Source organism: Hibiscus syriacus, unplaced genomic scaffold (assembly GCF_006381635.1).
Source record: "Hibiscus syriacus cultivar Baekdansim isolate YM2019G1 unplaced genomic scaffold, ASM638163v2 tig00110015_pilon, whole genome shotgun sequence".
In the NCBI taxonomy this organism is placed as follows: Eukaryota; Viridiplantae; Streptophyta; class Magnoliopsida; order Malvales; family Malvaceae; genus Hibiscus; species Hibiscus syriacus.
The window spans coordinates 1,217,517-1,323,015 of NW_024062564.1; the positions used below are offsets into that span (position 1 = coordinate 1,217,517).

General features: G+C 35.7%; 6 protein-coding genes, 1 long non-coding RNA gene and 1 pseudogene across 7 annotated transcripts; 3 read left to right on the top strand and 5 right to left on the bottom strand.

Annotated features, from left to right (window-relative positions):
* The first annotated feature begins 16,984 nt into the window (after positions 1-16,984).
* On the top strand, positions 16,985-21,618 carry LOC120212704. The gene is made up of 9 exons (XM_039210926.1): positions 16,985-17,056; positions 17,579-17,740; positions 18,022-18,124; positions 18,236-18,348; positions 18,767-19,033; positions 19,130-19,888; positions 20,277-20,314; positions 20,396-20,735; positions 21,489-21,618. The coding sequence occupies exons 2-9, from the start codon at positions 17,606-17,608 to the stop codon at positions 21,489-21,491; spliced, it is 1,758 nt and encodes a 585-aa protein (XP_039066857.1). The 5' UTR covers positions 16,985-17,056; positions 17,579-17,605; the 3' UTR covers positions 21,492-21,618.
* A 10,012-nt stretch (positions 21,619-31,630) lies between these two features.
* Positions 31,631-34,902, top strand: LOC120212705 (annotated as a pseudogene).
* Positions 34,903-35,292: 390 nt separating this feature from the next.
* Positions 35,293-41,888, bottom strand: LOC120212652. The gene is made up of 4 exons (XR_005524729.1): positions 41,851-41,888; positions 36,023-36,125; positions 35,819-35,941; positions 35,293-35,737 (listed from the first exon to the last, which is right to left on the bottom strand). It is a non-coding gene; the product is annotated as an uncharacterized LOC120212652 (long non-coding RNA).
* Positions 41,889-42,818: 930 nt separating this feature from the next.
* Positions 42,819-46,214, bottom strand: LOC120212775. Its single transcript, XM_039210968.1, has 10 exons — positions 46,150-46,214; positions 45,968-46,090; positions 45,772-45,836; positions 45,144-45,458; positions 44,886-45,082; positions 44,489-44,593; positions 44,270-44,347; positions 43,982-44,224; positions 43,194-43,859; positions 42,819-42,848 (listed from the first exon to the last, which is right to left on the bottom strand). The coding sequence occupies exons 1-10, from the start codon at positions 46,212-46,214 to the stop codon at positions 42,819-42,821; spliced, it is 1,887 nt and encodes a 628-aa protein (XP_039066899.1).
* Positions 46,215-48,882: 2,668 nt separating this feature from the next.
* On the bottom strand, positions 48,883-79,220 carry LOC120212706 (protein SEMI-ROLLED LEAF 2-like). The gene is made up of 22 exons (XM_039210927.1): positions 79,061-79,220; positions 78,609-78,773; positions 78,054-78,128; positions 77,377-77,492; positions 76,608-76,722; positions 76,226-76,354; positions 74,950-74,997; positions 74,355-74,509; positions 74,067-74,263; positions 73,684-73,976; positions 73,402-73,551; positions 73,139-73,327; positions 72,708-72,857; positions 71,807-71,882; positions 71,038-71,165; positions 70,731-70,931; positions 70,078-70,218; positions 69,876-70,004; positions 69,031-69,231; positions 68,444-68,603; positions 55,346-55,350; positions 48,883-48,909 (listed from the first exon to the last, which is right to left on the bottom strand). The coding sequence occupies exons 2-20, from the start codon at positions 78,741-78,743 to the stop codon at positions 68,448-68,450; spliced, it is 2,784 nt and encodes a 927-aa protein (XP_039066858.1). The 5' UTR covers positions 78,744-78,773; positions 79,061-79,220; the 3' UTR covers positions 48,883-48,909; positions 55,346-55,350; positions 68,444-68,447.
* Positions 50,456-52,139, bottom strand: LOC120212776 (BES1/BZR1 homolog protein 2-like). The gene is made up of 3 exons (XM_039210969.1): positions 52,130-52,139; positions 50,927-51,030; positions 50,456-50,839 (listed from the first exon to the last, which is right to left on the bottom strand). The coding sequence occupies exons 1-3, from the start codon at positions 52,137-52,139 to the stop codon at positions 50,456-50,458; spliced, it is 498 nt and encodes a 165-aa protein (XP_039066900.1).
* On the top strand, positions 52,600-54,623 carry LOC120212777 (zinc finger BED domain-containing protein RICESLEEPER 2-like). The gene is made up of 5 exons (XM_039210970.1): positions 52,600-53,218; positions 53,335-53,472; positions 53,545-53,677; positions 53,807-54,395; positions 54,615-54,623. The coding sequence occupies exons 1-5, from the start codon at positions 52,600-52,602 to the stop codon at positions 54,621-54,623; spliced, it is 1,488 nt and encodes a 495-aa protein (XP_039066901.1).
* LOC120212778 (chemocyanin-like) lies at positions 65,550-66,101 on the bottom strand. The gene is made up of 2 exons (XM_039210971.1): positions 65,930-66,101; positions 65,550-65,698 (listed from the first exon to the last, which is right to left on the bottom strand). The coding sequence occupies exons 1-2, from the start codon at positions 66,099-66,101 to the stop codon at positions 65,550-65,552; spliced, it is 321 nt and encodes a 106-aa protein (XP_039066902.1).
* Positions 79,221-105,499: the final 26,279 nt, after the last annotated feature.

Genomic DNA, 105,499 nt, shown 5'->3' on the forward strand with positions numbered 1-105,499 from the left:
GCCCAATATTAAACCTTGAGGACCTTGGGTATTCGAGTAATATTTGCACCGTAGTGGTACACATAAGGTCGTGCCCACCATATACACCGAAGTGTATTACACATAAGGTCGTGCCCATCATATACACCGAAGTGTATTACACATAAGGTCGTGCCCACCATATACACCGAAGTGTATTACACATAAGGTCGTGCCCACCATATACACCGAAGTGTATTACACATAAGGTCGTGCCCACCATATACACCGAAGTGTATTATAAACCTACAGCTGCTATACTCTATGACATGCCAACTATACCCTGTCCCTCAATGACTTATTTAGGCATATAGTCTACTTTATTCGATCCATCCATGACAAAGTATATTATAAAATTTAACATTGGGCAGTTCATACCCGAAAACATTCATGGTAAAATATCACATTTTTCATGATCAATGCATATTAATTTCATACTCTGACATATCAATGTCAATTTATAAAAAATGATATAAAATCATGCCGATATAAACAAGGTCGACTTGTCGCAAGTCTTCCTTATGATGTATAAAACATCCATGTATAATTTCATGCATGTATTGCACTCACCTTGACACTTTATAATTTTCCAAATATTTGTGCCTCACTATTGTCCATAATAAATATTTCCTTTTATACTCGAATCGCTTTGAACACCGAGTAAATCATGATCTGTACAAAATATAGATTCATACCTATATATGTTAGTATTATACTAACATAAATATATTTCCAAAATAAATTCCATAATTATACTTCAAACTATTCACCACCAAATACTTTAACACTTATTAATTCTTTTTAGTATTGGAACTAACTTTTCCAATTTACTCAAAACGGTCTTTCACCATTTTACCACTTAAATTCTTAATACCAATAATCTCAGCATTGAAACTATTTACATTCAAATGCTTTTACAAAAGCATAATTATCTTTAAGTACCCCAACTATACAAATATTGTACTTAAATCACAAATCTCTTCAAACTTCCAAAAATAATCATATTTCACATCTAACACTCATTTCAATTCCCAAACAACAATTTCCAGCGTAATATATCAATTATACAACACTTATACAATAACCCATCAATTTTCCAGAATTCAGACAACTCGCACTACCTTTAAAGAATCAGTATTCTGTATTCATATACACACTGGAATTTAATTAAGTTTATTCCGTTGAAAACTAGACTCGAATACAAATCTATCCATATAAAGAACTCCTTCTAATTCATTCTGTGCAATTTATGGTGAATTTTCAAAGTTGATCAACATAATCTGTTTTGCAGAATCTGCTGTCCGATTTTTCTGACCTTTCCTTGGTTACAAATTCATATATTTTTGTATACACCTTGAAATTGATCCCTGTTTGTTTTAAAAAAAACTAGATCGATATATGAAAACAATATATAAAAATTACGTTGAAATTAATTTTATATAATTTCTGGTGAATTTTTGAACCTACTACCAGATTCAAAATCCAAATTGTTTCCTTTAACTTCATTCTTAGGTTCTTCATCAATTCTTACCACCAATTCTTTAAAATCACTTAACTCTTCAAAACCCATAAAACACAAGAACCCCTTTTCATCAAATCATGATGAACTTGAACAACCAACAAGATTATCATGCAATATTGGTACCAAAATGATAGCGTTTTTCTCATATAACAATTTTCTATTTTCAGAATACTCAAAATCCAAAGGAAATTGCTTGAAAATGAAATTAAAGTTTGCTCTTATCTTTGAAGAAGCTCACGTCTGGTTTTTGGAGAAGAAGATGAGCAAATTTTTGTTGAAATGTGGAGAACATTTCATCTTAATTTACCTTATATTCCACTTAAATAAATATATTATTCATTTAATTGGGATAAGACCAAATCACCCTTAATGAATCTTTCAATTTACCATAAAACCATGACAACTCATCCTTATCATATTTCAAAGTCAAAGATGAATAAATTTGACTTTGACTTACGAAAATGCAATGAAATTTTCAAAACTTGCGTTTTAGTCACTAAATTCCACTGTTTCGATTAAATCTAAAAATTTGCACATTCCAAACAAAATTTATCTGATCCAAAATATTAAAATATTATTTTCAATCATTTTATAACATCCTTCAAATTTTTGTAAAATTCCAATTCGATCCGAATTACCGATTCCTTATCGGCTTTAACCCTTTCTAACTTTTCTTTACTAAAATTCCAAATCCAAAAATATGATTTCTATAAAACTCCACTCTCAAGAGTAAACCATCTATTTATGGAATAAAATTCTTTTTAGGAAATTATCACTTAATTCCCTAAACATTTTCCTAATTTTCTACTTTTACCATCAAACTTTCAAAATTTTCATTTTGGTCATTGTCTAAATTTTTGGGGTATTACAATTCTCTCCTCCTTAAGAAAATTCATCCTCGAATTTTAAAACTTTCCATGAAAACCCTAACTTTTACCACCAAGAAGGATCATTTCCCTTTGCCGTTCATCGATCAAATGCTGGAAAGACTTACTGGCAATGCATTTTATTGTTTCTTGGATGGATACTCGGGGTATAATCAAATTGCCATCGCACCAGATGACCAAGAGAAGACGACGTTCACGTGTCCCTATGGCACTTATATTTTTCGAAGAATGCCTTTTGGACTCTGTAATGCCCCGATAACTTTTCAGCGCTGCATGCAAGCCATATTTCCAGACATGGTTGAGGATTTTTTGGAAATTTTTATGGATGATTTTTCAGTTTCTGGAGATGACTTTCAAAAATGCCTCGGTAATTTGGCAAAGGTACTGAAGCGCTGCGAGGAGGCTGATCTTGTGCTGAACTGGGAAAAATACCACTTCATGGTAACCGAAGGCATTGTTTTAGGCCACAAATTTCTGCAAAGGGCATTGAGGTAGACAAGGCCAAGATCGAAGTGATCGAGAAGCTACCCTCACCAAACTCTGTTAAGGGCATTCAGAGTTTCCTTGGACATGCAGGATTTTATAGACGATTCATCAAGGACTTCTCTACAATATCCAAGCCCTTGTGTACTCTGTTGCAACAGAACCACCCGTTTGTATTCGATTAGAAATGCCATGGCGCATTCAAAGAGCTAAAGAAAAGACTTATCTCTGCACCGATCGTAGTTCCCCCAGATTAGACGGCACCGTTCGAATTAATGTGTGGTGCAAGTGATTTTGTCGTGGGAGCTGTGCTTGGGCAACGTAGAGGTAAAATCTTTCATGTTATATATTATGATAGTCGTACCTTGAATTAGGCACAAATGAATTACACCACCACTGAGAAAGAATTACTTGCTGTGGTATTTGCATTTGACAAGTTTAGGCCATACTTGATAGGCACCAAAGTCGTAGTTCACACTGATCATTCTGCTATAAAATACTTAGTGAACAAGAAAGATACCAAGCCTAGACTTATTAGGTGGATATTACTCCTGCAAGAATTCGACTTAGAGGTAATAGATAGGACAGGTACTGAAAACCATGTTGCAAATCATTTGTCTAGGCTAGAAAACATTTCAGAATGCCATGACATTTTGTATATTAAAGAAGAATTTCCTGACGAGAAAATTTTTTATGTCACGGCAATTTTGTGGTACGTTGACCTCGTTAATTTTCTTGTTAGTGGTGTTTTTCCATATAAATTGAATATCCAGGGCAAAAAGAGGTTTATGCATGATGCCAAGTTCTATTTTTGGGACGAGCCATACTTGTTCAAGTAATATACCAATCAAATGATTCGACGGTGTATCCCCGAAGAGGAGCAACGCAATATCTTACACCATTGCCACACAGCACCCTGTGGAGGGCATTTTGGAGGTACGAGGACTGCTGGCAAGGTCCTCCAATCAGGCTTCTACTGGCCATCGCTATTTAAGGATACCCACGAATTTTGCAAGGCATGCGACAGATGCCAGCGTACTAGGAACATTTCCAGACGACACGAAATGTCGCTGTAAAATATTTTGGAGATAGAGCTATTTGATGTTTGGGGCATTGATTTTATGGAACTGTTCCCATCTTCTTTTGGAAATTTATACATTTTACTCGTGGTGTACTACGTATCCAAGTGGGTTGAAGCGATTGCGACACCAAGGAATGGCTCAAAGACGGTGCTCAAGTTCCTTAACAAGAACATTTTCACTCGATTAGGAGCACCAAGAGTCATTATCAATGACGAGGGTACCCACTTTGACAACAAGCTAATTGCCAAGGCATCACAGAAATACAGAGTGCGACATAAAATTGCCACGACAAATCACCCACAAACAAATGGGCAAATTGAAGTGTCCAACCGTGAAGTCAAGCAGATTCTCGAGAAGGTGGTAAACCCTCGAAGGAAAGACTGGTCCCCAAAACTTGATAAAGCACTCTGGGCATACTGGATGATATTTAAAACACCTTTGGGAATGTCGCCCTTCAAGATGGTATTTGGAAAAGCCTTTCACCTGCCAGTTGAGCTAGAACATAAGGCATACTGGGCAATCAATAAGCTGAACTTTGACGCATAACTAACTGGGGAAAAACGGTTGCTCGATCTAAACGAAATAGAGAAGTTTCGAGCACAAGCATAAGAGAATGCCAAGATCTATAAAGAAAAAATAAAAAAGTGGCATGACAGAATGCTTTTGCCACGACATTTTCATGTGGGCCAGAAAGTGCTATTGTTTAACTCGAGACTCAAGCTCTTCCCTGTCAAACTGAAGTCACGATGGTCGGGATCATTCGATGTCCACCATGTTTACCTGTACGGTGATGTGGATATCAAGAACATGGACGATGGGTTTATCTTTAAAGTCAATAGCCAGCGCCTGAAGGCATACCAAGGAGTCCCACCATTGCGTGACAAGACTATACTTCTCTTGCATGAAGTTGATATTGGCCCAGCATCTTAAGGATGCCGTGACATTTTAAAATTACTCCTGTGCATAAATAAATGTTTATTTCACTTCTTTTTAATTGACTATTTTATTTTTGCAAGATTAGGGTACATACAACTTTCAACCGTACCAATATCAGATTATGAACACTCCAGCCCTACATAATTTTGGAAGCGCACCCGTCGCACAACCGCCGTATCACCACCCGCATGAAGTCAATGTACCTTGCATTGCATTGCATTTTATAACATGTAGTCTAGTTTTCCCTTAGTTTTTAGTAAGCATTGAGGACAATGCTTCTCTCAAGTTTGGGGGAAGTAGGGTTCTCCAATCATTGCATGATAATGTTAGTAAAATAAATTTGCCATGACATTAGTAAGTGCCTGAATAGTTTGCTGGAATTAGTTAACGATGCCCAATGATGAAGAATTCTTGATGGCTAGGATAGATTGTACATGACTGGTTGAGGATGATAGAACCAACTCTAGGACTTGCTTCTTTGAAACCCTTGAATACACGATTATATGTTTTCCATGCTTGAGAAACTTAGAAATATTTTATAAGAGAATTCTTAAATGTCGTGGCATAAAACTTTGAATGATGAAAACCCCACAAAAAAATGAAGTTGTAAATAAATGCCTTGGTATATCTGTAGAGAGACACTCCGCTATGCCACGGTATTTCCTGGAAACTGCAGTTAAATAAATGGCAGCTATGACATATGAGTGAATGAAAGAAGTCACGGGATGACACTACCTGACTAGCTCGGGGGTGGAAGGTATGCTCACTTTCACTTAGAGTGTGGGATGGTAGGAGTGATGAGCTGACTCCTCTCGTAGCAGAGTTAATGAAAGAAAAGAAAACAATGTGGAGTAAAAGTTTGTAAATGTCATGGAAAATTAAGAAAGCTTGCTTAGAAAATTTTTAAAATTGTTAAGCATGGACTGGATATAAACACGCACACACCGACACAAAGAATCTTGCCCTAGGGGACAGCACTTGATTTCTCAAACTAGTCTAGCATGTGGAAGCCAGATGTTGAGAGCTGAAATTTTATCCCATATAACTATTCTGCTTCTGAACTTGCCATGGTATTTTTATTTTGCTTAATACTATTCATTGCTTGAGGACAAGCAATAACTTAAGTTTGGAGGTGTGATAACTCCGTAAAAAGGTCTTATTTTGGTACCTTTTCACTTAAGTTATTGAATGTTTAAGATCCCATTTAGGACCACGTAGATGCATTTAGGAACATATAATTGCATGTGGTGGAATTCTTTTTGCCGCGACATTTTATTTTGTCATCAGTGCTGCTTTATGGAGAAGGTGTTTGTCTAATGACGTGCAGAAATTGTGAGCAAGGAAAAGACAAAAGGAAATGTCATGACACTAGGAGACCGCTAAGCAGAATGCAAATACCGAGTTGGATTGGCATTTCGAAAGCAAGCAAAGTGTGAGAAGATATTTTTGAAGCTAGTTGTCCCCTATTTTCACCAAGAACGAGAAATCCACCTCAATTAGCAATGTACATGCCATGCTGCACCATGCCGCTCATGCTGGACCATGCTGCAGATGTCAGGTGCTCAGCTAACCACCCAGTATGGGCCATTTCCAGATGCCCATGCTGGACCATTGCCCAATCCTCACGAGAATCAAGCAAAGTTGGGGGTATCCTAGGAATTTCAACACCAATTTCTAAGGTTTTTCTCCCCTTATATATAGAGGACGAAGCCACAATGAAAAAGACTTTGGTTCTACCCAGATTTGAGCTTAAAAAGTTAGAGAGAGAATGTCTCATCTTTCTCCGTCAATCCTACTTGCCGTGGCATTTCTCCTTGACAAGCTGAAGGGAGTGGTGTTCTAAGCATCCGAGAGGAGCTAGATCGCTAGGAGCAGTTCTTGGTGGCTGAGGAAGGCATTTGGCAGTACACGTTGAAGACTTTTTCTCCTCCCTTTAGTTCTTGGTTTCATATTTTGTTGTTGGGTTGTAAGGAATGAATTGAAACTTGCTTTGTGCTTGTTTATTTTGAACCCCACCATGAACTAATCCTATTTGGTGGGAGTTCGCTTGGATGTTTAAGTTTTTATTGCAATGAATGGTTGATTTTCTATGCTTTATTCTGTTTTGTTTATGAAACTTAATGCCTTAAGGTTGTAGGAGCTACGAGAGTAGCCTTTCCTTAGTAGAGTTTGAGGGTTCAAGAGAATGCCTTGGCAATTTATCTTTAGTCTTCGAGAGAAGCTATGGAGGAACTATATAAATAAGGGGTTCTAGGTAGTAACTAGGCCTAATCCACCTTAGAGATAAGGCTAGGATTTCATTCGACTAAAAGGAGTTGTACAAAAATGATAGGTTAGATGTTAATGCTGCCACAAAAAGGTATTGTCGAGACATATCCTGTTATCTGAACCAATAGGATCACTGCAGGGGTTTATGCCAATCGGATTTGCCAGGGCATCTTTAATTTGTCGAGTCCCTTACTAGAGATAACATAGGGCACCTCTGTAGAATCTGTCGGGAACAAAACTCGTTTGTTCCTCAGAAATCCAAAGAGAAAGATAAGGATTCAAACGATTAACAATCACCTTTGTTATTGTTTTATAAAGTACTGTGCACAAACTAATAAGGCGAAATTGGGCAATTGTTTCCGGAGCCGTGACTTTAGGAAGTATGATAAGAAATGTACGATTGATCACTTCAGGAATTAAACTAGTTATAAAACTATCTTGTACCAAACGACAAACATTAGGACCAACAACATCCCAATTTTGCTGATAGAAAAGAGTGTGATACCCATAAACACCTGGTGATTTATTAGGGTTCATAACAAATACAATTTTTCTAATTTCCTCATCAGAGATGGACTCAGATACCAACCGAAGGGAGCAATTAGGCAACTGAGGGAATATTATTATACGTGTAACCCACATCCCCTATACTACTGAACATTATAGGTGAAGTAATCCACAACCATATTCTGAAGTAGTTGAGCATCAGACGACCAGGTGCCATTCAAGAAATTTCAAGGATAAACTAGTATTAGCCCTTCGTCTAGCTTTAGAACAAGCATGAAGATTTGGTGTTTCTATCCCCGTGCAATATTTCCTAATTTCACCATAAACACTAGAATTCCAATACCGAAGACGAGATTGGAGAGACCTCAAATTATAGTTGCCAGAACTCAACCAAGCAGAATAGAACATATCTTTGAAATCAGGGTGATCTTGCCATGAAAACACAAACCAAAAAGGTCGAAGCTGGGGTGTTGAAAAAAGTCAATTATTGTGGCTGCTAGGGGGAACCGAATTCCACTGAATTCGGTGCAATAAATGTGTTGATTTTTTGGGTAATTGCAACTTTTGTCATTGTAATTTTTAAGGTATTTACAAGATTATCCCCTAAGCTTCAACTATAAATACCCTAACCCATTTAGTTTCAAAATCATCCCAAAATCATTTCTTTCTCCCAATATTAGAGAGTTTTCTTGTGAGTAGTGAGTGTTTTGTAAACACATATAAATTTTCTCTTTTAGTAAAATATCTGCAGTAGTCCGGAGACGTAGGCATAATTGGCTGAACTCTGTTATTAATTTCGGGTATTATTTTTCCGCTTTTATTTCGCATTCTCACTAATCTGGTTATAGGAAAATTACTCGTACTCGTTTATTTTTCCCAACAACTGGTAATCAGAGCTTTTAGTTGTGAATTTTGTCAATTTTTACGAGGTTACTATTTATTACTATTCACATGAATAGTGAATTTTGTGAATAGTAAAATTTTGTCGGCGATACGAATTTGTTGACGGAGGTGTTCTAATAAACAGTGGTTCACAAGAATTGTCAGAAACGATCCAAACGAAGCCAGATTCGAGTGGGAGCAATGGCTGCAGACGAAGGGAATGTGAAAATTGAGAAGTTTGATGGTGCAGACTTTGACTTTTAGAAGATGCAAATTGAAGATTTTCTGTACCAGAAAAATCTATATCAACCTCTCTCAGGAAAGCAACCAGAGGGCATGAAGAATGAAGACTGGGCTCTTCTCGACAGACAAGCCCTCAGAGTTATCCGACTGACGTTATCCTGAAATGTTGCTTTCAACATAGCAAAGGAAAAGACCATGATAGGTCTTATGAAGGCTCTTTCTAGTATGTATGAGAAGTCATCGACCTCAAACAAAGTTCATTTGATGAGGCGATTATTCAATTTGCGGATGGCGGAAGGAGTATCAGTGGCTCAACACCTAAATGAACTCAACACAATTACAACCCAGTTGAGTTCCGTGGAAATTGAATTCGATGATGAAGTTCGAGCTTTAGTTCTCTTATCATCTCTACCAGACAGTTGGAATGCTACTGTTACAGCAGTTAACAGCTCATTGGGAAATAATAAATTGAAATTTGACGATGTCCGGGATCTAGTACTGAGCGAAGAAATTCGATGGAGAGAATCGGGTGAAGTATCAACCTCCTCAGCCTTGCACACGGAGTCCAATGGGAGAACTTCATAAAATAAATTCAAATCATGGAAGATCCAAATCCAGAAAGGGGAAAATTAAGAACGGGAAAGAAAGATTTTACATGTTATAATTGTGGCAATAAGGGTCACTTTAAAAGAGATTGTCGAGCATCGAAGAAAAATATCGACGCACAAGAATCTACCAACGTGACAGAGGAGACAGATGATGTCATGATTCTAACTGTCAACAGTCTGATTGAATCATGGATCTTGGATTCAGGGGCATCTTTCCACTCCACCCCATGCTGAGAAATCATGGAGAATTATGTCAATGGTGATTTTGGGAAGGTTCATCTAGCTGATGATGAAACCTTGAAGATCGTCGGAAAAGGAGACATCCAATTAAAATTGCCAAATCAGACCACCTGGAAGCTGACAGGAGTGAGACATATTCCTGACCTCAAAAGAAATTTAATTTTTGTAGGACAGCTTGATGGAGAAGGATATAGTACAACCTTTTCAGGTTGTGAATGGAAGATTACCAAAGGAGCACTCGTCATTGCTCATGGTAAGAAAACTGATACTCTCTATATAACCTCAAATTTAGAGAATATCATTACTGCATCAGATGCTGATGGAAAATCAAACCTATGGCACCAAAGGCTTGGCCATATGAGCGAGAAAGGGATAAAGACACTTTTGTCAAAAGGAAAACTGTCGGATCTAAAGAATGTAGATGTCGGACTATGTGAAGATTGCATATTTGGCAAACAAAAGAAAGTCAGTTTTGCAAAGATTGACAAGACACCAAAGGAAGAAAAGTTATAGTTGGTTCATATTGATGTATAGGGACCATCTCCAATTCCATCTCTTGCAGGCTCATTATATTATGTCACATTCATCGATGATTCAACAAGGAATGGGTGTGTTTATTTTTTGAAGAAGAAATCAGAAGTCTTTGATACCTTCAGAAAATGTAAGGCTATGGTGGAAAATGAGACTGGTTTGAAAGTCAAGCGGTTGAGGTCTGACAATGGAGGAGAGTACAGAAACAGTAGATTCAGATATTTCTGCGCAAACAATGGGATCAAGATAGAGACAACAGTTTCCATGACACCGCAGCAGAATGGCGTAGTAGAGCGCATGAACAGAACTCTGAATGAACATGCCAGAAGCATGAGGATACATGTCGGATTGCCCAAATTTATATGGGCTGAAGCAATCAACACTGCAACTTACCTGATCAACTGTGGGCCCTCAGTTCCTTTGGATGGTGGAATACCAGAGGAAGCTAGGAGCAAGAAAGAAATAAACCTTTCACACTTAAGAGTGTTTGGTTGTATTTCTTATGGTACACATAAACTCTGCTGAAAGAAGTAAACTTGATGCCAAGTCCAATAAATGCGTCTTTGTTGGTTATGGTGGTGATGAGTTCGGTTACCGATTTTGGGACTATGAAAATCGAAAGATCACCAGAAGCAGATATGTCATTTTCAATGAGAATGTGATGTACAAAGACAGATCAACCATAGAATCAAGTAACTCCAACATCGAAGCTGAAACAAAGGAATTTGCTAAGTTCGAGGAGATTTCTGGAAATGATGTTCAGATCAGTCCTGAAGCATTTCAAGAAGAACCAGGCACACCGAAACTAAGACGCTCCTCTAGAATTCCTAAACCAACCAGCGGTATTCTCATTCTTTGCACTACTTGTTGCTGACTGACAATGGTGAACTAGAGTGCCATGATGAAGCAATGCAAGTGGAGTCTTCCATAAAAGATGAGATGGACTCGCTTATGTCAAATCAGACATGAGAATTAGCTGAATTACCACCAGGAAAGAAAGTGCTCCACAACAAGTGGATTTATAGGATAAAAGAAGAGCATGATGGGCGCAAACGCTACAAAACAAGATTGGTTGTCAAAGGTTTTCAACAAAAAGAAGGTATTGACTACAATAAAATTTTCTCTCCAGCCGTAAAACTGTCTACAATCATACTAGTGTTGAAAATTGTAGCTGCAGAGAATTTACATCTTGAGCAGTTAGATGTAAAGAAAGTTTTCCTTCATGGTGATTTGGAGGAAGAAATCTATATGAGGCAGCCAGAAGGCTTCATAGAAGCAGGCAAGAAAAACATAGTATGCAGGTTGAAGAAGAGCTTGTATTGTTTAAAACAAGCTCCAAGACAGTGGTACAAGAAGTTCGATAGTTTCATGGGCAGCAGTGGTTTTACCAGATACCAAGCAGATCATTGTTGCTACATCAAGAGGTTCGACGACAGCTTCATTATTTTATTATTGTACGTTGATGACATGCTCGTTGTAGGCTCATACATGTAAGAGATTATAAACTTGAAGCAAAAATTGTCGAAACAGTTTGCTATGAAGGATCTGGGCGCTACGAAGTAGATTTTTGGGATGAGGATTAAGAGAGACACAAAGTCGGGACTTTGATGTTATCACAGGCTGAGTACATCAACAAAGTACTCTCAAGGTTCAACATGCAAGATGCTAAACCCAGTAAGTACACCTTTAGGTGTTTATTTTAGACTCTCCAAAGAACAGTCACCAAAGACGGAGGAAGAACGTGCACACATGGTGAATGAGTCGTATGCCTCAGCAATTGGAAGTCTGATGTATGCCATGGTTTGTACCAGACCAGATATTGCTCATGCAGTGGGAGCTGTTAGCAGGTACATGAATAATCCGGGCAAGGTACACTGGGAAACAGTCAAATGGATCCTCAGATATCTGCGAGGTACCAGAAACAAAACACTTTGTTTCAAAGGTGGAGATACGATACTGACAGGCTATGTAAATGCTGACTTAGCTGGAAATGTTGACATCAGAAGAAGCACTACAGGGTATGTCTATACTCTAAGAGGTACTTCAGTGAGTTGTGTTTTTCAACTACAGAAGATAGTTGCTCTCTCCACAATTGAAGCAGAATATGTCGCTGTTACGGAAGCCAACAAGGAGATGGTCTGGCTCCAAAGTTTCTTGGAAGAGTTAGGCAAGAAATAAGAAAACAATGTCTTGTACTGCGATAGTCAAAGTGCTATCCATCTAGCAAAGAATCTGTCTTTTCATTCCAGGACGAAGCACATACAACTGCGATATCATTTTATCGGTCTCTTTTGGAAGATGGGATTTTGAAACTTGAAAAGATTAGTGGAGCTCAAAATCTGGCAGACATGTTGACAAAGACGGTGACCACGGACAAACTGAAGTTGTGTTCAACTTCAGTTGGCATGCTAGAGTAACAAAACCAGAAATGCTGCTTCATTAATCAAGGTGTGAAGACATATTAAAATTAGTCTTCAAGTGGGAGATTGATGAAAAAAGTCAATTATTGTGGCTGCTAGGGGGCATTGAATTCCACCAATTTCGATGCAATAAAATGTGTTGATTTATTTGGGTAATTGCAACTTTAGTCATTGCAATTTTTAGGGTATTAACAAGATTAATCCTTAAGCTTTAACTATAAATATCCTAGCCCATTTAGTTTCAAAATCATCCCAAAATCCCAAAATCATTTCTTTCTCCCATTACTAGAGAGTTTTCTTGTGAGTAGTGAGTGTTTTGTAAACATTTGTAAAATTTCTCTCTTAGTAAAAGATCTGCAGCAGTCCGGAGATGTAGGATAATTGGCTGAACTCCGTTATAAATTTAGGGTATTATTTTTCCGCTTTTATTTCGCATTCTCACTAATCTGATTATAGGGAAATTACTCGTACTCGTTTATTTTTCCCGTGTATTCAAACACTTCATATTGAAATAAAATAGGACGGTGGTCTGAGCCTAACCTGTCAAGATAAAGAACTGAAGAGTTAGGAAACACCTCTAGCCACTTATTATTTGCTAGGCATCTGTCTAGTCTCTGTCGAAGATTGCCTCGAAACCACGTGAACGAGGACCCTGGAATCCAATACCCACAATAGCATTATAAAACACGAAATCATTGAAAGCTTTACTTACTCCCAAACGACCAAACGCCCCACCCAATCTTTCATTCAAATTAAGAAGAGCATTAAAGTCACCGCCAAGCAACCAAGGATGATCGTTACCAGGATGAAGATTGGAAAGTTGAGGCTACAGAAGTTTATGTAGTGCAATATGTGGACTAGTGTAAACAACAGTAATATACACAGGATGCACAATCTTATCAACTTTGATACGAGCATGTATAAATTGATTAGAGATATGCAGCATCTCCATTGTAACATTATGGTTCCACAGCATCCAGATGCCACTACTGAAACCACAAGCTTCAGCACGAAAATAATTCTAGAAACCCAACCGATGGATAATTTTATCAGTTTTACGCCCACTAATCCTTGTTTCAAACAAAAAAACCAGAGAAGGTCGATACTTGGACACAAATTGCTTGAAGTAACGACGATAAAGGGCTTTCTACCCCTTGGCTATTCCAAAACATACAATTAATCATTAAAAATAATTAAGAGTCAGATGATTAAGACTGACCACCGCTTGAAGATGGTACATAATTCTCGGTCAATGTCGAACCCTCGTAGCAAGGATTCAGGTACGTTACTGTTTGGCCATCGCCTTGATTCTCTAGATCCATCCGATCATTGGATAGCCCATCAATCATGGTGGTTGCCGACTGAACCCAATAGCTAAGTAAAGGGCGTCCAGGTAGTTTATAATTTGGTTGCTTCTTGACCTTAAGACTCTTAACCACCTGGACATTCCCTACCTTCAAAGCTCCACCTTTTTCAAGATCGCCACTTCCTTTTGAAACCATGCGTTTGTTAGGCTTGTTCTCATTGATGGTAACCACCACATGTTTACCTCCATTTTTAGTAGCCTCCTGAAACTTAACAGTGGGTACAACACCCATAGTTAATGGAACGACATTAATACTTCCACTTCTATTTTTCTCAATACCAAGTCATTCTTGTTATTGGTCATTACCACTTTTGAGTTTGTGGTCTCTAAGGTTTGATTAATTTTATTCAAATTCCCCTTACTACTCCTACCCTGACTTGAAACTCGGCCAAGACCTGGTTCCCATTGTCCTTAGTGTTTCCATCGTACACCCCTTCTGTGGACTGACCATCACTCCCTTCCATATTGGGGACAACATTAGGATTCACATTTTCAGTTTCTTCCTCCGGTTTTATTTGATCTAGAAGTGCAAATTTAGATTTATTACCAGTTCGTGGCCCCAGTCGCTCTCCCGCCTTCGGTCGTTTTACGAAGTCTACGTTTTCGATTAGCTGCAATGATCCAAGTTCCAAATAGATCACTAATGGCATCGCTCGCTATCCCGGTTATATTTTCAGTGTTCGGGTTGATTTCATTATTAGTTGTAGGAACCGTTGGTTGAGTCTCACATTCATTTTGCACATGCCCATATTTTCCACAGCGGAAACATATGTTTTGTAGGCCTTCATACTCTATACGTTGAACAAAATCATCAATACCAACGCAACGTAGGAGTGGCTTAGTGAGATCCACCGCAACAACCAACCCAGCGAACTTGCCTCTTTCACCAGCAGTAGGGTTGTAGTCCACCTTAATGACCTTCCCTATTTCTGAAGCAATCAACCGAAAAAGGAATTTGGAGTAATATCCATATGGTAAACCTGACAACCTAATCCAAACAATTATCTGCGAAGGATGATCATCTGATGTACTGAAATTCCTCGACCAAGGTTGAACTATTAAGTAATTCCCAAAAATTATCCATGGCCCCAATTTGGAGTAATATCCATATGGTAAACCTGACAACCTAATCCAAACAATTATCTGCGAAGGATGATCATCTGATGTACTGAAATTCCTCGACCAAGGTTGAACTATTAAGTAATTCCCAAAAATTATCCATGGCCCCTCCGTCGAGATTCTAGTGTAATCATTTTCATTTTCCAAACGAACCAAGAAATATTCGCTGTCCAAGTCAATGAGTTAGAATTGCCCCTGGGGTTGCCATAGCAATTTATTTTTATTCCATAACATCCAGTAACCAATCGTTCGGCCTAGAAGACAAACAATGACCGATTCCCTCATATAATGGTCGATAGCGTTATGCATCCAACTCGAGAATTGAACAACCGGGTAAAGGCCACTCCGATCGATTGACACATCACCATCTTGAAAGACTATGTCCTGATCAACAAAATCAATCTTTCCACTTTTATCAACACTGGAAACCCCCTTCAACGTTCTCGCCGCATAAGACAAGGCCTTAGATGCCGATACCACGGGCTGAACTTCACCAACAATCTCTCTGACCTCCATTGATAAACCAGGCACATCGTCCATAGCGACATCCTCTCCATTCTCTATCGCTGTCTGCTGTTAACACTGGGTTACTGCACGTAACCTCCCAATTCCTACTATTTTTGATGATCTAACGCTCTCCACAGGCAACAGAGAGCCCGACCTTTCCAGCACTGACATAACATGAATCCCGACGGCCAGTGGTACCAGTTGCACCGAATCCTTCATACACAACCCTAACTTGTCTAACAAGAATCCCAAAAATTACGAAGCGTTTTTACATTACAAGATGCAAGGAATTGATTTGATCATTTTTAACGACTCACATAATTTTGTTTGGACAAAATAAATAAATAATACTTATTTAGATTAAATATTAATTTTCTTTTGAATTTTTACTGATCTTTAAAATTTTAATTTTAAAGTGATATTAATTCTTTTCATATTATGACAAATTATTTTAAACTTCATGAGTATTTTTTTATTAAATCAAATATTTTTAAAACTAAAAATAATGAATAGCATATATGTCCCTTGCAAATTTATTTTCAAGTTAGGTTATTATATTTTTATTTAAATAAAATAGTGATTATTTATCAACTTTTACAGCAGTGTTTTTACTACGACAAAGTTATTTATTTGAATGTTTTTATTAAATTAAATAATAAATAATTTTTGTATTGGTTTTTTTATATTTATGTTTACATTATCATTAACGTTAACATTAAGTTCCTTTGTAAGTCCTCAGCTGATTATTTTCATTAAATTATATATTATATATTTATCTCACAGTCGAGATATTTGTTTGACATTCATGTTCAATCCAATTTATATAATCGCTATTTATTGAAATTTTTTGTTTATCTTGAAGCTATTTATTGAAATTTTTAATTTTTTGGTTTGAATATAATTTTGGATCTAATTTTTTTTATTTAATCCTATGGTACAAATATTAATAAAATTATAAAAATGTCACGGGTGAAAAGTATTAATAAAATAAATTAAAGTGACTAAAATAAAAGTAATTCGAAAGTTGAGTAATTAAATAAAAAAATTTAAATTTTGGTGAATAAAATAGGAGTAGTAAGATAATTCAACGGTGAACATATGGTTGTCCCTTGTTCCCATATGTAATGGGGTAAGGGGAGGTAAGATAGTAGGCTGCCCTCAACACCAGGTTGAGGGCAGCTTCCGTAGAAGACCTCCGAATTATAAAATGCCCTCCGTGGGACTCGATCCCACGACCTCAAGGTTAAGAACCTTGTGCTCTACCAACTGAGCTGGATAGTCATCTCATAACAAAATGATAATTTTGAGTGAGTATAACTTACTAATCTAAACACCAAATTACTAGTAGATTTTGGGGACTGCCAATTTCAAATCTGCTGCAAAAAGAGCGGAAGCAGCTCAGATTTTCGAAAATTTGAAACCCCCTCTCCCTCCAAGGTAAAGCTTGCTCATTTCCCACCACTTTCTTGCCCATTTCCCTCTTCTTTCTCATCTCGTAATAGAATATCCACTCACCCAAAAGAAACAAGAATATTCTTTCTCCGAATATGTAGGAACCCTAGAACCAAAAGTTTCAATCTTTGTCAGTTTGAACTTCTTTTCTTCTTTAAATAAGCTCAGGATTCAACTCTACCCTTACTGATTTTCTTCTTCTTTTACCAACGGTTTCCTAGCAATCGGATAAGTTTCGTGAACAAACGTAACTTAATTACTTTTTTTTTCGTTTTTTTCTTTGGGGGTGTTTGCTTCTTAAGGTTAAGTAGTTTTAAGGTAAGGGGATAATAGATTTGAGTTTTAAAAAGTTGATGTCATGATTTGTTTCATATGCTCGACTTATGCTTCTATTTGGTATTATTGGTGTTTAGGATTTAGATTTCGGCGACTATTATAGCAAGAACTTTGATTTGTTTAGTGCTTTGAATGATTCAGAATTACTTTGTTGGCTGATGTTCTTTATAGATTTATTTGGTTGGATTTCGGAAACGGATGGGAAGTAAGAAAGATAAAGGTTTCTACCATAGCCTTTCAAGAAAAGAGCTTCAAAGTTTATGTAAGAAATATGATCTGCCTGCTAACAGGTCGAGCTCGGATATGGCTAGATCACTGGCCTCCTTTCTAGAGGTAATTTATTAAGCTATCCCTTTTGTTGGCAACTAAGAGTTGAGAATCTGAAAGCATATCATACTGCTTTTTGCCTATATGTTAGCTTATATTGTGTTTTAGTACCATTATGTTATATGCATCTGGATGTAAATTTTGATGGCCTGCCATATACAAAACATGCTCTAATATTCTTTATTCTTCACATAGGTTTTTTTATTTTTGTAAAACATGTTACCAAATTTACATGACTTTGAAGATCTTGTTTATCCCATCATAAAATATCTTTGAAAAATATGCAGAACCAGAGATTGAGTTCAATGACTAGGAGGGAAAGATTATATGAAATTCAAGAGACTGGACTTCCATTGTCCCTGCAACTCCCTTTCAAGGATGCTGATAAAGGTATTAACTAGTTATTGTGTGCCTAAGCAGTTTCATTTAGTTTTCTTTACTATGATTTCCTTACTACAGTTGATGCGCCATAGTAAGAATAGCATCTGGTTACTTCTGCAGATTTCTATGGACTCATCTCTTGTCCAGCAGGCAGTTGTAATGGAGGGAATTATTCTCAAGCAGTTAAAAATAATGGATTGGATTGTTGTGCAGGGGATAAATTTTATCATAAGGTTTGCTTCTTGGATGTTTATGTTTAAGTTATGGATATTATTTGACACCTGATGCAACCAGATAAATCCCATATAATTCCTCACTTCATATTCCCCATTGGTTCTCTCCTGTAGCATGTGTTAGGTTAAGGCAGTTGTTCCTGCTGAAAGATATAGACCTTTTCATCTAACCAGAAGTGAGAAGATCTCATCAACCCACCCAACACCACAACCAAAAGGAAAATACTATGGTGCACTAAGATTTTGCCGGATGACACTTTTGTATTCTAGTCTATGGCCTGTGAAAATTAACTCGAGGGCAGCTTTTTAAGCAAGATGTATCTGGCAGAAAGATGTGGATGCTTTAGCCTGCAATTCTTAATTGTTTGTTTTTAAGAACTCAAAACTTGTTTCTAATTATCCGGGTCCGTCAATGCAGGATGACTATGGTGGTGATTCTATATTCTTCCAGAAAACACAACAGCTTCAGTTTGTTACTCAGTCTAATGATAGTGGTTTAAAGAATAAAGAGTTCCCAACTATATACTTCAACAGAAATTGTTTGAGTCCTACAAGACAAGGGAAGATGAATGATTTGCCTCAAATTGGAAACAAAGATGTGAATGTTGGTGCATGTTCTAATGAGGCTGACTTTCATTCCTCCATAAACACTTCTACTGTTTCTTCCTCTTCTTTTCAGTTTCATGTAAAATCAGAAGAGGGCATTGATCTTTTTGTTGATTTAAATTCAAATCCATTAGAATGGGTTGAGAAATTGAAGAGTGAGGTTTCTATATGCCAGAACATGTCCCATAGCAGGTCTCAGAGTTTCCGTAATGAGCTTGGGCACTTTGGGGAAAGTAGTAAGCAGTTGAAAAGTTCTTTTCAATTGAATGTAGAAACTGGGAGAATAGCAGATGGCCATATACACTCTGGATTACCCCCAAGTTTGATCATAAAAGAACATCATGCATTGCAGCTTGATAAGTCAAATGGAGATGAAAGGCCCACAGACTCCACTGTAATGACATGCGCTGAAGCTGTGGATGTGTCAGAGCACTTAGAAGGACATCAAGGACTGCCCACATTTAAAGCTCTTCCCAATGTTCAAGAGGAAGTAATTTCTTCTGGTGCATCCTCTGCTAAAGATGGATGTTTGATAACTCTTGATTCAAATGTTAGTTCTCCCAAGGAGACGTTAGCCAGTGATGCTATGTTAAATATATCAGATGGTGCACCAAATCTTCTCATAGTGAAGCATAAGAATTCTAATCTTGAAAATGAAATATGTGATAATTCTACCCTGCAAAATGGTTGTAATCCTGTGAGTTCTGGTGTAATAGTTCCTGGATTCATGTCAGATGATTCATTGCAGATGCCAATGCCCAAAGACGTGTCTCACCAAAAAAAGGCATTGCATTCACCTTGTGAAAATGTTGAATTTGGGAATTTGGTTGATCAAAAGCATAATACTTATGCGGAACAAGGTGGAGTAGTAGGCTCAACTGGGCTTTGTCAAGAGATATATAGGAATCAGTTGCCGACATTAGTCGAAGAACAGGTAATAGTTCACTTTGTCTTGTCTTCTACTCTGGCTCCTAATCTTGTTCTCTTCTCATTCTGTTTTGCATTGCGCTACTCCTCTATTTATGTTTCTTTATTTTGTGAAATATTGTTTTAGGTGTTATTTTCTAGTTACATGGCCATTCTTTATGAATATGTATTTAGTGGATTCATCATAAGGGTAGAAGAAATCTTCTTTTATTATCTTCCTCTTTTTACCTATAATAATCTGAACACTTTGGTTTAGTAAAATCAATTTATTTACTTTTTATGTTTCTGTTTATGGGTGGGGACGAGAGGTGGGCTTAGAATTTTAATACTTATCTATTTTGTCCTAGTATACTCATTGAAACAACTAAAATTATACATTATGAAACTGCTTGCAGGATAGGAGCAAAGTTATTAATTGGGGAGAGAGTTCGGAGTAATTATCCTTCATAATTTAATTATATGCTATAGAATATTTATTTTATTGTTGATTTGGTTGTATAACTGCCCTTTCCAGATGCTCACATGATGAATTATTTGAAAATTGTGGAGTGCTTGATAATCTCGATTCTAATGGGCTTGGGAAAAAGAGAGCATATATAGATGGCGATCAGAATGATTGTGGCATGCATGATGCCAAGGTTTTAAGAAGCAGAAAGCATCCTATTAGGAAGGTAGATGATCAAAATGATTGTAGCATGCTTGATGTCAAGGTTTTAAGAAGCGGAAAGCAGCCTAATGGAAAGGTCGTTGGTGATCAAAATGATTGTAGCATGCATGATGCAAAGGTTTTAAGAAGCGGAAAGCATCCTATTAGGAAAGTTGTTCCTAGAAGATCCATGCGGCTGGTTTCCAAGGTTCTTTTTTCTTTTACACTTTCTTTCCTGTTCAATTAATTGCAATATGCCACCCATTTGAAATATAACCACGCAGTTTGGTTTACACATGAAGAAATGTTTGTTCTTTTTGTTCTCCTGATTTTATGTTTAACATACAAGGAAATCGAAAGTTAGTTTCAGTTTAACAAAAAGTTTATGGAATAAGGTTGTAGTTTTCAAGTTGGTGTTCATGCAACTAGTTTGCTGTTATATCAATCTTGTGTCCGGAAGAGAGAGAGTGGATTTAGCACTGATGAATGCCAGATAATAATCCATCCCTTTCCATTTCAGGGTCTTCATATTCTACTGACTTTGTTCTCCTATTGGTGTTCCTCATACATGGGGACACCTACAAGCATGAGATTCTAGATCCACTGTTTTTGATGTAGAACATGTTTTATATGTTAGTCGATAGTTGGCATATGTATATGGGGTGAATTTATTATGATAGTTATTTGATTGAACCATGCTTGATTGCATCTCTTTAAAGAAGATAATAGAATTTGAAATGTAGGACTGTGCATAAAACTGACATTGTTTAAAATTAACCTTAATCATGCTGGGATAGTTTCTTACCTTAATCAGCTCCGTTTGTGGCAGAACTTCCACTGTATTAGGCTGCTATTGTAGACTATGATGCAATGAATTACAATTTTCCAGATTTAAATTTGCTGTGTATTAGATTTTCTTCAGTTTGTCTGAAAATATTCAGTTTATTCTTTTCTTCTTCAGTGATTTACGAAGTCTGTGCCAGCGAAATTCGAAATATTGATTTCAGTTTTCCTTAGGAATTCATATTGCAAAGTCAGGTATTGTCTAGAGTAAGTGTTACATAATAATTTTGCATAATAATTTCATTTGAGCTCACACTTAAGAACATGTTGGTTTAATTGAAATAACATATGCCAACCCATGTTGGGACAGATGAATCCATTATTGTCCAAATCTTTGTTAGTATCATTGTCATGAAAACCTATGTTTTTCGGACTCGGTGTTAGATACGAGTATGCTTATTTTTTTTAAATTCTTTTATGTATTATGAAATCTTTGAAGGTTATGTCTTTATACGTATGTTAGATACTAGTGTTGAACTCGGACATTTGAAGAAAAGAAAATGAAAGTATCCGTTTATAATTTTTTTAGGCTATTGATAACGCACTCTTTACTGGTGCAGCTCAATGAAATCACTCAATGAGTTCAACTTATGACGGATTAGAATTTTCTTTTTGGATATGTTTTATGTGCTAGGGCATAAAAGCTCTAAAATAATGCATAATTATGCTGATGGTCAGTTAAACAAAGAATTAGTTTTTGGCTTACTTTATTGGATAATTATTTTGATAGACTGGCTGTGAGTTTTAGTTTGATGTGACATGTTTTCAATTGTTTATTTAAATAGCGATTAATGATACATGATATGTTATAGTAGTTTATTTTATTAAGAATGATTTTATAATTTTATTTTTTCTCTTTTTACAAGAAATATATATAAAATTATTATTATTTTTATGTATAATAGGGATACTAAAAAGTGAAAACTACTTCACATTTTTTATTATTTTATTTTTTAGGCCTTCTAAATATCAGCTTAAATGTGGTGTAATGCAAAATTTCATGCGTATAAATAGTTCCTTTTTTAATTCAATTAAATATTTAAATTCAGAAATTAAATCAATTGATTCTTATGTTAATTTTAATTTTTCTTAAATGAAAATATTACTATATGTGGCACACGTTAATTTTATCATTTGAAATTTATAAATTTTTTTAAAGAAAAAAGTTAACAAATTATTAAAAATTATAATATTTTTAATTTTTTAAGAAGACCAATTGTCAATATAATGTGGTATGAGATAATGCAACAGCAATCGACCTAAAAATTTATTAAATTTAATGATCAATATTAATTAAAAACGTAAATTGATAAAATTTATTCATTGAATACAATTAACTGTCATTAGCCAAAAAATTAATTTAGATATTTTATAATTATGTGTTTATGAAATAGAAACATTTTATTAAATTTTAGAAAAATAAACACAACTCAACTCAGCTATAAGAAAAGCTGATACTGAAAAACATAATGAAGTTGAAGTACGTTGGGCGGTTGATTACAGCTTATGGTCCTTAGGCTATGTCAGTTCCTTATTATAAATGTGGCACATGCTTCGGTTGCTTTTCTGTCATCATTTAAATCAAAATTTTGCTCAATTTTTATTTACTATTCATATTCATATTTTTATTTCATTTAATCTATAAATGTATTATACAATATTTATATTAATAACCAGTTGATTTAGTAAAATGAGACATTAAATTCTTCACATAGAGCCAGAGATCTAAATCTTAATATTGTAAATGAAAAAAATATATTTGAAGGATCATTTTTATAATAGACTTCTATAATACTTAATCTCAAATAATTAATTAGTAAATTAAAATTAGTGATTATAAAAAAATTATGTAATATTCATGTTCTCTCAATCTCTTTTGTGGTTGATCATCATCAATATTAAATATTTTTTAATTAACTGAAAAATATGTTTTTTGAAAACATTTTAAATTTAACGTTTTATCTTAGAGAAAAAAAATCATATTTTAAAATGTTGATAACTATTTTTATCGATAGAAGAACTTTTCACCCAAAATAAAATGGAGGTCAAATACTAAACGATAAAATAAAATAATTATTTAATTGAATATTAGTATATATTTTTATCATTATACTGATAACTCCTTAAAAATATTATATTTTAGGTCTTTTTACTTCAGTTATTGGTTGTCTAAAAGCAACTGACATATAATTTTAGTTGCATATAATTGCATTTAGGACATCTTTGTATGTTGTGGATAAGTTTTGCCGTGGAAAAATTTATTTGATTAAACTGACGCTGATGATGAGAAGGGTTGTGTGTTGGCTGTAATGATATAGGTGATAAGAAATGACCGAGGAGGAATTTATCTGCCGAGGCAAATTCTGTGTCAGGGCCAAAGGAATTGAAGACGATGACCGTGAGGAATAACTTTTGCCACGGTGAGTTTTATCTTGCAAGTCTGACGCAGTACAAGACAAAATTACTGACGTCGCGTGGCTAGCTGTCCAATGCACCTCACGTGAACCCCTGCCCTTACTAAGGATTTGGGACTACTGCCATTTGTCATTTTATTCACACAATGGGTGTGAATTCAGGGGTAGTTGGGGAAATTTTAAGGGCACTAAGCCCTAAAAATTCCCCACTATAAATAACACATTATACCCTCCATAAAGGGATGAAAACATATACCCTAAAAGAAAAGCTTCAAGAAAGACGGCTGCAACACCTCTTTTCCATCGTTCACCCTCTTGTCCGTCCTTGGTGCCCTCCACAGCCAGGCTTCGTGGAGCAACGGCTAGGCCCTCGAAAGAGGCTAGCTCACTAGAGCAGTCATGGTGGTGGTCTGATGTCACGTCAGATCTCTGTTCTAAGAGTTTTTCTTCCTCTTGCTCTTATTTCTTATATTTTAAGGGTTTGTACTTAATGAATATATTTGGGATGATGTTAGCACACTTTGGTGTTAGAAATGCTTGTATGATATTTTAATTTATGGTTAATGAATGATTAAGTCTGTTTTGTTAATTGTTGTTTTGTTCTTTGTTTTAATCTTTTTCCTTGATACTGTAAGAGCTTTTGAAAGATTGTCTGGTGCTTGACAAAAATATTCCTAGTCTTTGTAAGGCCTTTTGAAAGATAGTCGTTTTTTTAGGAGTTGCTACCTAATATCAGAGTTAGATTAGATCTACTTGAACAAGGGAACTAATCCAGGATTGAGATGTTCTAATCCAGGATTGTGATGTTCTAATCCGCCTTAAAGGATGAATGCTTAAGTAGATAGGCTAGCGCTACTGTTTACGCTGAGGGATATTGTTGTAGCAACAGTTTGACAAACCAAGGGTTGTAGTTCACGCTGAGTAGTATTGTCGTAGCAATAGTTGTCAGGTTTCGTGCTAGAGATACTCTTGGAACACTTTAGTAAATCTTGTCGGGTAACATAGGCTTAGCATACTAGATCATCCTAGACATAGATTAATTTATAGTCGTAACAAATTCAACCCAAATGTTCCGTTAAAAGTCTGATTATGTGAGGTTTTCAGTTTATATTCAAAACTTAAACATTTTAGCCTTAACAACTTTTATTTGTTTACTATTGCATATTTTTCTTGCCATAACAAAACTTTTATGCTCACTTCACTTTACACTTTTCTTGCCTCGACATACTTTTTCCATCTGTTCATACCATTTGCTATTCTTATTTTTTCTTTGTGAATACCATTAGACAGGAAACTTAGGATTAGTTAGTGACACCTAGTTCTAGCTATAACAATCTTTAAAGATTTCCTCTCAATCTATGTGGAGATGATAACTCAATTACTACTATATTACTTGCATCGATTGTGATACTTGCATAGATTTGCATACCTCAATACACACATTTACATGCGATTAAGTTTTTGGCGCCGTTGTCAGAGATTGACAATTAGTGTTTTTAAAAGTTTGTTATAGTATTATCTTGTTTCTTTATTATTATTTTTTCTTTATGGATTTATTCACTATTTTTGTTTACCCTTTTCAGGTGTTGTGTTGTTGCATGACTTGTAGAAGTCCCAAGAAACCATTATCTCATTTTGAACCAGAGATAAAAAATATTTTGTGTCAAAGAAAATGTGTTCAAGGAGCTTAAAGAACTATATATGAAGTTCAAAATGAAGTGGAGGAACCTGAAGAATTAAATGTCACGGAAAATAAAAATGCAAAGAATGCTACAAGACCACGAACTATTAGAGATCATTTAACTCCCACCTTGGATGACCTAAAACATGCTATTGTAGCTCCCAAGATTCAAGCAACCTTCTTCGAGCTCAAACCGGTTATGTTCAACATGTTGGACTTGATTTGACAGTTTGGTGGTACTCCTTATGAGGATACGAGACAACATGTTCGAGCATTTTTAGAGGTATGTGACTTCTTTCGGTAATAAGGTGTGTATGAATATGTGCTAAAATTGAAGTTATTTCCATATTCTTTGAAAGATCACGCCAGAGCATGGCTAAATGGAGTACTTTCCGACTCGATAAGGTCCTGGGTAGACTTGTGCAAAAACTATTTGCTATGGCATAATCCACTCAATATGAACAACCATCGTAGAAATGTCATAGCATCTTTTCGCCAAGTCGATGAATAGTCTATGTATGAGTGTTGGGACCGATATAAAAGTTAGCTTCGCAAGTGCACCATTATGGATTCCATGACTGGACTCAAGTTGTGATGTTCTACAATGGAGTCAACACACCCACTCGTATGATGTTGGATGCCTTAATGAATGGTACTCTGCTTGACAAATCACCCGAGGAAGCCTTTGATATCATTGATAGGAAAACCAACAATGATTATGAATTTTCATCTATAGGGCTTGGAACCGGAAGGAAAGTGTTTGGGGAATATGAACTTGACGCCAAGGATTCAATATCTGCCTAACTGTAAACCATTACTAATATATTGAAGAAACTTCAATGTTCTAGCGAAGTGAAGGAAGTTAAGGTGACAAGTTATGCATGTATTTTATGTCATGTCAATCATAATGTGAACGAATGCCCTGACAACTACGAGTCTTCCAACCACATAGGTATCTTCAATAGAGACAACAATAACCCCTATTCGAACACTTACAATCGAGGATGACTTCAATATCCGAATTTTTCTTCGGGGAATCAAGGAGCCAACAATACCAGCAGCTCGAATCGGCAACAAAATTTGGTTAAACCCCCAAGTTTTCAAAAAAAAATATGTTGTGGAAAAATATTTACAAAAGTTTAACATCTTTTTTCAAATGCTAACTCCCTTGAAGCTTCTTTGCAAGAATTTATGGCCTCGACAAAAAATTTCATGACTTCAACTAAGGTCTTGTTGCACGAACACTATTCAATAATTAAAAGCCAAGACATACTGTTGCAAAGTCAAGAACCTTTATTGCAAAGTCATAGCTCATCTTTAAGAGCGTTGGAGAACCAAGTGGGCCAAATCGCTACAACATTACATGTTTGCCCACAAGAAAGTCTCCCTAGTGATACTGAGGTCACTAAGCCTCACGAAAATGAGCAATGCAGTATGCTTACACCTGGGAGTGGTACCCAACTCAATCAACAAGACAAGTTTGAGGGGAAGAAGTAAGAAATTTATTGCTGCAACACTGTACTAGAAGAATCAAAGGTCAAGCTGAACTTTTTGTACAAGAATAATTGCCTATGAAGAATGAAAATGACAAGGGTTCAACAGTCTCTCTACTGATAGAGGAAAATTTTTTGCCACGAAAAAAGTTTCACCCCCATATGTAGCAGATGAAGTTAGACCCCGCCACCTTTCCCTCAAAGGTTGAAGAAACATAACGAAGAGATCGTATTCCACTATGATTCAGCTTCATACAGAGAGCACTTTAAAAGAGAGAGGACTATTGCAAAGGTCCTACAATTCAAATGTGCAAGACACCAAATGTCAGGGTAAAATATTTTGAAGGTGAAATTGTTATATGTGTGGGGCATTTTGGTCTATACTGGTGCTCCGATCGAACGCGACAAAACTCATATATCAATTTAGGATGTTTGGAGTTTGCATCCCTTCAACCCTCTTTAATTTTTGTATTGTTGTGTGTTTGTTTTTCTTTGCTTTAATTTTTTTTACTATTAATATTAGTTATTTTTAGAAGAACAGACTCCCAAGCATGTGGACAAGGGTAAAGCCCCTATGGATGTTGCACCTACTTAGAAAGAAGACTCGATTAGTGTTGGCACAACGATAATATTGATGATGATGTCCGCTCATCTACACAAATGCCACGAAAAATTACAACACTTCTTGCCAAACATCGCTTGAAGGGGACAACCAATCACGTTTGGACCTATCCACCTGAGGAATCTAAGCAATAAAACCCTACCACCATCAAAATGAATGTTAGTCAAGGTACCTTGCATTGCATTTCATCTTTAGTTTAGTCTTCATGCATTGAGAACAATGTATTCCTCAAGTTTGGGAGATGTATTGTTCATGCTTAGTCATTTGCATTGATAATGTTTAATAGATTTTTTGTTATGACATTAGTTAGGATCAGGTTACATGGAATAAGTTGATGATGCCCGATAATGATAAAAAAATTGGCATAGCTAGAAATTATTGTACATGACTGTTGAAGAGGATATAAACAACCCTAGGACTTGATTCTTTGTGACTCTTTGACACGATTGTATGTTTTCTATGCTTAAGGAACTTAAAAAAAATTATGAAAAAACTTTTGCGTGCCGTTGCATAAAATTTTGGTAATAAACTAATCTGTTATATTAATGTTTGAAAGGCTAAGTTAAACTCCTTAATGTTGAATTGTGGTGACTTATGAATAAATGTCTCGACATAATTGTAAAGGGAAACTCCTCTATGCGATGGAATTACCTGGAAACCCCCTTGAATAAATTATAGCCTTATCACATGAGTGAATAAAAGTAGTCACTAGATGACTATACCTGACTAGCTCGGGGGTAGAAGTATACTCCCTTTCACCTAGTGTGAGATGGTAGGTGTGATGGGCTGACTCCATTCATAGCAGTGATAAAAAAATTCTATGAAATTAAGTGTTGAATAAATATGAGTGAGACTATGCTTAATGAATAATTTTATGCATTGGCGAAGCAAAAGAACTTACTTAGGAGCTTTCTAAATTCTTTAAGCATAGACTAGATACAATCACACACACACTAATAAAGGATCATGTCCTAGGAAAAGGTACTTGACTTCTCGGTTAATCTAAGTGTGAGGCCAAACTTGTTGCTGAGGGCTGAAATTTTAAACCACTTGACTGTCCTAATTTAGACTTTGCCATAACATTTCATTTTTCCATTGCTAATTATCCATTGCTTAAGGACAATCAATAACTTAAGTTTGAGAGTGTGATAACTCCGTAATAAGACTATATTTTAAGTTTTTTTTACTTAAGTTATTGGCTGTCTAAAAGCCATTGACATAACATTTTAGTTGCATAGTTGCATTTAGGACATCTCTGCATGTGATGGATAAGTTTTGTTGCGACAAAGTTTATTTGATTAAACTAATGCTGCTGATGAGAAGGATTATGTGTTGGTTTTGATGATGCAAGTGATAGGAAATGACCTATGAGGAATTTATTAGCCGAGACAAATTTTGTGCCAGGGCCAAAAGAATTGAAGACGATAACCGTGAGGAATAACTTTTGTCGCGATGAGTTTTATCTTACAAGTCTAGCACAGTACGAGACAAAATTGCTGACGTCGCGTGGCCAACTGTCCAATGCCCCTCACGTGAACCCCTGCCCCTGCTAAGGATTTGGGACCACTTCCAGCTGCCATTTTATTCATACAATGGGTGTGAATTCAGGGGTAGTTGGGGAAATTTCAAGGGCACTAAACGCTAGAAATTATCCACTATAAATAACACATTATACCCTCCATAAAGGGAGGAGATACATATACCCTAAAAGAAAGGCTTGAAGAAAGGCGACTGCATAACCTCTTTTCCATCGTTCCCCCTTTTCGCCATCCTTGGTACCCTCCATAGCCAGACTTTAACATAACAACGGCTAGGCCCTCGAGAGAGGCTAGCTCGCTAGAGCAGTTGTGGTGGTGGTCTGATGTCACGGTATAGCTCTGTTCTGAGAGTTTTTCTTCCTCTTGCTCTTTATTTCTTATATTTTAAGGGTTTGTACTTAATGAATATTTTTGAGATGATGTTAGCCACACCATACACTGTTTTATTTGGTGTTGGAAATACTTGGATGATATTTTATTTTATGGTTAATGAACGATTAAGTATGTATTTGGTAAATGTTGTTTTGTTTGTTGTTTTAATCTTTTGGCTTAACACTAAAAACTTTTGAAAGATTGCCTGGTACATTGGCAAAATATTCCTAGTCTTTGTAAGAGCTTTCGAAAGATAATCGTTTTTCTAGGAGTTGATACATACTATCGAAAGAGTCAGATTAGATCTACATGAACAAGGGAACTAATCCGGGATGGTGAGGTTCTAATCCGCCTTAGAAATAAAGAGAGAATTTTATGCGACTAAGAAGGATAAATGCTTAAGTAGATAGGCTAGCGTTACTATTTACGCTGAGGGGTATTACTGTAGCAACAGTTTGACAAACCAAGGGTTGCAGTTTACGCTGAGTAGTATTGACGTAGCAATAGTTTGTCAGGTTCCTTGCTAGAGATGCTCTTAGAACACTTTAGTAAATCTTCTCTGGCAAAATAGGCTTAGCATACTAGATCATCCTAGACATAGATTAATTTCTCACCGTAGCAAATCCAACCCAAATGCTCAGTTAGAAGTCTGATTGTGTGAGGTTTTCATTTTATATTAAGAACTCAAACATTTTTAGCCATAACAACTTTTATTTGTTTACTATTGCATATTTTTCTTGCCAAGGAAAAGCTTTTATGCTCACTTCACTTCACACTTTTCTTGTCTCGGTATATTTTTTCCATCATTATTGGTTCCTTTGTGATTACCATTAGACAAATTAGTTAGTGACACCTAGTTCAGCTATCTCAATTCATGTGAGGACAAGAACTCACTTACTATTATATTACTTGTATCGATTGTGTATACTTACATAAATTTACGTACCACAACACACATTTACAAACAATCATATACCTTGAAAGAATAGTTGTTAAGTGGTTAAAAGGAAGAACGCTGGAAAAAATGGTGAAAATTTTGAAATTTGAAGTTGAAAACAGTAAAGTAATTACGTGAGAGTATTAATAAATGATACGATTAAATTTAGAATAATACAAATGATATAATTATAATGCAGGCCACCAAAGGACGTGAATTGCATGTAATGAACAGTCAATAAAATGGTTTAAAATAAAAATGGGAATAGGTGGTGGTGATGAATGGAGGAGAAAAGCATGAAAAATGATGAAATGGCATCAACTTGTCATTAAATGCATTCACCAACATTTGCCGATATTCAGAAGCAGCACTTTGATCCACATTTATTGTTCTTTCCCTTTCCCTTTCTCGCTACATTCTTCCCTTCAAAAAAAAAAAACACCACCTATCATCTTCTTCGCTTCTTCACTAGATTTCTTCTCAATTTTCTTCTTCTTTTGTTGGTGTTTTCCCATTTACATTCTCTATCAAGAAACTACATGCAAAGCTAAGAGTATGAATGCTTCTCCGCAAACAGCTTCATTGCTTCTTTAAACTTGTTTGTGACCCAAAATTGCAGAAATGATGAATGTCACTGAGGAACAGTAAAATCTATTGGGTTGATCTGGCTTTTAGGTAAGGAGCTTCTGTTTTCCGGTTTTGGTCTCATTTTCATGATGGGGAATCAGTGGCGAATCATCCTGAAATCCGCATTTTCTTATATTAGTTCTTTATTTTTAAAGATGATCACCTTAAAATTTTATCCGTGTGCACCCTATTAAAATGTTTTGGTTTATTAAGTACATATGTTTATCTTCAAAAATATTTTTGGATCTGTCACTATGGATAATCATTTTTGTACTTTATACTGCAAATGCTATATGAGACTGTAATCTTTACTGGTTTGTCAGATGAATTCTGGGTATGAAAAAAAGGTAGGCATGCAACTTCAAAGCATTTGAAAATTGATGTGGGTGTGGATTCAAATTAGCTTGGAATAGTTAGGTTCATGATAGTATTAAATTGCAGTGTAACGACTGCATAGTTACTTTGATTTCAAGGTCACCGCAAACTGCATCCCCAACATAAAACCGCAGCTATTTTTAGGAAATAAATCACGTCGGCAATCGGGACACCGCAACCACAATTTAGTTCATATTCTGCTGCAATGGGAGTTGTCAGCTTAGTGATTAGAGATTCCTGTGTCAGGGTTTCACTTGTGGCTTTGTTAAATCTATGGTGGGTGGTTTCTGGTCTAGGCTCGATGTCTAGCATTGCCATTTCCTATGGTGAGAATGGTCCTGTTTTTTGTGGTCTGAGACTGATGGTTCACATCTTGTAACCTGCTATGGATCAATGCTGCAGTCATCTATGGGACACCTTCTCATTTCCCATTTTGGGTCTAACCGCCGGTGATGGCTTTGGTTTGTGGGCTGTTGAGGATTCAAACCAGCCGTATTGTTGGGGGAGCAGCAGCTATCGAAATGGGGGTTCCTCAGCGATGATCAAGGGAGCGAGTACGAAGAAATCAGTGCAGGGGATTACCATTTATGTGGTTTGAGGAAGCCTTTAACCGGAAAGCACAGAACTATGCTTTTGTAGATTGTTGGGGTTATAAGGGAGCAGCAGCTATATCGAAATGGGGGTTCCTCAGCCGATGATAAAGGGAGCCGAGTACGAAGAAATCAGTGCAGGGGATTACCATTTATGTGGTTTGAGGAAGCCTTTAACCGGAAAGCACAGAAACTATGCTTTTGTAGATTGTTGGGGTTATAATATGACCAAGAACTATGTGTTTGAGGGGCAGATTAAATCGCTCTCCGCCGGATCAGAGTTTAACTGCGGGTTGTTTTCTTCGAACATGACTGTTTTGTGTTGGGGTGATGAGACGAGTAGCCGTGTCATTAGCTTGATTCCTAGAGAAATGAGGTTCCAAAAGGTTGCAGCTGGTGGTTATCATGTATGTGGGATTTCGGAAGGGTTGAATTCTGGAGTTTTTTGCTGGGGAAGGAGCTTGAACCTCGAAGAAGAACTGTCTGTGCCGGTTGCATATTCCCGTCAAGGAAATGTCGATTTGCCGCCGAAAGATCCGATGCTTACGGTTGTTGGAGGGAAGTTTCATGCTTGTGGAATCAAGAGTTATGATCACCAGGTTGTTTGCTGGGGTTTCATTGTCAAACCAAGTACCCCACCTCCGAAAGGTGTTAAAGTCTATGGAATTGCAGCTGGAAATTACTTCACCTGTGGTGTTATGGCCAAAAAATCGTTTCTCCCGGTTTGTTGGGGCGTCGGATTCCCCATTTCCCTCCCTCTGGCCGTCTCACCCGGACTTTGCAAAGAAACTCCTTGCTCACCGGGTTCCTATGAAGTTAATCCGAAGAATGCACCTTGCAAGTCTCCAAACTTTCATGTTTGTATGCCCTGCAGTATTGGTTGCCCTGCCGAAATGTACCAAAAATGGGGATGTACTTTGAAGTCTGATCGAGTTTGTGATTACAATTGTTCTAGTTGCAACTCAGTGGAATGCTTCTCAAATTGTTCTTCATCATCGAATTCCAATGCTGCTAATGGAAGTAGAAATGAGAGGTTCTGGTTACTGCAATTGCCGATCATTATCGCGGAGATTACCTTTGCTGTGTTACTGGTGATTATCATGTCGTTAACCGCAGTTTTATATGTTCGATACAGGTTGCAGAGCTGTCACTGCAAATCAAAAGAGCCGGGATTCAAGAAAGCTAATGAGATTGCTTCTTGCCGAAAAGAAAACGTAAAAGTCCGACCTGACTTTGATGAGCTTAAGATCAGGAGGGCTCAGATGTTCAATTACGAAGAACTTGAGAGGGCCACCGGTGGATTCAAAGAAGAATCTGTGGTTGGAAAAGGAAGTTTCTCATGTGTTTATAAAGGGCTATTGAAAGATGGAACTGTTGTTGCAGTAAAAAAGGCCATAATGTCTTCAGATAAACAGAAGAATTCCAAAAGAGTTCCACACGGAATTAGATTTACTGTCGAGATTGAACCATACCCATCTTCTGAATCTGCTCGGATATTGCGAAGAAGGCGGGGAACGGCTTCTTGTTTACGAGTTTATGGCTCATGGATCATTGCACCAGCATCTTCATGGAAAGAACAAAGCCTTGAAAGAGCAACTAGATTGGGTCCGGAGGGTCACTATTGTGGTCCAAGCTGCACGGGGAATTGAATACTTGCATGGTTACGCTTGCCCGCCGGTGATTCACAGGGACATCAAATCCTCAAACATTCTCATCGATGAAGAACACAATGCTCGAGTGGCTGATTTTGGTCTCTCTTTACTAGGACCTGCAAATAGCAGCAGTCCATTAGCTGAGCTACCTGCTGGAACACTCGGTTATCTTGATCCGGAATACTACAGGCTCCACTACCTCACAACGAAGTCTGATGTCTACAGCTTTGGTGTGTTATTGTTGGAAATTTTAAGCGGACGAAAAGCCATCGATATGCAATACGAAGAAGGGAATATAGTAGAGTGGGCAGTTCCATTGATTAAATCAGGAGACATATTTGCAGTTCTAGACCCTGTTTTGAAACCTCCTGCAGACATCGAAGCTCTAAAAAGGATTGCGAATGTGGCTTCCAAATGTGTGAGGATGAGAGGAAAAGCGAGACCATCAATGGATAAAGTGACCACCGCTTTAGAACGAGCTTTGGCTCAGTTGATGGGCAGTCCATGTAGCGAACAACCGATTTTGCCAACCGAGGTGATCTTGGGAAGCAACAGAATGCACAAGAAGTCTTCTCAAAGGTCTTCGAATAGATCGGTCTCGGAAACTGAAGTTGCAGAAGAAGTTGAGGATCCAAGGTTTGAGTTTAGAGCTCCTTCATGGATCACTTTCCCTAGTGTAACTTCATCTCAAAGGCGGAAATCATCGGTATCAGAAGCAGATGTCGAGGGAAAGAACATAGAAGGAAGAAACACGGGGAATGTAGGGTATGCCGGGGATGGTTTGAGAAGCTTGGAGGAAGAAATAGGCCCTGCATCTCCTCAACAAAGCTTGTTCTTGCAGCACAATTTCTAAATGACCGCAGAAAATGTTTTAGTTGCTGTCATCGTTCAAGGAAATGGAACTGTGAAAAATGGAGAATGAGAGGATGTAGTTTTCAGGATTTTTATAGTATAACATCCTGGTTTGCATCTTGCAGGTGTAATGGGGCTTGAAACTTTTATCATGCTGTCAACGGCACGGGCCATGACACTGTAACCTTAACCTTACTGTCACAGTTCATGACGGCACAGACTGTGACATTGTAACCTTAACTGTGCTGTTACGGTTGCAGACCGTAACATGCAACTGTTTCGATTTGTTGTTCTTGTGTTGTTAATTTGAATTCTTTCTTGCGACTATTGTACTGATTGTAACTTGTATGATCTGTTTCTTCTAATGCTAATGGATGAAATGTTTGTTTACTGTTAAGTTAGACATCCACAATGTAATTTGATGAAATGGAAGCATTAATGTATAAAGACGAACAATGCATTTTCCTGTAACTCAAGAAATATATATAAAAACAATATTACAAGAACCAAATCAAACTGAAAATGGATCAAATCACATTGTTATTAAGCAAGATTAGAGGTCATAAGTCAATCTTATATATGGTTGGCAAATAGAAATCTGGGGAACAAAGGCAGGTCCGGGTCGGTTCAGATTGTTATACAAATCCGGACAATCATCATCACATGCAGATACACACTGATATACACAGCTCGTAGTCTTAGCCAAACCAAAAACTATGACGAATTACGTTGATGTCTGTATCACCAACTACTTACTTTCTCGTTCTTTTTTTGTATTTTGTTTGATACATAGACCCGGAGCGTTGTGTATTTACATTGGTTTCGGATGAATTTACGTAACATGTAATGTAATTCAATCAAAACTAAAGCTGCAAAAACTTGGTGATAGATTCATGCAAAAGACTACACAGTTAACATAATCTGGCACCAGAGGAGACAGCAAGGAAGAATTCTGACTTATACACCTATTGTTTGAAGGGTAAACAACACGCGATAAATACAAACAAAATCTCATCTCAGTAAAGATATATTTGGAGAATCGTTGAAAAGTTACGATGGGAGCATAAGGCTACTAAGAACCTGCTAATTGATGTAGGCGTTACTGGATCCAAACTGAAGGGTTACGGAATTGTGTCCCCCATTGCATTCAACAGAAATCTTACAAGATCTTCTCTCTGAACCTCCTTCTACTTCTTAAGATCAAGATGACGAACCTGAAGATATTATCTAATGTCTTTAAAGTAGTAAAAAAAATTGAAAACGAAAACAGAAATAACCTCCCAGGTCCGCATTACCTTAACGAATCCAGTTTGAGATACACCCGTGTCAGTTATGATAACAAGACATTTTATATCATGTTCACTTGCAAATTCGTATTGCTCAGTGAGGCTCGGATCATGTATAGGAACAAGCTCAGCCTGATCTACAGGAATAACAAATGAGTATGAAAACGACAATAAACTATATCGAACGTTCAAGAAAAACAATCTAACCCCAACCTTGATATTCTCCTCCCACAATTCAGCAACAAGTTCCATGCGTTCCCTTAACAGACCCCCGCCTCCTCTTGAACAAACAAGGATGCTGGTGGTAGGTTCATTTCTGCAGCAGGAAACACAAAGTTGACGGGACCATTGATGCAGGGGGATCCGAGACAGATGATGCTGAGCTGTCAGATTGCACGTTGATGGCGCTGAGATACCATGAGTTGGCAGATCAGCGCAAAGGCGGGAATGGATTGTGACATGTTCCTTATTGGGGTCGTTTTGAGTATGTTTCGTCTTTTGGCCATAACTTGGCTACAGGTGTCAGAATCGCGCATAAGACCCCAATCCGAAAAGCTCTTTTCGACGCGCACGCTCTCCACATGGAGCTACGCTCCATGTGGCCTTTTTTTCAACCTCAAATTCTGCCGTTTTCCCCTCCGAATCACTAGATTTAGTTATTTTTTACTATTTATGGTAATATTTCGATTGTAATTAGGAAGTCAATTTAAATCCGATTAGACCGGATTTTTGGGAGATTGCTTATTTTATTTCGAATTTCAATTTAGAGTGATTTTCGGGATTTGCTATTTTGGTAAAATTCGAATAAATACGATTTTTGCTATTTTTGGCAAAATTCGAATAAAGACGATTTTTTTTTGCTATAACAGTCGGCTTGTGGACTGCTTTTGAGATAGTTATGATTTTATAATATTTATTAAACCCTAGAGACTTTTTCTCTGGTTTTTGGGCGAATTTTCTCTTGTGAATCGTCTGTCGGAGCTAGCCTACAGGATAATCACTATTCTGTCTGGCGTCAGTTGGTATCAGAGCTTCAACATCTTCTTGAGAAATTTCACCAGTTTCAATGGCTGGAGGTCGTGGTCGTCGTGAGCAGGTTCCGAATGAGGAAGCCCAACGCGTGATCGCAGCGTTCAGGATGTGATGATTGCGGATTTGCAGAGGCAAGTCGCAGAATTAACCCAGCGCCTGGCGGCGCAGGATTTAGAGGATCGTGAGGCCTCTGATCACGATACCAATTCCACTTTCGAAAACCCATATCACAATCGCAGGATTCGGGGGCAGGATTCCGGGAGCACCGTGGTCGGTAGGAGCGTCATGGAGACCTCGGTTTTCGGGTTGATCTCCTTGAGTTTTCTGGTACATTACAGGCCGAGGGATTCGTGGATTGGATTAATGAAGTGGAGCGTATTTTTGAATATAAGGAAGTCCCGATCGTGTGAAAGTGAAACTGATCGCCATCAAACTCAAGGGCAGAGCATCTGCGTGGTGGAACAGTTACGACGTTCACGAGAAAGACAGGGCAAAGCCAAGATCACTGATTGGGAGAAGATGAAAAAGAAGATGAAGGGCCACTTCCTTCCCTTCGGCTACACGCAAACCTTATTTCAGCGATTCATGCGTTGAGGCAGGGCGCGCGAGTCGATGATTACACGGAGGAGTTTTACCAATTGGGTCGCCCGGAACGATTTATCTGAGACGGAGGAGCAGATGGTGGCGCGATATTTGGGGGGTTTACGCCAGCCCTTGCAAGATGTCCTCAGCCTTCATTCATTGTGGAGTGTTTCGAAGCATACCAGCGTGCACTTGCTGTTGAAAACAGCAAACAGGAGACCAGTGATCAGGAGCGATCACAACAGTCGACCAGTTCGCCCTCAAGAGTCCCGTCCTGCTCAGCAGCCACGCAAGGTAATTCTAACCCTACTATTAGATGTTTTCGTTGGTGAACAAGGGCATAGGGCGACTGATTGCAGGAAGCCTGCTAGTCAAAAGGGCAAAAAATTTGTTGATTGAGGAAAACGTGGAAGACGAGACTGAGGAGATTAGCGAACCCTGTATGACAATGATGAGACTGATGATGTGCTGTATGGAGATGGTCATGAGACTCTGGTCGTTCGCAAGAGTCTACTTACCCCCAAGGGCGATTCAGGGGACGATTGGTTGAGAACCAATATTTTCCACACGACTTGCACAGTTGCAGATAAAGTCTGCAAAATGATCATTGACAGCGGCAGTTGTGAGAATGTAGTGTCCCGAGGAGGTTGTCCAGAAATGCAGTTGAAGACGGACCGTCATCCAAGCCATACAAGTTGTCATGGCTAAATAAGACAGTGAGGTAACAGTTGATAGGCGATGCCTGGTGTCTTTTTCAATTGGTAGAAAATATTTTGATAATGCCTGGTGTGATGTTGTGTCTATGGATGCGTGTCATATATTGTTGGGTCGACCTTGGCAGTATGATCGCAGTGTCATTCATGATGGACGGAAGAATACATATTTCCCTTAGCATCAAGGGAAAAAAAGATTGTGTTGGCACCCCGGCGGGAAGGACTTACTCCACCCCAGTAACCCATAATACTAATCTGCTTTCTATGTCCAGGTTTTTAGATGAGATTGAGCATGGCGACGTGTGGTCTATGCCTTGCTACCTTGCGAGAACAATGCAGTAGACGTGGATACAGATTTACCAGTAGAGGTGCAGCGGTTGCTAGCAGAATTCTCTAACTGATGCCAGAGGATCTCCTCCTGGACTACCACCTATGAGGGATATTCAGCATCAAATTGACCTTGTTCCTGGGTCAAGTTTGCCAAATCGACCAGCATATCGCCTCAGTCCCAAGAGGCCGAGAGTTGCAGCGACAGGTGGAAGAGTGTTGGAGAGGGGCTATATCCGAGAGAGTATGAGCCCATGTGCAGTCCCTGCTCTGTTAGTGCCAAAGAAAGATGGTTCTTGGCGTATGTGTGTTGAAACCGAGCGATCAACAGAATTACAGTGAAGTACCGGTTTCCAATTCCCCGTCTAGAGATATGTTGGATCAGTTATCTGGTTCTAAGATCTTCTCAAAAATTGACTTAAGAGCGGTTACCACCAAATCAGAATAAGGCCTGGAGATGAGTGGAAGACGGCGTTAAACGCCACAAGGGTTGTATGAGTGGATGGTCATGCCTTTTGGGTTATCCAATGCGCCCAGTACATTCAGAGATTTATGCATCAGGTCTTGCGGCCTTTATGGGGAAATTTGTTGTAGTTTACTTCGATGATATCATTTATAGTCCGACATGGACTTCACACTTCGATCACCTCCGTGCTGTTTTTGAGATGCTGAAACGGAGAGTGCTTGTTTGTCAATCAAAAGAAGTGTTCTTTCTTCACTACTTCTGTGACTTTTCTTGGTTTTGTTGTGTCTACTGATGGTGTTCATGCAGATCAGTCAAAATAGATGCAGTCTTGGAGTGGCCCAGACCAAGAACCTTACATACATCCGAAGTTTCCATGGCTTGGCGTTTTTTACCGTCGATTCTTAGAAATTTCAGTACTCTGATCGCCCCTATCACAGAGTGCCTCAAGGGGTGTGATTTCAGTGGTCTGAGGAGGCAGAGGCCAGTTTTCAACTGGTCAAGCAGAAGATGACCGAGGCTCCAGTTTTGGCACTTCCAGATTTTGACAGAGTGTTCGAGGTAAATTGTGATGCATCTGGCGTTGGCATTGGTGGTGTTCTGAGTCAGGCAGGTGTCGGTTGCTTTTTTCAGTGAGAAGCTATCGGGATCAAAGAAAAATTATTCCACTTATGATCTGGAGTTCTATGCCATAGTTCATCCCTGAAGCATTGGCGTCACTACCTAGTACAGAAGGAGTTTATTCTGTTACCGATCATGAGGCCTTGAAGTACATCAATGGCCAACACAAGCTGAGTAGACGTCATGCCAAGTGGGTAGCATACTTGCAAGAATTCACTTTTACGCTGAGGCACCAAGCAGGGAGTTTGAACCGCGTCGCAGATGCCCTGAGCCGTCGTACTTACTTCTCACCACCATGAGTACTAAAGTTGCAGGATTTGAGAGTTCACAGATATATATGCAGCTGATCCTTCCTTTGGAAGGATATTTCAGGAGGTAACTGAGGGTCACCGTCATGATTGTTTTGCATAATGGGTATCTGTTTCGTGATTACAATTGTGCATTCAGATGTTCATTGAGGCAGCAAATTATAAGTGAACTCCATAATGAGGGACACTTTGACACTTTGGCCGAGATAAGACATTGGCCCTTATCTCTTCTGAATTTTATTGGCCCAAGTTGACTAGTGATGACCCATTATGTGGACCGTTGTTATGTGTGCCAGCGGTCTAAGGGAGTTCTCACCATGCGGGATTGTACACTCCCTTACCTGTTCCTGAAGCTCCTTGGTTCGATGTCAGCATGGATTTTGTACTAGGCTTACCCCGCACCCAAAGGGCCTCTGATTCTATATTGTTGTGGTTGACAGGTTTTCCAAGATGGCTCATTTTGTAGCTTGCAGAAAGACTATGGATGCTGACCGGATTGCCCATCTCTATTTCAAGGAGATTGTGCGTTTACATGGTGTTCCTCGATCCATCACTTCAGATCGTGATACTAAGTTCATCAGTCATTTCTGGAAGAGCCTGTGGGGGAAACTGGGAACACAGTTGAATTTCAGTAGCGCCTACCACCCCCAGACGGATGGCTAGACTGAGGTGGTGAACCGAAGTTTGGGAAACCTTTTAAGGGGTTTGGCAGGAACGAAGCCGAAGCAGTGGGATTTGGCATTGCCTCAGGCAGAATTTGCCTACAACAGATCAAAAAACAGAACCACAGGTTTAAGCCCATTTGAGATTGTCTATGGTCAGAACCCATCCGGGGTGTTGGACTTAGCCCCTATTCCACGTATAGGACGTTTCAGTCCTAAAGCAGATGAGATGGCAAAGTATCTTCGGGGTATCCATGAGCAGGTGAAACAGACCATTCATGAGAGCAATACCAAGTACAAGACTCGGGTCGACATCATCGTCGTCAGGTACTTTTGATGTTGGTGATTTTGTTTGGGCTGTATTAACTCGTGATCGTTTTCCTGTTGGTGAGTATAATAAGCTTAAGGATCGGAAGATTGGACCTTGTGAGGTCGTGCAGAAGATCAATGATAATGCTTACAGGTTACGACTTCCCAGTCACTTGAAGACTTCTGATGTCTTTAATGTGAAGCACCTGAGTCATTGTTTTGTGGATCCTGATGACACTACTCTGAACTCGAGGACGAGTTCTTTCCAACCCGGGGCGACTGATGCAGGGGGATCCGAGACAGATGATGCTGAGCTGTCAGATTGCACGTTGATGGCGCTGAGATACCCATGAGTTGGCAGATCAGCGCAAAGGCGGGAATTGATTGTGACATGTTCCTTATTGGGGTCGTTTTGAGTATGTTTCAGTCTTTTGGCCATAACTTTGGCTACAGGTGTCAGAATCGCGCATAAGACCCCAATCCGAAAAGCTCTTTTCGACGCGCACGCTCTCCACATGGATCTATGCTCCATGTGGCCTTTTTTTCAACCTCAAATTCTGCCGTTTTCCCCTCCGAATCACTAGATTTAGTTATTTTTTACTATATGGTAATATTTCGATTGTTAATTAGGAAGTCAATTTAAATCCGATTTAGACCGGATTTTGGGAGATGCTTATTTTATTTCGAATTTCAATTTAGAGTGATTTTCGGGATTTTGCTATTTTGGCAAAATTCGAATAAATACGATTTTTGCTATTTTGGCAAAATTCGAATAAAGACGATTTTTTTTGCTATAACAGTCCGGCTTGTGGACTGCTTTTGAGATAGTTATTGATTTTATAATATTTTATTAAACCCTAGAGACTTTTTTTCTCTGGTTTTTGGGCGAATTTTCTCTTGTGAATCGTCTGTCGGAGCTAGCCTACAGGATAATCACTATTCTGTCTGGCGTCAACCATGAGTACGGTAAATGAATCAAATAAATACCAAGAAGATAGAGGTAAGTAATAGGAGGCAACTGCACCTAATAGGCCTGAAATCTTCAGGACAATGCTGGATTATAGTCTCAAGTGCAAGGCTGGTTCCAACGGCACCTGGATGATTTATTTTCTGGAAGATGCCAAGAAAAGAGAAACAAGTTTCACTCACTAAATAGATGAGATGATTTTGGAAATTATGCGTATACCAGGAGCATACACACACTAGTGAAACCTAAGAAACCATGATTTTTTGACTTCTAAATTGCACATGCTTAAGACTGGCAGGGATTTATTGCTGGAACAATAATCCAATATTCATTGTAAGTATTCAATAAATGACAATAGGAAGTAAACTGTGTAATATTTTTTTAATGAAACTCATGGCCTCATCAAAACACCCTTCTAAACCTAGTAAGGGGAAAAGAGTGCCCAACTTATAATAATCAAAGATCAATGACATCGTTTTTAACATTCTGAACAATGATGTCGGGACAAACCGACTCAAAAAACAAAGAACCACCCGAATTTAAAGCCCAGCTGGGTAATACATGAGCAACATGATTACATTCTCTAGGAGTATATAAAATACAAAAACGAGGATGATCTTGAAAAATAGTACGAGCCTCTTGAACATACAATCCGAGGGTGGAAATATATGTAGAAGTTCGTGTAATCTTATGGACGGGCATCAAGAAATCGGTTTCAAACTGAACATCAGACCATCTCATATCACAAGTCAGTCTAAGACCAACGAGTAAAGCAGATAGTTCCGCAAAACCCACCTCAAAACATCCAACAAAAGACTGGGTCAAACCACCACACACCTGTCCATACTTATCACGAGCAACAACTCTAATCGCAGACAGTTGGCGATCTGCAACAAAGGCACTATCAACATTCACTTTGATAACTCCCTCCAAAGGTGGAGTCCATCGTATAGCAGTATTTGTAGACCGTTGTTTATTCATCCCCACTAATAGCCCTTAAATAATCCTGATGTAGTATGTTTGCATTAGTCACCAAGAGCCACGCCGGTTGCAACCTGTCAGAATGAACAAATGAGTTTCGATTATTCCAGACATTCCACAGAAGTATCAAAAATCCAGCAAAAGAATCAATTCCTATAATAGAGAGTACTTCCTCCATCCATAATAAAGGATTCTCCATAGTACTTAAAATTATAGAAAGAGGCAGATCTGCTAGACGTAAAGTCTCCAAAGTTACAGGACAGCCCCTCATGGCATGTATAATCGTCTCTTCCCCATTAGAACATAGGACAAATTCCATCACCAAAATAAGAACTTTTAAGTCGACTTCCCACGGGTAATGTATTCCGGGCAACCCGCCAAGCAAACATACGTATCTTAGGAAGAATTTTCAATTTAACCATAACTGACCACAATTTAGACTTCCTCTCATTATCATGATGTCGTTTCTGTAACCACCAATAACCAGATATAACTGAGTAGATACCCGAATCATGATTAGCCCAAACAATAACATCTTCAGCACAAGGTGCAATAGGAACTGAAAGAATCTGCATAGCATCTTCCTTAGAAAACAACCTATAAATCAAAGATTCATTCCAAACATTAGAGCCATCAATCATAAGATCAGAACAATAAAGAGGATTAAGATCAGAGTTAGAATAACTCCTTGTAAGAGAAACAACTTTTGAACCACCCCAGATATCATGGTGAACCCGTTTATTACTTCGTATACCAATACACCAAAAAAGAGCCCCACACATCTCTTGTAATGTATGGTATAAACCTTTCCAAGCATAAGGACTTCTATCCTTTAAAGTAGCATGCAGCAGCATATCACCATGGGAAAAATATTTAGAACGAAATACTCGAGCCACCAAACGCTCTGGATCCTTGATAAAGCGCCATAATTGTTTGCCTAATAAAGCCAAATTGAAACTATGTAAGTCCCAAAATCCCATCCCACCTTCTCTTTTGGGTTTGCACATTGTTTTCCAAGCAACCATTGGCCAACCACGCCTATTAGCATCACCTGACCACCAGTAATGCCTATTACTCACCAAATCCTGACTCAACATCAGGAAGTCGATAGCAAGACATAATATGAGGAAGAGCTTGGGCTACAGCTTTAAGAAATACCTCACCTCCAAATGAAAGATGTTCGTCCACCGTCAATCCTATTATAAACCTTTTCTTTCAAATAACCAAATGTATTTCTCTTATTCTTTCCAATGTGAAGAGGCATACCAAGGTAGTGTCCCAAATCAGGCACTTCACCAATACCCAAGATACTCGAAATTTGATCACGACATTCTTGTCTCGTACTTGGACTAAAATATAATGTCGATTTCTCAAGATTCACCTTTTGACCAGAAGCAGCTTCATAAGCACCAAGAGCATCGCGAATAATAGAAGCCTCATGTAAAGAGTTCTTAATGAAGATAAGGCTATAATCAGCAAAAAATAAATGAGTTACCTTAGGCCCATTCCGACTTGCCCCCATTCCATGAATCTTCCTTTGAGCCTGCAAACGGTTAAATAGAGCGGATAACCCCTGAGTGCAGAAAAGAAATAAAAATGGAGATAAAGGATCGCCTTATCATAACCCTCGATTTGGCCTAAACTCCTTAGTGAGACTACCATTGATACGAATAGAGAAGGAGACAATTTTCACACATCTCATAATAAGATTTACCCAATCAATACAAAAACCTAGCTTTAACATAACCTTTATCAGAAAAGACCATTCCACTCTATCGTACGCTTTCTCCATATCCAATTTAATAGCAGCACCCTTAATCTGACCATTTTTGAAGAGTTCATAATGAATAGCCATGTGCCACCAATATGTTATATGAGATTTGGCGTCCATGAAGAAAGGCAGCTTGTGTTTCATGAATGCAACTCGACATAAGCCCCTTAAGTCGTCAAACCAGAACCTTAGAAACAATTTTATAAACTACAGTACAAAGATTGATTGGGCGAAGATGCTTTCATGTTGAGATCAATATTTTTGGAATAAGAACAATCACTGTCTTATTAATCAAACTCATGTCTAATGTACCTTGTAACAATTGTAAGCACAAATGGACCACATCTGCCCCAACAATATCCCAATGCAATCGATAGAAACTCGTCAGAATACCATCAATGCCAGGTGCCTTCAACGGATGAATATCACGAAAAGCTGCAATAATTTCATCAGTAGTAAAATCCGCACAAAGCGCACCATTCATTTCATCAGTAATGACCGTATCAATAGCATCAATAACAGAATCATCAGAGAGCACTCGCAGAAGCAAATAAATCCTGAAATTAGTTAACCGCAATATCCTTAATCTCCTGCTTACCTTCCTTCCAGATGCCATTTTTATCCATTAAGCCCCGAATATAATTTTTCTTATGACGACCATTAGCACGAGCATGTAAATATGAAGTATTTCGATCTCCATTAGCCAACCATTGAACTCGAGACCTTTGCATCCAATACACCTCCTCCTTATTAAGAAGAATATTCAATTCCTCTTTATCTCTTTTGAGATTCTGCAATTCTGCCTCCGAAGTATGACGACTGAAAGAAGAATTAATTTTATTCCGAAGAACTTGAATTCTACCACGAGAGGTAGCCAAACAATCCTTTTGCCAAGAACTAAGTTTGACCCAACCTCAGCAATTTATCCAGAATATCAGAATAAGTAGATCCCAAGTGGCCTTAACTAATATTCTACAAGCTTCCTCAGAAGCCCAACATTGTTCGAACGAAAATAATTATCACTTGATCCTTGAATTTAGGTTGAACCCAAGTAGTATCCATTAATAACTAACATGATCAGAAGTTTCAACAAATTCAGTAAATACCTTACCATTTGGAAATTGTTGTAGCCAACTTTTGGAAGCAACAAAACGATCAATAAGTTCCTTAATAGCATGATTCACCCACGTAAACCAACCTCTAGCAGGCTTAACATCAAATAAAACCATTATTGGCAAGCATCATACGAAACTCATCCATTTGAACTCTTGATTTCCTTCGCCCACCATAACTAACAATGATCAGAAGTTTCAACAAATTCAGTAAATACCTTACCATTTGGAAATTGTTGTAGCCAACTTTTGGAAGCAACAAAACGATCAATAAGTTCCTTAATAGCATGATTCACCCACGTAAACCAACCTAGCAGGCTTAAACATCAAATAAACCATATTGGCAAGCATCATACGAAACTCATCCATTTGAACTCTTGATTTCCTTCGCCCACCTTGTTTTTCAGAATCATTAAGGATGGCATTAAGATCCCTGCCCAATAACCATGGAAAATTAGAGGCATTTTGTAAATAATGAATTGTGGACCAAACCTCAATCTTGAAATTATCATGGTAACTTGCATATAAACCTGAGAAAAGAAATTTGCTAGTGCCATCATCAATGATAGAATCAATATGAAACCGAGAGTACGATAAAATCGAGACATTTATATATTATTCCACAAGAGCATTAGCCCAGTACAATCATTGCTTTTGTCTACAACGAAACAATTATCCATACCAAGCTTACAACGTATATAGTTACTCTTGTTTTGCTTTATTCTAGTCTCGCTTAAGAAAAACAACATTTGCACTCTTAAGACCGATATATCGGTCAATCGCACGAACTGTCGTAGCGTTGTTTAGACCACGACAGTTCCAACACAAGACAATCATTGTTCTCGGCGGGGTTGAGCCTCAACCGCCGCCACAGAGTTTTTAGAGCTGCTCATCCCAACATCATTTGTTGAAGTATGTGTAAGTCTTATTCGCTTAGACAAAATTGGGTTATTAACCTCGTATTTGCCCTGTAAACCACGCTTAGTCAAACAATTTGTTAAAATATATGGACCATCATTACCAATTTTAACCATCGTAACTGGAGTATTTGAATATTCAGTTTCCTCCACAACTACAATTTTATTGGACATATCTCCTGTTGAAGGGTTGTCGACCACCACCTTTGTACTTGTATTCTCCACAATTTGACCAGATTCGGTCGGCGATAAAGGACTCAATTCATTATTTTCAATGGGAACCACACATTCGACCTCCTTGTTCACTTCTGCATTATCAACAGCATGTGAGGAACCTTCCACCAAATTTGGTCGCTTACCACAATCAACTATAAGAGCAGCTGGACAAGTCAATGGAGCTGATTCCATAACAGAAATATATTCAACACCCTTCTTCACACTAGTAGGACGAGTAGTTTTTGGAGGAGGCAAACGCATCCATTCGCCATACTGAAGTTTAGAAGATGTTGTAATAGAAACTGTACGACAAGATGGTACTTGATGACCCAACAATCCACAACCAAAACAAAAAGCAGGCAACCTCTCATAACGTACTGGGCATAAACGAGGTTTAGAATTACCAGGAATCCCAAGGGCGATACAGCGGCGTAAAGGCTTCATGGCATCGAACCGAACTAGTACAAGTAGAAAATCACCCATATTACCACCAAGGACCCTCTCGTATCAACAGTAATGATCGTCCCCATACTACCACCAAGCGAGATCGCCATTGCTTTAGTCATAAGACCCAATGGCACCTGATAAATCCGGATCTAAATCTCCATATGTGAAAAATCATAATCCTCAGGACATGAAAGAGGGTCGAATGAGAGCAATGAAAACCAAACATTATTAAACGACCATGGACCACGCCTCAAAATATCATCCTTAGCCTTTGCCGATCGTAATTTAATATGAAAGAATCTCGGCCGAAGCTCCACGATCTCAACCACATTGTCACTCTTCCATATTGCCCGGAAAACCCGGCCATGAGCTGGTCCGTCAACCGGAATCTCAGACATGATTTTCCCAACAATCCAATTTTCAAAATCCAACTCTTTTATTTGATCAGATGGGAGAGATGTAACAACTTGTGAAAATACATCCTCGGTGAAACTATATATATTGACTTATTAGTTATTGGGTTCTCATTCTACATGAACGTGAAACTATGTACGTTAATCATGCATTCAACTTGCTTGGCAAGTGCACATGCACATACAATAGTGCAAAAAAGGAAAAGTGGGAAAGGAGCCAAAGGTGCATTACATTTTCACAATCCCACATTTGATGAAGTAAATAATCATATCGACCGCCAACAGCAAGCAATGAACCTTCAGTAAATGCTCCAGGATGGCTCTCCTTTCCCAAGTATATCTGGAAGAAAAATTAGAAAATTCGTATCTAAATACAGGTAGGTGTGAAAACTATCTATATACACCTTCATAGGCAAAAACAGAAAAACAGTGCAAAATTGTGTCAACAAAGATAACGGGAAACTGCAAGCATCAAGATTTCTGGCTCATGGAAGAAACTTTGAGTTCTACCTGGAGCATCAGGAAAATTTTGAAACTAAGAAGTGTCGCTCGAGGAGCAAAGAGTACAAAAGAAATATGGGAAGAGTTCCGATTCAAAGGCATTAAAGTCCCATGGCAAAAACTGATCCGGTATCCCCTTCATATCCCTAAACACAGCATCATTTTTTAAACCTAGTCCCCCATCAGATTTTGATTTGCAGATCGCCTTCCAATTCACCAAGTGATTGTGGATGGATTTCAGAGTCTCCCCCATAGGAAATTCCTATTCAGTTTATCAAGTCCATTCCAAGTTGCCGTCGGGAGTAAAGTCGTATGCATCGTATGAATCAAAATTATTGATGTGACCGTTTGAATAAGAGTACACCTTCCTGCCATGGGAAGAATCTCCCCTTTCCAACCGGCTAATTTCTTCATCACTTTTTCCGTTAGGTGACCATACGTATTCGAGTTCGCCCTCTTTTGAATTATAGGTACCCTAGGTAGGTTCCAAGACCGGTTGTCAAAGGAAATTCGCTCAGCGTTGTAAGATAAGCCGATGTTTCTTCTGTAATATTATAAGAAATGAACATCTTTGATTTTTGTAGATTAACCGCGAAACCCGAAGCTTTGCTGAAACTTCTTAAACAATCCCGAGCTTTTCCAACTTGAATCGCATTCGCCTCCATGAACAGCAGAAGGTCATCTGCAAAAAAGAGTTGACTTACATTAGTCCCTCCTCTAGCAATTTTTAAAGCTTTCCAACTTCCGTTGTCAACTTCCTCCAGTAGCATATGCTATAGTCCTTCCATTACTAAAACAAAGAGGTAAGAGGACAACGGGTCCCCTTGTCTCAGAACCTAGCTTGGTAAAAATCCTTCTGTTCGTTCACCATTCATAAGTAATTCAATTTCTCTATTTTGAATGCAGTACATGATTAGCGAGATCATATCCAGAGGGAAATCAAAATCCTGCATCGTATTAAAATTTCAGTTCACATTATTGTAAGCCTTTTAGAGGTCAATTTTCATAATGATGGCTCCCTTCCTTCCTTTCATGTTCATAATCGAGTGGACAACTTCCTACACTACGAGAATATTGTCAGTAGCATTTTGACCAGAAAAAAAACTATTTTGAAAAGGGCCAATAATTCTCTGGAGAATCGATCTCAACCCGATTGACCAGAATTTTAGATAAAACTTTATAGGTTGTATTAAACAGGTTTATAGGGCGAAATAAAGGTGTTCTATCCACGACATTTGACTTTGGAATCAGCACCAAATTAACTTTAAGGATGCTATTCTCTACACAATGAGTAGCAAAGGCGTTATTAACAAACTGGTAAAGCGTATTCTTCACAGTGCTCCACTGTTTATTAAAAAAATGGGTTGGACGCCATCCGGTCCCGTAGCTTTAAGGTTTTTCATGGAAAAGAGAGTTTTCTTGATCTCATCTGAAGTCACCTCTTTTGTAATCTCAGTTGTATAGTCTCTATTGATCAACGGTAGCAATTTCTTAAAATTCTTATTCATGGCTTCCATTTTCTTCCTCATAAAAAGTTGTTTATAGTAATTAACCACATGATTTTCAAGCGTGTTTTTCTCAGTTATAGGCCTGTAAATGAACTGAACGTTCAGCGAATCGTTCATGAACCGTGCGGCGGGAAGTTCGTTTATGTGCGTTTATTTATTAAATGAACGAACATGAACAAGATTTTGTGTTCGTTTAATTAAATGAACGAACATGAACATAGGTCTCGTTCGTTCATTTACGTTCGTGAACGTTTGGTTATGTTCGTTTATATGCGTTTATTTATGTTCGTTTATGTGCGTTCATTTATGTTTAACCTAATATTCTTAAATCAATTTTGGTGATCAATTTGTATGTATCTGAAAAATATTAATTAATATGATATTTTGATGACCAACTTCATAATTAACCCAATTTTACAGCCTGATTAAGCGGTAATACAAAAAACCCTAAATCTAAAAACAATATTTTTTCTCAACTCTTCTCCAACCCGTCATTCAGCTGTTCTTGATTCTCAACTCTCCCCACCCTCCACAATTTTCATTTCTGCAACGATTCGACGGAGCTTCAAGTCTTCAACTTCAACGATTCGACGGAGCTTCAAGTCTTCAACTGCAACGATTCGACAGAGCTTCATCTCTTTCCCTTCTTGAACGTGATTTCATAAGGTAAATAATTTGAATTTTTTTTGGTCTGTTAATTTCGGGATGTGAATTTAGGGATTTTTTGTGGCATTTTGAACGAAGTGGATCCCCTTGTATGCCGCTATGAACGGTGCATTCGACCAGTCAGTCTTCTCTAGCCCACCCCTCGTTGTCCAGTCATCATCGTTAGAGTTGCTCTTAAGGAGTCCCAGTCAGATTTGCGCTTATATCCTCTAGTGGGGGAAGAAAGTGGCGAGGTCAGTGGAGTGCTGCTGGATATGGCTGCAATGTTGTGGAGGAATGGAAGGAGGTGAGTCGAGGTATTTGAATTGAAACGAGTCAGACTCGGGCATAAGGAAGATAAGGGACTCGCATGGTAAGAAGGTTCGGGGCTTGGGAAAGATGAAGACTGTGGAATGGGTTGAATAGATGAACATGAACTGATGTTGGCTAAAGACTGTGGACTGGGTTGAATAGATGAACATGAACTGATATTGGTCGAAGCCGCTCCGAGCTCCAACAGAGGTGGCTTGCATCCCTGCATCAAAAGATGAACAGAAACCCGTTTTAGAACAAGCTTCAAAAAGTAAAATTATGTACAAGTGAAGTGAAGGGAAAAGGAAACCTTGCGGTAAGTGGTGCCATCTTCTTCAACGATCCAACCAGCCTCAGCACAAAGAGCTTTCAAGACCTCATTGTTGTCGAAATGTTTGGGGAGCTTATAACTGCCTTGAGCTCAGAGGCCAGAGTATATGTTTGCAGCTATGGCTCTTCTTCTCCGTTCTCTCCTCTTATTGTTCTCATTTTCTTTCCATGTGAGTAATCTCCGTGTCATCTTCACTAATTTCTTGCTTTTTTTCTCTCTTTCAAGTTCCAACCTTGGGAGAAGAAGATGCAGAAATGTGTGGAGTCCCAATAGAGACACGCATGAGACCAAGTCTCTTTCTCACGAAAATATTGCTTTGCTCTATGGTTGAAGTTGGGAAAGTTTTAGGCTTTCGCAGCGTTGGTTTATTAGATTTTTCCTATGTTTCTCGTCCTGTCTTTCTCTTTTGCTTTCACACTTGGTTGAATACAAGTAATCTGAAGTGATATAAACCCAGAAAAGAATACTAGTATTGATGATAGCCTAATCAAGGTTGGAAAACATGAAACTGCCCATAAACCCAGAAAAGAATATACTAGTATTGATGATAGCCTAATCAAGGTTGGAAAACATGAAACTGCCCTGCCCTGTCACGTGGTGGATTGGTTTTTTGTTAAGGATTTTTTATGGCATGTTTTGTGTTTTTTAATTTTTGGTTCGTGGAAAAAAGGAAATGTGCAGTTTGGTGAATCTATGGCATACTAAAATGCCCGAACAAGTAAGACCCTATTCCTACAGTTAGAGATTTACTGGTGCTGTGCAGTGTTGTGAAAGACTATTGATGGCCTTCGTTTATGCCCCTGTGGGTAGGTTGTTTATGTTCGATGAATATGGTTTTTGTTGCTGAGCCGATGTATCCATTTGGTGTTGTGTTTGCGGTATATCGAAATTGTTGTCCACTTTGTTATAACTCCATATACATGCTTGGTTTGTATTGGTGTTAGTATGATATGGGGAGTGGATTGATGTTGAGATGGGTTGAATATTGATGATGTTTTGGTGTTATGTACTGTTATGATGCCATATTTTAGTAGGTTTAGTTATTCTGGTCGCTACTGCAAGTTGGTTTCATTCTATTGCCGCTGTGTTTGCTTTACATCAATTTAGTTGTGCTGTTTTAGTTGATATGCTACTTATTTAATTTGATAATAGAAAAAAATCCTTTTATTTACTAACGCTAACATTCACTCATTGTTGTACCACAGATGTCTGATTCGCCACTTGAATCAACTGAATTTGAATCAAGTACCAACACTCCAACCATGGAAAGTACACAAAATCCAGATGTTGTTTTTATTACAGCTGATAACGAAGAAGTAGATGCAGCAGCTACAGATAGTGTAGAACACGTTGATGCAACTAACAATGAAGAACTAACTCCATTCACTAGAAGGAAGAGAAAGAAGACTTCGGGAGTTTGGGAACATTTCCGGATGGTAAAGTTGCATGATGGAACTAACTTGTCTGAATGTAGCCATTGTGGAGAAAAGTTTAAGAAAATGAAATATGGAACCACCACACCGTTGCATAGGCATATTGGTGATTGTCCAAAGTTGAAAGTGGTTAACAGAGGTCAATTAAGTTTAAAAGTGCAGCCTGGCAAATCAGATTCTTCATCTATGGTTTGAAATTTGAAGTTTGACAATGCAAAGATGAGAGAGGTTATTTCCCACATGATCATGGTTCATGAATTACCTTTTAATTTTGTGGAGTATGGACTGTTTAATGTGGTAATGAAAGAAGCAAATCCAGGATTTAACAAGATCTCACGTGCTTCTGTTAAACAAGATTGTATTTCCAGTTATGAGATTGGAAAGAAAAGAGTTCAAAAATTATTGGGTTCTGTCAAGCGTGTGAGCATCACTACAGATATGTGGACATCGAATCAAAACATCCATTACATGGTAGTTACATGCCATTTTGTAGATTCTGATTTCAAGCTTCACAAACGCATATTAAGTTTTGTTGACTTGTCTCCACCGTATTCTGGAGCATGTATCTATGATTCACTTTTTAAGTGTCTAAAGGAGTGGAACATTGAGACAAAGGTGGTGACTTTGACAGTGGACAATGCTAAGACTAATGATGTGGTGGCTAGAAAATTGATGGAAAATTTGAATCTTCAGAAGAAACTTGATGTTGGTGGAAAATTATTTCATGTGCGGTGTTGTGCACATATTCTTAATTTGTTAGTTCATGATGGTCTTGGAGAAATTGAAGACATAATTCATAATGTTCGTGAGAGTGTGAAACATGTCAATGCCTCTCCGGGTCGATTGCATATTTTTAGTGAACTCGCCAAACAACTTTCAATGCCAAAAAAAGCTTGATTTTAGATGTTAGTACCAGGTGGAATGCTACATATGCTATGTTGTCTACTGCTTTAGAGTTCAAAGAAGTGTTTGTGAATTATGTCGATCGAGAGTCTACATACACTACTTTACTGAGCGAGGAAGACTGGAAAAAAGTTGAAGAGGTTTGCTCAGTCTTGGCACTTTTCAATGAAGCTACAAAAATCATTTCAGGTATAACTTGATTTCTTTTTATTAATTTTTAATACAAAGAATTTACTACTAATTATTTTTTGAATATTATAGGTTCCGAATATCCTACATCCAATTTATTTCTTAGCGAATTGTTTGGGATAAAACTAGAATTGGATGCAGTAGTTTTAGGAGGAAGTGATTACATGGTAGCTATGGCTATGAAGAAGAAGAAAAAATTTGACAAGTATTGAGGTACTTGTAACTTGTTAATTTCAATTGGTGCCATTTTAGATCCCAAGTATAAATTTAAGTTGTTTGAATTTTATTTTAATGAATTTATTTGAGTTCTAATTGATGTCATTCTCTTTATCAGGTATAAAATGAAATTGCTTGAGTTTTCTTTCCATACTATTTATTCACATGATGAGGCTTCGAGAGAAATACAAATAGTTCGATGTATTTTATATGAGTTGTACCAAGGATATGTTGAGGCTCATAAAGCAGCAAATGTTGTTTCATCTACTGATGGGAGTCAAAGTGTTAGTATTGGTGGTACTTCTAAGAGTAGTGTTAGCTCCTTATTCAGTCAATTTGGTAAAGGTATTAAAACTGGCACAGCTAAATATGACCAGCATATTAGAAGTGTCGATACTTTTACATTTGTCAAGTCAGAATTGGACACTTATTTGGAGGAAGGAGTTTTAATTGGTGAGCCTGGTGTATATTTTGATGCCTTGGGATGGTGGAAGGAGAACAATATTAAATTTAACATTTTGTCAAAAATGGCTGCTGACATATTGGCAATTCCAGTCACTACTGTTGCTTCTGAATCTGCTTTCAGTGCTGGTGGGAGGGTTATTGATCCGCATCGATCCTCTTTAGGAACTAAGATGGTAGATATGCTTGTTTGTGGAGCTGATTGGTATCGTCAATACTATGGGTTAGAGAAAAATAAAAACAAGGTATTTTTATGTTTTAAGTTTTATTGAATTTGGTTTTACAATGACTAATATATTTTTGGTTTTTTGATTTGTTGTAGCAAAACGAAGATATCATACATGTTGAGATTCCTTGAAAATGAGGATGAATGAATTGGTATAACCTCGCTAATTTAGTATATTTTTCATCTTTTGTTATAACTCCTTTAATTTAATATAATTTATTTGTTTGATTTTGATCAGGATGGATGATGAATTAACGACTGAACATGAATGCAAGTTGAATATGTTACGAATATTATTGAAGTTGTTTGGATTTCAAGAAGATTGTTTTGTTGAACAAATTAACTTTAAGACTTTATTATATTCATATAGCTTACTTATGATTTATGTATGTTTTTGTCGTATTCGAACAAATTAACTCTAAAGTCGTGTGAATCATTTAATATCTTTAAAAGATTAATCGAAATATCTGATATCTTCAAACATTTCATCACTGTTAATCAGCTCTTACGCTATTATCACTGTAGATTTGGTTGATTTGCATTGTCGATTATTTTTCATGAAAGAACAATGAAAGATAGGGTCTCCAACGTTTATGTTCGTTTATGTTCGTGTTCATTTATGTTCGTGTTCGTTTATGTTTGTGTTTGTTTATGTTCGTTTATTTATTAAATGAACGAACATGAACAAGCTATATTCCTTAATGAACGAACATGAACAAAAAGAATTTTGTTCGTTTATGTTCGCTTATTTATTAAATGAACGAACATGAACATACCTCCGTTCGTCTGCGTTCGGTTCGTTTACAGGCCTACTCAGTTATCCAAGAATCTCCCACAAACAGACCCATGATTCTGTTATTTTTCCTTCTAACTTTAGTGGTGATATGGAAAAACTTAGTATTTCTTTCGCCCTTTAAAACCCAGTCTAACCTCAATTTCTGTACCCAAAAGATTTCTTCTTGTGCTAACATTTCCTGATAATCGGCTATAAGTTTCTTTTCTAAATTATTTTATTTTTTAAATATATTTTTAATATTTCAAGTCTTATTTAAAACGTATATAATGATATCAATTCAAAGAACGCCTTATAATGATATCAATTCGAAGAACGCCTTCTTTAGTAGTTACTTCAAGAACATTATCCTTTTTAGGGGTATGTATTATATTTATTTATTTAAATTGTGCATGAATATCATTTAATTAGTCAATACAATGTATATGTTTTATTCACGAAGAATATTGTAGTTTCATTCAATCGGGAAAAATTACGTCTTTAAATTAATAATTATTAATTTATCACTTAATTAATACATCTTTAAATTAATAAAATTACGTGATTCAGACATTATTGATTTATAGAGGTTTTATTGTATATATATTTTGCGTAATTTATACAACTTTCTTTATCAATCTTATTTTAATTATTATATTTTAAAATATATTAATTTAATCACTAATTAAAGAAACTTTAGACATTGAATCTTTTTAAGGTAAACCGCCTATTTGGTCACACACCTGTTCTCGTGTTTTTATTTTGTCAATTAATTATTATTTTTTAAATTATATCTAATGTTACATTTCATTTCATTTATGTTTTGGTCATCAATCGCTAGATTTGACCATTGACTTAACAAAAATGGTGATATTGTAACACTCTAATCCAGTTCGACCCGAAGACCGAAGGATTAAAGTGCCACATGAGACTACCAAAGTGGCTAACCCAAAAAAAATTCTTTTAAATTCAACTGTAAAGCTTCATTTAAAGACCATACATAATGATATAATATAAAGGCGAAACAAATCGGAGTTTACAAATACGAGGGAGCTCCCAAAACATCCAAAGTAATAACAATATTGAGTTTAACAAAATACATTTACGACTAAATACAAAAGGGTATATAAATAGTACATGCCCTCTATATAAATCAAGACGTACTCTGAAGCCTCGACTAATATGGAATATCTTGTGACGATAACGCTCCATGAACGGTATCCTAAGAACTTGCGTACGAAAACACATTTCGAATGTTATGCTTACGAGCTCGGTGTCACACTAATAATTGTATTGTACTACATGCATTCACTAAATGAGCATGCTAGTGGAATAAGTATGAAGACATAGGAATGTTGACATGAAATGTTGAGGTAGGCATCATGATGTAGCGGAGGGTTCTACATCTCGAAGCGCACACCCCTTTAGCCTACCTAGGTACCCTTGGGTATATGAGGTGAGATATGGAACTACATCAGAAACGTACACCAGACCAACTCACTCCATCTAGTCTTGGGACATTTACGCCCATCTGGCAAATAAAGTGTCTTGGCACTGATTGGGATATCCAATGAGATGATTGTCCTCTACTAAAGTAAACTCGAGTGCCTTGGTTATTTCCCGAGCATCAAACAAGTCTAGTTTTATGTCATCTTGGTTGTTATTGTTTCAAGTTATTGTAAGTTTATTACGGTTCTCACTTGTAGTTTTATTTGATTCCATTCTGGTGTTATTGGATCCCTCAAGTTCAACCCCTTAACCATTTGGATTCCCTATCCAAAATTATACGTTGGTATTGATACTGAGTTCTTCGGTATCGATACTAACCTTTGGTATCGAAACTAAAATGACTATTATAAGCTGAGCAGAAATGAGAAGAAATGGTAGTATCGATACTCTGGGATCAAGTATCGAATACTTTTATACCAGGGTATCAATATTATCTTAAGTATCAATACTAAATTTTACTTTGATATTTTAAAAAATGCCTCAACATCGATACCCCTACTGGGAGTTTCGATACTCAACCCTCAGTATCGATACTCTTATGAATACCGAAACAAAAAATTGTCACTGGAATCTGCTAAGTGAACTCGGTATCGATATTCCTCTTGCGAGTATCGATGCCCTATTAATGAGTATTGATACTTCTAGCCCAAAACTCTCTTGTTTTAACCATCTGATAAAGTGTATTGGTACTGTTCTTCCAGTACTGATACTCAAATACAGAAATGTGTTGTTTGGGCACGAAAATGACTCCCTATTTAACCCAAAAGCCCTACTGAGATTCCCAAACGTTATTAAAGTTTTATGTATGATCAAAAGGATCATAATGTCCATAAACATGCTGAAAAACATAAAATGTTGAGATTTACCGTGGACATGCTAGTATGCTTCCTAACTCATGCAAACTAATCAACACTCATCTAATAATCTACAGGTAGTAGAGTTGAGTTATAAGTGTGTTCCCTTGTCTCCTAAGCTGGTGGAAACGTTTTCAACTCAACCAAGAGTGAGCTTTTCCTTTCCTTTGCTTTTATAGCTCTCCCCAACTTCTCTCACTATACAAAATCATATACATGAATTACTAACTGATTTGGAGATTTAAGGAAAAGCTAAGGAGTCTCCTAGAGCTTTAATCTTCCCAAAATGAGTTAAAAACCATGGGTTTCTAAACCCCTACTAAGCCCTTCTTGAGGTTAGTATAACCGAACTTTGATTTTGTGGGTTAGAAAGAAAGCTCTAATAATGGTGATTTTGTTTCTTACCTTTGCAAAATCGGGCTAGTGATGAAAGCTAACAAAGTTTCTGCATTTGTCTAAGTTACCAAAGAAGATAGGGTTTATAAAAAGAAGAAAACAACAAAGAAGTGTGAAGAAAAAGATGGAGTTTCCAGCGTGACCTCATTCCCATTAATGGGATTTCAGCCTTTCAAACTAAAATTATGTTTATTGTTTACTTGGTCCTTCAAGTTTTGGTCTTATTTCAAAAATCTCCTTTTTAACACTAAATGGGTTTAATCCAAGGCCAATTCTCACCAAATCTTGGGTCAAAGGTTTCCTACAACTAACGGGTTCATCCAAGGTCCTTTCGGGTTAGCTTAAAACTCTTAACCCAGAATTTGGAATGTAACATATATTGTATAGTATAAAATCCTTTTTAATCCCTTAAAATTATGCATATCAATTTAGTTCTAATTATAAATAATCTAATAAATCTTTAATATTTTAAAATTACATCAGTTAGGTTACTTCATATAATATATTTTGAATAAATTATAAATTTTATCACTCAACTTTCTTCTCACTCCCATGATCAACAAATTTAAAAAAAAAATCTCTAAACATTATACATTGAATTTGTTTACCATTCCTCCATTTTCCTGCGTTGTTGTATGATGATATGATTTTTTTATTATCTTTTTATTTGTGACCTAAGCTTTAATTAATATTTTATTAATATTTTTTTATTGAATTAGACTCTTCGTCAATTACAACTTGATGTGTATATTCGCGTCCCTATTACATCTTCTAGCATCCTAAACTAGTCATTAATCAAACATTCACTTATGTATGAATCATTATATCTTATTCTCTAAAATTTAATTCATCTCTAATGATATTGCCATCAACTAGGGTAATTACCAACTCAATTCATTGTCTCTAATGAAATTAACATCAATTCAGTTCATCGTCTCTAATGACAAAAACCTCATATCTCAATTCAGTTCATCGGGTTGGAACCTGTTGGATTCGGGTTGAATTGTCTTCCATAATTCAATTAAAGATGATGAATATCAAAAAGCAAGAAACCAAAACAGTCAATGATAGATTCATAAAGTTTGAAGTATTTTCTTATTAAAATGACTTGAGATATCTTTTAATGCTACCATGGATAGCTTATTTTATTAATCAATTTATTGAATTTAGACATTTTTTTGGAATGAAACAATTTTAAATTCTAGTTGTAGACTTGAAACATTTGTAATCATTTTTACAATGAAGGGAAGTTTTAAATCGAAGATCAAACTTGAGTATAATGTGTTGAAAGTAAAAAAACATGGGCGGCTAAATGGTCATATTTAGGTAGCCAATTTTTGTTGAATTTTTGGATGGTAAAACTATGCAATTAGTCATTGTAATTTAGGGTATTTATAAGATTAGTCCTTAAAGCTTCTACTATAAATACCCTAGCTCATTTAGCTTCAAAACCATCCCAAAGTATTCTAGCTTTCTTCCAATACTAGAGAGAATTTAGAGAGTTTCTTGAGAGTTGTTTTCTCCTTTTTATCAAGAGAGAATTATCATTGTTTTCTCCTTGGTAGATCGAGAGAAGTTGTAATTCCTATTTTCTCATAGTGAAATTCTTCTACCGTTGCTCGTGGTTTTTACCCTATTTTATTTAGGGGTTTTCCACGTAAATTTTGTGACTTCTTTATCTTCATTTTTATTTTCTCAAATTATCAATTGCGATTTTGCTCTATCCGATAGCCGTCTTCCGTAACAATTGGTATCCAAGCTAGATTAGAGTGTGTAATATCTGCTTATTGTCTTTGTGGTTGCCACCAAAAGGTGTATCCTCTAACATAAGAAAATAACAAGTTATTACCCATTCTTTGAAGGTTCCAGAGAACTATTCATGACAGTGAAATAGTGGGAGCTATCCGTAAAAGAAGCTATGGCAACGAAATTTGATATTGAAAAATGCAATGGGAGAAATTTCTTATTGTGGAAATTGAAGATGAAGGTCATCCTAAGGAAAGACGGGTGTCTAGCGACTATCAATGAAAGGCCGGTGGATTTCGCAGATGACATCAAATGGAACGAGATGGATGGGAATGCTATGGCAAACTTTCATCTAGCATTAGCAAGTGAAGTATTGTCAAGCATCGAGGAGAATAAGACAACTAAGAAGATATAGGATCATCTCACCAAATTGTACGAGGCTACATTGCTGCACAATAAAATTTTCCTTAAGAGGAAATTGTACACTCTCCGTATGCCAGAATCTACTTCAGTTACGGAGCACTTAAATACATTGAACACCTTATTTTCTCAGCTTACATCCTTAAGCTGTAAAATAGGAGAACAAGAACGTGTTGAACTTCTACTTCAAAGTTTACCAGATTCGTACGATCAACTCATCATCAACTTGACAAACAGTAATGTCACCAATCTAGTCTTCGATGACGTTGCAGTTGCTGTTCTACAAGAAGAAAATCGGCGTAAGAACAAGGAAGACAGACAAGTAAATCTGCAACAAGCAGAAGCGTTGACAACGATGAGAGGGAGATCAACAGAATGTGGCCAAAGCAGCAGTCACAAACATGGTAGATCGAAGTTAAGAAGCAAAAAGAATTCAAAGTGCTACCACTGTGGAAAGAAGGGTCACTTGAAGAAGGATTGTTGGAGTCTAAATAAAAACTCCAATCCACAAGGCAATACCGCAAACACTTCAGATGATAGAGATGCTCTATGTTGTGAAGCGTCAACCACCGTGGAAGGTAGAAAACGATTTGCAGATATGGCTCATTGATTCGGGACATATACATGACATCAAGAAGAGAATGGTTCCATCAGTATAAACCTGTCTCAGGAGGATCTGTGTATAGTTGCAATGATCCATGCCTTAGAGATCGTTGGTGTGGGAACCATCAAATTGAAGATGTATGATGGAACAATCAAAGTTGTTCGAGATGTGCGGCACGTGAAGGGCCTGAAGAAAAATTTATTATCCTACGGATTGTTGGAAAATAATGCAAGCAAGATTGAAACACGGAAAGGAATCATGAAGTGTTCCATGGAGCGCTTGTGGTGTTGAAAGGCGAAAATATAGCTGCAAACTTGTACATGCTGAAGGGAGAGACTTTGCTAGAAGCAGAAGCCTCTGTTGCCTCATGTAGTCCAGATTCTGCAATGCTATGGCATCAGGAACTTGGCCATGTCAGAACAGGAATGAAAGTCCTTGTGGAGCAAAAGCTACTTCCAGGCTTAGCAAAGGTAATACTTCCTTTGTGTGAGCATTGCATAACAAGTAAGCAGCACCGATTGAAATTCAACAAATCAAATTCTAGAGGCAAAAGTGTTCTAGAATTGGTTCACTCTAACGTATGGCAAGCACCAGTTACATCCCTAGGCGGAGCAAAATACTTTGTCTCATTTATTGATGACTACTCCAGGAGATGTTGGGTATCCTATTAAGAAGAAGTCATACGTGTTTTCAACTTTCAAAAACTTCAAAGTGGGTGGAACTTGATTCTGGAAATAAGATCAAGTGTTTTAGAACAGATAATGAGGAGAATACACAAGCGAAGAATTTGATGACTTTTGCAGGAAAGAAGGCATCAAAAGATAGTTCACAGTGGAACTCCTCAAAAATGGAGTGACAGAGTGGATGAACAGAACCTTGTTAGAAAGAACAAGAGAATGTTGAGGGATGCAGGCCTAGAAAAATCATTCTGGGCAGAAGCAGTCAATACCGCCTGTTATTTGGTGAATCGAGCTCCATCAACTGTAATAGAGCTGAAGACACCAATGGAGATGTGGACTGGTAAACCAGCTGATTATTCAAAACTCCATGTATTTGGAAGTATTGTGTACGTGATGTACAACTCCCAAGAAATCTCAAAGCTGGATCCAAAATCCAGGAAATGCAAATTCTTGGGGTATGTTGATGGAGTCAAGGGGTATCGCTTGTGGGATCCCACTGCCCGCAAAGTGATCATTAGCAGAGATGTTATCTTTGTAGAAGATAAACTACAAAGAAAAGAAGACGATGATAGCGCTGAAAAGTCAAAGACTACACAGATACATGTGGAAAAGGAGGTTGAAGAAGGAGATTCTTCTGAAGCAGAACCAACACATGATGAACAAGAACCAGAGAGTTCTGAAGCTCCAATAACTCGTCAATCAGATCGTGTTAGAAGACGTCCCAATTGGCACTCAGATTATGTTATAGAAGGAAATGTTGCATACTGCCTTTTAACAGATGACAGTGAGTCATCAACATACCAGGAGGCAATAAACAGCTCAGATGCTTCACTGTGGATGATGGCGATGCAAGAAGAAATCGAAGCCCTTCATAAAAAAAATACATGGGACATTGTGCCACTACCACAAGGAAGAAAGGTAATTGGGAACAAATGGGTCTTCAAAATCAAGCGAAATGGTGACAATCAAGTTGAGAGGTATCGTGCAAGAATGGGTCAAAGGATATGCTCAAAAGAAGGTATTGATTTCAATGAATTTTTTCTCCTGTGGTTCGACTAACAACAGTTCGAGTAGTCTTGGCAATATGTGCTACATTGAATTTACATCTGGAACAGCTAGATGTTAAAACAGCTTTTCTTCATGGAAATCTTGAAGAAGAGATTTATATGCTCCAGCCTGAAGGTTTTGAAGAAGACGAAAGAAAACTTGGTTTGCAGGTTGAACAATCTTGTACGGTCTAAAGCGGGCGCGGGTGTGGTATAAGAAGATTTGATTCCTTCATTATGTGCCTTGGATACAACAACTTAATGCAGACCTTTGTGCTTATTTCAAGAGGTCTGGTGATAACGATTTTGTTGTATTGTTGTTGTATGTGGATGACATGTTGGTTGCAGGACCCAACAAGATCATATTGAAGAATTGAAGGCACAACTGATAGGGAATTTGAAATGAAGGACTTGGGATCAGCAAACAAGATTCTAGGGATGCAAATTCACCGAGACAGAAGTAATAGGAAGATTTGGGCTTTCACAAAGAATTACTTGAAGAAAATCTTGTCACGATTCAGCATGCAGATTGTAAGCCAATTTCTACCCCTCTTCCTATTAACTTCAAATTATCCTCCAGTATGAGTCCTAGCAGTGAAGAAGAGAGGATGGATGTCTCGAGTACCATATGCATCAGCAGTGGGAAGTTTTAATGTTCCTATGATATGCACAAGATCAGACATTGCACAAGCAGTGGGAGTGGTTAGTCGGTACATGGCGAATCCAGGCAAAGAGCATTGGAATACAGTAAAGAGGATCCTGAGATACATCAAAGGGATCTCAAATGTTGCATTATGTTACGGAGGATCAAACTTACTAATCAATGGGTATGTAGATTCTGACTATGCAGGAGATTTGGATAAAAGCAAATCTACTACAGGATATGTGTTCAAAATTGCTGGTGGAGCTGTAAGCTGGGTTTCTAAGTTGCAGTCAGTTGTGGCTATATCCACAACAAAGAAGCAAATATGTAGCAGCTACACAAGCCAGTAAAGAAGCAATTTGGTTTGAAGATGTTATTGAGGAGCTTGGCACAATCAAGAGTATGTCTCTTTGTTTTGTGCAGTCAAAGCGCCTTGCATCTAGCAAGGAATCCAGCATTTCATTCAAGGACAAAGCACATACGAGTTCAGTACCACTTCATTCGTGAAAGGTGGAAGAAGGGCGTAGATATACAGAAAATCATACCAAGACAACATAGCAGATTTCATGACGAAGGCGATCAACGCGGATAAATTTACCTGGCGTCAATCCTCCTGTGGTCTGTCAGAGACGTAAGCAACATGATGGTACAAGATAGAAAGAATGGTGTGAAGATATGATTGTTCTAATCAAATCTCAAGTGGGTGATTGTTGAAAGTAAACAAAACATGGGCGGCTAAATGGTCATTTAGGTAGCCAACTTTTGTTGAATTTTGGATGTAAAACTATGCAATTAGTCATTGTAATTTAGGTATTATAAGATTAGTCCTTAAAGCTTCTACTATAAATACCCTAGCTCATTTAGCTTCAAAACCATCCCAAAGCATTCTAGCTTCAAAACCATCCCAAAGCATTCTAGCTTTCTTCCAATAATAGAGAGAATTTAGAGAGTTTCTTGAGAGTTGTTTTCTCCCTTTTATCAAGAGAATTATCATTGTTTTCTCCTTGGTAGATCGAGAGAAGTTGTAATTCTTATTTTTCTCATAGTGAATGAAATTCTACCGTTGCCTGTGGGTCTTCCGCAACATAATGTTCATAGATTAATTCATATAAAATCTTTTATTACTTGAAGGTAATTATGAGATTAAGTTACAACAAAAGTGGATTGAAAGTATTAGAGATATAAACTACAGAAGTATGATGGACACAAGATTTTATGTTAGAAAATGATGAATTTATAAAATTATAAGAGAATGTGAACTTATGGCGGAAAAAAATTCGATCAAAAATATAAAAAAAAAATCTAAAATGTATAAAAATTTAAAACTTTTAGAGATGCAACCTCTCCCAATTGTTTTTCTCTCTATCTATCCATGCATGGAAACATACAAAGTCGTTTTTACAAACATGCTAAAAAAACAACAGAGAAAGAGAATGGAGAGTAACAAAAATCTTGAATTAGAGATGTTATTAAATTTTACATATTAGAGTAAGAGAAATGACAGTCACATCATGCAATGACACTTGCAATTAACAAGCTCAACAAAACAATGCTAAATCATGTTATCAAATAGTATATTATATGAATTATATAAGATTATAATAATTGTCATTAGATAATTCAATTCGAATCAGTGACATATTAATCAAATTTCATAGTTGGCCAGCAAATCAAAATCTGCTAATATTTTTTATATATAAAAAGCATAAATCAATTGGCAGTCAAACTTCTCTGTCACGGGTTATATTTCTTCTAGTGCCTGCTGAATGAATTGGCTCTGTTGTGTCCCCATATGGTTTACCTGGTGTATATAATGGTGACCTTATGGTGTTTTGATCAATAACTTAAATAGTATGATAGTATAATAGTGATTTTTAAAAAAATATAACAGTGATGGTTATATAATGGTATCGGTACTGTTTGAAATCATTATTATCGAAAGTAAGAATGTGAAGTAGAATCACACTAATAACGGTGGATCAAAAAATACAACGGTAAATTTAATTTAAATCTTTGGTTTTGGTTTTGATGTGTTGGCCGGTTCTTGATGTGAATTATTTTGATTAACACTGTCTTGAGTTCGTGAGGTAGTCCCATAGATGATGAGATTAAAGACATATAATCTTAGATTCATACCAAATTTTTAGGATGTACGAGTTTGATTTACGATTGTCGGTGGTGTTTCACTAGTTTGATTTCCTATTGTGGTTCGTACTACAGTTAGATTTATTTGTATGTATCTTTTGTTCACATTTTTTTTTTATAAGTTTTAATTTTTTCCTTATGATCTCGAGTCACTAATTTATTGTGTAAATCATTATAATAAATTATTCTAATTATGTATTTAGTTTATAAATTTCATTATAATTTTTAATATTTTATCTTTTTAATAAAATTAGCGACAAAATTTGCATAAAAAATCAGTGAAATAGAAAAGAAAGAGAAATGAAAACATTTATATATTTTATTTTAATGGCCCTAATTCTCACATACATAAGAGAGATTATGTAGCTCTAACGGCTATTTTCATTCCAGCCTCGCAGTGGCCGGGAAAACCGCAGAGGAAATAATTATCGCCTTTGTTAAGGGTGATTAGATCATCTCCCGTCTTGAATGCGGGTGCACTTAACGGCACTTTGCATGCTTCATATGCTTCCTTATCCAATTTTAATAGTAAAGTTTTGAGTAACTATTTTTTCCCTAAAGTCATGGTTTTGAGTAACTCCATGTATCATGTTGTTAATATATGTGTACGCATATAAAAAATATTTATGAATTCGTCATTGATATCTGCGTTTTAGGATTTGAATGTGTTGTAAGAGACTGAAAAAAATCTAAACTTGTAATCACGTTAAAGTATTAAAAAAAAGAAAATAAACTTACCAAGGACATCACCAGCCTTGAAGCTTTTTCCATTGGGCCAATTATTGACACCAAAACCCCAACCGGAGGCATCACCCACCATGAAAGTGGTTGCAAAGCTCGTCTTAAAGCAAACCATCATGCATAACATTACAGTCATGCACATTATTGCACTGCCTCTTTCTTGGGCCATTTCTTCACTTCTTTTTTTAATATCTATGCTGATTCAAAGTTTGAGGTTTATGATCGAATTCTAAATGAGTCTTCCCTTTTTATAGCCATTTCTTTTTGGATTTTTTTTTTTTTTTGAAAAATGGTAACTCCAAAATCAAATCTCTTTCTATTTAATTTAGAATTAATGTATAAGGAAATAAATCTGTCGTATTATTAGCATTTTTTTTCTTTTTTCTTTTTGATTATTACAGGAACACAAAGTCCTCAACCAGAGTTAGGGCAGTCCTCGAGCAGCAGTGGGATTAACTCCCTCGGAGGTTCCTTAAATATGGTGGTTCCAATGGGTTCCTTAAATATGTTGTACAAGTATCAAATTCATTACAAAAATCATTTGTTAAATGATAATTAACATTATTATAATATTGATTTAATTTTCATACTTTTATTTACTCTTTAAACAAAATAATTCAAACTCACTTCTTAATGAGTAAACACTAGAATAATGAATTTATATACAAATATCATTTATCACTTTATATATAAATATTTATTGAACAATTATTTATAAATATATATTTATATAAAAAATCTTTCATTCAAATCATGAATGTTACAAAATTTAAAATGGCATTATATATATTAAAAAAATTACGATGAAATCTTTATATTGATTTTTTTTTTTTGTATTAAAAATCGTGTATTAATGATGAGATTTTCTTTTAAAAAAATCGTATTAATGAAATCAGATCTAATTCATTACTTATTATATTAGTTAAATGCTTAAATAAAGGTCTAAATTTTCAGGGTTGTGTCAAAAATTTGTAAATGGGTATGTTATTGATGTTGATTTTCAAAATCTCAATAGATTTATCTGTAAAAGGATAAACGAAGCATGAACAATTCATTGAGTGATGTTAACTATAAAAGAAAAATAATTATTTTTTAAAAATTTTCAAGTTTGATCCGTTGTGTTAGTAGGATATTTGTTTGTTATCAAAAGACTAACAAAATTCTAAACAGATGTGTCGAAAAACTCATTAAATAATTGACAAATTATGATGATCAAGTGATCATCAATGAGCTGATTAATATTGAACCCAAGGATAAAAACGAAGTATAGGAATAACTGTTTTATGGGTTTTATATATTTTTAAAGCTATATTTCTTAAAAAAAACAATTATAAATTTATAATATTCTCATTGAATATTAAGGTGTAAATTTTGAAATTAAGTTAAATGTTTCACGAAGATTGTTCTTTATCTCATTTTTTTGTTAATGAATAAAAATAGATACAAAAGTTTGGTTTGTGAGGATTTCGAGTTAATTTTTCAGTTAAAAATGATTGAATTAAGGGTTTCATATTAATTGAGGTAAAAAAAACAAGTTCGTTTTAATGAATTGGAATATCATTAAACGTTGTTGGTTCTTCTTTAAATTGTTTAGATGATTATAAAATAATATTTGTTCATAATATCTCTTAGTCATTGCAGAAGTAGCAACTCGAATCTGGGACCTCTATAAATAACAATATTCTCTTTAATCATTAAGATCACTTAATGATTCACAATTGGTTGTTGTTAAAATGAAATGCAAGAAAAATATAAAATATGAAGGTGTATGCGTATGCATTGTGAGAGATACTTGACCTTAAAAGCTCTATTCAAGGGAATATTCATGGGCAATGTGTTACTATTGACTATGTTCGAGCTCTATTCGATGTGTTGTGAGAGATTAAACATGTTCATCGTTTGCTTGTAGAGTTTGGGTTGCTATCAACCATGTTTTAATAATGGTATAATACTAATTGATTTTAATTTAAACGATTTCACATAATCATATACAATATACATATATATATATTTATTTATTCATATTTTTCTATTTAAAATACACATATAACATACGAGTTGAAGAACTCAACTCGAACTTAAAAACTAATCCACTAATTATTAAAAGATTCAAATTATTAGAATAATATTTTATAACTCAAATTGTATTTGAGCCTTTTTTAGTATAATCAAATCAAACTTTTTTGTATCAAGTTATGTCGAAAAAGTTGATTTTGTTTTAGTCGAATCGACTTTTGCTCACTCTTGTGTTAAAAGAAAAATGGGAGAAGAAATCAAGTTTTTCTTTTAAATCAACCAAACAATTACTTCATCATACAAATGTGATTCAAAAGAATTATCAGTCTTACACTGCTCTCTTGTACAATACTATACCATCACCATGGCCATCCTTCCACTCCCCTACTCGCTTCTTTCATTTTGGTGCAATGGTAAATTGAGCTTCAATGGATCCACACACAAAAAATGAATAAAATCGACAAGTATCTGGAAACATGTACACAAGTATCAAACCTCTTTAGCATCCAGCTGCTTTCAAGAACTTGTCATAAGGACTTGATGGCGGTAATTTGAAAGAATGTTGTCCGTATTCTAGTGCACAAAGGGCAAGTTGTCCCCTTCCATGAGCTTGCTCCTTCCCAATTACCTTCAGATCTTCATAAAGCTCTACTTCCTAATGTAGGAAAAGAATAGCCCACGAAAGATATTATTATTGGTTGCATCAAATATTATCAAGGGTAAACTCTATATTTAGTCACCCAGCTATCCGTGCGGTTCCATTTTGGTCATCCAACTATTTTTTTTCTAAAATCATACCTAACGTCATGTTTTGGTCACCTATTGTTAAAAAATAAACAAAACTGCTGACATGGCACTCTTTTTAGTATTTTAAATGATAATGTGGTATTACTTATGGTGACACATCAGCATCACTGTTAAGATTTTAACGGCAGGTGACCAAAACGAAACTGCGGGAATCGGAAGGTGACTAAATATGTGGTTTTACCCCATTATCAATGGTACTAGAGGTGATGATACAGGTTATGCTTTGGCTTAGGGAAGAATACAGATGAATGTCATGTGTTTAAAGACCGACTCACCAAATTCGGTAAACAGAGGACCTCATTTTTATTTTCCTCCAGGGTTGCCTTGCCATCCTGTTGGTGCTTGAAGCTATGAAGCACTGACATCTTCTGCTGTTTGCCGATTACAAGAGCTTCACACTGACTCCTCATCTGGTCATAGGGAATGGGTGTGGCCGAAACCGAAAAGCTTGCAACTTGTCGTGCTGTTTCCAGAACCTATGACAAACAAATTGATAAAATTTGTAAGAAAATGAACGCTAGATAAATCTCCAGAGATGCTTATAAAGAACATGGACTATAGCTCTTTGTACCCAACAGCTAGGAATCAAGTAAATGGCTCAATAAGATGGATTAAATGGTTCTCTTTTCTAACTTCAATTTCAACTAGGGAGGTTGGTTAGAGTTTTGAAAAAAACAAAACTTATTGCATGACAAAAGGTACAAAGATGCACAAATTACACTGAAGAGTTAAAACTCATTTGATTTGGTCAAACCCCATTTATCAGTTTGTGATGTGAATTATAATGTTATAACATATGCACTTTGCATCTTCAGACAATCTTTTAAGGTGTGGAAAAGTAAAAGCTTAATACATTCAAAATTGCAGTATCATGTAGCAAAACCTTTTCAATTTTCATGTAGCAAAACCCGTTTAAGATTTTATAGAACATACGAACTCATATGAAGAAAGACAGAAAGACCTACGGAATCTGAGGATTTATACTATCCAGGGAGTTCTTATAGACTCTACCTAAGGAGTTGAATAAAGACGTACAATCCTTTTGCAGATTTATTGTTTCCAAATTCATTGAGAAATTATACTATATATTGTTATAGATATAAAGAACTGATCATCTTACCGAATCCAAAAGTTCATTGACACTTAAAACATCAAGTGTACTGAGAGATACAGATGCTTTGCGATCCAACTGACTTCCATTGGCTTCAGGGAAGGCTTCATCATCTGTTATTGTGGCTAGAGGCAAAATCTGGAAGAAAAAGAAAACAAGACAATCAAACTCATGGTATTGTAGGAGACTCTGTAATCTAGGTAAGATCTACCTCTTCGAATGGATGAAACTCCATTTGTGCAAGAGGAGAACATGGTCGTGGTGTCTCCATAAACAATGGAGCACCAAATGGGTATGCATCATCTGGTGAAAAGCCCTCAAGAATCTGTTTCTTAATACTTGATAAATCGTCCTATAAGAAGCAGACAAGGGTTGATAAGAATCTTGTTTGCTAATAAGTTCCCATAAATTTTATTAATTCCTTTTGACAAGAAATATGGAACAACTTAGTAACATGCAACATCTATTTGTTATAACTCAAAATGTCCTTCCAAAAGCACTGACAAATAAAATCACTGCTACCCTTTACAAGCCACACAACTGAACAAGGGGGATGGGGTAGCAATCCACTGAACATTACTTCTAGTCCTAACTACAGTCTGTTTTATGATGATTCTTTCTATTACTTAACAAATAGCTTCTCTGCTCACAGCCAAAATCTTTCATGTAAAAAGTTTATTAAATGAAGAATCCTGAAATATCTAAGCACGTAAGTTCTGCACATTCATCACTTTAAAAAAATCTACGCCAATGTAACTTGTAATGTTACTAAAAACCAAAATAATAATAATAATCACCCTCTTATAGTAGATACTTATCACCAGAGTTAAACCTTAAAAGATCAATAAAAAACTGAAACATTACCTCATAAAATTTGTCAAATTTAGTCATGAAATGAGAAATGACTGTCTCCTTCAAATGAAGATCATCTAGCTCTATTGCCAAGAAAGTTTTTGATGCAGCAGCATCATCTTCCTGTGACCCATATGCTACACCGTCCACATCAGACTTCACATGCACAGCCTGGAGTCTCATATCCTCAACTAATTTGAGATAAGGATCAACCTGTGTAAAGGATGATAGAATCAAGTATCAGCATGTCGGAAAAGATAACAAACCACTGTATCAATATAAATGAACTTCTGATATACATTAAGGATAAGAAACTGACTGTTTGATCTGTCAGAGATGCTTTAACAATAGGTATTAATTCTGGAATATTGCCTGCCCTGGCTGAGAAAATAATCATGTAGGATGACAAGGTAAAGAGAGACCTTCTGCGAGATGGTTGCAAAACTCCTTCAACAAGCATGCAAGACACAGATGTCAGGAGAAGTTTTCACCAAATTCAACAAGCACCCAACCCAAAACCATATGGTAAAAGGTGAAGAGCCCCGAGTTTAATATAAGACTAAATGCAATCCACCAACCACCATTCAATTACAGTGAGATAACTCATAACGAATAGGTGAAGACAGATGAGCCTATATTACAAACTGGATCTGAATGTTCATTGCCCACATAAAGTCTACTACATATATCCTATTTATAAACAATACAAAAATGAAATAAGGAAAAGAAATATACATTTATTACCAAAATTTAAAGCAATTACATCAGTAGTCAAAGCTAGGAAATCTTCCATAAATCACCTATAATTCAGCCAATATTAGTTTAGCTAGAATAAATATCTAGAGTCTAGACAACAATTAGAATAACCTTTATGAGCCAAAGTTTCTTTCCGATGTTTCTTGAGATGGGATGGAAGAAAAATTGAAGCATCGTAAACACAATCATGGAGTGTATGGAATAATCCTGCCCGTGAGGCTTCCAAGTGACAAAATGGACAAAGGGCATAATTCCACAGCTTATATACATAGAGCACTAAGTTCTTGCAATGTATCAAAAAAAAAACACCAATACTAATAGATGTAACACACCTTCTTGATCCAGAGAGATACTCCTCAGGGAGAATGCCAACTGAAAACTCCGAACTAGTGCCATATGACTGGAGGTCTATCATCAGAAAATTAATCAATAGAGTAGTTCAGACATAGATACCAAAATGGAAAGAAAACCGCTAATAGTATTAAAAGATATTTAATAAATTTCCAGGCAAATGCAAAAGAAAAGAGGAATCTTCTTAACAAAGTATCCAGGAAATCCCTCTTAGAAAGTCGAGATAAGATCCAAATTCTATCAGTCCAGTTATTGGCCCATGGCACACCTCACTACAGAAACAAGTTGAATATCGCTCGATAAACGTAACTTAGGTGCAGGCAACATAAAGGTTGACATTATTATCTCACTTTGAGTTTTATAGATAATGGTAGATGGTGCTGACAACTAGAAAGAGATAAGATACTAAAGGGAGAGTCAGCATTATGATTTCATTTGTCTACATTCATGGAAAACATCCACAGTGAGAACTAGAGCTTCTACATATTTCAAAAGGACATTTCTAATATCAAATTAAGCACAATCAGAAATAGCAGACTCTATAAAACAAATAAATAAGTTGTTCATTCATCTATTGTGGGTTCTTCCAAAATGTTTGTCAATTACCAAGAGTAAAACATTTTCCAATTTCACTATCCTGCCCTTTTTTCGTATCATACATTTTTTTTGGATAAGAATTGGAGGCCTCATTAAAATTTTTGTATCATACATCATCACCAAAAACAAAATTAAATCAATAAAAAAGAGTAAGGTAGTATCATAAACAAATAATACTTCTTGAACCTTGTGCGTCAATAAAGGGAATTGATATTTTAGAACAAAGACAGCATAAAAGTTTTTTTTCCTCTCTTTTTGAGAGTAAGCCAGCATAAAAATATTTACCTTGGATCGGGTAAACAATATTGCAAGATAGAATGAATGGGCCATAGCCTCAAAATTTGCAGGAGTATTATCAGTGGAAGTTGCCTGGACCCATATTGATGAAAGAAGAAGACTCACTTGATGGCTGCTTAAGCGAAGGGAAGTCAGCTGCTGAAAAATTCAGACATGTATGAAAACTAAATAGCATATGAATCAATAGTAACACCAAACAACAGAATGACAACAATTCCACAGCATTTTTCATTCATCCAGAGCATGCTTTTTTTTAAAAGAAAAGTGGTCTCGTTAAAAATCCAGAGCATGCTTAAAACTAAATGAGTTCCCATGGGACTGACACATTATTGACACTTGATTTCCATTTTCTTTTAGTTTTCCATGGATGATTTCTGCTTGGTACCTTCGTCCTGAAAGGATAAGCTGTGACTCCTTACCTTCACAGTTGCACTAACCGATAAGTCATAAGAAACAACCTCAGAAGTTTTTTTATTTTGATCTGACAAAGGTGAAAGCAAGGCTGGCATAAGCACAATGGAGAAAATTTTGTGTGCCCCAACTCGAGTTTCATGGTCTGGATGGGACATTGCAAGGAGCAACTGGTGAAAAAGAGCATCAGGGAAGGTCTGGAACAGATTATAATGTCAGGACTTAGATGCATGTGAAAGATAAGAATGAACATAACAGCAAGAATACTTGCCTTCTTGTGATATGATATGTTAGGGATGGAAGAGATGATTTCTGCCGTTCGTTGAACAGCAGAAATTGTTGTTCTTGCAACAATACTGTTGGTCGAAATGTTCTCTAGTACCACAGCCATCATATCAAGAATTGGTCCCACATCCCCAACCTGTTAAATACATACAGAAAAAGAGTTCAACTAAATGGATAATAATAATAATAATAATAACTAGCTTCTCTAAGTATCTTAAGATAATTAGATTAAATTAGAACTCAGATGTATACAAGGCATTTTCCCAACCTTATTTGAGAGCTCTGAAATACACTTTTCTAAGCCCAACAGAAGATCAGTGTTATATTTATCATTATCACCCCTAGAAGATGATAATTCAGCTGAATTTTGTAGGCACTTTCGTAAATGCTTCACCAAGTCTGCTATTGTACCGATGACTGCCGTTGAGGGCTGAAGCTTTGCATTTTTTGTAAGTTGATTTATGACATTTACAATGTTAACTTGTATGTGAGGTTGCTTGGCTACATTCTTATGCTCCATGTGCTTCACCAAGATGGCCAAGAGTTGGTCAGACTTTTGTCCTGTCATTAAAAAAAAATACCTTTATAACAACAAAATAAATATCAGAAAAAGCATATATTAAGGATTCATGCTAAAACTTCCCAAGTAACCTGTTTCTTCCATTAGAAGCTGCAAGTACATTAGAAGAGTAAAAGCAACTCCCTTCTCATGGGACCAGTGATTTTCAGCATCAAAATTATGGAAAAGAGGTTCAAGAACACGCCGGATAGTTGTTGCTTCTTTTGCCAATCTGGCTATATTACGCAAGATAATCCTTGACCAGTAAGAGGGACTTTTGGAAGTATCACTGATAAAGATCCAAATGGAGCAAACAATTATATTTGGACATATGATAAAATTTATCCTAGTGAAATGAATGCATAAAGAAGAAGCCTTACGCGGTTGGCTCAAATTCTGAGTTAATTAGAAGGTTTGGTACAGACAATGCCTTCTCATTGATATCCGGGACGGACAAACCATTTTCACCCACTTTACTTCTGTCAGCAGAGGACATTTGGAAATCCATGTAGTTCTCCAAGGTTACTGATATGATCTATAAAAGATGGAAAAATAATTTAAGATGAACAAAATGGCCAATACCTATAGCTCATTTGCTTGTCTAGTGCATGCTTTACAATATCTAGAAGGAAATTCAAGAGGCTAAAGCTGAAACTCCAAAATAAAACTGACCTCCAATTCTTATAAAAAAACTCCAAAATAAAACTGAGAGAAACAGACAGAGAGATTATCCAAAATTTGGGCAGACAATAGTATACTTCTAGGTAAACATTCCAAAGCTCTGTTTCATTCTTTCCAATGAAGCTCAGTTGGATAAAAGAGAATTATTTCAATATTTTTAAAGAAGTTACAGCCAGGACTAAAATATACTTGGTTACATTTGCACAGTCAAACTGTATCAGATCAGAAATGCATCAAGCTTTGAAGAAAAAAAGTGCATTGACAGGAAGGCCACAATAAGAAGTGATAACTTACACTATCAAAGTCCATTGATATATGAGAGTGTTCGCCCATGAAGAAGACCTAGGCAGAAGGAATGAGAAAGAAGTAAGAGACCAGACATGGAAGTCGAAGTAAAAAATACCTAATGAGAAAAGATGTACAGCAAAAAAAGAAGCAATGTTAACAAATAAAATAACTGAATAAAATTATTTAAAAAGAATAAGTAAATGAAAAGAGAACCAGGAATCAATCTGACTTGTAAGGAATTGGAAGCCAACACATATTTTGCAAAATAAGGTTATTTACGGGTTGATCAAAACAAAAGCACACTTTTTTTTTTTGATAGGAATTGCAGGCCTCGTTAAAAACCTCCTTCATGATTAAAGGAGCTTATAGAGAAGCTCCTTAATCAGCGGGAGGAAAAGAGTGCCTTAAGATTTTATTAACCATAGAAAGAACACGATACAACCAGGGAGCCACCCCCAATATGAACAAAACACCAAAAACAACCACCAACAATCCTACCAGAACCAGCCTAATCCAACAAAGCAACAACAACAGCCTAAAAAAGACTGGCCAAACAAAAAACCTAAACGAGGCCCGATAGACACTCAATCAAACAAAACAACCAGAAAAAAGCCAAGGGTGACAGCTGACTAAAAACAAAAGCACACTTGATAGCCCCTTTGAAAACAAAATTTAGCCACTATATTCCCCTACAGTCATTATAGAAGTGATTTCGATCATTTATAAGAAAAGGTCGATCTAAAATTTCAATTGTTTGAACTAGTCTAATTTCGAACTTATCCTATATTATAAAACACAATGCAGAAAAAGCCAAGCCTCTTTCTGTTAAAACATATTGCAATAATTTTAGAGGATGCCTTCTAACAGAGGATCTGGACTGTTGAATAAAGGTAGAAAAGGCGGAAGCTACTTGAAAATATTTAAATAAGCTGTATAATAATCTTGTCGAGCCATCCTTTTATTAATTGCTGGACAGTAGTCATTACCAGCAACTAAACCATTAAATTCATTTTGGAAACACATCAAAATCAGCAGAGTACGAAAATTGTGAAAGAAATTACTGGAAAGACATGCACACAAACTCCGGCAAGTATTAGATACAAGAAATAATAGAGAAAAGAGAAAACAATTAATGGTTTGAATATGCATGCACGTGTCATAAAGAAGAAAAGTTATGGCTACTTAAAAAAAATTGTCTGAGCTAATGCAAGTGCATTCATTATTTTGGACAAAATAGTTACTTTTGCAAAAAAAAAAATCAAAATTCTAGAGAGAACACAACCATGGAAGCCAGAACTTGCAATCCTGCTGAACGTAAACACAAAGATCTGTTATCATCTCCATCTTCTTCAGCCAGTTGACAAAGTTTAGGAATAAGGCCCTCTAATTGGAACATATGTGTGCCATCCATCTGGTTGTAAATCCCACAGAATTAGAAAAAATTACTTGTTATAGCTGAATAAAGCATTCTGTCTCTAGTCTATTTGCAATCTAAAGCCAAGAAATGAACTGTTATATAATCATTCAGCAGGTCCAAATCCAGTAAGTAGTCTACATCAAAAACTTAAAAAGCCCAGTGACGGAAACCTTTAAATTTCAAAGAGCTATTTAGCAACCCGAGCCAAACCTGTATGTATTACTCACATATCAGTTTGACTACACACCTGACAATTTATGAAATCTACAAGAGCATTGCAACCCAAAATTCGCATTTCATCCTGTCGAGTTTGCTCCAAAAGAGTTCGAATGATCCCTAATAAACTGCAAGCAAAAAGTGGCCTGCAAGAATAAAGAGCTCCTATAAATGTTGCACAAAAAATATAGATACATCACATTAACACTTAAAAGTTACAGCATAGGCTAAGGTAAATTAAAACAATGAAAATAATAAAAAAATACCATATTAAATCTCTGCATACTAAAAATTAAAATTGAATCCAAGGAAGTAGACAAAATTGATAGAGATAATTTTCTAAACAATTTAATCTTTCACTATGCGTGATCTTTTTCTGCATTGTAAACCCCGTTAATTTTTTGTGCAAAATTAAGATTAAATTTTTAAATAACAATCTACTCAAAATTTTAGTTGCCATGTCAAAGAAAGAACTTCTAAGGAGGTATCTGCGCCATAGCAGTATAATCTCACTAAACATAAAAAGCAATATATTATTATTTATTGAACATGTGTACCTATTGAATTGTTAAATCAAAAAAAAATTATCTTTATATAATCAGCATTCTTGCGTTGCAACCAAAGACAATGTGAAACAAATGATAAAAAAGAAAGTAATTACATCATAAATTAATAAGTAGTTATCTTCCAAAGTTCAACCCCTACTAGAATTTAATCCCGCAACACAAGCCCCTTAAAAATTTATGTGACAATAAGTATTTATACCATTAGATGTTAATATTTCAACAAATCAAACTTACATCTGCTCCTTACAGGATGATAGCAGTTTCCTATAAATGCACAATACGGCTTTCACACATCCAAAGTTCTCATTCCGTAAATCCTTGAAGCATCTTTGCTCTAGATTACTTGTAATCTGTGCAGACAAATTGTTTAAAAATGTGAAAGAAAAAACAATAAGCAATTCAGTAAAGTTATATATATATTTCACAATATAGTCAATTTAAAACTAATTTCGAACACATCAAGGATACTTCAATAAATTTGAATTTTTCCAAGAATTATACCAATTAAAAATTTGCAATCAGTTTTGAGCATTTCATGACAAAATTGCATACCACCTCCTTTTAACTAATATAAGATAATCATTTTAAAAGCAAGATTGAATCCTAAACAACTAGAAGATATAAAACATCACTAAGTTTATTATTACAGAACCCATTAGAAAAGTAGCCATGTTCTCACTTACAACTGTTGGATTTTTCCACTTAAATTAGCAAAGATAAAGATACTTGCCAACAAAATTTGTGGAAACTGACTTTGCAGAAAATTATTTATATGTACTGAAAACAGATACAGAAAACTTGCAACAAAGTAGTGGAAACTAACATTGCAAACAGAAAATTAAAATTTGAGAAATTCCATGTTAGAATCAAAATCATCCAAGAATCAATGAACAAAAGAAAAGTAATAATACCTCCGGTATTCTTAATGGGTTCCTTGAAGCATATTCACAGAGCTTCGCGATTTTCCTATCATTCGGCTCAGCATCCTGTCAAATCAAAAATAATTGGAAAAACTTAAGCATATCAGAATGGGGGGGTATGATACCCTTCAAGAAACCTAAAGACCATTTCTAGAAGCACATGAATGCCTTACTTCCCAAATATAAGAAAAAAGTAATGCCAATACTGCCACTTCTTCCTCAACGTTCAACAATATTTAATACCACGGACATTAGAAACTTATGCAGCCAAAACCAAAATAGAAGCAGCAGTTATTGTAGAAGTAGATCTTATAAACATTTTATCCTTCTGTGAACTTCACAACCTAAAATCTATTTCATGTTTTGAAGTCACCAATTAAACTGAATTTAATACTGATAACAAATCATCCATTACAAAAAAAAGGAACAAGCTAGACTAACACCCATATGCAATTTTTCACTATAAGAATCAAACATTAACAAAATAGCTAGTAAAGAAGCTCCCAAAATCAAGTAAAAATTGACAGTAGATGAACTGAAAATTACCTGATTACGGGGGAAAATTTCGGCTAGCAACTTCTTGTATCTTTTAACAGGCTGTCTTGATCTTGCACGCATCGAAGGGCAGAAGAAACAGAGGTTACCGCAGGCGGGCACAACCCGTCTTGACATTACCCCCATTTTTTCAAGGAAATTCAAGTATACACTTACCTGATAATCCAAATTAACGCGAAAAAAGGGAGATCAACTAAAAATACTAAACAACAATCCCAAGAGCATGGATAAAACATGCCCATTAACTCATTTCTCATAACGTTCAAACTTAGAACAACTCTAGAAACAAAAAAAAAACATGAACTAAATTTCTATCACGTCTCAAGTCAGAATCAGCAGAATTTAAGTCCATCAAACTTCTAATTTCAGCAAAACAATTCATTATTAGAAACTAAAACCAAAGCAAACTTATCAAAACTGAGAAATAAGCAAATAAAACCCACCAATTGAAATCTTCGAAACTCTTAATCTACTAAAAGAAAACTAGCTCGTGAGATCCCTGATCTGGCTTAGCCCTGAGGAGCTGTAAAGAGAAACGGTTCAACGAATATAGTTCCAGAATTTTTTTTTTATTTTTTTTTCAAAAGAAAAGCCCAACTCATTTATCATTCTACTAGTTTTTAACGCCATGCTACTTAAGTTTAAATCAAACATTTAATTATTTTGAATAGTCTATAAGGCGAATGCAACTAATTTAATATTTTCAATTTAAAAAGAGTAATATTTTTATACTAATTATTATTTTTAACCTAATTAAATAAAATTACTATGAAAATCTTATAAACATATTTTATTTTATATTTTTTTAAATATAATTTTTGAACTGAGATGACATTACTAAGTTAAATTTTATCAAATTGAAATATATATTATAAAAATAATATTAAAATAAAAATCTTATACATTCATAAATTTATTTAAATAATTAAATTATCAAATAATTATAAAATAGTAAAAATTATATCTAAATATTTTTGGCCATACATATAAATTTCAAGTAATATGTTTCAATAATTTCACGTACAAAATTATAAAATATGAAAAAGATAGTAACACCCTCGTAATAATATTTAGAGCTTTTTATAAATATAAGTAATTTCAATTAATAGTTACTAATGAGAATAAATTCAATTAAAATTTTAAATATTGGTATAAATAATAATTTAATTTATCATTAAATTAAAATAAAATTAATTTAATTAATTAATAATTTTATAAATTTTAATATAATTAATATCTAGTTAATACATGAAATATATAGATAGTAAACAATCATATAATTAATTGTTAAATTAAAAAATTATTTGTTTATTTTATTGAGATGATCTCAAAAATTAGTTTCTATTCGAATATCAGTTATTAAAATATATTTTTCATTTTTGATACTTTAATCGATTTATTCCTAATTGGTATCATTTTCTGCTACATAGACAAAGACATGTTTTATAAAAGGTGTTTTTTTATGAGCATGAATCGGGTAACAACCACGATGTGTGTATTAGTATGTTGAATAACTCAATGAATTTTAAAAGTGTCGTCTAAATGAACTTTTAAAAGTGTTGTATTAAAGTGTAATTTAAATTTTAATTGTGTGGAATTACTGTTAAAAATTGAGTTTGAAAAAAAAATATCTATTAGAGATTTTATGTTATAAATTAAAAATATGACATTTACTTTATATTAACATATATATATATATATATGAATAATATCAATTTAAATTATATTAATTTAAAATTTATTATATATATAAATTATATCAATTTAAAATATTACAAAAAATTTAAAATTATAATTATAATAAAAATATATTTTATATAACTCTATATTAATATTTTAATGTGTAAAACATAAACTTTATTTATTAGAGATTTTATGTTGTAAATTAAAAATATAACATTTACATTATATTTTCACTTTTATATATATATATATAATGTCTATTTAAATTTTAATAATTTTAAAAAAATTATTATTATATGTATAAATTATATCAATTTAAACTATAACAAACAAAATTAAAATACAAATAAAAATATATTTTATATAACTCTCTATTAATACTGTAATGTATAAATTATAAACTTTATTAATTTTTAAATGATTAAAATAAATTATTAAAAGTAATAAATTATTTTTAATGATGTTAGTATTAAATTATTAAAATAAAATGTAAATACATAATTGAGTGGAGCTAATGCATTAGTAATGGTAAAATTATAATTTACTTCTAAATGAAAAGGAAAAATGAAAAAACTAGAAATCCTAGTTTTTGTTATTGGTTTGAAATCATGAGAATTTTTTTCCATTTTATACCCATTTGACATTAATTTTATAGTCAAAACGGGTTTTTAGCTAAAAATGCTTTTAAAAAGTTTTACCAAGAAACCCTTTATATGAAATTTGAGAAGCCTCATTGGAGTTTTTAAATCTGATATTTTTTAGATATGTGAGTTTTCAAGTGTTTAAATATAAAATTTTAAATATGTATTTATGGAGTGATTGAACATAAGACTAACATAAGTGCCACTGTCGTATAATTACATATCTTCAATAAGCATCACTTGTATTTGTGTTTTATACCAAAATTCATAGGATTTTTTTTTCATATTTTTACACTTATTTTTCTTATTCTTTCATTTTAGTCAAACTTCAAAAAAACATGATTGTTTCTGCTACATCAACGGAAGGCGTTTTCTATAATGAGCTCCTTTACTTTACATGACATAAAAAGAGATTTCTTTGAGAAATAATATAAAATAAGTATAAAAATAAAAATTATTTATAAATAAAATATATTCAGGATCAGTTTGACAAGGTATTTGAAAAATAACTTTTAAAAGTATAATAGAAAAAACTTTTAAAAGTGATTTAAAAGTGTAGTTTAAAATTTAAATGCTTGAGATTATTGTTAAAAAATGAACTTGAAAAGATAAAATGTTCATTATAGACATTATGTTGTAAGTTTAAAATATAAAATTTAAATTATATTTACATTTATTAATACTATGATATATAAAATATATCAACTTAAACTATAATAAAAATATAAAAAATATTTTAAGATAACTCATTAATAATATTTTTATAAATAAACTATTTTATTAAGAAAAATATATTAATTAATATTTTTTAACATGTGTATATAAAATTATTACGAAATATATTAATTTAAACTATAATAAAAATATAATTATAAGAAAAGTATATTTTATAATAACTCACCATTAATTTAAAATATATAAATCATGAATTTTATTTAATTTTAAATAATTAAAATAAATTATTAAGTAATAAATTGTTTTTTTTAATTTAATATTAAATTATTAAAATAAAATATAAATATATAATTGAATGGAGACCATACATTAGAATTTAAAAATTAATATATTTTGACATTGCGTATATAAATTAATAATTTTGTTAGGAAAAGAATAATAATCAACCTATAGACGTAATATCAAAATACATTTTTTTTGGATAATTAATATCAAAATACATTATCTTCTAAATGTGCGTCTATATAGATTAATCATATATATATATATACTGTTTTTTTTGTATATTTGATAAATAATTATCAAATGTAGCTCCTGTGTTAAATGAAATAGTTAACATTGTGCACATAAAAGTCACGGAGCCTTTAGATTTTTTTTTGCAAAGGAGAGGATGGCCCACGCGTAATGATCTCATTGATTGGGTGCCGTGTTTTACTGGACATTGATTGCAACTGTAGCATCTCTTTTTGAGCACCATTATTCAAAATGGAAAGCTGCTGCGCCTGATCAAAAACCAACGACACTTCCGGAACTTAAGGGAGTATTTCTTTACATTTGTTTAACTTTTATATTTTTTAATACTAAAATAATTATTTAAATTATATTTTTTTGGATAATTACATTTAAATTATATTCTTTGAATATAACTGTTTAAATTGTTTCTAATAAATTATATAATATTTTATTTTCTTATCATTTTAAAATCGAATTATCTATATTTATTAAAAGAAATTTTGTCAACTAACAAGGGCACACTAATTATTTAATTTAAGTTGCCAAATCTGATTAAAAAATAACTCCAAATTCTTAAATTTGTAGAACCTTTAAATTCCAAAAGGAACAAATCTTAACCCTTAAATGTCAAAGGCATGATCCTTGGAATACGTATTTTATTATTATTTTAAATAATTTATGATTATTATAAGATATTGATTATTATAAGATATTATATATTCATAATTTATAATAATCATTTATAAATAGGGATGACAAAAAAATCCGAACTCGACGGGAAAAACCGAAAACCAAATTAAATGGGGACGGGGAAAAATTGTTTATGCTAAACGGGGACGAGAATGGGGAAAACCATTTATGTTAAACGGGGACGGGAACGGGTTTAGTAATCCCCGCCCCGATTACCCGGCCCGATAAATATTAAAAATAATTATTATTATTATATATAATATTAATAAATTTAAATTAAATTAAAAATATATATATAATATTTATATATTTAATTTAAATATATATACCCGACCTGATACCCGTTTAAATAATTGTTTATGCTAAACGGGATATCCGTTTCCCCGCGGTTTTCCCCGATTACCCGATGAGGATCCCCGTTTAAATCCCCGCGATTTTTTAAGCGGGACGGATACGAATTTTTTAAACGGGAACGGGGACGAAGAACCAATACCCGGCCCGTTGACATCCCTATTTATAAAACACATGTATCCACAAACACAATTATTTAAACTCGTAATCTATTGAAAGAACAACATTTCTTTTAACTAAATTTTACTATTAAATCAACCGTCACAATCGCATAATTATTTTCGGTAGACTCTTATTGATTTATCACTCTCATGTTGTTATGTGAAATCCTTAAATTCCTTGCAACCGTTGAAGTTCAAATACAAGTTCACCTTGCCAATGAAACGGTGGCAATGCATGGATGAACCATAATTGATGGAAGACATTAAACACTTATATAATAAGGCATATATTTATATATTTATATTTTAAACACTTATAATTCATATATTTAAGTTATACTAATTGTAAGATCGTGGCCATGAGATTTTTAAAATATTTTAAATTTTAATATTATTATATATAGATTTACGTTCATATAAATTATCGTCCCATTATTTTGTATGAATTTATATTTAAACTATTTTGATTCAGGCGAAGGCCAGATTCACTTTTAATCTACATGGATTACACTAATTACTTTCTATTATATATAAATATGATTGATTGTACTTGCACTTATAGTCTTTATAATTGGAAGGCTTAATTATAAAATAAATGATCAAACTATAGTGTTTTTTTTACGGAAATGTGCTTAATTTATTTTTTGAATGATCATGGTATCTAACGTTACAAACATGATCACTTTAGGTTTCTGAATAGTTAATAATATTAATCTGTTAAGTGACATGTGTCATAATCTGATAATTTTGAAATATATTTTTTTTAAATTATATTAAAAATAAATTGGGTTTTTATTTTCATTGGAATTTGAAAAGAAACAGAGGAATATAAAGAGAAATTATCATTTTAAAGTGTATACAACTATCAGTTTCTTTGATTTTCTGTAGAAGATCAAAATGTAATTTAGGGAATAATACAAGGACTGTTAGGATACTTTTACCATAATTTAATTTTCATCATATTTGATCCATTTATATTTATTCTAATTTAAGTTCAGATCTACAATGTTAGTTTAATTATGTTTTTAAATTTTAATGGTTAATTTTGGTGATGATTATTTGTATATGTTTATGTGTACTTAATATATATATATATATATATATATATATATATTTTTAAATTAATTTGGATACAAATATATTATATTATTAAAACCAAATTAAATTCCTAAAGTTCCTGTAAAATAAATTTCAATTTTAAGGATTATTTATGGAAATGAATAGCTCGATCATTAAACATATTTATAGATGAGATTAGAAAAATTGAATTTAAAAAGTTTTTATAAAAGATTTATTTTTAGTGTCGTCGCCATCTTTCGGTTGTGCCCGGAATTGAGCTATGACTTGAATTGATTGGGTTGGAGTCGCCACCGACCATTTAAAACGAATTTAGGTGGGTCGGACACCATCTTACCTGATTTACGTTTTGTCATAAATATGTCGGGTTCGAGAGTCGGTTACGATCAAGGAATGATTAGCACCCTTGAACCGCCCTTTCGGTACCAATTAATTTATCGATTGTCTTTAATTGCAAAGTTGAAAATTTAAATTGAATTTTAAAACATTTGATTCAAATTATTTACCTTCGATCGTCTGAAATTATTACTGAAAAAAGCACAAAAAACATTAGATAGAAAACAAAAACAAAACCTAAAGTAAAAAAAGAGAGTATATAATAGTAATAAAAAATAAAAAAGGAATAAAAGGAAAAAACAAATAAAGACTAAAAAAAGCAAATCAAAGAAATAAAAATATAATAATATAAAATAAATAGATCGAAAAAAAATATTTTAAAAGTAATAAAATAGAAACGATATGAAGTAAAAACAAACAATGCTAGTAATAATTCAAAACACATGATAATGATAAATAAAATAAGGATTCGGGGGTCAGATTGTAAAAATGTGAAATGTAAATGGGGACCGAATTGAATCAATCAAAAATCCAGTGGCCAAATTACGATTGGTGACTGAATTGCAAGCGAATCAAAGTATGAGGGACGACGGAGAGGATTTAGGACTCCTCTATTTGCACTTGGGTCTTCCGTATATAAATGCCCAAACAAGCCCCCTTACACTTCATTTCTCTCATTTCACTCAAAATAACCCCTCACCTCACTCAAAGCTCTCTCAAACCAGAACATCTACGGCCATACGTCGGCCACCGATCGCCGCCGAATCGTCCGCCTGTTAGCCTATTTCTCCAACAAAACCCCCTATAGGCGTAGATCTACGCCTAAAGTTTGGATCTTTTTACCTTAAAACCGACGCCTGTTAGCCTCCCGACGGCTCTCTTCTCGATTCTGACGAGGCCCTTGCTTCCCCCACGAAATAAAGTTTGGAACTTTGTTGGTTTTCACTCTCGGTTTCGAAAGTTTTCGCCATTTATGCTTGTTTTTGTAGTACTGTTTCTTGTGCGGTTGTGTTTGTGATTTGTTGTGGTTTGATGTTACTATTTTTTGTTGTGGTTTGTTGTCGTTGGTGAGGTTTTGGTATTCGCTGTTTGGTTTTACTATGTGACCGTGGCTCTCCGTGTTTGTGGGTTCTGTTGAATCCTCGATGATGATGGGTTTACTGTTTGGTGTGGTCGTTCTCTCGATATACTGTGGTTTTGTGATGATGGTTCCTTGGCTTACTGTTGGCCGACATGTACTGTTTTTGTGGCTTGATGATGATGGTTTTTCTTCTCCCCCATGGCAATAGCTTGGTGGGGGTATTTATACCCCCCATCGGTGGTCGTTCCGACGATCGTGGTTATATGCTCATGGTCGGTTTACCGGGGATTTCGGGATGGGTCAGTCCCGATCTCCTCGCCAGAAATCTCGGTGACCGGTGTGACTGACTGCTGTTGGCGTGACTTTTGGAATCTTCCTTGATTTGATCTCGACCGTTGGATTGGGTCAGATCCAACGGTCCAGATCTGGTTGTGCATTTGATGAAACATTTAGGGCTTCAGAACCCTAGCTATCACGCGGTTTGAGCCGTTGATCACTGCTTGATCTGACGGTTGTAAGTCATGCGGCGTTGGGACTAATGTTGAGAAACCCTAGCTTGGAATCTGAGCTGGGTGAGGCCCGCTTGACTGGAGTTGGACCCGTACCTTGACTTTGGATATGGAAAAAATATAAAATAAAGAATGAAATTAATTAAAAAAATAAATAATAATATTAATAAAATATTTTCCAAAAACCTATATAATATATATTTTAAAATTATATATTATAAATTTTTTGAAAAATGTTTCAAAACTATATAGTTTTCAAAAATGTTTTTAAAACTATATACTATATAAGTTTTCAAAATGATTTCAAAACTATAATATATATGTTTTCAAAAGAGAAAATAACCTCGGTGACCAAAAATCCCAGATAATATACGATTTTGACCAACTTTTTTTGGATTTACGAAAATGACCAACAAAATCGCAATGCGATCTCTAATTCGCATTGCGATCTCCACTATCGCAAATTCGCGTTGCGATTTTCCATTTCGCGTTGCGATTTTCCAGTTCGCGTTGCGATAGTTGAAAATCGCGTTGCGATTTTTCATTTCGCGTTGCGATAGTCTACAGTTGTCGTTGCGATAGTTGAAAATCACAACGCGATTTTCCATTTCGCGTTGCGATAGTTGAAAATCGCAAAGCGATTTTCCATTTGTGTTGCGATTTTCCATTTCGTGTTGCGATAGTCTACAGTTGTTGTTGCGATAGTCTACAGTTGTCGTTGCGATTTTCCAAATTCGTTGTGATAGTTAAAAAAAAGATTTTGTTTCTTAAGAATTTTCTCTAAAAAGATAGTATCCGCACGGACGTGTCGAAGACACGTATTACCACGACCACGACCATGACCCGAGACGAGACGATACGAGACGGATGGCGGCGGCGGCGATGCGCGAGAGTCCCCCTTGTTCTCTATCACTCAACAAGGAAGTGAGAAAGCCAAGCCTTAAATACTATTCCCAATAGTGTTTCCAATACTATGTGGGATTTGAACATTATCAACACTTGTTCCCAATACTATGTGGGATTGAGCCTTAAATAGTGATATTATTTTTGAATGTTTTGCTTAAAATTGCAATAATCGCGATTGATTGTAGATTGACTGTTAATTATGACATATTTAATCGTATAATACTAATGCAATTGGTTGCTAATTCAGTTGTTTTAAGGGGCATGATTGTTAATTGTTTCCTGAATAATCACATTGTATTGGAAACAAGTGTTGGTAATGCTCAATCCCACATAGTATTGGAAACACTATTGGGAATGATATTTAAGGCTTGGCTTTCCCACTTCCTTGTTGAGTGATAGAGAACAAGGGGGACTCTCGCGCGCCGCCGCTGCTGCCGTCTGTCTCGGGTCGTGGTCGTGGTAATACGTGTCTTCGACACGTCCGCGCGGATACTATCTTTTTAGAGAAAATTCTTAAGAAACAAAATCTTTTTTTTAACTATCACAACGAATTTTCGCAACGAATTTGGAAAATCGCAACGACAACTGTAGACTATCGCAACAACAACTGTAGACTATCGCAACACGAAATGGAAAATCGCAACGCGAAATGGAAAATCGCAACGCGATTTTCAACTATTGCAACGAAATGGAAAATCGCAACGCAATTTTCAACTATCGCAACGCGAAATGCATTGCGAATTTGCGATAGTGGAGATCGCAATGCGAATTAGAGATCGCATTGCGATTTTGTTGGTCATTTTGCAAATCCAAAAAAAGTTGGTCAAAATAGTATATTATCTATGATTTTTGGTCACTGAGGTTATTTTCTCTTTTCAAAATGTTTTTAAAAAACTATATTTATTTTCAAAATGTTTTTAAAAACTATATAATATACATTTTAAAACCGTTTTAAAAATTATATTATATTTATTTTTAAAATATTTTAAAAACTATATAATATATAAACATTTTCAATCATGTTTTCAAAACTATATATTATATATATATTTTTAAAAATGTTTTCAAACAATAATATATATATGTATGTATATATATATATATAGATAAAAAAAATGGGACGAAAATGAGTGTCTACACTTAATAAATAAATATACTCAATTGATTTTTGAAATTTGAAATTGATTTATATTAATTAAATCATCGACTCTATTTTTTAATTTAAAGAGAATAAAAATATTGCATTTTTATCAGTTGACTCGTGTATTAATTTTAGAGAAAATAACCTCAGTGACCAAAAATCCCATATAATATACGATTTTAACCAACTTTTTCCGGATTTGCCAAAATGACCAACAAAATCGCAATGCGATCGCTAATTCGCAACGCGATCTCCATTATCGCAAATTCGCGTTGCATTTTCGCAATGCGATAGTTGAAAATCGCGTTGCGATGGTTTACAGTATCGTTGCGATTTTCCCAATTCGCAATGCGAATAAGTAAATCACAACGCGAATTGGGAAAATCGCAATGCGAATAAGTAAATCGCAACGCGAATTGGGAAAATCGCAATGTGATACTGACTATCGCAATGCGATAATAAAAAATCGCAACGAGATACTTACTTTCGCAACGCGATACTGACTTTCGCAACGCGATAATACATAATCGCAATGCGATTTTCAAAGCGTCATTAGTATCCTGGCCAAGTATTTTATTTTTAAATTCCAAACACGAATATTAATATATTGGAACACTGAACTGTCCACAGTATATCCCGTAATCGCAACTCATAACCTAAAACCTAAAATCACAACTCAGTCTCATCTCCATCTCTCACTCTCTCACCCATCTCCGACGAAATCCGTCCCCATCTCCGGCGAAATCTTATCTCCATCTCTCAGAGCCACCCTCACAATCAGAAATGGAAAATCAACCAAATCAACCAACGAGGGTTAGTTTTTTTAATTATTTTCTTTTTGAAATTTTTGCATTATTATTAGGTTTTTCATATTGAAATTGATGATAAGTTTACTGGTAATTTCAATAATAGATTAACCATTTCACTTAGATTGCTTATTAAATCAACCGAGAATCGCAACGCGAAATGCAAATCACAACGCGATTTTAGTTTCGCGTTGCGATTCTCTCGTTGCGATAGTCGAATTCGCGTTGCGATTTTCATTTTCGTGTTGCGATTTTCATTTTCAGAAACTATTCTTCTTCTGCAAATTGAAACTTGAATGAATTGCATTACTTCAACCAAAAAACAAAGACAAATACGAAATTCACAGTGTTGCATATTTAAGTTTGAAGAATAAACTACTACTATTTATGTTTATTATTGTTTTTGGTATATCTTCACAGTGTAGTTTTTGGTATATCTAATTTAGTATGTTTATTGTTTTTGTAGAACTTTTATTCGGCTCAATTGACCTTGAGAAATAAAGTCAGCCTGGCCAAAACAATTGCGTCGAAGCTTTCACCTGCACAAAGAAAAATGTTTGAGGATACATGCTTCGGGCCATGGCTGAAAGTACAACATCCCGGTGGAGATGCGATGTTGACACACCTGTTTCTTCAAACCATGACTAGCGATCTACCAGAGACTATACAACGTCGTGATGAAGAGATATGGTTTGATTTTCCACCGGCGTATACGTCTTTTGGGCGGGAGGAGTTTTGCTTAATCACCGGTCTACGCTTCGGACACGATGATGTAGGTCGGTACACTAGACACATTACCCGCCCATCATAGCTATCCCGGGTTTTTCTTGAGCTGGAGAGGCCGAGTCTACACGTAGAAGACCTGGCAAGATTTTTGAATAATAAAGATGGTTTTACTCGGATGGATGACGTCGACGTTGTCCGAGTATACCTTCTAATTCTTTTGCATGCCGGCTTTTTAGGCAGAGAGGCCAGACAACCTATTCCAAATGATCTAATCAAATTGGTAGAAGACCTAAATACGTGGAACTTGTTTCCGTGGGGCTCGTATTTATGGAAAGCTACATGGAATAAGTTATCGTCTGCCTTGGATGATCGAAAAAGTTTGCATGGCGATGGTTCCAAATACACTTTGACAGGCTTTATTTGGGCCTTTAAGGTAAGAATTTTTATATGATGTTTCCAAAATTATAAGTAATTATTTAACAATTACTAATGTTTGTTATTATATTGTTTGTAGATTTGGATATTTGAGGCCTTTCCCGCCATGAAGACATATGCAATAAAAACTTCAAATGATATTCCCAGGGCTATTTCCTGGAAGAGGAAACGGACCTTGCAATGGGAATATTTACTACGGTATACGACAATAAATAATGTAAGTTAACATAAATACTACCATAAGTTTATAAACAAGTTATTACTAGTACACGTTTAACTTTGTTTGAGCTTTTATATTGTTAGGAGGCCAACACTCCTCTACAGAGGCTGACACCCACGGAAGCTGAGCTTGCCACTGATTGGTGGCAAGCTAGTAAGCGTTTTTTTGATGGAACGGTTGATGAGCAGCCTTCACTTCGGGAGCCATCACCTCGCCCAGAGCTATCACCTCACCCAGAGCCATCATCTGATCGACCCGGCTATACACCTCCACAACGACAGCCATCACCTATTCTGTCACATCATCGAGCCTCTTCTCCACCATCACCGCAAGATAGGCGACCGGCAAAGATGCCACGACGTTTATCTCCCTGTTCTCCACCTCCACCTCAACGGGATGAGTTAGGGGAGTTACGTGATGAGGTCAATGCCTTGCGTGAGGAGGTCGGTACTTTACGCAAAGACGATGGTGCATGGCGTGTTGAGGTGTCTACATTACGCGGTGAGGTAGCCGCTCTACGTGAGATGGTAGCATCGTTGCAGAATGAGGTTCATACTCTACGCAACGAGGTAAGTTTAAGATTTTCATACTCGTAATTCATTCGGTTGCTGCCAATACTGCTAAATTGTTTTTGTTAGTATTTGTTTTTGGTTTTGTTTTGTCTTTTGGTTGAAGTAATGCAATCCATTCAAGTTTCAATTTGCAGAAGAAGAATAGTTTACTTTCGCAACACGAAAATGACTATCGCAACGCGGAAATGGCTATCGCAATGCGAAATGAAAATCGCAACGACAAAATGGCAATGCGAAATGAAATCGCAACGACAAAATCGCAACGCGAAATGAAATCGCATGCGATTTGTGTTTCGCGTTGCGATTTTGTCGTTACGATTTCATTTCGCGTTGCGATTTTGTCAATGCGATTTTCATTTCGCATTGCGATAGCCATTTCCGCGTTGCGATTTTAAGTTTCGTGTTGCGAAAGTAAACTATTCTTCTTCTGGAATGTTTATATATGTTGTCCTTTTAAATGTTTATATAAGTGCTTACTTCTGGAATGTTATCCGAGCATTTTGTGAACTATGATAGAATAATGATTTGGGTGAATACAATGCTAGTTTGAAACATATTTGTCTTTGTTTAATATCATGTATGTTTATTTACTGATTTATGTATTAATTTTTTTAGCGGCCCGATAAGGTGGATGCTTTACGTCGGGTTTTCCTTGCACGACGGAGTTCACGCATCAGACGGCGTGGACGTGCTATTACGTCTCCGTTCACCCCAATGGTGCGAAGACTCTGCACGAAGAAGCCCGACTCACCGGTCATCCCTCAAGAGTCCCCTCCAATCGTTCAAGAGGCCCCTATTCTCCCTCAAGATCCCCCCCACCGTTCAATAGGCCACTGTCATCGTTGAAGAGGTCCCTCCCACTATTCCAGAGCCCGATTCACATGGGGTAATATATCGAAGTATTGAGAAACCCCCACCGGTTCCAGACATGATGGATGAGAGTTGGCTCTCGTATGAGTTACCGGCTAGTACCCTTCCGGTATCTGAAGTGGAGATGAGACAACTACCGGAAACAATTGTGGATAATACCCTTTGGGCTAAGACCGCAGTTGATTTTTATCTACATGAGCGGAGCCAAGGGTGTTACACTGACATCAGCAAACTCAACGATGAAATGTTTTTGTTGCTTGATCGGTCTTGGTGGGGTGTGCTATTAGGGGTTGAAGACAGTGGCTATTTGGATGGGGAGGTAAGTCTTATATTTGTCTTATATATGATTTTAATTAATTTGTTTAAAAATTAATGTAATTCACTAATATATGTATTTTTTTGTAAAACATCATATCGATGCGTGGGTGTCACGTCTACTAATAATAAGGAAGCTTAGGAAAAATAAAAAAATTTCGCTATATACAATAATGCCGACGGCTTTTCACGCAGTTCACTTGAAGAATCAACGAGATGAATCATTTTTGTTGGGCAATGGACAAGCTAAACTTTATCCTGCATGGTGGGAGGTCGATAAGGTTAGTGTTTATTTTTTAAATTTTTTAAAGGTGTTCATAAATAAGTGCGCAAATAAATGAATTATTACTTATGATCGCATGTGTTTATCTCTGTTTTGGAATGTCGTCACTGGCTTCTCGTCCAACTTCAGCTCCCATCCCTGAAGATAATAGTGTATGACAGCATGATCAATTACATATCACTGTCTGATTTGAGAGATATTTTCAAGGGATGGAGCTCTCATTTGGCTAATTCTTGGATGGAATTAAGTATTGGAGTCATTATGGACACAAGAAGCAAAGAAGTTCCTCTCGTGCCTTTGTGCGCTTGTTTGACGACAGGAAGCACAGAGTTTTTACCTCCCACCGATAGAGATAGAGCTGCAGTAGGCTTGTGGTTTCGGCATTATATGGCTAGAGCAATATATTCGAGACGCTGCCTACCTACATCCGCGTTATGAAAGTGTCCATTGTTAATTGGTAAGTCAAATGCAAGTTTTGTTAACATATATACTCCTTTTGGTTTGAAAATGTTTGGTTAAGTACCTAGAATTCAATAATTTGTTGTTTGTAGGTTTTATATGTGTAGGAAGTCTTGTTTGAGCAAATGTTTGGTTTCTGCAGGTTAATCCTTAAGTGAGCTGCGTGAAATGGATGTACGGGGTCACAAAGTTGTTGATTCATTGATTCAATAATTGATGAAGAAATAAGAATTATTATTATTTTTTGATTGTTTAATTGATTTGTAAAAGATGATTTGTAAATGTTGATTTGTTTAATTGATGTGTACATAATTTGTGTTGAAATGTAATAGTTGATTTGTTGATTTTCAATCTGCTTTATGTTGAAGGCAAAACAGACTATCGCAACGCGAAATGGCTATCGCAACGAGAAAATCGCAATGCGAAATGAAAATCGCAATGCGAAATGAAAATCGCAACGAGAAAATCGCAATGCGATTTTCATTTCGCATTGCGATTTTCTTGTTGCGATAGCCATTTTTGCGTTGCGATAGTCAAATGAATGTCTAATAAGTGATAACAACTGAACAGATCATAGCAATGTTCAAACTCAAGTTACTAATACATGCCTAACTGAAAATGTTAAAAGTGAACACATAAAATACACATAATGCAAGTTTTGTTAACATATATACTCCTTTTGGTTTGAAAATGTTTGGTTAAGTACCTAGAATTCAATAATTGTTAAAAGTTTATGCATGTTAATCCTCGTTGCCTTTTTCATTTCGCATTGCGATTCTATCGTTGCGATTTTCATTTCGCATTACGATGGTCAAATGATTGTCTTTCGCAACGCGATTCTGACTTTCGCAACGAGATAATACAGAATCGCAATGTGAGTTTCAAAGTTCGCAACAGGTTTTAGTTTCGCAAGCCAAATTTTTTGTGTATATATATACGCAGTAGCAACAACTCATAACCTAAATCCCTAAATCGCAACTCATTCCATCTCCATCTATCACTCTCTCCGGCGACATCCGTTCCAATATCCAACGACATCCTTCCCCATCCGGCAACAGGTCTTAGTTTCGCATCTCGTTTGTTTAGTTACAACCATGAAATCATCTAATGTTGATCATGTTTGGATAGATTTGTGTTTTGGAGGGTCATGGGAGAATGTTCATGGTGTTTTACAATATATGCCTTTACCCATGAATCTTCAACTAAAACTGTCATTAAAGAAGTTAACTTATGAAACCCTAATGTTACGTGTTTTCAAAGAAATTGAATTTAGAGCCCCTAAGTGGATTTAGGCTATCTTATCAGAGAAATGATAAAGTTTATTTGTTAACCGACAATGAAGATGTTGAACGATTCATTGCTTACATTAATGTTTCAAGTGATGATGTTACATTGTATGTTGTTGAACCTAGAAGTAGTATTGTTGGGTCAGTAGCGGGTAGTAATCAACTAAGTGGGTCTCAAAACCCACAGCCTTTCTCTAATCCAAATCCAAATCAACTTTCAGCACCAAATTCCGGTTTTCGTATTGACCAATTAGACGATGATGAGCCAAGAGAAAAAATTGTGAGTACTAGTCAGTATTCGAAATTTGATCTTGGTCAATACCCGGACTTTGATATTGGTCAATACACAGATTTTGATGATGTTTCAGAAGAAGAAACAGACCATGCGTGTAATGATTTTGATATTGGTCAATACCCGAATTTTGATGATGAAACACCCGTTGCCGAGGAAGATGTTGTTGATGATAATGAGGAGGAAGTTATGACTGTGAATGAACATGTTGAACATCCATTCTGTAATTCATATAATCCTGAAGAAGAAAATAAGAAAAAGTCCCCGAAGAAAAGAAAATGCCACGGGAGTATAACTGGAATATGCAAGAATTACTTCAGTTACCGGAAGAAGAGTTGGCAAAGAAAGCAATTGATTGTTACACAAAAGTTATTCGTATCAAGAAAGATGATTGTTTTGATACAAAGGAAGACTTGAAGATAGCTTTGTATACGAAATGTGTGGAAGATGGCTATCAACTAAAAGTTAACAAATCAAGCAAAGATCGTTTCGAAACAAGGTGTACGATTGACAAAAACTGTACGTGGCGTATGATTGCAAAGAGGATAAAAGATTGCGCAATGTTTCAAGTTAGGACTTTTATTGATAAACATACATGTTCAAGAACCCAAGTTTTTCCTCACCATAGACAGGCAAACAAAAAGGTGTTGGGTGGTTTTCTGGCTGAGTTAATGTTTTTGAATGGCAGGGTATATCGGGGACATAAAATTATGACTGACATGAATGCTCGGTTCAAGATTAGTATATCATATTCTCAAGCTTGGAGAGCCAAATGTTATGCCTTGGAATTGTTGAGGGGGTCGCCAGAAGCATCGTTTGCCCAACTGCCGGCTTATTGTCACAATTTAAAGTTGAAAAATCCTGGGTCGGTAACTCATATCAAAACAGATAGAGATGGACGCTTTGAGTTACTGTTTATCGCCATTGGTGCTGCGGTTCGTAAATCAATATAATTTTGTTGACTCATTTCTGTTAGTTACATGCATTTCACATTTAAATGATTATATTTCTTGTGTATATTATTTTGTAGATTCGTTCGTTTATTACTTGCATGCGCCCAGTCATTATAGTTGACGGAGCACATTTGAAAGGTCGATACCTTGGAGTAAACTTATTAGCAGTAGCCATGGATGCTAACAATGGGATATTGCCAATAGCTTACGGGGTTGGCAAATCTGAAACCTCTGATTTATGGACATGGTTTATGGGGCATCTTAGGGATTGCATAGGTCCTATTAGCAATCTGACAATCATATCCGATAGGACAAACTCAATTGACAACGTTGTTAGAAGGTGTTTCCCAGATGCTTTTCATGGACTTTGTGGTGTTCATTTGTATAGAAATCTAAAATCAAGGTCTGCTGGTATAAAAAAGTACAAATGGACATACTGGAAGGCTGTAAAGGCTTATCGGGAAGTAGATTTCAATAAGCATATAAACTGTTTAAGACGTGTTTTGCCTCAGTGTGCTCAAACACTAGAAGATGTCGGGTTTGAAAGATGGTCAAGAGTACATCAACTTGGAGCAAGATATGGTTTCATGACGTCTAATAGTGCAGAATCAATTAACGCTCTAAGTCGTCATTCCCGGAAATTAACCATTACTATGTTAATGGAGTTTTTTCGAGCCTCTATTCAACAGTGGTACTACAAGAAAAGAAACCATACAGGTATTATTTCTTTGAATTCGTAACTTATCATATATTTTACTAAGTATTATTTATTTAAATTTACAGGAACATTGGAACATCGTGTTACACCATGGACTGAAAAAAAGATAACAAAACGTGTTGTGAAGTCAACGTCATGGAGAGTTGAACCATGTTTAAACACTTTGTTTGAAGTACTGGATAATAACTTAAATGGGCTTGTCGATCTAAATGCAAGGACGTGTAGTTGTATGAAATGGCAAACATCTGGTTATCCATGTGGCCATGTTATAAAAGTTGCTCTTCATCTAAACTAAGATGATTCAAGCACATACGCTATGGATTGCTACACTACAGAAGTATATCGACAGACTTATGCCGAGATTGTCTACCCTATTTCACATCCTTCTGAGTGAGACATACCAGATGACTTACAAACAGTTTTGCCACCAGCCATGGACAGAAGGCTACCTGGCCGACCAAAAAGTCACGATCGTATACCGTCTAAGGGTGAAGAGAAGAAGAGATCGACATGTAGTCGGTGCAAGGAAAGTGGTCATACAAGGTTGACATGTGGATCACCAGTGCCATCACAATCATCTTTTCCTCTACCAAAATATGGATCATCATCAAAATCCAAAGCTCATATGGTGTCAAGAAAAAGGCAATCAAAATCGCAATCATCTTTAAAATCCCAATCACAACTGGCTTCACCTTTTGGGACTGTTAACTTAGGTGATTTTTAAATGCAAACGTTGTATTATGTAGATTTTATGTGTGAACTTTTAACATTTTCAGTTAGGCATGTATTAGTAACTTGAGTTTGAAAATTGCTATGATCTGTTCCAGTTGTTATCACTTAATAGGCAATAATCTTAATGTCTATCGCAACGCGGAAATTACTATCGCAATGCGAAATGAAAATCGCAACGAGAGAATCGCAATGCGAAAGATTTTCATTTTCGCGTTGCGATTCTCTCGTTGCGATTTTCATTTCGCATTGCGATAGTACTTTTTGCCTTCAACATAATGCAGATTGAAATCAACAAAATCAACCATTACATTTCAATCAATTAAACAAGCACAAATAAGAATTATGTTAAAATCAATTAAACAAATCAACTTTTACAAATCACCTTTTACAAATCAATTAAACAATCAAAAAATAAGCAATAATTATTAGAGAAAATAACACTTCTACTATTGAATCAACTTTTGCAGCCATACATCATTTTCACGCAGCTCACTTCTGAGATTAACCTGCATAAACCAAACATTTGCTCAAACAACATTTTCTACACATCTAAAACCTACAAACAGCAAATTATTGAATTCTAGGTACTTAACCAAACATTTTCAAACCACAAGCCTATAGACATACCAATTGTTTATGGACATTTTTATAACGCGGATGCAGGTAGGCAGCGTCTCGTATATATCGATCTAGCCATATAATGTCGAAACCACAAGCCTACTGCAGCTCTATCTATATCGGTGGGAGGTAGATACTTTATACTTCCTGTGATCAAACGGTCCAACGCCAAGCATACGAGAGGACCACAATCCCCTCTGGGTCCTTTCGTTTGTTGTGGTGCGGTCTCGTCTCTGCTAACTGTAATATTGAGCTTCTTTGGCTTCTTGTTTCTAGAACGAGTCCAATAATTTATCGCATCCAAGTATTTAGCCAAATAAGAGCTCCATCCCTTAATAATATCTCTTAAATCAGCCAATGATATGTAATTTATCATGCTGTCATATACTATTGCCTTAAGGGATGGGATCTGAAGCTCGACGAGAAGCCAATGATTATGTTCCAAAACATGGATAAACACCTGCAATCATAAGTAATAATTCATTCATTTGCGCACTTATTTATGAATACCTTTAAACTCAATCTAAAATAAACACTAACCTTATCGACCTCCCACCATGCAGGATAAAGTTTAGCTTGTCCATTGCCCAACGCAAATGATTCATCTCGTTGATTCTTCAAGTGAACGGCGTTAAAAGACGTCGGCATAATTGTACACCGTGTATTTCTTTTATTTTCCTTAAGTTTCCTAATTATTAGAAGACGTGACACCCACGCATCGATATGCTGTTTTACAAAAAAAGACATATATTAGTAACTTACATAAATTTACAAAAAAAATAATCAAATGAAAATATAAGACTTACCCCTCCATCGAAATAGCCATTGTCTTCGACCCCTAATAATACGCCCCACCAAGACCGATCAAGCAACAAATAGATATCATCATTGAGCTTGCATATGTCAGTGAAACACCCCTGGCTTCGCTCATGTAGATAAAAATCAACTGCGATCTTAGCCCAAAGGGTGTTATCCAGAATTGTGTCCGATAGTTGTTTCCTCTCCTCTTCAGATACCGGTATGGTACTGGCCGGTAACTCATACGAGAGCCAACTTGAATCCATCATGTCCAGCACGTCAGAGGGTTTCTCAAGAATTCTACATATGACGCCATGTGAATCGGGCTCTTGAATGGTGGGAGGGACCTCTTCAACGATGACAGTGGCCTCTTGAACGGTGGGAGGGGACTCTCGAGGAATGATAGGGGCCTCTTCAATGATAGGACTGGACTCTTGAGGGATGATAGGCGAGTCGGACTTCTTCTTGTGGTGTCTTCGCACTATTGGGGTATACGGAGACTTAATAACACGTGCACGCCGTCTGATGCGTGAACTCTGTCGTGCAAGAAAAACCCGACGTAAAGCATCCACCTTATCGGTCCGCTAAATAAAAATACACATATCAGTAAATAAACAGACATGATATTTAAACAGTGAAAACAAAGATAAATATATTTCAAACTTTCAACCAAAAGACAAAACAAAGACAAATACTAACTTCACAGTGTTAAAGTAAAAAGTTTAGCAGTTTTGGCAGCAACCGAATAAATTTACTAAGCAATCTAAGTGAAATGGTTAATTTAAGTGAAATTACGAGTAAATTTATCATCAAGTTAAATATGGAAAATCTTAAACTTACCTCGTTGCGTAGAGTATAAACCTCATTCTGCAACGATACTACCATCTCACGTAGAGCGGCAACCTCACCACGTAAAGTAGACACCTCCACACGCCATGCACCATCGTTATCAAGTAGAGTACCGATCTCCTCACGCAAGGCATTGACCTCATCACGTAACTCCCTTGACTCATCCCGTGGAGGTGGAGAATAGGGAGATAGAAGTCGTGACATCTTTGTCGGTCGCCTATCATGAGGTGATGGTGGAGAAGAGGCTCGATGATGTGACGGGATAGGTGATGGCTCTCGTTGTAGAGGTGTATAGTCGGGTCGATCAGGTGATGGCTCTAGGTGAGGTGATGGCTCTCGAAGTGGAGGAAGTGGAGGCTGCTCATCATTCGTGCCATCAAGAAAACGCTGACTAGCTTGCCACCAATCAGTGGCAAGCTCAGCCTCCGTGGGTGTCAGTCTCATTAATGGAATGTTGGCCTCCTAAAAATATAAAAACTCAAACAAAGTTAAACGTCTAATATTAATAACTTGTTTATATATGATAGTATTTGTGTTAACTTAAATTATTTATTATCGCATATGGTATTAAGTCTTCCCAATCCAACAGACGTTTCCTCTTCCAGGAAATAGCCCTGGGAATATCATTTGAAGTTTTTATTGCATATGTCTTCATGGCGGGAAAGACCTCGAATATCCAAATCTACAAACAATATAATAACAAACATTAGTAATTGTTAATAATTAATTATAATTTTGAAAACATTATATAGAAATTCTTACCTTAAAGGCCCAAACAAAGCCTGACAAAGTGTATTTCGACCCATCGCCCCGCAAACTTTTGCGGTCATCAAAGGCAGACGACAACTTAGTCCAGGTAGCTTTCCATATATACGAACCCCACGGAAACAGATTCCATGCATTTAGGTCCTCTACCAATAATATTAGCTCTTGAGGAATAGGTTGTCTGGCCTCTCTGCCTAAAAAGCCGGCATACAAAAGTAGTAGAAGGCATACTCGGACAACATCGACGTCATTCATCCGAGTAAAACCATCTTTCTTATTAAAAAATTTCTTCATGTCGTCGACGTGTAAGTTCGGCTTCTCTATTGACTCATCAGGAAAAACCCTGGATAACCATGATGGGCGGGTGATATGACGAGTGTACCGGCCTACATCATCGTGTCCGAATCGTAGACCAGTGATTAAGCAGAACTCCTTCGCCCAAAACAAGTATACGCCGGTGGAAAATGAAACCATATCTCTTCCTCACCACGTTGTATACTGTCGGGTAGATCGCTAGTCATGGTCTGAAGCCACAAATGGGTCAAACTAGCATCTCCACCCGGATGCTGTACTCTCAGCCATGGCCCGAAGCAGGTTTCTTCAAACAATTTTCTTTGTGCAGGTGAAAGCTTCGAAGCAATTGTAGTGGCTAGGCTAACTTTATTCCTTAATGTCAATGAAGCCGAAAAAAATTTCTACAAAAAAACAATAAACATACCAAGTTAGATATACCAAAATTACACTGTCAAGATATACCAAAAACAAAACAATAAACATAAATAGTAGTTTATTCTTGAAACTAAAATTTGCAACACTGTTTTTGTCTTTTGGTTGAAATGAAAATCGCAACGAGGTAATGAGAATCGCAACACGGAAATGACTATCGCAACGAGAGAATCGCAACGCGAAATGACTATCGCGACCAGACAATCGCAACGCGAAATGAAAATCGCAACCACGAAATAAAAATCGCAACGCGAAATGAAAATCGCAATGCGATTTTTGTTTCGCGTTGCGTTTTTTATTTCGCGTTGCGATAGTTATTTCCGCGTTGCGATTTTCATTCTCGAAACTATTCTTCTTCTGCATTACTTCAACCAAAAGACAAAGACAAATACTAACTTCACAGGCTAAACAGTTTAGCAGTATTGGCAGCAATCGAATGAATTTAATAAGAAATCTAAGTGAAATGGTTAATCTATTATTGAAATTACCAGTAAACTTATCATCAATCTCAATATGAAAAACCTAAAATAATGCAAAAATTTCAAAATAAAAAAAAAACTAACCCTCGGAGGTTGATTTTCCATTTCTGAATGATTGTGAGGGATTTTTGACTGTGAATGGTTGTGAGGGATTTCGCCGGCGATGGGGACGGAAATCTTCGGAGATGGGGACGGATTTCGCCGTAGAGAGTGAGAGATGAAGATGTGACTGAGTGTTGTGTTTTTGGGTTTGAGGTTATGAGTTGCGATTACTGTGGACGGTTCAGTTTCCGATTTATTAAGAAAAAATTCGTGTTTGGAATTTGAAAAAAAAATACGCGTTAATACGAATGGCGCTATGTAAATCGCGTTGCGAAAGTCAGAATCGCATTGCGAAAGTCAGTATCTCGTTGCGATTTTGTATTATCGCATTGCGATAGTAAGTATCGCATTGCGATAGTCAGTATCGCATTGCGATTTTCCCAATTCGCGCTGCGATTTACTTATTCGCATTGCGAATTGGGAAAATCGCAACGACATTGTATACCATCGCAACGCGATTTCCAACTATCGCAACGCGAAATGCAACGCGAATTTGCGATAATGGAGATCGCGTTGCGAATTAGCGATCGCATTGCGATTTTGTTGGTCATTTTGGCAAATCCGGAAAAAGTTGGTTAAAATCGTATATAATATGGATTTTTGGTCACTGAGGTTATTTTCTCTTAACTTTATATCTTATCATTTTTTTAATTTTTTAAAAATCTAAAATAGAAGACTTTCGAATCGATTTGTTTCGTATAATGATTTTTTTAAAATTGAGAACCGTACGGTGGTGTGCATTAATTTTTTAATTAGTGGGTATGTAATTATAGTAATTATTTGTTTCACTTCATCATATTTTGTTATATGGAATTATTATTTATCTTTTTATATATAAGTATTAAAGAAATGATATATAATAATAAATTATAAAAAATAAAAATATTGTAAATAATATTATATATTTTTTATGTTTAGACATTTTTAAGGATATTTTTTTGAATTAATCACTGGTATCCGATATATTGACCGATTAATCCAGATCGAGTACTGCAGAGGGGAGGGCGACCTCCTAACCCAGTATGCTTCATTCGCAAATAATAGGATTCGAACCCTGACCTTGCTTATAAACCTGATCACACGGTGAGACGATTATAAATATATCTAATATCCATAAATGTAGTAGAATTTTTTAAACCAGAAGACATTTTTAGCTTTCAATTTTTTAAAAGGCCATTTCAGCATTTATTATTTTTTGACCCTCAAATTTATAATTTTTTGTTTCAAATTAAATCTATTGATAAAAATAGTATTTTTGATATTTTTACAACTTTTTATGATTTTTAATAACTTAAGATTTTTAAAAATTAAAAGTTTTACATAAATATATTAACATTAAAAAATAAAATAATTAATATTGAGCTATCAAATTTATTATTTTTTCTCTACAGATAATAAACTAAAATCTTTCTACGATAAATCAGGGGTGTTCAAAAGGTGAGTTTGACAACCGATCAAAGTAAATTCTTTAAAATTGAATTAATTAGATTTTTGCAAAAAAATTAGTAAATTAATTTGAGTTTAATAGATGTATTTTTTTTATTTGGGTTAAAATTTAATGGGTTTACCTTAGTTAAAAAATAATTAAATCTTAATCTTTAACGAGTTTGAGCTTAAATATGCATTTAATGTCTATAATATATATAATATACTTAATATTTAATATTTCTGATTAATTAATCAATTTCAAATTGAATTAACCATTAATTGGATATTAAAAAACTAACTATTTTTCGATCGAATTAAATTCAGTGGTCAATCATTTAACCGTGTTGATTCAATTCGATCAACTAATTCGATTAAAACTGAAAAGTGAACGTACCTATATGAAAGAGCGATGAAATTAAGTATATTTACTCCAACTCAGCCCCTTATTATCCCTTTCCACTTCTTTTCTCATTTTATTTTACATGTTTCAAAATTTCCCACTATGGAATGTTCAAAATACTCAGACAAGTTGTTTTATTTATTTTTAGCTTTACACGTAATACAATCATGTTATTGTCCATACATGAAGTCATGCTCTAACAAAATAATTATTAATCAACAATAAATTATTTGGACCCACTACGATAAATTTAGCTTTCTTTTGCATAAATTTCATTTCCCCCAATCTTAGCCACATTATAAGCAAAAGTTTTAATCATAATCAAAGTTTTGCTGATTAACGATCCCTCCAAGCCTTTTGAATTCCTTTGATGATTAAAGAAACTATTCTTTCAATAAAAATGTTATCAATGTTTATAAACTTTATAATAATTAAGGCTATGGTATTATCAACTAAGGGTGTGTTTGAAAGATTATTAAGTTATTATGTTTAAGTATTATTATTTCTAATTATGCTAGTGTGATATATTACATCAATTTAATCTAAAATTTAAAATAATTAATCTTCTTAATTCAAAAAAATATAATTAATATTAAAGTCTTTATATTTAATTTTTAAAATTATAAAATTGTTTGAGTGAAATTGCCTTAATGGTTAAAGGGATTGTTATTATCTTTACAGTTTCTAGGTTCGAGCATCAGCCATTGTATAATATTAAATATTTTATTATTAAATGATTGAGAGTTTTTAGAACAAATATAACCACTGTAATCACCTTAGATTAATAAAAGAAAGAGAAAATAACATCAGTGACCAAAAATGCCTTATAATATACGATTTTAACCAAATATTTTTGGATTTGCCAAAATGACCAACTAAATCGCAATGCGATCGATAATTCGTAACGCGATCTCCGGTATCGCAAATCAGTTTCCAAATTCGCAACGCGAACATCGACGATCGTAACGCGAACTTCGACTATCGCAATGCGATTTTCCAAATTCGTTGCGATAGTCCAAGTTCGCGTTGCGATTTATTCCAAATTCGTTGCGATAGTCCACGCGAACATCGACGATCGCAACGCGAACTTGGACTATCGCAACAAATTTGGATATCGCAACGCGAACTTCGACTATCGCAATGCGATTTTCCAAATTCGTTTTTAAATTTTAAATTACAATTCATTTTCTCTTTGCATACCTAATCCTTTCTTTCAACCAACCTATCATACTTCTTTTTCCATAATTAACCCTCTAAATTCTCAACAAATCGTGTTTTTTCAAATAATTTAGAGTAATTATAAAGTATTATATGTTTTTAAATAATTTGGAGTAATTCAAAAGTATTATATGTTCAGAAGTTTTCTCAATTATTGATTACACGTATATACACCTAGGATCAGGGGCGGAGGTAAGCCTTGGCCCCATATGCCTAAGAGAATTTTTTTAATCCTATATTTGTATTATAGTTAATTTTAATTATAATTCTATTTAATCAAATTTAAGTTAATTAAAATCCAAATTTAATTTCAAGTTTAACTATAATTTTACTTTTTTAAAAGCTTAAATTAAGAGTTGTTTGCTTCTAATTTATATGATATGATGCTATCTTTGTCTTATTTATTTACTTTCACTATGCGCTTTTTTTAAATTATAAGGAAGACTATTATAATGAAATACTAAGTGCGAAGGAAAGCATGACCATAGAGGTCACGGTGAAGAAGTGATTTAATCTCATGAGGCGGTTCAGTATAGGTCTGAGCTTGTTCATTTGAAATAACGGTAGATTTCGCAAGGAAGTCTGCTGCAGCATTAGCTTCACGGCGAATAAGAATGAATTCGATCATCCATTGTTTTGATATGAGTTTTGCATAGAGCGAACAAGAGCAATTGGGCTGCATTTAGCCATTGGCGAAGACACGAGATTAAGAGCTTCAACGCTGTCTGTTTGGCATTGGAGACGTTCAATATTGTGGGATAGTGCCAATTAAAGTCCATCAAAAATCCCCCAAAGTTCGGCTTGGATTGGAGTTGAGATTCCAACCGATTTATTAAAACCAATGATCCAATCATCATTCATATTTCGAATGAGGCCACCCACCGATCCTTGGGAGGAAATTTTATGTACCGCTCCATCTGTGTTAAGAGTGTATCAATTTGTAGGAGCGAGCTTCCATTGTATAAGTTCTGGATGAGCAGCACCGGAACTAGTTGGGGAAATGGACTTTGCTGCAATGATATAAAGGGACCAATTTTTGCTTAGGGAGATGACCTGGTCATTATGGAT

What these genes read in the sequence shown, in the direction of transcription:
- LOC120212704 (XM_039210926.1), top strand. Translation starts at nt 17,606, where the DNA reads ATGGGAAGTAAGAAAGATAAAGGTTTCTACCATAGCCTTTCAAGAAAA. An exon ending in CCTCTTCTTTTCAGTTTCAT is followed by an intron (nt 19,034 to 19,129) that starts GTAAAATCAGAA and finishes TCTATATGCCAG; the next exon opens with AACATGTCCCATAGCAGGTC. An exon ending in AATTGGGGAGAGAGTTCGGA is followed by an intron (nt 20,315 to 20,395) that starts GTAATTATCCTT and finishes TGCCCTTTCCAG; the next exon opens with ATGCTCACATGATGAATTAT.
- LOC120212775 (XM_039210968.1), bottom strand. Translation starts at nt 46,214, where the DNA reads ATGGCACTAGCAAATTTCTTTTCTCAGGTTTATATGCAAGTTACCATG. An exon ending in TATGATGCTTGCCAATAATG is followed by an intron (nt 45,459 to 45,771) that starts GTTTTATTTGAT and finishes TAAATTGCTGAG; the next exon opens with GTTGGGTCAAACTTAGTTCT. An exon ending in CAAGTCGGAATGGGCCTAAG is followed by an intron (nt 44,225 to 44,269) that starts GTAACTCATTTA and finishes ATCTTCATTAAG; the next exon opens with AACTCTTTACATGAGGCTTC.
- LOC120212776 (XM_039210969.1), bottom strand. An exon ending in ATGGCACCACTTACCGCAAG is followed by an intron (nt 50,840 to 50,926) that starts GTTTCCTTTTCC and finishes CTTTTGATGCAG; the next exon opens with GGATGCAAGCCACCTCTGTT.
- LOC120212777 (XM_039210970.1), top strand. Translation starts at nt 52,600, where the DNA reads ATGAGAGAGGTTATTTCCCACATGATCATGGTTCATGAATTACCTTTT. An exon ending in ACATGTCAATGCCTCTCCGG is followed by an intron (nt 53,219 to 53,334) that starts GTCGATTGCATA and finishes CTACTGCTTTAG; the next exon opens with AGTTCAAAGAAGTGTTTGTG. An exon ending in AAGAAGAAAAAATTTGACAA is followed by an intron (nt 53,678 to 53,806) that starts GTATTGAGGTAC and finishes TCTCTTTATCAG; the next exon opens with GTATAAAATGAAATTGCTTG.
- LOC120212778 (XM_039210971.1), bottom strand. Translation starts at nt 66,101, where the DNA reads ATGGCCCAAGAAAGAGGCAGTGCAATAATGTGCATGACTGTAATGTTA. An exon ending in CAAGGCTGGTGATGTCCTTG is followed by an intron (nt 65,699 to 65,929) that starts GTAAGTTTATTT and finishes TGGATAAGGAAG; the next exon opens with CATATGAAGCATGCAAAGTG.
- LOC120212706 (XM_039210927.1), bottom strand. Translation starts at nt 78,743, where the DNA reads ATGGGGGTAATGTCAAGACGGGTTGTGCCCGCCTGCGGTAACCTCTGT. An exon ending in TCAGAATTTGAGCCAACCGC is followed by an intron (nt 74,264 to 74,354) that starts GTAAGGCTTCTT and finishes GATCTTTATCAG; the next exon opens with TGATACTTCCAAAAGTCCCT. An exon ending in TCCTCTGTTTACCGAATTTG is followed by an intron (nt 68,604 to 69,030) that starts GTGAGTCGGTCT and finishes TTCCTACATTAG; the next exon opens with GAAGTAGAGCTTTATGAAGA.